Genomic DNA, 144,179 nt, shown 5'->3' with positions numbered 1-144,179 from the left:
AAATAACCCAATGTTTACAGTGAGACAGATACTTCACAAGAAGCTAGAGATGAGGGTTCAACTGGGCATTCCTAGACTTGTCAAAAGCATACAACAAGGTCCCATGAAAGCTGATTTAGGCAGTACTGCAGTGGTTTGAAGTCCCAGAAACACTGGTAGAATTACTGCAGGTTATGTACAAGGACCCAATGACTGAAGTATGAACAGTGCGTGGCCTCACAGAGGAGTTCCCAGTGGGAGTGGGTGTACACCAGGGTTCAGATCTGAGCTCACTGCTGTTCATACTGGTGATGAACTACATAAGCAAACAGGTCGGAGGGGACAGGTCAACAAAGTTGCAGTATGCAGACGATGTAGCAATACAGGCAGACTCTGAGCAAGAACTACAGCAAACAATAGGAGAATGGTATGCAAAATTTAAGGCACCTGGGATAAAACTAAGCACAGATAAGACAGAGGTAATGGCAGCAAATTGGGGAAATCAAAAGAAGCTGAGAACAGAGATAGAAGGGAAGATAGTGGAACAGGTAAACATCTTTAAGTATCTGGAAAGGGGTGGTTGAGGAAAAGGGAAGTCTGAATGAAGAGGTCAAAGTTAGAATAAGAGGGGCTACAACCAACTGGCATAGAATGTCAGGTGTAGTCTATGACAGAAGAATGCCAAAGAAGCTGAAAAGTAAGGCACACAAGACAATGGTGTGACCAGTACTACTGTATAGTACAGAAACCTGGGCAGTAAAGGCAGAACAGTTAAAGAATCTAGAGGTGATGGAAATGAAGTGCCTGAGAAGGGCGGTAGGATGCACACTGTGGAACAGAAAAAGAAATGAGGACATAAGTGCAGAAGCCAAAGTAGCTCCAATTGCAGAAAAGATACGGTGGTTTGGACACATGCAGAAAAGCAGAAGACAATCTGGTGAGGAAGATTTGGGACAGACAGGAAGAAGGTCAGAGGAAGCGAAGACATCCAGCAAAGAGGTGGATGGATTGTATGAAAGAAGATCTGTGACAGTCAGGCATGAATGTTGAAGAAAGCAGAAGTGTGGAACAGAATTGGGAGAGAGCTGGTGACAGTTAACACAATACCCCAAACCCATGTAGAAAAAATGGGAAAAAAGGGGGCTGATGATGATGATGCTGATGATGTACATCTCAACTCATTCACCACCACATGGACTTTAACAGTTCATACTGACACTTGTGGTTGAGTCACTTGAGTGCTTGAGGGGCTTGATGGAGCCTGGTACCTCACAGGTAACTAAATGTAACCAACTCCTTATCCATCTGGTGAGGGGAACATCCATGTATCTCACACTGGAGTCACCTATGACCAATACATTAGGTTTTGTGGTATTACACCTTTTTTGCTTATTTGTTGAGACAATGGTGTGTGTGTTATTATGTGTTGTGTGTGTTTTTTTTTTTTTTTTTTTTGGCATTGTAATGTGTGTAAGCGATTTCCATTTTGGAAGCCTCTTATCTTTTGATAAGTTACTATTGAGTACTTCCACATATGTGGGTTTATGTGTCATGTCCTTATTTTTTGCAGGAAGTGCATGTGTGCTGACAACTTGTTTGGCATTTGATTTGCCCTTATGTGAGAGTCTTGCCTCCAGTTTCATTGTGTAACCACACCCCTCACAAAAACTAATTGTCTGTTTCAAGAGTAAGTAGTTGTCAATATACATAAGACATTTGCTAAATTGCCTCAGGATGCCCATGTCTATCAGGCTGGCCAGACAGATGATGGGAAACTGCCCGTCCATGATAAATAAAATGATAGAAGTAGTATGTATTATATTAAAGGAAGAGGATGCCAAGAAATATTAATGACTGTTAGGTGAAGTAGTTGATGATATAAAAAAAGAAAGGAACGAAGAAAAAATAATAGGCAGTATAAGTAAAGCTTTTAATACAATAGACCATTATGTATTATAGAAGATTTTGGAAAGTTATAACCTAAGTAAACAATTACAGAAAGTAATTAAGTCAGTATATAAAAATAGTAAATTAAAAGTTTTGGTAAATGGTTGGTCAAATGAAGAAATAGAAATGACTAGAGGATTAAAACAAGGTTGGCAATTGAGTAGCATTTTATTTGTGATGGTTATGAATTCTATAGTAAAAAGAATAAATGAAGATATGAGGGTATTGTATATCCAGTTATTATTTCACATGCAGATGGTATGATGCTTGTAACTAAGAAAAGTAAAATGATGGAACAAATAATTATTAGGATGTGATTATTTGCAAAATATAGGAATGTCATTGAATAGTAGGAATAGTGGGAAATGCCACTGAATATAGAAAAGGTAAAGGATTTGATTTAACGGGAGTGATAAGGGAAATTAAATTTTGAACAGAAGAAATTTCTGTTTTGGGAATTACATTCTGTTCTATAAATGTAGTTAAGGAACAATGGCTTAAACCCTTATAGAAATTAAGAGAGTTGAGTATTATATGGAATAAATATAGACTATGCTGCAGAAAGAAAATAATTTTAATGAATTCTATATGGATGGGAAAAATAGCATACGTGTTGGGCTTATATATGATGCCAAAAGACACAGAAGAACAAGTTATTGGTTTAATATTTAGATTTAATTGGGATTTATTAACTCCAATAGTTTATGGTGCATCTTATATAGAGTGTTAAAATAGATAAATGGAAATGAAAGTGATTTTATAACAAAAACCACAAAATATAACAGAGAATGGAACTTAATAAAAATTGAATAAGAAAAGAAGAGAATGGAGAAATGAAGAAACACAAAATTATAAAGAAAAAAATAAAATTGTGGAAACTAAATATAGAAGATGTGGAAATTAATAGGAAATTATGGTATAAAATCTAGTGATAGTCAATTATCTTAATCCATGGAATCATTTGACAGAAAGAATTGAAGCTATAAAGCAAAGAAATGTTTGGTGCATGAAAAATGAGGAATGTCTGGATTTTTATGGAGATTACAAATTAATAGATTGCCAGTAAAAACAAATAAGCCTTATAAAAATAGATAAAAGGGTAGGCCTTTTCTGTAATGAATTAGAGACTACAGATCATGTTTTTGACATGTAAAAGTGTTCAAAAATGTGGGGAAAAGTTAATAAAAAAGACAATTTTTAATTAATTTCAAGAATGTAAATAAGTAAATATGAATATGTTTGAATATGGATTTTATGAAGGTTTAAATAAAGAATATGTTAAAAAATTAGATAAAAAAAGTCTTGTATTACTTGGGTTACTTGGAATGAAAGATTGAATTAGGTTATGTTTAATGGTAATCAGGTTATTCCAAATATATTAAGAAAAATTAAGTGGGGGTTATGGAAAAATGAATGGGGGTCAATAACCATATGATATGAGAACTATTGAAGAAATACATGTATAACTTTTCAGTATAATGTTTCTGCAAATATGTAAATATATTAATATGTTGTTTATATATATATATATATATATATATATATATATATATATATATATATATATATATATATATATATAACTATTTGTATATAATAAAGAACCCTACTCTTTTCAATTTTTTTATCCATTTGAGCTTAAGCTCACTTAGGGAGACAAGGTCCTACCTATATCAATGGGCCACTCAAGATGGTCAAATTTAAATATTTCATATTTTTATTTTAATTTAGTAGTCTCCTTACACTCTTTTTATATCCTTTAAGTAGCGCCCTCCAAGGAAATATACAACTGCTCTGTTTTTGGCCAGTCTCAAATGGATGTTTCCACCCCTTTTAACACAGAATCACTGATTACTAATACTTTAAATTCTCCCTCTTTGTTGTCAGCTATTGTGAGCATAACAGAGTGGAGACAAGGTCTCATATAAGTTTAGTAACCTCATACACAGTTTTGTTGCTTGAGTATTGCTCTTTTAGTTTGCATGCCTTGGTCTAATCTCACAAACACACACACACACACACACACACACACACACACACACACACACACATACACACACACACACACACACACACAATAAAACATAAGCATGTATGCCACAGCCATCTGCATTACTTTTTAGTTAGGCAGTTAACGCTCATGCATACTTAAGATCCTGTAATTTGAAATTTATCAAGACAAATATTAGCTTTACAGTTCTGTTTTGTCTAATTTCAGCAATTTGAATGTTAAATTGCACTTCACCAAAACTTGTTACTAAAATGTATTTACCTAGGGAACAGTCTGGGCTTTATCCTCTACTTATTTAACTCACTAACACCTATGTGGTGGGGAATGTCACACCTCTAGCAGCCTGCACACATACTGCATTCCAGAGCTTTTTCTGAAAAATCTGCTTAAAAAGCATTACAATCATAATAGTCAGAGACTTCATAGTTTTTTTTTTCTGTAAGTAATGTAATATAGTATAATGCACACAGACCCAACATTATATTGTATTGTTAAACTTTCTAAATAAATTGTCATATCTTGGAAACAGTGTGACCTAGACATACATTGTTAGAACATTTTTGTTAACCAGACATAACATTTTATATAACATAAGAAATTCCCCTGCAAGAATATGTTAACTGAGATATTTACAGAGATATAAAAACATATGCTTATTTTTATAATTAGCAATATAAATAATCTTGAACATCTTTCAAGATGTACAACTTAATTGCAAGTATCAAAGGCAGTTTTCTTCAACAACACTGAATATTCATTCAATAGTGTGTAAGTCAGTTTTTTAAGCATTTAGTACACCTTGACATATTTTTTATTTTAATAATTACTAACATGAGTATAGTGTGATGTAAATGGACAATGAAAATGTATTTTGCTCTCTCCCACCATGGCATTTCGCACCACACCACTCAATAGCATGCAGGTCTCCTCCTTATGGGTTTGGAGATGGTATAATGGTTAAGGTGTTAACCTCAAAAACACAAGGTTGAAAGTTTAATTCTCACCCTTGAAAGAGAAAGTGGATAAGCTTAGAATAGCCCACAAGACCAGCTAGTGTAGTACTTACCTATAAATACTAACATAAATATGAATAATAAGTGACAGACAGTGATTCATTTATGTAGTTCAGTATATCCCACATGAACAGTCTCAGTGTTGTCTTGGAATAACTCCATGTGCATTCTAATACTGCCTTTTGTTAACTGATAAGTCACTTCATTAAAGAAACCAGACTCAAAAAATGCCTGGATGTCATAAGGAGCTATGTGTGTTAACTGGAAGTATACAAAAAGTGTGCTGTATGCTTGAATGAATTAAGGCCCAGTCTGGGATTTATCCCTCAAGTTATTTGGGGCACAATCAGGGCTTTATTGCTCATTCTGTTCTTATGTGGACCAGGGCTTCATCTGCTTGAAACTAGCATTTACTAAATGTTCAATGTGTATTATTATCTTGGAGCTTTTCTCCCCAGGGCTCCACTAAAAATGGACATATATCAAGTCAGAGTATCCCGGTCAACAAATGCAAAATAAAAATAAAATAAATAAATAAATAAAATAAAATTATCCTTTGCTAAAGCACATTCAGGACTTTATTTGTGTACTTTTTTCTGGAGTGCAATAAAGCCTTTATGTCTGCACATATATTGAGCACATTCAGGGCTTCATCCCTAAACGTATCTGAGGAACAGTTTGGAATTTATCCCTGTACTTATCTAGAACACAATCTAGGCTTTAAGTTACTACTTTTGGGGGGAAAAGTCAGGGCTTTATCCCTCTACTTATCTCAGACACAGTCAGGGCTTTATTCCTCTACTTATTTGGAGCTCAGTCAGGGCTTTATCCCTCTACTTATCTCAAGCACAGTCAGGGCTTTATCCCTCTACTTATCTCAAGCACAGTCAGGGCTTTATCTCTCTACTTATCTCAAGCACAGTCAGGGCTTTATCCCTCTACATATCTCAAGCCCAGTCATGGCTTTATCCCTCTACTTATCTCAGACATAGGGTTTTATTCCTCTACTTATTTGGAGCTCATTCAGGGCTTTATCTCTCTACTTATCTCAAGCACAGTCAGGGCTTTATCCCTCTACTTACCTCAAGCACAGTCAGGGCTTTATCTCTCTACTTATCACAAGCACAGTCAGGGCTTTATCCCTCTGCTTATCTCAAGCACAGTCAGGGCTTTATCTCTCTACTTATCTCAAGCACAGTCAGGGCTTTATCCCTCTACTTATCTCAAGCACAGTCAGGGCTTTATCCCTCTACTTATCTCAAGCACAGTCAGGGCTTTATCCTTCTACTTATCTCAGACACAGTCAGGGCTTTATTCCTCTACTTATTTGTAGCTCAGTCAGGGCTTTATCTCTCTACTTATCTCAAGCACAGTCAGGGCTTTATCCCTCTACTTATATCAAGCAAAGTCAGGGCTTTATCCCTCTACTTATTTCAGACACAGTCAGGGCTTTATTCCTCTACTTATTTGGAGGTCAGTCAGGGCTTTATCTCTCTACTTATCTCAAGCACAGTTAGGGCTTTATCCCTCTACTTATCTCAAGCACAGTCAGGGCTTTATCTCTCTATTTATCTCAAGCACAGTCAGGGCTTTATCCCTCTACTTATCTCAAGCACAGACAGGGCTTTATTCCTCTACTTATTTGGAGCTCAGTCAGGGCTTTATCTCTCTACTTATCAGGAGCACAATCAGGGATTAATCTCTCCACCCTACAGAACCAGGCTGAGAACTGAATGTTTTGATGTTTCAGTACTGGTAAAGTGGCATGTTGTATGCATTTTAGTGTTTCACACCATACATAATGAATGAAATGGTTCATAATGAAAAGCAGCATGTATAGCATGCATGCCGTATGCAAGATTCAATAAAATAGGTATGCTGCAGGCATTACTGACACTTGATAGTAGTCAATACTGATGAATACAAATGCAATATACAAGAATATGTGACAGGTTCACTAAAGTCAACATTTTTAGAACTGAAACCACTTTTCTTTTTCTTTGCACTTTGGCTGGTTATAGACATCCCATCTCAGTATGTCTTCGCATATTATTCATGTTTGTATCAGCAGAAGAAAAGTTTAATGCATGCATTAGTTTGATGCCAACATTCGACAATTGACTAGAATTCTATAAAAAGGCTAAAAGCTTAATCAACCCCAAACTTTATTGCACACTGAGATTTATACCTTACCAAACTTATTACGTACTGTGAGTTAATTATTTACTTACCTGCTCACTTACCTAATTTATTTATTTATTTATTTATGCTGTTATTATTGTAGATACTGGGATTGATTACCAGCAGGCATGTGAAAACAATTACTCTCACACATGCGTGGTGATGGGTACTTGCTTGGAAGTTAATACTTATGGAGTTATGGCTTGACAAGTTATGCTTTGGCAGATCATTCTGCGACCTTTTATTTGTTCTTATAATGCTTATTTTGATGCTTAGAAGTGGGTGAATCAGGGGATATGAACATAATAAACTGCCTACTTTTCTAAGACTCAGCTGTTACCTCCACTTCAAACACTATTAACAGTGAAGCTCGGGAATGACTTTCCTGTAAGATTATTACAGCATTATGCTTTTATTCTTTTGGCCTTCTGTTCACTTCTTTCATCCTGTCTCACAATGTACTTCATGTATAATACTGTAAAATAATTGCCAGATCATTATCTTTGTAAATCACAGCTGTCACTGCCTTCTTTTCTTCCATTTTAATGATGAAGCAGTATTGTGACCAGTTTCTTCAACAGAGTTGGCCTTAGATTCAAACCTTTGTTTCTGCTTTTCCTTAATGTGGATATGTGCCACTTATCTCACCATGCTCTCATTTAGACACTTTTTATAAAACAGAGCAAACATCTAATAAATGAATAAATAAATCAAAGAACTTTTGAGTTTACTTATCTAGATGAGATGATAGTCAGATTTTTGCACATATTAACCACTGATGCTGTCATTCACACCCATTATGTGCTGTAAAGTTTTCTTAGGTTGCTGCTGACAGTTTTATAGAACCACCCCCCCATAAATGTTGGCTATTATTATTATTTGTGTCTTTCTCTCTCTCTCTCTCTATGTGTATATATATATATATATATATATATATATATATATATATATATATATATATATATATATATATATATATATATATATAGATATAGATATAGATATATAGGGGAGCACAATGTCTTGTCAACGAAGCTGGCAGATCTGATTGAAATGCACTGGGTTTTTCTCTACGACATGATGGCATATGGTAGGGATCAGGGAATATGTGTTTTCAAAGTTGTTATATAGAATTAGCAAGGGGATGTGGTGGGGTCAAATCACACCAAATGCAAAAAAAATGTCTTTGATATTATTTTATATTTTGAGGATCAAGGTTTCTTTTTGATCAAACATTAGGTGTCAGTCATTTCTGATTTGCTGTTATGAATTTTTGATAGAAGGTTAGGCTTCTCTCTATACATGCATGTATGTATGTACACACAGTAATGCACACAACACTCACATAACACACCCGTGTAGACACACACACACACACACACACACATTATATAAGCTAAGTGGTTAATTCTGCTACGTATTAGTTAATTAATAAATTTACTTATTTATGTTGTTGCTGTTATTATTATTATTATTATTATTATTATTATTATTATTATAGATATTAATGCCTTGGGGCTGCTTTATATGGTCATTACATGGTGACAACAGTTGACAATGTAGCCAGATGTCTGCATTTAGTTTTATCAGGAATTAGCAAATGATTATCACAATAGGTTATGCATGAAATTAATACAAAAACATTACCTGAACTGTGTGTCTTACTTGGCACAAGGACGGACATTAGTTTGTGACAGGGGTAATGTCAGTGCACTCATTTCAGTTCTACTCTGTGATTGTCGACTCATCTTGACACTTTCAAAACTCAAGATTAATTAGGCAGCAAGACAAACTAAGCTGCAGTATTCCTAGAAATTAAATGAGCTTCTATAGGCGAACCATTTTGTTTACATACTCCTTAATCAAAAAATGATGCAAGCAACTGCACCTCAAAGCACATAGAGCCCCAGATATGACAACCTGACTGCATAGTCACACCACTTGAGCAACTGACAAATCAAAATAAGATTTATTGACTCCCAGCTGTAAAAGAGAAACAGGAGAAGCTCTGTGTCTATATGTCCATACATAAGTCAGTGATATGATAATGTGTTAGTGTACATGTCCATGGAAGTCAGTAGTATGATAATGTGTTATTTTCTTTGATAAATCTGTCACAGTTTTTTTTTTTTTTTGCAGCTTACCAGAAGCTATAATTTCATGGTAGTACTAGTCACTGTGCAAATGTTGACTGCATTCCCACAAATCAGCAGTAAAGAATGATGAATAAATAGTTTCCTGATACTACAGCTAAATTCCAGTACAGGCTGTCAAGTTTCTGTAGACTAGATTTAAGAGTGTTTTCTCTGGGTGATTAAAGTATAAAGCAGGGGGTCTAGCTGCATTCTTAAGTGGATGAAGTCAGGGGCTGACTTATAATGATGCATTGTGGAAGCAAAATGATAAAAGTCACAACGCGTATATACTCATCTCCACACATTTTATTAGCAAAATGTTAATTGATAATCATGACAGTGTTATTAGCCTACTAAGTTGGCTGCAGTAAGGTTAGCTGTTTGGTTTACTGGAATGCCATTTACAGAATAATCATTCTGTACCCATGCCTGGTTATAGACTGACCATATGAAAACAAACAGTTAGTATAGTAATATCTTATTTTTATAGTGTTCATTGAAATAATATATTTACCTATATTTACCTAACTAGATATATGCACTATGTCTGCCTATATGTATCTATATCTATCTATCACTCTTTTACTAAGTGTATATATATATATATATATATATATATATATATATATATATATATATATATACACACACACACACATATGGGTCCACTTCTAAATCTTGAAAGCTCATAATCTCAAAATTCAAAATACTGAGTCCAAAATCTCTAAAGCTCAAAATACTGAAAACTCAAAATACTGAATTTCATCATATTGAAAAAAAAAACTACAGGATACCACCACTTACTATACTCCTTTAGAATTACACAGAGAAACAAATAAAAGACAAAGTATATTATTTACTCCAACTATTAGCGGGGGGGAGCCACCCTGGGTACCCCATGTGGAGGGTTGTGCCCCCTACACCCCTGCTACTTAAATATATCAACTCTGAGATTGCACTTAACTACACTAAAGATGAATTATGTTGTAGTATAGCAAATTAAAAGGGAATATGGCTAAGGTTACAACAAGCCATCATAAGGCACATAATGGTATCTTTCAAATAAACACCAAATGGAAGAAAAAAACCACGCTGAGATCCAAAATTGAGTATAAAAGTAAGCGCTTTCGTTTACTACATTAAGCAAACTTCATCAGACAAGATAAAACACAAGTACACTCGTATTTAAATGTAAAAAAATTAATTAATGTGACATCATTTCCTTCAAAACCAAACCTCCAATTTAAAGTACCAAACCACAAAAATAAAACTGTTCTGAAAATGTCCATGTAATACATACAATAAATAAAGAACAAAAAATTAATGTTCTAAGGATAAATAGATAAAGAGTTTTGACTTTTTTCATCTCAGTCTTTTGAAAGTCGGGTAAGTGAGCTTTCAGGTTTTAGAAGGGGACCCATATATATATATATATATATATATATATATATATATATATATATATATATATATATATATATATATATATATATATATATATATATATATAGTTGTAGAAGAAACTATCAAACGAGGTAAACAGCAACTGCATAAAACAATTAAAACCTCAAACAATAAAAACCTCAATTAGAAGAAATCAGACTGTAGACTAGAAATTAAGCGCTTTTGTTCATTTACTATTTTAGATCACGAACTTCATCAGAAAGCTCATTTAAATGTACACTGTAGACAGTGTAAACCTACAGTAACAGTTCTAAATTAAAAAAATATATAAATAGAACCCCAGTCACTAGGTGGGTGTCATCAATTATCTTAACCATCTTAATAAACATTTAATATTTAAAATTCCACTGAGCCCTAGGGGCATGTCAGCTTGAAGTCTCACCTGCCATTGTAATTCCCTGATCTCCAGGAGGGGGTTGACATCTTGACATTGCCACTTTGTTCAAAACTGCAAACTTAAAATTGGAAAAACGGGATCACACTAAACTAAGGGGAGAGTTTAATAACACCTACACTTTTTTTTCCTATGTAGGCATCGCACCACACTGCTTACATGGACACAAACAATTTGAGATTCAGTAAGTGCTGCTGAGGGGCGCTCACACATGTGCAAACATGGAAAATTCCATGGCATGCAAATGGCTTCATAAGCAGGTAAATCTCATGCAAATGAGGCAGGTAGAGTAATCCAACAAGCAGACAGACATCTGTTCAGGCCCCATGTTAGTGTTCATAGTGTAAGTGGAAAAATTCTGCATACAGGAGTGTAGACAGACAAAAGAGGGTGTAAACCTGTACATTTATGGAAAGTAATCCTCTGAAAATGTAATACCACATACACATATGTACGAAACTATTATCCTGTATGGTGGAAAATGAAAGGAAATAGATTAAATTGATTTTTTTTTTAATTATCTGGCCATGTTTGTGTGGTGTGCTGTAGTGTGCAAACAAGCTTTATAGAAAAAAAATGGAAAAAAATAAATAAATTAATATTATGTGACAGAAATGTATTACAGGAATTTCAGGAACTTGCATGGTGTCCCTAGAGTGGTGCATTGCTGCTGTTGTTAACATGGTAGGGCTATGAAGCATGTAGTTTCCAGGCTATAAGCAGGGATATGTATGCAAACTGGGTGGAGTTACTGAAAAGCAGAAAGGAGTAATCGTGTCCTTATATCCCCTTCTTGTAGGCTTAGATCTATGTTCACGTTTACATAAGATGTAGCTGATTTGGGGGGGTGTCCACTGACTTCTAAGCTCTTTAAGCTTCAACAAGCATGTTTGCCCAGCAAGGTACCTTGCTGACCACATCTGATAACCGGATATATGCAATTAGAGGTTTTGACTTCTTTAAATTATGCTGCATGCCACGGTACTATGAGCTGCATCATGCACTGAAATAGGGCCATTAAATGATGTTAATTATATTGTAGGCAGGTGGAATGCATTACAGTTAGTCAATCACACATTCTGCACCTTCATCAGAGCTGTATAAAGTATATCTACACCCTACATTATGATTTTTCCCAGATACTCTGGAGCACTGAAGTACACACTTGGGAATTTTAACTGACAGAATTCTAGGGGCTGTTGCTGCTCTGTTACATCTGTATGTAGTAGATGCTGAAGTCAGTACTGCTGCTGCTGTTGACAATAGGCCTAGACAGAGAAGGAGAAGAGTGTTCAGACTCAGAACAAGAACTCACTGAGCTCTGCTGCCCTGCTGCCCTCAACTCAGACCCAGAGCCAACAGAGGGAAACCCATCCCAGTAGAAACAAATGTTTGTGTAACCCTTATGGTACTAGCTACAGGTACTTTCCAAAGACCAACTAGGGAAATGATGGGGGTCTCACAAGCATCTGCATCCAGGCTACTCTACCAGTTCCTGAATGCCATGCTGCCACATGCCTGTGAGCACATTTCTTTACCCTTCAATGCTGAGGTGAGGGCCAGCAATATGCAACACTTCTACCATGTAGCACACTACCCTGAAGTACTGGGTGCAATAGACTGCACTCACTTACACATCAGGTCACCACTCAGTGAACAGGGTAGAATCTATGTCAACCAAAAGGGGTACCACTAGATCAACTGTCAGGTTGTATGCCATGCTCAGGGGATTATCATGAATGTGTGTGCTGTCAACCTTGACAGTTATCATGACTCTCATATCTAGTATGCATCACAACTGTACCAGATGTTTGCTAGGGGGGACATTCCTCATAGGCACTTACAGGGGGATGATGGCTATCCCCTAGAACTGTGAATGATAACACCCATCAGAAATGCGTGCACACACACACACACACACATACACAGAAGAATGCCATAATGAGACACACACACAAACTAGGAACATCATAGAGCATGTGTTTGGGCTTCTGAAGTCACAGTTTCAGTGCCTTGCTATATCTGGTGGAGTCCTGCAGTACTCTCCAGCCACATGTGCACATATGTTGACAGTATATGCTGTGCTACACAATATGATCCAGTGGATCATATTGTGTAGCACAGCATATACTGTGCTACACAATATGATCCAGTGGAAACAGCTGCAGCCGGATCAGCAAAGGGAAGGGATATACACAGCCCCCCACCAATGCCTATGTCAACACAGCCACAGTCACAGGAGGACAGGGAGGAAGAACTCCCTGCTGATGTCCCTGTAGGCAGAAGTAGGCATGCTCGGTATGCCCTAGCTTTGGCTAAGAGACAATGCATAGCACATTCACTGACAACCTAGGGACCTAGGGGCTGACACCCTACTCCTACCCAAATACCTATATTAAAATTGATGCCAGGTAACCCACACAACCTGTACCTATCCATGTATCATCTGTGTACTGCTTAAATCAGGCAGAGTCATCCCAGAAATACAGTTCTGTCAACTGCTGCATTTGCAAGGTAAGTCTCTAACCTACACAGTACTTGAAATGATTACTATGAAATTGTATTGTATGTATGGATTTGCTGCATTAATGCAAGTAGATGTAGTGGGCTATTTGGACAAAAGTAAGAACCACATGGGACTATAGATACCCAGTCCACTAGTATGCAATCCTTAATATTCACTAGGCCTCATGGTTGGAATATTCACTACATCAGTCAAGGGAGATGTTAAACAGTGGGGTGACATGATATGTGGACTTCTGTGTATCCCAGCAGAACATGTTGTGTTGTTCCCCCACCCCCAATACAGCAGTGCTCCCATATACCTGCTCATCAGTGGTATATCAGCAGACCAGGCAATCTCAGTGCAGTAACATAACAATTGATCACACATTTTTATGTCTCACTTAATGCAGGAATAAAATGTACATATGTATGCTGTTAACTGTGTCATGAATGAGTCCTCTCTATCTGGCAACTTGTTTCGCTCAGCGAACTAGGGTAATTAGCAGGGCGATGGTGTTGATGGTTCTAATCTGGAAGTATCCACATCTTTTGGATGCGAGGTATTATTATATGTTTGTTTGTTACAGACTGTCAGTCTGCGTGTGGAATAACATTATTGCCCTCTATCACATATTAATTACAGACAGCTGGAGAATGCCATGGACATTTGAGTGAAGTGCAGTACTGCTGAAATAAGGACAGATGTCATTGTCTGCAATACAAAAAATCAGGGACTGGAGTACAAGTAGGTGTGGGCTGGAGTCACTTTATTAGTACTGGCAATCGCAATTGGCATGCTCGTACACTTAGTTAAACTGAGTGCAATTCTGTTTCCCCTTGATCAAAATGACTTGTCATGTATATATATGTGTATACATACATACAAATATGTAGACATATCTGTCTGTCACTGTTTGTCTCTTACATAGATGGCATATCTACCTCTATGTATTTACAAATACATATATACCTATAAGTACAAAAAAAGCAAATAAGACCACTTCTAAAATAAAATAAAAAATGAACGGCAAACACGCCAGATGCAACTTTATTAGTTAAGCGCTTTTTCCAGTAGTACCATACTGACTTCATCAGAACAACAAAATACAAAAAGTTCACTCTTTAAATAACACGTGGTAGTCACATGGTAATTTCAATTAACTACCAATTAAATCTACAAAGCTAAAAATATCTGTAATAACAAATATAAGATTTAAATTTTGAAACACTATGCCCTACATAAATACTTTGGTTCATAGGTTCATAGGTTCATAGGTTGGTACTAGGCTATCAGCTCTAGGGCCTATACAAGCCTAGCCATAACAATTCCCTGGCTATTTCTTCCCACACTATTTACTTCCCTGGACCCCTGTCTAGCAGGATGACTGACTTGTTCCCTGGGGTGAATTTCCTTTCTGCCATCCAATCGTCAAGGTTTCTTTTGAAGAGGGCCAAAGAGGCACTCTGCTTGACATGTATGGGCAATCTATTCCCGAGTCTGGGGAGTCTCTGGGTCAGGAACCTATCCCTTCAGCATGTTTTGTTTATTGTGATGACAAGGTTTAGATCCCTGGAGCGTGTGGCTCTGAGGGATTGGGATTTCTTTAAGTGTAGCATGTCCAACAGCTCTGAGTTTGACATGGCCTTGTATGTTAAGCAGAGATTGCCTCTGAGTAGACAATATGCGACAGAGTATAGCTGGAGTTTTTTAAGGCGGTCAGCATAGGGCATCTGCTTTAGGCCTGTGATTCTTATAGTGAGGTATTTCTGCGTCCTTTCCAGTTGTTGCAGATGTCTTGAGAGGTACATACCAAACGGGGCGTTGTATTCTATAATAAGTCTAATGAGGGATGAGTACAGTGGGGCAATGACCTCCTTTTTTCTGGATGAAAAGCCCTTAGTGATGAGGTGTGCCACATAGAAGGATTTCATGACTGTTGTGGCAATGTGGTTATCAAAGGTGAGACCACTGTCCACCTGTGTCCCTAAGTCTCTTATCACACTTTCAGTGTTTAGTGTACTGCCACCTATTTGGTAATTCACGGGTACATGTTTTTTCCCAAAGGGGATAACTATGCCTTTCTTGGCATTGAGCTTGAGCCCATGGCTCTGGCACCAAGCATCTGTTTCTGTAAGGCCCTTTTGTAGAGTATCCACATCATTTGGGGATTCAATAATGGCTCCCAGTTTGCAGTCATCTGCATGCTTTGTTAGCCAGAGTCCCTTAGTGTTGGCCTGTACTTCAGAGAAGTAGATGCCAAACAAGAGAGGTCCCAGGACTGAATCCTGAGGTACTCCACTTGTCACTTGTCTGTAGCTGGATTTAGAGTCAGCTACTTTTACAGTGTGGGTTCTGTCAATAAGCCAGTTAGCAACCCATTGGGTGACATAGGGATTAATGCCCAGCTTAGTAAGTTTATCTTAGTAAGTTTATGTTTCATATATTACTTAAACTCCCTTTAAACAACCATAACAATGTTAAAACATAAATAATTACATATAAAAAAACCTGAAAAAATGTGAATAACCTTTTAAAACCATTTATAAGTCTAACTCAGCTTTTAATTTTAACACACAAACAACTAATAGACACAGTTTCATTCAGGCCTGGGGGGAAGTAGCATTACACATCAATTGCCATTTTAACTTCTTATATTCAAGCTATAGGTCCAATGGCTCACCCCTTTGTCCTAAATCTACCTTACCAGTACCTATATATTTAAAACTGTGTAGTAGATTCTTTTATGTGCTTTGCCAATGCATTCTTCTCTTCACCTTTTAAAATGTCATATTCGTGCTGATAAATTCTCTTCCTGAATTTTGTTTTTGTCTTGCCAATGTAGAACCCCTCACATTCCTGACACTTGGCAATTAAAGTTGTGCCTAAGAGCTATACTTTTTCCGTTGTGGGCTGTCACCTCAGGCCCCTCTAAAATGAACTTACATTGCCTACATTACCCACAATTTTTCATTCGTCCTCCCTGACTTGATCTAAATGGCCTTTCAATGATGTTTTTTAAACAACTGTCCTTCTTATATACAATAACAGTTTTTTTCCAACCTTTTTGAAACCATCATCCTCTAATTTTAAAGAGTGGACTTTTTGTATTTTCTTGTTCTGATGAAGTCAGTATGGTACTGACAAAAGAGCTTAACTAATAAAGTGGCTTCTGGTGTGTTTACCATTCATTTATTTTATTTTACATATATACCTATATATATATATATATATATATATATATATATATATATATATATATATACACATACACACACACCCACATATATATAAACATATATCTCAGTCTCTCCCTATATATCTACACAACACATATGCATATCATACATATACACAGCTACATTTATGTGTGTGGATATCTGTACTTTATTACATATACTAATAATGGTGGGTAAAGCTGCACTATCACACATCTATAATTTTGTTCAAAGGATTCAAAGTAAGGGCTCAACAGTACTTAATGCACTTAAATACAAACCCCTGTGCCTGCTGGATGTTGCCACACATACAGCAACAGGTGATCAGGTGGTATAATGTATAATGTTGTCTCCACATGCACGGACAGGGTACATTGTTCCTGCCCACAAGCTTGCCCATCCAAGTGCATACAACCACATATGACCATACTGGTAACTGCAGATGCATAGCTAGGATAAATAACCATTATCTGACTGCTAGGATACTAGATGCAGATAACAGTATGAAGTAAAATCACTCTGCAGGCCACAGATTCTGTTCAACACAAGCCTAGTTTGTGCAATCCACAAGTAGTTTGTTGGCAATCATATATATAAAACAGATGTCAGCTGTGACATGTGATAAGTATTGTGATCTATCGTGTGTAAGACTAGATAGGCAGGTGTTCTAATCTCACTCCAGGCCACTTGGTGTGTGTGTTTGTGTGTGTGCGTGTGTATCCACCTGCAAAACAACTGAGAATCCCTCATTGGCTATCAAACTGCAATGGTTATGCAGTTTTTGGCCCTGTAAATTGCTTCTGGCTTCTAAACTGCCCCCTTCTACAAGGCCTCATGATGTCATCTACCTTATGACTGCCAGCTGCCATTGTAATATCAGACTTAAGCTGTGGAATGTGTGATAAGTACTGTGATCTGTAGTATGTAACACTAGACAGGTACGGGTTCTAATCTCACTCCAGACCACTTTGTGTGTGTATGTCAATATGGTGTAAATGTGGTCACCTCAGTAACTTAGAAAGAAGTTGGGTTTTGCAGTATTTTATTTGTAGCAGGTGATGTGAGCCTCCAAATGCCTGACCACAACTAGGCCTGCTGATTTCATCAAGCATAATATGCCCTAAAGAGATAGTAATAGCAGACATGAGTTGTGTTGTGTGCATCAGGTGCTGTGATCTGTAGTGTGCAGCATTAGATAGGTAAGTGTTCTAATCTATATACAGCCAACTTGCACTATTTGTGTCCTGTAAGCAATAATTGAAAGTGGCGTTATCCTCAAAGTAGCCAGGTTTGTGTATGTGGCTGTTAGAGCATTTTACATCAACTTATGGAACCATAGGATGTTTGATCTTCCCTAGCATAATGGCCATACAGCCCTTACAATCCTAGACAACTTTTTACCTTTATTTACATGATCAGCACATATTGCCCCAGTCCAAGAGGAACTAGGCAAAAGCCCTGTGTTGAAATTATGGTCACCCAGCCAATCACACAAATAGCATGTGATGACATGCACTGAGGTGCTCTGTTTGTCATTAGGCAAGGTTCTGTTTCAAAGGTGTGTTAAAGTCTGATAGACAGATCTCTCCCACCAGCATGTATTACTTATGTCACATACTAGGTTAATGTCCTTAGTGTGATTAATCCATGCACCATGCCACCTACAGATATGCAGCATTTACAATCAAGCTGGGTCACACATTGTCCAGTATGCAAGAAAGAGATCACCTCTGAGTAGTCTATATGCTACAGGCTACAACAACACTGATTTCAGATTATCCCCATTGAACAGATACTGAAGACATGAAGTTCCCTTGTGAGGGACCATACTGCTGTGTGCAATTGCCAGTAGTGCTTGGAAAGATATATTACCAAATGGCCATTGCACTCAGATATAGCATGCTGAGGGAAGATTACATGGAGGTTATGAGTATGTCAATTAGGGGTGACTGTGCCCTCAGTTATAACATATAATTCCTGCCATTCCACTGGGGAGACACTGTGATTTCAGACATATTAGGTGTAAACATGTGTGGCAAGGCATGTGTGCCCAGTTGCATCACCCCAGAGTATGTACATCACATGTTGCGACTGATGTGCTCCTTGGTGTTAGTGGTGAAAATGATAATACATATATATTTGCATGAAGTTTATGGCCATTAGCATGTCAACAGGCATTTGTTCATCAATACAGTCTTGTAGGATATTGGCGTAACTCATAGACTCTATGAGTGCTCACAGTTTGCAGGCATCAGCCAATATTGTTAACCGCAGACATTCAGTATTCACTTGTATCGTAGTTAAATGAATTCCAAGCAGTAGATGACCCAGGACTGAGCCCTGTTGAACACTGCTGCTTACAGATCATCTGCTGGAGGTGGATATCCCTATGTTGGGTATATGTGCCATCAAAGGGCCACTTAATGACTCATACAAAGATATTACAGTGGATGTCTAATTAAGTGCTTTGGTAAATGATGCCTGAATGGGGAATATAGTCAGACAACTTGGCAAAGTCCAGGGAGTTGTATGCCCTGATGTCCCCTCACCCAGGTCCCTGGTGACTGCCTCAGACATGTCCACCACTTTTAACAGTTGTGATCTCCCTGTCAGACATCCAAACTGTGTACAGTCAGCTGTGTGTAGACCACATATATGTGTGCTGATCAGCTCTGTGATGATTTGCCTATGGGCATACAGATATGGATACTCAGGCAAAGAGGTCTATAGTTCTGGTGGTCAGTGGATGCACCACTTCTGTGCAAGGGTATAACAGTTGCCATTGTCCAGTCAGCTAGGGTACAGCCAGTGGTTTCAGTATGATTGCAAGGTGTTCCCAATGGTGTTAGTAATCCTTGTCAGATCCCATGTAGGATGCAGCCTGGGATGTTAGCATATCCAATAGCTGCTGTGTATCCCCATTGACAGGCCAGTTACAACCTGCTCTGTAGATATGGAACATATGAGACAGTTTGTAGGAATGTCATGTGGCACATGTGGTGGGGACAGGGGAGTGAAGTTGATGCTTGATGTTTTTTTTACTTGAAATACCTTCTCTAGCTTACCCTAAACAAGCTTAAACTGTTTTTTTAGCTGTTTGCTGCATTATTTAATATCTGCACTTAAAAGTTACATTTTAGTCAAATTTGATCGAAAGTTTGTTGTTTGTTTGTTTAATTTAACTGTTGAGGCTGCCCACTAAAGTGTGCTAGCCTGTGTAACTGATTTATTACTGTTTCTGCATTTTCTGTGTGTTTCTATCTAAAAACAAAAAAAAACAAAAAAATAATCCTTGTTTTCCCACCTCTCCCCGACTAGTTTAGACCAGTTTACAGGCTTTGCTGTATTCTGGGCTGTGGTGTAGTTCCTGTGTTGTCCATTACCTTACTTGGATAGAAGGAAGTTTCTTTGCTCACCAGTGGGAGTGGGGAGCCTTGAGCAGCCTACCTGTGTCTGTAGGAAGTGACCTCAGCACAAGAGCTGTAGTAATTGGTTGTTTTGGACCATTTCTAGCTCTTTTGAAGTTCCCTGTTTAAAATCCGCTTCTGGGCGTTTTTTTCTGGGTATACTACTCAGACAAGCTCCTCGTGGTCCTGCAGAGTGGTCCTAGCTACAGAGAACTCAGAAAAGCGACTACTTTCTGGATTTAGGTATCTTTGCTGTTTTTTTACTTGAAATACCTTCTCTAGCTTACCCTAAACAAGCTTAAACTGTTTTTTAGCTGTTTGCTGCATTATTTAATATCTGCACTTAAAAGTTACATTTTAGTCGAATTTGATCGAAAGTTTGTTGTTTGTTTGTTTAATTTAACTGTTGAGGCTGCCCACTAAAGTGTGCTAGCCTGTGTAACTGATTTATTACTGTTTCTGCATTTTCTGTGTGTTTCTATCTAAAAACAAAAAAAAAACAAAAAAAAATCCTTGTTTCCCGCCTCTCCTCGACTAGTTTAGACCAGTTTACAGGCTTTGCTGTATTCTGGGCTGTGGTGTAGTTCCTGTGTTATCCATTATCTTACTTGGATAGAAGGAAGTTTCTTTGCTCACCAGTGGGAGTGGGGAGCCTTGAGCAGCCTACCTGTCCCTGTAGGAAGTGACCTCAGCACAAGAGCTGTAGTAATTGGTTGTTTCTAGCTCTTTTGAAGTTCCCTGTTTAAAATCCGCCTATGGGCGTTTTTTTCTGGGTATACTACTCAGACAAGCTCCTCGTGGTCCTGCAGAGTGGTCCTAGCTACAGAGAACTCAGAAAAGCGACTACTTTCTGGATTTAAGTATCTTTGCTGTTTTTTTACTTGAAATACCTTCTCTAGCTTACCCTAAACAAGCTTAAACTGTTTTTTTAGCTGTTTGCTGCATTATTTAATATCTGCACTTAAAAGTTACATTTTAGTCGAATTTGATCGAAAGTTTGTTGTTTGTTTGTTTAATTTAACTGTTGAGGCTACCCACTAAAGTGTGCTAACCTGTGTAACTGATTTATTACTGTTTCTGCATTTTCTGTGTGTTTCTATCTAAAGACAAAAAAACAAAAAAAATCATCCTTGTTTTCCCGCCTCTCCTCGTCTAGTTTAGACCAGTTTACAGGCTTTGCTGTATTCTGGGCTGTGGTGTAGTTCCTGTGTTGTCCATTACCTTACTTGGATAGAAGGAAGTTTCTTTGCTCACCAGTGGGAGTGGGGAGCCTTGAGCAGCCTACCTGTCCCTGTAGGAAGTGACCTCAGCACAAGAGCTGTAGTAATTGGTTGTTTTGGACCATTTCTAGCTCTTTTGAAGTTCCCTGTTTAAAATCCGCATTTGCACGGCTTTGCGCGGTTGTGCGCATAGCTCAGCACTGGTTAAACAAGGTTAAACTTCTTCTGGCTTCGCCAAGTCTGCTCTTCAAATTTTCGTTTAAGGAAGCTCTACTCTTAGTATAATCAGACTACTCGCTATATTATAAGCCTAGCACTTGTTCTCAAAACTTCTCTACTAAGTAAGCACTCTCATACTAAGTAAGCACTACATCCACCTACCACCCCTGTGAATATCCACTTCCCTTAAAGGCACAGCACTCCTTTATACTGTTCTAGCATGTCGAGTGGTAGAGTACTGGCGTCCTCTCCAGTTCAGCTGGTTAATCTGGGTATCTTGAGACAATGCTACAATTGTCTCATGTACACAGACAACCCTCTCCTCCTCCCAACAAACACAAATACATGTGAGAGATGCAACTATATAGCCAAACTGGAGGCTGAACTCTCTCAACTCAGGGCTGGCCTGACCAGACAGGAGGAGATGGTAACCACACACACAGCAAACCCAGTCCCACATAGACCTACCACAACTGCAAACCAAACACATAAAAACACAAAGACATACTCAGAGGCTCTAATAAAAAACTTACCAAAACAACAGAGGCTCCCAAAGCAGACATCCAAAAATCCACCACCTCAAAACAAAACACATGCAACACATACTTCAATAAATCAGTGTGTCAATCAATCACAGCCCTTAAGGCCAAACACCATGCCTGATACACTAGTAATAGGTGACTCTATAGTCAGACACACTGAAGTCCCGCTTACCAGGCTGAACAAGGCGAGGGTGACTGTGAGCTGCCTATCGGGAGCTAGGATCCGCCACATAACACACGCACTCAGGTCACTCCAAAGCAAGTACAGATATGACTCTGTCATTGTCCATGCTGGCGTGAATGACCTGAGACGTACCTCCCTGGACTACATGAAAAGAGACATAGAGGAGCTCTCTGATTATGTAGCCCAGGCTGGTATGACCCTGACCCTGAGCAGCATCTTGCCCTCACCAAGAATGATGCCACAATACAAAGACAAGATGATCAGCTTTAATAATTGGCTCAAGTACTGGTGTCATTATAAGGGGATCCAATGTCTATCTGCCTGAGATGACATGTTGGACAAGCAACGCTGCTTCGCAAGGGACGGCTTGCACCTGTCACCACTGGGCTTCTGGATATTGGCTAAGGCTCTTGCCACCCCCATAGTGCCTTTTTTAGGCAAGGCTCAAAAGACAAACCCACCTCCTTAGATAACAAAAATGGAAAAAAACTAAGGGTAATGCTGCTCAACGCCAGAAGTCTAAATCTCAAGATGCAGGCACTCGATGCACTCCTCAGTATGGAGAACATCGACGTCTGTGCAGTAACTGAAACCTGGTTCAAGGTTCCTGAGAACACCCCAGCGCTACCAGGCTATACCTCGTATCATGCTTTTCGGCCCCAAAACCCAGGCCGAACCACAAAGGGAGGGGGAGTGACCATATTCATCAAGGACACCCACACCTTCAGGTTAGTAGCAACACATGAGGCAACGGAGACCATACAGGTGCAACTAACCATAGGCAAAACTGCTATACAACTGGTAGCATGTTACAGATCACCCTCCCAATCTCAGGAAACCCACTCAGCCTTCCTGAAGACATTGGAGGATATGAATGTATCACAAAATACCATCATACTGGGAGACTTCAACTACCCTAACATAGATTGGGTACATTATTCTAGCCCTAACACCCTAGCCCAAAGGTTCCTGGAATTCATAAATTCAAATGCACTGGAACAACTAGTCACCTCTCCCACTAGGGGAGATAATATACTAGACCTGATCATTACAAACATGGGGACAAAATGCTCCACATCGGAGGTATACCCATCACTAGTGAGATCTGACCACAAACTAATCACTCTGGATATACATATCCCACCTCCACCTCCAGCACAAAAGACCACAGTGAAAAACTTCTCAAAAGCAGACTTCACTCTTCTTAAGACTGAGATGGTATCCTTTAAGCCCACTGGGCCAGTGGATACCACAGCCCACAATGCTGAATCCTTCACAAATGCTTTCTATGGACATCTCCAAGAATGCATGGATCATGTAATCCCAAATAAATCCAAGTCCCTCTCCACCAAAGGCAAGCGTCCTGTCTGGTGGACCTCAGCCATTAACAAATTGTATAACAAAAGAAGGAAGCTACTGCACGACAGAGCAAAATCCCATAAAGGGAAGACATCTCTGATCAACACTAGCAGAAAACTACATTCTCTCATAAAAACATCCAAGGCCAACTTTGAGAGAAAAATCGCTAAGGATACTAAAGATAACCACAAAGCCTTCTTCAGCTATGTTAGAAACCTGGGCGGAAACCCTCAGATATGCTCAGAGTTAGTTCACAACAACAAAAAATACACTGAACCTACAGATATTGCCAACATTCTGGCTGACAGGTTCAGTGCAAATTTCTCCCTCCCTCACCCCCAAAGAAGAAATACTTATCCCAGCTGAATGTAATCTCCCTGTCATCTCAGATGTCCAGGTGAGAGCCCTCAGCAAAGCTAAAAACACAGCATCAATGGGACCTGACGGTATCCCGGGTTGCGTGCTACGTGAACTCCAAGAGGAGCTAAACCCGCACGTAAAAATGCTATTTAACCTTAGCCTTACTACAGGATATGTACCTGAACACTGGCGTACAGCAACAGTGGTCCCACTCCACAAAGGGGGTACCTCTACAGACCCTGGGAACTACTGCCCCATAAGCGTAACCAGCCTGGTCTGCAAAGCTATGGAAAGAATCATTATGGAACTCATAAACAGAGACATTGGGGACCTACAGACACTTGACCCCACCCAGTTCGGCTTTGTAAAGGGCAGATCCTGCCTTTTGAACCTGGTTGACTTTTTCAAAACAGTCACTAGAGCCATTGATGAGGGCAAAGCAGTACATACAGCCTACCTGGACTTGGCTAAGGCCTTCAACACAATACCCCACTCAGGCATCATAGATAAGCTCAACAGCTTAAATGTAAACCCTTATATCACTAGATGGGTTGCAAACTGGCTAAAGGACAGAACCCATAAAGTTAAAATGTCAGACTCAAAGCCAGTCACAAGTGGTGTAACACAGGGATCTGTCCTAGGACCCCTCTTGTTCGGCATTTATTTCTCAGATGTTAAAGAAAACATGGGAGGGTCGTGGCTGACAAAGTTCACAGATGACTGCAAACTAGGCGCCATAGTCGATACACCAGCGGACACATACATCCTACAAAAAGGCCTCACAGAAATGGACAACTGGTGCCGGAGTCATGGCCTTAAACTAAATGCCAAAAAATGTATAGTCATCCCCTTTGGGAAAAACAAAGTACCCACAAATTATCACATAGACAGCAACCCACTGAGTATGGAAAAAGTAATCAGAGACCTAGGAACCCAAGTCGACAGCGACCTCTCATTTGTCACCCACATTGCCAAAGTGGTTAGAAAAACATTCTACCTTGCACACCTTATCATGAAGGAATTCACATCCAGATCCAAGGATGTCATTGTACCCCTATACTCCTCCCTCATCAGACCCATGATTGAGTACAATGCCCCATTTGGTATGTACCTCACTCGGCATTTGCAACAGCTGGAGAGACCACAAAAGTACCTCACCAAGAGGATCAAGGGTCTCCAACATATGTCTTATTCTGCCAGACTAAAGAAACTCCAGCTCTATTCAGTAGCATACCGCCTGCTCAGAGGTGATCTCTGCCTGACGTACAAGGCCATGTCCAATCAGGAACTGATGGACATGCTCCACCTCAAAAAATCCAAATCCATCAGAACCACGAGAGCTAAAGACTTAAACCTCGGCACAAGTATGAATAGGACATGCTGGAGGGATAGATTCATAACCCAGAGTCTTCCCATGTTCTGGAACAAGATCCCAGTTCATGTAAGGCAGAGCCCCTCACTGACTCTCTTCAAGAGAAATCTTGATGAGTGGATGGGAGATCGTAAGTTTACCCCAGGGGTCACATCTGTGTCACTGCTAGACAGGGGCACAGTAAACTAATTCTATTATATAAGGGGACCTTCACTGTGTCACTACTAGACAGAGGCACAGTATTCTAAATCTATTCTGTGCATTTTGTACCATTTTATGGGGTGGCAAAAGCCACATCACTATGGCTAGGCTTACAAATGCCCCAGGGCAGATAGCCTAGTACTAAACTATGAAACTATGAAACTATGAACCATAAGAAATAAGCAGCTAACAGAGAAAGGAGAGCAAAGAAAATGCTCATGGGAGCATAGCCAAAGGAGAGTTATTGAGGTTATTGATAGCTATTGTTATTGTATTGATAGTTATCGATAGCTAATGGAGAAGGGAGAGCTTAGAAAATGCTTGTGGGAGCAGAAGGAGAGTTGTTGAGGGCTTTGGGACCAGAGTGGGAAAAACCCACAGGGGAATGGACTAAGGAAGATTAGGTTGGATGGTGGCAATTGCATTTCCATTTTTGTGGCCAGGTGTTTGGTAAGCTGAGTTTTGAAGTTTTCTAAGTTTGGGATGGTTCTTAGAGAGGGAGGAAGGGAATTCCATTTTTTGCCTAGAGAGACAGCGAGAAGTTGGCTTGCTGTACTTTTGGGTTTGGGGATAGCAATTAGGTTTTGATGCTCGGATCTGAGAGTTCTATTGGGGGTTTAATGAGGGAGGATATTAGTTAGCGCTGGACACTTAGTTTGGTGATATACAAGTCTGTGTGCAGTGGTGAGTTGGAGGAAGTCTAAGTAGTTTGAGAGTTCAAGACACTTTAGGGATCTTAGGGTAAGGCAGTGATGGGTAGAAGGTTTAGATTTGGTAGCAAATTTTGAGATTTTATTATAACAGTTTTCTAGTTTGGAGGAAATAGAGGAGGATAGGTTAGTTAGCAGGGGGCTCCATATAATAAGGAAGGCAGTAGATAAGTTGTGGCTAGAGTATTCCTAGTAGTATAAGAGAGAAAGTGATTGTTCCTATACAGCATACCTAGCTTTTGGTGGGTTTTCTTAATATTTTGTTGAATATGGATATCAAACTTGAGATGTTCGTCAATAGTAATACCAAGTAGTTTAGCGGAAGGAACCTCTTCTAAAGCTGAATTAGTTTGACTTAGCACTTTGAAGGCATTTTTGTTGTAGGAGAATGACTTTGTGGGAGGGAAAAGTAGAATTTTTGATTTGTTTGCATTGAGAGAGAGGTGGTTTTGGCACATCCAGTTTTCGGTGGTTGAGAAGGCAGTTTGTATTTTAGACAGCAATTCTGAGAGGTTAGAGGCAGAGTAGACTAAGGTAGAATCATCTGCATATTGAATAATTTTGGAATCAGTAATGGCAGCATGAAAGTTGTTTATGAAGATATTGAAAAGCATGGGCCCTAGGATAGATCCCTGTGGTACGCCATTTGGGGTAGGTAAGAAGGAAGAGGTAGCGTACTTCCATTTGACTGCCTGAGTTCTATCTGATAGATAACTGGAGAATCAGGATATAGTGTTTGGGGAGAGATGGAGCTTTGAAAGGTGATAAAGAAGGTGTTTGTGTGAAACAGTGTCGAATGCTTTGGACAGATCGAGCAGAACAGTAGAGACTAGATGTTCAGAGTCTCGGACTAGATTGACCGTTTCTAAGGAAGAGAGTAGAGCAGTTATAGTAATATGACCTGGGCGGAAACCATGTTGTGTAGGTGTAAGACGATTGTTTTGGGCCAAGTAAGGCATAAGTTAATGGTGAATGCACTTTTCAAGGATTTTAAAGATTGGAGAGAGCAGAGCGATAGGGCAGAAGTTAGAGATGCTGGTGTTTTTGCCTCCTTTATGAAGGGGAAGAATATAGGCTGAGCACCAGAGTTTGGGGACGTAAGATTCCTTAATAGAGCTGTTGATTATAATACTGATTGGGAGAGCTAAGGCATCAGCAGCACATTTTAGGAAGGCAGAGGGAATGTTGTCAGGAGCATTAGAGCATGGTTTAAGTTTGGATAGAAGTCTTTTTATGGAGTTAGTAAAGGCAGGTTTGAAGTTGAACAAGGGGGGAGAGTTATTAGTGGGGTTGGATGAGGAAGAGAGAGGGTCTGGAGGGTTAATGTTGGGGAAGGTCCTGGTCAGGTCAGAAATAGTTTCTAAGAAGAATGAGTTAAAATCAGAGGCTAGACCAAGATCCGATTTGCTTGGGTCAGGACAAGGATTATTTTTGGATCCTGGATTAAGCAGTGAGTTTATTGAGTTCCAGAACTGCTTGGGGTTTTTGTTGTTGTTGGACTGGAGTTTGATGTCGTAGGACTTTTTGTCCTTGGTTATTAGCTGTTTTGCTAGGTTACATTGCTGTTTGTATTGGAGCAGGGTATTGGGAAGTTTATCTTTTTGGTAGAGCTTCCAAAATGTGTCCCTTTGGTGCATAATTTTCTTAGTATCTTTGGATAGCCAAGGAGCTGTATTTGTTTTTACCCTACTGTGGCTAAGAGAGGCAAGGGAGTTTAGAGTGTCTAGGAAGACAGCGTTGAAGTGTTCTATAGCATTGTCAAGAGAAAGGGAGTTTAGTATTTGCCAGTTCATTTGTTTGAGAATGTTTGAGAATGATGTGGGGTTGAAATTACTGAGGTTATGGGTATAATTACACTGGTGCTGGTGAGGGAAAGAGGAAGTTGATCGATGAATGTAACCTGGGAAATAGTCGCTGATGGAATCAGGAGTTGTGCCAGAGTTAGTTATTTTATTAGGATCAGAGACTAAGATCCAGTCTAAAGTGGAACCAGGGGATTTACTTTGTTAGGGCGGGTGACTGAGTGAATTGTCTGAGAGAAGTTATAGAGGTTGATGGATAGGGAGGGAGAAGTGCTATTAATTTTGTTACAGTTAATATTTACATCTCCTAAAATATAAGTTTCATACTTAATTTCAGTAGAGGCCCATAGAAGAATATCCTCAAGGGTAGATATATTGTTACCAGGAGAGATATAAAGGGCTATTATGCAGATATTCTTGTGTTTATTCATTTTTAGTAGTCCAGCAGTAAATTCTGTGCTCTGGAAATGTGGCATTGGAGTTTGGAAGGGTATTAAGGTGAAGAGGTTGGAGTATACTAAGGCAGAGCCACCCCCTTTCTTATTTGGTCAGTCATTTCTGAGAATATTGAATCCTGGGGGTAGGATCTCAGCATTTGAGATATGGGGTTTGAACCAAGTTTCAGAGATTGCTAAGATGTCTGGTTGGTTGTGGCATAGCCAAGCTTGAAAGTGATGAGCTTTGTTGTTAAGACTCTGGACGTTCATGGTAAAGATATTTAGGGTGTTGTGGGGGGAGGAAGGAGGTAGGGGATAGGTGTTGCAAGTAGGGGGACAAGGACCAGGGTAGGGTTGGATATCTCCAGCAAGGGCTAGATTGTTGAAGGAGGTATCCTTTAGCCATTTGAGTTTAAATAATGTGAGTTTTGGAAAATCCAGGAGTAGTTTAGGAGACAGTATTTTAATTGTAGAGGAAAAGATTTTAAGGTGGAATAAGTGAAGTGGGTTGGGCTGTATAAGTAAGGAAGAAATTGAGTAGAAATGTGAGAAGGAGTGTAGGTGAAGGTGGGGTTGTGAGGAGGTTATTTTTGTAGGTAACATTACATAAGCAGCGAAGGAGAACGAGCTGGTGTAGTAGGGAGGAATTAGGAAGACAAGGAGAAAGCAAGGGATGTAGAGAGAGTGGTGACTTAAGAAATGCATATTGAAAAAAAGGAGAATGGTATAAGAGGATAAGGACAAAGGAGGATGTCTGTGAAGCAGTGAAGGTATAGGAGGAGAGAGAAGAGGGCTTTAATTGTTTATGGAGGGAGGAAGAAGTGAAGAGAGTTTAAGTGAGAAGGTAGTGATTGGGAGGAAAGGGCAGGGAAAATTCCTATGTTTGGTAGAGAGGAAGGGGGAAGAGGAAGGAGCTGCTATTGGGTAATTAGGTAGGAGGTAGGGGTATGTTATGAATAAAGGCACTACTTTACCTACAAATAGCTGTAGTTACTTGTACATAAAAGCTCTTTACACAGCAATTTCATTAGCAACAATGAGATACACTGCTGACATTTGTGAAGACTCTGCACAGTTTACATATATGACAATATGTAATGTCCTGACAATAATGTCACATCTATCAGTGTGATCACACCTACAATGCATAGGTATGACTGTACTGTGCGTACAGTCAGAAAATACCTGTGCAATTGGCAATCATGTTGACAGTACAGCAATCTAGGTAGTAGGCCTGAGATCACACTTTATGGAATACATTGCTGTACATCTACATATGTAACAAAACAGTGTCATGCTTACTAAGAGCAATACCATGGCCTTGTCCAATGCCTGATGGACCTGTGAAAAGTTGAGGGGAAGTAATGTAAGTACCACTCCATGTTGCACTATAGCAAGGTAATACATCCATATATCTCACGTTTACAGTAGCTACTGTGTTAATTGGTATTTTGATCAAAATCCGAGTGTGTGATTCAAACTGCAGTTAAACCTCTCCCCCCAAAGAACAAAGATCTGACACCCATGTAACAATATGTACACCCTGACACACTGAATGCTACTGTATTCCAAACCTTACCTGGATGCTCTTCTGCTGTAGTAACTGTGACACCCACATCCACAATGCACGGCGTGATGGATGCCTGTGAGTTGTCATGTGTTCCTAAGTTCACCAGGAATTCCTCAGTGGCTGAGAGAGGTTGTTCTGCTCCAGGCCCTCCACTGATGACACCATGATCCTTGGCTACATCTGCTGTTCTTCTGCATGCAACATTAATCATGTCTGTTGCACAGTGTCAAACCTGCTCATATGTCCTGCTCTGATGATCTATGGCACGTACAAAGTCAGCCCACAATGCTCTCTGCTGTCCCCTGTTTTGTCTCCTCTGAACACTAGGAGCTCATGGCATTGATGGTAGCCTTCCAGTATTATATCATTCTCAGCATCCGTGAAAGGTGCACAGCATCTGGGATACATGTTTTCTGAAAGACAGCAAAATGGGAACACGTCTGGATCACATACATGGAAGTACACAACGTACAGATACAACATGAACCTAATGGCTGGCAGTATCCAGTGCTTAATCACACATGTCATATTCCATAGTGTGCAAATATACTAAATGTGTGGATACAACTAAGATACTAACGATAGTCAGCTATTCTCATGTGTTCCATGACAGATACTGCTGTATGATCATACACCTAACACTGGGGTCCATTGTAGTGTGTCCCCTAGTGGCATCCCCTTGATAATATGTCAACACAACAGTGACAAATAAATTGCAGTGTGCTATTACAACCACTATAACGGGACAGTCCCATGAGACCAGTGTGCCACATTGGCAATAAACATTCCACCCTTGATGTATTGTGCATCCTCTGTAGGTGTAATAAATGTAGAGATAACTGCCATGTCATTATTACAGCTTTAAGAAAGGCTTAATGCTGTAATCCCCATTCCCCCTAAGTATATTCACACATATGCATCATGTTGTAAACAAAAAGGTTACATACCCGATGGAGTGAATAATCCTGTGTTGATATGTGTAGATATATAAAGTTTTTGGCACCACATTTACTGTGTGAAGAAAGTCTCATGCAGACTGGTTCCCCATAGAAAGCTGTTTGCCTTTTTAACATGCTGCTCATTACCAGGTGATTGTCTATTAACCAATCCGTGGTTCTGAAATGCTAATTGCAGCCAACACAGCCATTTGCAGTATCATCAGCCAATGACATGCAACCACTGAACAGGATATAAGGCCTTCATGTAGATTAGAAGCCCTTTCTGATATGTTATACTGGACATTACTGGGGTGAGGAGACTATGTCATCACAGAGGGTAAGTCTATAGCAGCTACTTTTACATGTAGATGTGTGTGCTACAGGCTGCAGCTGCTGTTGCAGGCAATAGGCATAGGCAAAGAGTGTGAAGACTTTGCAGGACAACAAGCTGTAGTAATAACTGTGGGAGCTCTGTCAGACTTGTTATAGAGGCAGAGCCAGAGTGAGAGTACCTCTTCAGCTCAAACTAAGGCATGTGTTTAAGGTAAGTATGTTAGGCAATAGTATAACTAGCAGAGTACTAGGTAACATGTTTATTGTGTCCTTGAGCAACATAAGGGTTAAATATAACATTGAGACAACCATTTGGGCAACTGTCAGGCCACATGTTACAGTCTGGTACTCATTTGTAATGTGTATGCTGGCAGTTTCTAGCAGGGGCTTTATATGTGTATGTCATATATGTAGCTGTGCTAATCTGTAATGGGATTATGAAAAGACTGTGTGCTGCACTCTGATATTAGTGGGCCTCATTTGCATTACCTGGGTTTAAATCCTCTGTAAATGCATATTAATGCATGACCTGACACTTTATACATTTATAGTGTTGCTATAGGGATATGCGAAGTGTGTTCCTATCTGCAGGCCTGTGAATTCCATCAGTGAAACACAGACAATTGATTTGGAATGCATTGTGTGGATAAAGAGTACATGACTCAGTCATTAATTGCTGGCTTCACAGTAATGTAATTTAAATGCTACACACCACCACTGGATTTTTACCGAGGACTGTGTATGGCAAAAGTTACCAATTGCACAGCATTTAACAGACTGAGCTACTGAGTTGCTGTTACAGTAGGTGTATTTGTCAAGATATAAGTCCACACATACAGCCTGTGACATACTTTTTTACATGCATAATTATGTGAATGGCTTTATATGGATGTTTCTGTCCACAAGAGTCCCAGCTAAACATGTATGTTGCCATTAATGTTTTAACAGGTGCATTTGTAAATGTTGTCGATAAACATGCACATTTACCTGCTATTAGAGACCTCACTTAAATCCACTATTCCTTGTCTGGCTTTCTACTGGTGTACTCTTGCACAAGACACCAAGTCACACTCACATTTTTTCCATTATTCTTTCAGCAAGTTTGCATGACTCGGCACCATGCACAGCTCTGCTGAAACTTGCTTAATGACTGTAACTTGCAGTTAGTATATTTTGCTTAAACCAACTGTTTTAATTAATAGTTGTGTGGTGTGGCACATTAATGCAGTGATCTGCAAGTGTGATGATTTTGGGTTTGACCTTGGGGACAGGTGTTTATTATTATTCAAAATACACATATCAATATAGCTCCATCTAGCTGAGCTTAGCAACGCTGCATGATGGAACGCATCACTCAGTGTTATGCAAAAAAATCTTTAAAGAAAAGAAAAAATGGGGAGATAGGAAAGTAGTGAAATGGAGTGCAAGCAGGGGGAAAATATAGTGAAAGGCAGGTATGTGCAGAAAGGGTGTACAACTGTGCACTTTGAAAGAATTTATAGATGAATTTGGACTCTCACCTCCAGAGAGAGGGGTGAGGACTACATAGCTGCATTGTCAAGCCAGTTGGACCAAATTAAATGTGTCCAGTGGACACGTGCAAAACGGAGAGCTATGTATGGTACAATATTTTGTTTGGGACAGGTGCCCATTTTTTTTTGTTTTTTTTGTTTGTTTTTTTTGAGGTGAGAGTAGAATGTTGGGGAAAGGACATAGGTACATCTGGGGGAGTTAAGTTGGGTAGGTGAGGAAGCTTTTGCAGACAGACAAGACAGCAGACGGGGTGGTGTGTGACACACAAGGGGGGTGAACAACTTGGATGGGGGGACATACCTCTCAGCCATACTGAATCTCTTGGTTTTTACCAATTTTGAGGTCCAAATAATAGGATGCCATGATTCCCAACTGGCACCCCTTAATTTCCGAATTTCTGAGCTTTTTTTTTTTTTATTTTTTATTTCTTTTTTTCGGACTGACATCATCGCCCAGAGGCATGCGTGTGACGTCAGCTTCATGAGCAGCCTGTCAGATTTCAGCTGAGGGCTGCTCTGGGCTGAGTCATGAGTTTGAGTTTGTTTATTTACATTTAGCAGTGCATGACACGTGCTGGAGTTGGAACTTAGAAGCCTGACTGAGTGAACAAGCAGATGATAGCACAACCAAGGGCAGACAGAAACAGTGTGCTTTTTTTAAAATTTAAAATAAGTGTTGCTGTTGTTCATTGCATTACTGTGCGTACTTGGTCTTGGTAAGGTTGGCACTTGCAAGTTGCATAAAATTTAGTTTAGAAGGCAGCAGGTGACAGGACTTATGACTTGGCAACCCCTGACCCCCGGCAGTAGAGCAGCAGAACAAGACAACTTAGACAACTAAGGCAAGTCTACTCTCTAGTCTAATGGACTCAGAGCTGTGCGGTGGTGAATCCCGGTCCAAAGGTCAGTCATCTTCATCATGAAAAAATGTATTCCTTCTGCTGCTGCTTCTTCCCCCTGCTCCTCCTGCACCACCAGCAGGTAAATAAAATAATGTATAAAGCTAAAAAACAAGAAAGAAAATGAAATGTTTATGTTTTGAGTCATAGTATATAGTAGACTCATAGTTGTATTATATAAAATTATCATTTTTCATTCTTGTTCTTTATTACATATCACAGTAGTTAGTATTGGTAATGATCGAGGACATGGTCATGCTGATCTGGGCATACTTAAGGACTGGGAGAGGTAGGTAACTGGCTATTATACTGCTGAAGGTAAGCTGATACGAGTAATTATACAAAGTGAGTAGGGAGGTGTATGTGGTTGTAGATGTTTACAAATATGTAACCTCTGGAAGTGGAGTTAATCATATGAAGCCTGCCTGCCTAAACAAAACAAGTCTCATATGATACTTAACCAGACAATGTGCTACAGCTTAGAAGCTGAACTAAAACAGTCAGGAGCATGGATTGGTTTTTGAATGCATTGTTGCAGGCTTTTCTTTGCTGAAAGCTGGATTATAAAATACTTATATTTGTTTATTTATTCATTTATTTGTGTATTTGTTTAGGTGTCTCAACCTGGTAGATGGACTGTCTGAGTATACTTTACAGCTACAATATAAGCCAATAAAACACAAATAACTTATATAAGGCAATATGTTACATATACAATTCAAGGTAATAGTAATATCAGGAAAAAACATTTCACCTAAAAAGGAGCAGATGAAAAAACAGAAGTGAATGCCTGTTGCAGTCTTTCACCTGTAAACCAAGTCAGCTATTCCACCTCATGAACCCATTTACTTTTACAGTCTTCCTCATTATGTTCTTGAAGTTTTTCTCTAAGTTATACATATATATTTTTTTCATTCTTAGTTTTTGTGGTAGGCTGATTGGGCAGTGCCATAAGTTATGAGACACATGTTATTGTGTTGTAGTCTGGTGAGGTTTACTTTATTATATAAGATTACTCAATTATTTATTTAACATTTTTAATTTTGTTTTTGACTTAACTTTAATGCCAGGTAGATAATTTTGTGATTTTTTTTTTACTTTGATTTTTGCGTTGCACTGCCAATATTTGTGTTACTTATTGCTAGCCAATTTGATTTCTGGTTTTGAAGTTTATATTCTCATTTGGTGTGAACTGCATTTACTCAGTCAGTGTCACAAACAATCCGCCAGATTCAAGAAATGAAAATGTCCATGCAGGAGCAATGTAGCCGCTCCTGCACTGAATATAGCTGCCGAGCAATCCATGCACAAGCGAGACAACACTGTTCTTGCATGGAAACCCATGCAAGATGCTAATTACCTCATTTGCTGGTGAAAGCAATGCAAATGAGGTAAAATAGTGATCCAGGAAGCAGGTAGGAAGCCGTGCAGGAGCAGTGTAAGCTGCAGAAATGTATTCGGCTACTAGCCGAATACATTTCTGCAAAATTTAAAACAAATACATGACAGCTCCAATAAAAGCATGGACCCTAAAATGTAGGCATGCCAATGGTCAAATATATGGCCATTGGCATGTTAAATTGATTAATTAAAAAAAAAAAGTGTATTATTCCTTAGCCGATCTCAGCTGTTTAAGCATAGGGAAGCGCCAGACAAATGGAATGGTGGGGAAAATAAAAAAAATTAATGAGAAAAGTCCATTTTAGGGAAAAGCTGCATTTTGCTATTATAGTCAATGGCAATCAGAGTCAAAACAATAGCAGGGAACACTGGTTGCTAAGGGGGAAGGCTCTTGTGTAGTGCAGTAACTATGGTAAGTAAGGTAGTGGGGTACTTTAATGAGGGGACTTATACTGAATCATAAAATTCTTCTAAGTGTCACACTGCACCTAACCATATAGGTGGTCTAACACCACCGAGTAGACAGGAGGAGCAACTAACATGAAAAGGGGGTGTGTCATGCTTGCTGTAAGCACATTGGAGCTCCGTTGGCTGGGTTCGTGCTTAGCTAAGCACAGCTAAACAAGGGGGTGTGTGTGAGGCTGTATACACTTATTCCATGAAATGAGGAGCATGTCCGTGGCCAGGGAAGGGCCATTTCTTTCTGTTTACACTAGCTAAATGGGTCTGGGCAGCACACCAGGGCTTAAACAGAAAGGATATAGGAAAAGAAAAAGGAAATAGCAGAACAAGGGAAATGCAGCACAGACAGCAATATGTGATACTGCAACACACATTGGGCCATTGAAAGCACTCAATAATACAGTTGGCAGGTGGCTGCATAGCTAAAAATGGGAGGAGTTGTAAAAAAAACGTAATAAAGGGCAACAGCACAATAAAGGATAAATGAAGAAGCAATCACTAATATGGGACTCTTGAAACTCATAATGGGCCACGCAAAGCACACAATAATACAGTTGGAAGGTGGCTTCATAGCTGAAAATTGGAGGAGATGTAAAAAACATTAAAGGGCAACAGCACAATAAAGGAGAAATGAAGTAGAAATCTCTAATATGGGACTCTTGCAACTCACAATGGGCCAGGCAAAGCACACAATAATACAGCTGGCAGGTAGCTGCATAGCTGAAATGGGAGGAGGTGTACAAAAAAGAAAGAAAGAACAACAGCACAATAAAGGAGAAATGAAGTAGAAATCACTAATATGGGACTCTTGCAACTCACAATGGGCCAGGCAAAGCACACAATAATACAGCTGGCAGGTAGCTGCATAGCTGAAATGGGAGGAGGTGTACAAAAAAGAAAGAAAGAACAACAGCACAATAAAGGAGAAATGAAGTAGAAATCACTAATATGTGACTCTTACAACTTACAATGGACCAGGCAAAGCACACAATAATACAGCTGGCAGGTGGCTGCATAGCTGAAAGTAGTAAAAAATAATTAAAAAAAGGGAAACAGCAAAATAAAGGCAATTATGCACAAATTACCAGTAATGCCTCTAACACTCACAGTGGCCAAATCAAAGCCATGAGTAATATAGGTGGCAGCTGGAATGTATCATAGTCAGCCAATCATACAGCAGCATCTGCAGCACAACAGTATCAAGTATGGAAACACCTTATAGTCTGTTTTTTCCCACAAAGTCTGCACCATTCGTGTGCACATGCAGGGGAATTTTAACTGGAAAAATGTTTGGAGTTGCCATTGCTTTGATCCATCAGTATGTGCTAGAGGTTGTGGGTGGAGAGGAGGATTAATGCTGACAACTGCCACAGACCAAGGAGGAGGAGAAGAGTGTTCAGACCCAGGGTAACCTTCCAGGGGCTACATGATCTGGATTTAGTAGAGCACTACATGGTGGACAGAGACATACTTCAGCAACTAACTGAGCAGTGCCGGCCTCAACTCAGAGCTAGAACCAACAGAGGGGAACCCATCCCAGTGGATACCAAGATATGTGTAGCCTTAAGTATTCTAGCTACAGGTATTTTCCAAAGACCTACTGGAGATATGATGGGGGCTCACAGGCATCTGCATCCAGGGTACTCCACCAGTTCCTGGATGCCATGCTACCACATGCTGGTGAGCACATTTACTTCCCCAACACCCTTGAGGAGAGGACCAGCAATATGTGCCTCTTCCACCATGTAGCAGAATACCCGAAGGTACTGGGTGCCATAGACTGCACGCACATCCACATCAAAGCACCACCTAGTGAACAGTGTAAGGTCTACATAAACTGGAAGGGCTTCCCCTCCAACTGCCAGGTGATGTGCAATGCCCAGGGCATTATCCTTAATGTGTGGGCTGGCATCCCTTGAAGATATCATGACTCCCACATCTGGAATTCGTCACAGCTGTACCAGGCATTTGCCAATGGGGGCATCCAATATGGCCATCTGGTGGGGGATGCTGGCTATGCACTGGAGCAATGGATGATGACACACATCAGAAATGCACACACACCCACACAAGAATGCCATAATGAGACAGATGCAAAAACCAGGATCGTTATAGAGCATGTGTTTGGGATGCTCAAGTCATGGTTCTGCTGCCTTGATGTACCTGGTGGAGCCTTGCAGTACTCTCCAGCCACATGTGCATGCATTTTCATAGTATGTGCCATGCTACACAATATGATCTTGTGGAAACAGCTGCAGCAGGAACAGCACGGGGAAGGGCCACACAGCCCACCACCATTGCCAAGGTCCCCACAGGCACAGAGGGACTTACAGGAGGAGGCCCCTTAGCCTGTTCCAATAGGCAGATGGAGGTATGCTCAGTATGCTCACGTCTTGGCAAAGATACAATGCATAGCACACACAATGACACTGTAGGGACCCCAGAGACTGACACCTCTCTCTCTGTCTTGCACGCACAGTAAAATGGATGACACACACATCACATTACCTGTAACTTACCATGTACAGGCAGTGTATTGTGTCCATCCAACATAGGCAGCCCTCAAGCACTGTCCTCATAATTTCTGCAAGCACAAGGTAAGTCAGCCTTCTTAACAATAAATTAATGGAATAGTATGTTCTGCTAGAATATCTATGGTAATGCTGCATGCATGCAATGGAATGGGGTGGCCTACTGGGATAGCAGCACACAAATGACAGCTATGTTGGCCACCAGGAAATGTCTGGCCAAAACTGGCCTCCACACACTATGCAGTGGTACCCAAGATGGAAAATTCCACTGCAGTATAAATGTGGGGACAACTAAGTGGGGGGTCATAGGCTACAGGCATGGATGTCAGGGTGGGGGGTCCCATAACCACCCCTCACACCCACACAGCAAGTCAGCTGTAGAAAACCACAGAGAAATGTCTTGTAAAGGCACACAAATGACGGCAATGTTGAATTAACCCCCTACTACACAGTGATAGCACAGCAAGACCCACAATTGCAGTAAGGCTATGAAGGCTAAGAAGTCTGAAATTCAATGTATGCCAGTACACTCTGACGGGGGCTCTTTTCTGATATGCCTCCAGTCTTCAAGACAGGGCACAGAAGTATGGTAAATGGAACCAAAATGTAAAGCAAATACCAGTACAGTCTGTGCAAATGTGTACAGTGGACAGGTGTGCTCCCCCCCCACATATACCCACACAAATGCAGTAACATATATGTTTGCATGGAAATAATAGCATAGCACAGATTGACAGGGCTGTACAAATACACATGAAAACATGTTGCCTGTCCACAATATGTTTTTTTTTTTAATTTTTTAATTTGCTTAATTTAAATGCCTAAAGCAACAATCATTGGTCAGTGGGTTATTCAAATCAGTATATATAGATTAATTCAAGGGTTGTTTAATGTCTGATGAAGTCCAATTGGTTTTGGACGAAAACGCTTTGTAACTGTGTTGTTAGAAGTGCGTTAATGTTAAAGTCTGTGGAGTTTGGAACATTCATTAAAACCTTTCGAAAAAGAATATACGGATTTTTCGGCATTCTTTGGCTTACTGCACTTCATTTTTTGGTTTTTGGTAACATTAGAGTGCATCCAGTGTTTTTTTGTTCACAATATGTAGGGGTCAATGAGCTATGTGTATGTGTGGGTAATGCTGTCTGGATCTGGCCAGCATGTTCTCCTGGCAGTCATCTTGTACTGCCCTAAATACAGTGCTGCCTTTGACAGGGTCATGTGCAGATAACTGCAGTGCCAACTGTTATGAAAGTCAGTGACACCCACTGTTCTGCCATTGACATACCTGGAAGACACAGTGCTTTGTGGAATATGCTACACATATTACTGACATCCTGAAGGATTTGTAGCAGAGGTGCCAAGGCTTTTGTGAATATAAGTGGTGTGTGATACCGTTGCCAGTGGTCATTCTCAATAATACTTTTTCTTATGTATGTTTTAACATATAATGGACATGCCTGCACAGCTGAATGCACTCTGTACCCACACCCATGACTCACTACCTCTGACAGCAAGATGTCTGGACAAGGGTGGAAAGAAAAGTGGAACAAAGGCACAATGATAGGCATGTGTTGTAAATATCACCCTTACATACTGACAAAGTTTTTAGGGTGAGGGGTTTGCAGTAGTGGGAATTGTCTGAAAGTTATTTATTCAGAAACAGACTTTATTATTTTGTAACATCACACTTCAATTATATGTAACTAACTTGCCATAAAAACACAGGTTTACATAGAAAGGAAGAAACCTCTACCCAAACACCTGGACAACCTGCCAAAAAATGTACAGGACGGAGGTATGCATACACAAGGATATGGCATCTCAGGTTAGAAGGATACCACACAAGCAGGAGATCCCCAGCCAGTATATCACCAGGATGCTGGACTGTTCACACAGGTGTGTGTCATTACTACACTGACTATAGCCGCACCTCACAAATGGCCTTTTTGGGAAAGAATTTACATAGCTGCCCTCATAATATTGGTCTATGCATCATACAACTACTATTCCTCTGGTAAATCACTGTGATGATCTGAGGATGTCTAGCACTAGGTAATGACACAATGCATTGCCATTTCAGACTACAGATATGTCAAAAAATGTCTGTAAACAAAACAAGTACCTCGAGGAAAGTTCTGTGTACACCTGAGAGGTATGGCTGTAGCACACAAAACCCTGGAATGGAGTACACCTATCTCTGGAATGGAGTCCCACCCTAACTATAGAAGGTCACACTGGGCATGCTCCTACATTTAGAGAATCACAAGACATGTTGGGACCCACATCGGAATATATGACTGCATTGTGTATATATGTCCATGCATGCAGACAGCTATGTACACCTCAACTGTTCCCACACACACACACACACACACACACACACACACACACACACACACACCAGACAGGATTACCCTCAGCTAGCTGTAGGTGGCCCATATGTAATATATCTGCATCTGTTGCATGATACACACACACACACACACACACACACACACACACACACACACACATATGGGCAACAGATAACATATGTCAACCATACACACACATAGATGTGGGAAACTGAGAGACAGACAGTGATACAGAGAGAGACACAGGGGGACACAAACAGAGTGAGTCACACACACAGATACCCTGAATGGCATACAGTGATGTCCTGCTGTGGGCAGTGGCATACCAGTTGTAAACAGTCGCATGTGCCAGAATAAAAGGTGAGCCCCATTGTGTAACATTACTGAGGGTGAGTTTATATCACATCACCTGCCTGTGTGTGTGTGTGTGTGTGTGTGTGTGTGTGTGTCTGTGTGTGTGTGTGTGTGTGTGTGTGTGTGTGTGTGTGTGTGTGTGTGTGTGTGTGTGTGTGTGTGTCTCCATAGGTCCAAGTATTAGGAGACTCTTCACACTCAGTACACTTCACATTGCCCTGCTTCACAAGATCTGCTGCTTTCATTCACCTTAGAAGTACCATTGGACACCTATCACCCCTATAAGCTTTGTAGAATGTGTGATAACTGCGTAACACTATAGTAGAAATAACTAGATAGGTAGAGGTTCTAATCTCAATGCTGGCATCTGTGTGTGTGACAGTTGTGTATTTGACAGTGAGGATGTGTGTTTGTTTGTAAGTGAAACAGTTTTAGGCCATTCACACCCACAATAATTCCTAGTGCCCCACTTTATCACTCTTGCTGATGTCATTCCCCTTATCAGCACTTTTGGCCAGCTATCAGCCCAGTAGGCTCTGTAGCATGTGTGATAACTGGGTAACACAATAGTATAAATCACTAGCTAGACAGAGGATCTAATCTCCAATCTGATAAATGAGTGTATGTGTGTGTGTGTGTGTGTGTGTGTGTGTGTGTGTGTGTGTGTGTGTGTGTGTGTGTGTGTGTGTGTGTGTGTGTGTGTGTGTGTGTGTGTGTGTGTGTGTGTACATGTGAGTGTGTGTGTTTGTAAGAAGAAGTACTTTGATAAGTCTCCCACCTACTGCCCTACTTTATCAGTCCTGCTGATGTCATTCCCCTAATCAGCACCTTTGGCCAGTTGTCAGCCCAGTAAGCTATGTAGTGTGTGTGTGTGACAACTGTGTCACACAATAATACAAATGACTAGTTAGACAGGGGTTCTAATCTCAGATCTGGCAAATGAGTTTGTGTGTATGTTTGTAAGAAGAAGTATGTTGATAAGTCTCCCAACCACTGCCCTACTTTAGCACTCCTGCTGATGTCATTCCCCTTATCAGCACCTTTGGCCACTTGTGAGCCCAGTAAGATCTGTAGCATGCTTGTTAACTGTGTAATACAATAATACAAATCACTAGTTAGACAGGGGTGCTAATCTCAGATATGGCAAATTAATGTGTATGTGTGTGTGTGTGTGTGTGTGTGTGTGTGTGTGTGTGTGTGTGTGTGTGTGTGTGTGTGTGTGTGTATGTTTGTCAGAAGAAGTATTTTGATAAGTGCCCCACCCACTTCCCTACTTTATCACTCTTGCTGATGTCATTCCCCTTATCAGCACCTTTGGCTAGTTGTCAGCCCAGTAAGCTCTGTAGCATGTGTGATAACTGCGTAACACTATAGTACAAATAACTAGATAGGCAGAGGTTCTACTTTCAGATCTACCAAATGTGTGTGTAGGTGTGAAAGTGTGCATGTTTGTAGGAAGAAGTATTTTGATACATTTCCCACCCACTGCCATACTTTATCAGTCTTACTGCTGTCATTCTCCTTATCAACACTTTTGGCTAGCTGTTATTCCACTAAGCTCTGTAGAGTGTGTGATAATTGTGTAACTATAGTACAAATAGCTAGATAGGTAGGGGTTCAACTTTCACATCTGGCAAATGTGTGTGTGGATGTATAAGTGTGTGTGTAATTGTGTATGTTTGTAAGAAGAAGTATTTTGATAAGTTACCCACCCACTGTTCTACTGTATCAGTCATGCCGATGTTGTTCCCCTTATAGGTCCATAGGTGCATACTAGGCTAATGGCCCTGGAGCCATTACAAGCCTAGCCCATAGAAGTGCCTTGCCATTGTGCCACCTGATGTTAGTTCCCAGTGATGCCATCAAGTAGAACCACTGGAGTGATACCTGGAGTTATTTTCTATTACCCATCCTGTCATCAAGATCTCTCTGGAACAGGGTCATCTAGGTGTTTTGCTTGGCATGTATGATAAGTCTATTGCAGGGCATGTGCAGTCTCTGGGTGAGGAACCTGTCCCTCCAGCATGCTGTGTTGATTGTGGTAATGAGGTTGAGGTCCCTGCAGTGTGTGGTGTAGAGAGATTGGGATGTCTTTAGATGTAGCATTTGTAAAAGAGCTGGGTCAGACATGGCTTTGCAAGTCAAGCCTTTAAGTAAGCGATATGAGACAGAGAAAAGCTGAAGTCTTTTGAGTTTGTCTGTGTAGGACATGTGTTAATGTCTAGGATCCTCATTGTGAGCTAGTTATGTGGCCTGTCCAGCTGTCGCAGGTGTCTAGTGAGGTACATGCCAAATGTGCCATTATACTTGATGATTGATCTAATGAGGGAAGAGTACACAGAGACAATGATCTCCTTCTTCCTGGATGCAAAACCCTTGGTAATGAGATGTGCCACATAGAAGGATTTCCTACTACAGTGGCAATGTGGTGGTTAAAGGACAGGTTGCTGTCAACCTGTGTCCCCAGATCGCTTATAATGCCTACAGTGTTCAGTGGGCTCCCATTGATGTGGTACTTAGTGGGAACTGAGATTTTATCAAAGGGGTTGATGATGCATTTTGTGGTGTTAAGCTTCAGGCCATGGTTTCCACACCTGTCAGTGGTCTCAATCAGGCCTTTCTGTAGGTTGTCTGCATCACTTGTGGCATTAATGATGGCTCTCAGCTTGCAGTTGTCTGTGAACTTGGTCAGCCAGAGTTCCTTTGTGTTGGCCTGGAATTCTGAGAAGTACATGCTGAACAGGAGACTACCCAGGAGTGATCCCTGTGGGACTCCACTCATGACTGGCTGGCAGTCTGACTTAGAGCTCGCTACTTTCACACTGTGTGTTCTATCTGTGAGCCAATTTGCAACCCTCCTAGTGATATAGAGGTTGATGCCTAGTTTGGTGGGTTCATCCATAATTCCTGACTGAGGAATGGTGTTAAGAGCCTTGGCCAGACTGATGTAGGCTGTATGCAGTGCCTTACTGTTATACACATCCCTGGTGACTGACTCAAAGACGTCAACCAGTTTGAGCAGGCATGATCTCCGTTTCACAAAGCCAAACTGTGTGGAGTCCAGAGTTAGAAGATTACCTATATGTTTGTCGATCAGGTCCCTGATGATGCTCTCCATAGCTGTACACATCAGACTCATCAGGCTACTAGACTGATAATTGCCAGGGTCTGTAGTTGCCACACCTTTATGGAGAGGGATGACTGTAGCAGTGCATCATTTGGGAGGGACAAAGCCTGGGGTGAGGCTGTGACTGAACAGGGCACACAAATGTGGTGCCAGATATCTTTGTAGTTCATGTAGAACACAGCCAGGGATAATGTGGGGTCCCATGAAAGCTGTATTCTTGCCCGTGGACAATGTAGGTGTAACCTGGGTAGCAGTAATCCCGGATGCCTGGCATTCTTCTTGCATTCTGATTGTTCCTCTAGGGGAGAGAGAGGGGTAAAGCTGGCACTGAATGTTTTGGTGAGAATGTTGGCAATATCAGTCGGTTCAGTATAAGAGGTAGCACTGTGCAGTAACTCAGAGCACTTCTGGGTATTGGCATGAAGATTCTTGATATCACTAACAAGGGATGTGCGATTGTTGTCAGTGTCTGCTAAAATTCTGCCATCATAGGCGGCTGTAGATAATTTCATGAGGGATCTCAAGTTGTTGTTGTTGAGGCTAATAAGGGAGTTTCCCCACTCTTGGGACTCCACCTTTTTCTGCAACAGTTTTTTCCTTCTATTGTACAGGTTATTAATGGCAGGGAACCACCAGATTGGCCTTCAGTGTTTGGAGGAGAGTGTCATGGTTCTGTTGGGGATGGCTACTTCCATGCATTGATCTACATGTTTGTAAAGTGGATAAGTGTATGATTTGGCAGTCATGCCAGTATTTTCCATTGGTATGGGTGCTGTGAAGTTAGCCACCTCTGTTCTTATGAGTACAAAGTCAGCTTTGGAGAAGTTTTTCAAGGTGGTTACCTTTGCGAGGGGTGTGGGTGAGATGTGGATTTCCATGGTGATTACTCTATGTTTGATCTGACTAGGTAGCGATTGACTACTGTTGTCAAGCAATGGTCCCATATGCTAGTAATCAACACAGGTCAAGGATGTTGTTTCCTCTACTGGGTGTCAGAATGAGCTGGTCCAGGGCATTGGAACTGATGAATTTCAGGAAGCGTTAGGCCAGTGTATTGGGGCTTGAGTATCTTACCCAGTTGATGGAGGGGTAGTTGAACTCTCCTAGTATGAGAGTGTTGGGTGAATCCTGATAGTTTCCAGGGTATTGGGAATGTGGATTGAGAGTCTAGGGATATGGATGTGGACCTATAGCAAGCTATGACCTGGATTGCACCATTACCCAATGTCACCTGTACCTGAAGTATTTCAGATGCCATATGCTGTGATACTACTCTGGATGTCTGCATATCCATTATTAATATGGAGACACCACCACCTTTGTAGCTGTGGTTCATGTTTTGGGGCTGATAAGTCTGGAATGAGTTATAGGCTGGTAGTGCAGGGGTGCTGTCTGTTGTTGTAAACCAGGTCTCCGTTACAGCACAAATGTCAGTATTCTCCATTTTGAGTAGTGCTTTGAGTGACTGCATCTCAAGATGTAAATGTCTAGTGTTGAGCAGCATGACCCTCTGATTACATATATGTATAGCTGTTACTGTGATAATTTGATTTGAAACACCACCTAAAAAGGCACTATAGGGGTGGCAAGACACCTAGCCAGTACCTGGACTGGAAACCCAGGGTTGACAGATGCAGGCCATCTCTGGCAAGCCATCACAGTCTGTCAATCATGTCATCCCAAGCAGACAGATAATGGATCCCATAAGAGTGACACCAGACACTTAAGCCAATTGTTGAAGTCAATCATTTGTTGTTTGTACTGCAGTATCATTTTGGGTGACAATAGTATACTGCTCAGGGCGACTGTCATACCTGCCTGGCCCACATAATCTGATACTTCCACCATGTCCCTTTTCATATAGTCCATGGAGGTGCATCTCAGGTCATTCACACACACATGGACAATGAAAGTGTGATACTTGTAGTTCTTGTGGAGTGACCTGACTGGGTGTGTTATGTGTTGGATTCTGGCACCTGATAGCTGACAGTTACCGCTTCCATGTTCAGCCTAGTGAGTGGGACATCTGTGTGCCTCACCATTTATTCACCTATGATTACTGTACCAGGCAAGGTGATTGTCCTTTGGGGCTTAGGTTTAGGGGCACATTGTGTAGGTGAGATATGTATCCTGTGGTTTGTGCTGCATTGTGATGGTTGAGTGGGTATCTGTCTTAGTGGTCTCCACTGTTTGGGTAAATGTCTATTGAGTGCCTCTGTGAAGGTGGGTGTGTGGTCATTGTTTGTAAGTCAGAGCTGTGATAGTGGGTGTTCTGGAGGGGTATGTGTTCCATGTGGTGTGTTGCAGGTGTTGACCATTGTCCTCTTGACCAGCTAGTCCAGTCTTCGCTGGAAAGTGCATATCTTCCAATTCAGTGATATAGGGTTATCTCTCACAAGTCTGAGTGTTGGGAGTTTAGAGTTAGTTAGTTGTCTGTGTACATGAGGCAGTTGCAACAGTACCTCAAAATGCCAAGTGCACCAGGTTAATAGGCAAAAGCACAGTCAACTGGACTTTAATCATGCCAGGAGGGGTGGTCATAACTACCACGTAATGGAGCTAATTCCATTAGGAATGTCTACTGCTGATCACTCTAGTATGCTCAAAGAATTGATAAAAACCTGTTGAAGTGCAAAGCTATTAGGCTATTTGAAGTGCAGGAGAGAAAGAGCTAGCAAGATCTAAGGGAAAACTGAAGACAGACTGTCTGGCACCTGTAACAGTTTACCTAGGCTGTGCAGGGTTATCAGCACTTTTGGCCAGTTGTTAGCCTAGTAAGCTCTGTAGTGCATGCGATAACTGCTTAACACTAAAGTAGAAATTACTAGATAGGTAGGGGTTCTAATCTCACTACTGGCAACTGTTTGTGTGTGTTTGTGTGAGAGTCAAATAGTGTGTGTGTTATACCATTTTGAGTTGTGTACCACCCTGTAAACTTCCTATCACCCTGCTTTACTAGGCCTGCTGATGTCATTCACCTTAGAAGTACCTTGGGACTAGTTGAAATTATGTAAGCTCAGTGGTGCATCTGATAACTGCATAACACTATGCTGATGTCATTCACCTTAGAAGTACCTTAGGACTAGGTGAAATTATGTATGCTCAGTGGTGTGTCTGATAACTGTGTTACTGTTTGTGTGTATGTGTGTTTGTGTGCGAGTCATATATTGTGTGTTATGCCATTTTGAGTTGTGTACCACCCTGTATGCTTCCCATCACCCTCCTTTACTAGGTCTGCTGATGTCATTCACTTTAGAAGTACATTGGGATTAGGTGAAATTATGTAAGCTCTGTGGTGCATCTGATAACTGCATAACACTATAGTAGAAATAACTAGATAGGTAAGGGTTCTAATCTCAATACTGGCAACTGTGTGTGTGTGTGTGTGTGTGTGTGTGTGTGTGTGTGTGTGTGTGTGTGTGTGTGTGTGTGTGTGTGTGTGTGTGTGTGTGTGTCTATGGGTGAAGATCATAACCTGCTTGGCTGATACCATTTTGACTTGTGTGCTATCCATGCCTGTTTACCACCTCCCGATGGCATTGTTTTATACAGCGTGGTAATGGCATCTGCCTCATATGCAGCATGTTAAACCATTGTGCACACCATACCAGTCTTCTGTACAGATGTCTAAGGAATATCCAGATGTTTGCAAACTATATGTGGTGTGTGTCTCTTACCAATGCCCATGTATGTAATATTGTTGCCAAATAGGCCACAGTGAGTGTAGCGACACACATTCCAGCATCAGGCGTCATACCTGACTGAAACATCATGCTGATATGATGTCTGCTGCACTATCACTTGTCTAGGCTTGTAGGAGCAATACATGAATCCACATCGTATTCTGGTAGTTTATCTCACCATCCATGAAGGCATTCAGAACATTACATGCTGTAAGAGGTGTTGTGTCATGTCCCATGCATATAATCTATGTGGGGCATGTCATGTGTATGCAGTAGTACTGTACATCAATGTGGAAATGTAGGTTTATTAATCTGTCTCTTGTCAACTGTGTTCACATTCCCTGTGTTAGTCCTCATTGTGTGTATGCAAAGGATATACCATTTTGTCTCCCTGTTCCACCCAGTGAACTCAAGAATGCATACCATAAACCTGTCATACATAGTACCATGTATACCGTCATCAACTGCATCAGGGTTGAGTGTATGGGAAAGAAATGGCAAGGCCAACAGGTACTGACAGATGCATTTGTTGCAGTTAATGTAATGGCTATGCTTGTGAGGAACCTGCTGATAGTACTGCAATAACCTGTTCTGTATGTATGAGCCTGTGGCACTCCACAATACTGAGCTGACATGTCTGAAAGCTACATGTCTTTGACAAGGGGTATGTATGGAAGATCACACTGTCTGACAACAGTGTCCCTCACACACTGTTGCATACATACACACCTGGTACATGTACATATAAAGCTGTACCTTACCTATGACACGGTCAGCGAATTCTCACTCTGCCATACTCCCTCTTCGGAATGTCTGCAGGGCCACAGCCTGATAACACACAGACACCTGGAACACAAACAGAATAGAGCATGTCAGACTGAATTCAGTCAGTGGTACTCACAGCAAAAATGCATCCTGGCTAATAAGGTACATACACCTATATGTGTACCCATAACAAGTGCAAGCAGACAGCACCGTACATAGTATTACATAGCTACACTGTACTATATTCACCCTGTGCATCAGACCCATATTAGCATGGCCCTGCATTGATAGTATGAATGACAGGGATGTGGCACAGGTATCATCATATGTACAGGGTATGGTGTGACTTTGCCAGAGGCCTAAACTGAGCCATATTGTTGGCATCATGTGTGTGTGTGTTTGTGGGGTGTTCATTATATGGGCTGGTGTGTGTGTGTGTGTGTGTGTGTGTGTGTGTGTGTGTGTGTGTGTGTGTGTGTGTGTGTGTTGAGGTGACATTTCCGATGGTGATGTGTGTGTGTTTGTATGCACACAGTCACGCCATGTAGTCGCCCTACACAGGGGTAGTTTGGACAGCCATGGGCTGTACATGGCAGGGTGTACAGTTCACCATCTCTGGCCACAGACATGGGAACTGGTCCTGCCAGGGGTCTCATCCACACAACCAGGGTCAAGTCCAGATGCAGTACTACTCCCTGATGGTGACTGCTGTCTGCTGGATCTGCATCCCTGTTGGGACCAGCAAGGACATTGTGCCCATGGCCTGCTGCATCGTGGCATGGACAGCACATCCCCTTCAGTAGTGCTGGTGGTACTGCCAGTAAAGGAACATGATGGTGCATGGCCATGTAGATCCTCAGCTGATTATAGTGCTGCCCTACATCCACGTGGCTGCTGGCCATCTCCCACCAAATGCTCAAGCACAGATATTCCGAGGTCAAGGAGTGCCAAGGCCTCCTCCCACTGTCTATCCATGATCTCAGTACGCTCACAGGTGTCTGCAGTGAATTCACGAATAGCACCACGGACACCAGGAATGTGCTCATCCATGACCCTGCATATATGTCTGGTGTTACATTTATTACATATCTGTGCCTCCATGATGGCCCAAAACATGCATCTAGTGACTGCTGCTGTGGCACTGGCAACAGGGGCATGACAGGCTGCAATCCTCCCCTGAGCACCCCTGACAATCTGTCTGTGTGGGAACTTGTCAGTACTCTGGATATGGCTAGTGCCTGCACCCTCACTTGCCATAGCACCACACTAGCCTGTTCCATGCCACCACCCGCCAACTGTCCATTATCTGTGGCCACTGGTGACGGGGTATGTATGGACATTGTGGCTGTGTGGTGGGATGGGGTTGACAACAGTGGGATGCCAACCGATAGCACAGATTCAGCCCCTGACAAACCCACCTGTGCCTCAATAGGAGCATCATCATGGTCAGAGTCTGCAGAGACACTGACATCAAGATCAGAGCAGACGGGACTGCGGCCACCATGTCCACCTGGGATGAAAAAACAACATATGTAAATTACTACCTGCACTATAATGTTTGCTGGTGCACACACACACACACACACACACACACACACACACACACACACACACACACACACACACACACACACACACATGTGTGGTGCTTCAAAGGCATTACACAGACCTCACATTAGCCAACTGGGGACATTCACAACACACAGTCAGACAATAACATACACATGCTGGACAGATGCTCAGCATCATGCAGTGCAGCCCTTTCCACTTACAGTTACTACTAATATACATCTCTGGGATACGTGAGTGGTGTTAACAGATGATGGTCCTTCACCTAGCACACACTGCACCCATGTAAATATTATGGCTGTTTACCTGTATAGCACTGTGGCAACCCCTACAGAACATACCTCCCAACTGAGTTTTGATGAATGTCTAGATGTCTGGCTCATATGCTTGGTCTATTCCCCATAAGTCCTGTGTTTGTCTGATACATTACTGGAATGACCTGGGGAATGGTGGCACTAATTAATGTCATAGTTTGAGGTGCAGACTGCATAACCTGCGATACATCTATGTTAAAACAAAGGTGGTTACTCAAACAACTTCCCAAGCTTACAGTGGATATAGTAAGTATACACACCCCTGTTAACATGCCAGGATTTTTTGATATATCACATGAGACCTCAGAAATCAGGTCATAACATTTCCCTCATTTCATATGACATACAACCTGTGCAATCCAACTGAAGAACATACACATCAGTCATGAGTAACATATGGTAAATGCAATAGATACAATAGGCTGGTTGCTGGAGTGTGCACACCCTTAAAGTAATACTCTGTTAAAGCACCTTTTGATTTAATCACAGCATTCAGTCCTCTTAGGAAGGTGTCTATAAGGCATGGCACATCTTGACTTGCCATTTTTTGTGCACTCTCACTAGCAAAACACCTCCAACTATGTCAGATTGCAAGGGCATCTCCTGTGCACTCCCCTCTTTAGGTCACCCTGCATATTTTCTATTGAATGTAGGTGGGGGCTCTGGCTGGGTTAGTGCAGAACATTGCATGTGTTCTGGTGAAGCCATACTTTTGTTGATTTTGATGTATGGTTTGTGCCAGTGTTGTGTGGAAAGGTGGAATCTCTCTCCATCCACAGCTATGTGGCAGACACCAGAAGGATTGGAGCCACACGGGACCAGTGTTTGGAACTGTTCATAATCCCCTCCGACTTACCTACAGCCCCAGTTCCAGCTTGTGAACAGCAACCACAAAGCAGGACTCTGCCATAACCATGCTTCACCATGGGATAGTGTTGTTGTTGTGATATGCAGTGGTGTTATTGTGCAATACAAACCTGTCAGAATTGTAGCCAAAGAGTTCAACCTTGGTCCCATATGACCATAACACATTTTCCCACTTGATTTTTGGAGATCTGATGCATTGCTTTCAGACTTTCTCCAGGTCTGGATATTGTTTGGTGTGAGGAACTGCTGCTATCTTCCAACCCTACCCTATAGGCGAGACATATGGAGACCACAGAAGATTGTACATACACATTACTTGCCAGAGATTCCTGCTACTCCTTCACTGTTGCTGTAGGGCTCCTGGCAGCCTCCCTGGCCAGTTTTGCTGTTGTATTCTCATAGAATTTGGAGGGATGTCCACACCTTCACAATGTAATTGTAGTCCCATATTTTCACCACTTTTTGATGACTGTCTGCACTGCATTCCATGGTATATATGCAATGCTGTGGAAATGTTTTGGTACCCTTCTCCAGGCTGATACATCTCAAAAATGGGGTCCCTTAGCAGCTTCATCAGCTCTATGCAGACCATGGCTGTTGCTGTAGCAGGTAACTGGGTATATGCTGGGATAATCCTGGTAGGACAGCTGACTGTTATTTGCTGTTAATCAAAGAGTCTCTGTAATTGATGAAAGGTATGTACCCAATAAGATGTAATGCTGTAGTTATATTGAAAGCTGCGTCAACACAGTATTGGCTTCAGCCTGTGCACACATATGCATCTTGGTTGTTGTATGATTGTTATGTGTCATAATTGTTCCCATAACATTTTTGTTTGCTTTATAATTAAATGGTACAGGTTATAGGTCACATGACAGTTTGGCAGGATTTTGAAATTGTCTATTGTGCTCTCATTTTTTGTATATCACAAATAGCTGGTATTTTAACATGCGTGTACACCATTTATATGCACTGTATAACACTAATTTATACAGCATGACCCCAGTTTTTGGCCTTTGTCCCCCAATTTCGTCAGTCTTTCTCCAGATGTTCTGCAATGACAGGTTGCGAGGTATGCTACAGATATGTGACATCTCCTGCAAATAGGCCCCTATGATGACCACCGTGATGCAATGCAGTAAACACCACCACAACTGAACATGCAGATATTGTCCAGTGGCGGACTGTAACAATTATGTGCATGGTCACATGCATGACCTTAACATGTCTGGGGTACTGGTGAGCCACAACAGAAAAATCCCATACTTACCAGCTTCAGACTGCTGTCCCATGTGCAGACCAGAGGGGCCTATGTAGTTGCAGGGTAGAGGCATTGTCAGTAGATTCACATATGGCATTGGTACAAGATGAATGCTATGTTTCTGCACAGGTACAATACACACTATGATATTACACAATTTGCTGTCCTTCACCATAAATGTTCACTTGTGTGCATTACTAAAGCCCACACACAAATCCATTTTCCACTGACATATGCATCTAGAGACTCTATAGAAGACAGTTTCACTGCTACCTCATTACATTGATGTGCACTTTGGCCTTACCTGCACTCTCCTCACCTGTTGCCTGGGTGCCACCCACCTCCACGACTGGTGTTTCATGTGTTTGATTTTATGTGGGGGCTACCCCAAGGTTGGCAAGGAGCTTCTTTGTTGGCGTAAGTTGGGCCTGTGTGGCTGGACCCCCACCAGTAGCTGTACGGTCCCTCACTACAGCAGCAGCCCTTTGCCGGGCATGAAGTATCAGGTCAGTTGCTCTATCCCTAACCTGATCATATGTTCATCCATGGTGGCACAAGATGTTCACTCTGTTAACAAGATCATCCCACAGGGCAGTCCGCTCCCACAGATTTTGCTGGCTATGGCCAAAAAGAACAGCATAGTGTGTTATCACAGCTTCCATGATGGCTGCTGTCTCCACAGCAGTGTATGCAGATTTCCTCTGCATGGCACCTGGAAGACATAAACAGGGAAACACATCACATGACTTCAGTCATTGCTCAGAGTTCTTTACAGAGCCAGCGCATAAATATTGCCTAGCATTAGCCACCACTTACAAACACATTATACCCCTGTACCTAGCAGCACTGTATGGACATGCATTGTACTCCTTGTCCTGATGTGTCATGTTCCCCCCAATGAGGGCCAGTACATTGCATAAACCACCATTCATCATTGAGGTTTGTTTTGAGGGATGACTGTGGCCGTGTTCCTTGCAGATGGGATGTCAATTGTTTGCATACAGTATGTAAGGGAGCTGGAAGCATGTCTATATTCATGTAGGATGCAGACAGGAATGTTATCAGGTCCCAAGGATACTTGCTTTTGTTAACTTTGATTAGGCAGTTTACACCTGATCCATGATGATGAGGGGAGGGGTGCATGTGCTGTGCATATCCACTTATTCTGATGGTGAGCCAGGGGATGATTTTTACCCTAAACCTGTCTGCAGCACATTGGCTGTAGCTATGATGTGTGTGTATGTGGTGTGATTGACCACCATTACAGGGTGGGTTGGGTTATTGCCTCTGAGATTGCAGACATATGTGAATATGGCCTTGTGATTGTCCTTAGTGGATGTGTCCAATTTGTACTCAAAATTAGCCTTTCAGTAATCCACCTGTGACCTAATATGCTCATTCAGACAAAGGTTGACATGCTGCCCAGTTAGTGCATGATCCTACTTGGCCCTGTACAGCCAATACAGCATCCCATTATGTGCTTTGTGCATCGCTGCGGTCCAACAAAGGGGATTACTCTACTTTGGTGAAGACAGGTTTTACAAGTAAGGTATTGCTGAGGCCAGGCAGCTATGTTGGTGGTCATATATCTGTTTGTGATAGGCATGGACACAAGGTCATAACACAGTTGGACAACTCTCCAATTTCAATGTGATACTCATGCTTCTTCTAGTACCCATGTCTGTGTCAGGGCAATGCAACAACCATTAGCTGTAGAAGTGTAACTCTGTTGGATGCACAGAAACTAAGATTACACACATGTACAACATGTACAGCTTATTTACCTGACATTTTGCATCCCATGTCAGTTGTTATAAGGCAGCCAGGTACACCTACCCATACATAGATATGCACAGGTAATATCTGCTATACATTTCTGTTCTATATCAGTATGGCACAGTGTAATTACACTCTTGCTGCTCAGTCATTCATGTCAACCTGTTAGGGCAGGACATCTGGAGGACACCGCACATACATGGTGGGCTATGGGCCAAAATTAGTGACACTTTCTTCATATTGCTGTAACACATGTATGTCATTTGATAGTACAGTAGCCTTTGCATTCACAGACATATTCTGGGGGATGTCCGATGCTCATATGGCAGGCAGAGAGGAGAAAGGCTAGGAGTGTGGTAGTAAGGGTAGGAACTGTTAATGTTGTGAGTATGACTGGTATGGTGCCAGAGCTAGCTGATATGATGGACAGAGGAAAGGTAGATATATTGTGTATGCCAGAGACCAGATGGAAGGAGTGTATGGCTGTGTCTATCAGAGTCAGGTACAAATAGTTCTATCATGGTGTGTATGGGAGGGGAACTGGTGTAGGGGTTAACCTGAAGGAACATTATGCAAAGAGTGTTTGTTGAGGTGATAAGAGTGTCGGGTAGAGTGATGGTTAGGAGGCTGGGAATTGATAGTGTAATGATGACAGTTGTTAGTGCATATGCTCTGCTAATTGCGTGTGTGATGGATGAGACAGACGTACTTTGGAGTGGCTGGATGAAGTGGTGATGAGTGTACCCAAGGGGGAGAGAGTAATGATTGGAGAAGATTTCAATGAGCATATTGGTGAAGGGGACAGAGAGAATGCAGAAGTGATGGGTAGTTATTGGGTTAAGCAAAGGAATGCAGAAGGTGGTGGAGTTTGCAAAAGAGGTTGGACATGGCTGTGGTGAATACATAGTTTTACATGACAGAGGGGCATGTGGTGACATACAGGAGTGGAGGAAGATGCACACAGGTAGACTATCTCCTATGCAGGTGGACCTGTTTGAAGGGGATTGGAAACTGTAAAATGGTGACAGGGGAAAGTGTAGTTAGGCAACATGGAATGTTGGTCTGTGGGATGACATCAGTGATCAAGAAGAGGGTGAAGAGTGTGAGGGCAGCACCATGGATCAAATTGTGGATACTGAAAAAGGGTGATTCTGAGGTTGAGTTCAAGGAGGAGTTAAGACAGGCAGTGGGTGGCAGTGAAGAGCTAAGAGCTATCAGGGTAACTATATCCGAGCAAATAAGGGAGATGAGTATAATGGGGCTTGGTGTGACATCTGCACAGAGGAAGGAGGATAAGAAGACCTGGTGGTGGAATGAGGAAGTACAGGGGAGTATACAGACAAAGAGGTTGGTGAAGGAGAAGTGGGATTGTCAGACTGATGAAGAAAGCAGACAGAAGTATAAGGAGATGGGGTACATGGCTAAGACAGTGGTATCAAAGGCTGAGGATGGGGCATCTGAAGGGTTGTATGTAAAGGTGGACACCAAGGATGGAGAATAAGACCTGTACCAATTGGCTAGACAGAGGCACATATCTAGGAAGGATGTGCAGTAAATAAGACTGATAAGGGATAATGGTGGAAATGTACTCACAAGTGAGGAGAGTGTGTAGAGCAGATGGAAACAGTACTTTGATGGGCTGTTGAATGAAGAGAATGAGACAGCGAGAGAGAGAGAGAAGTTTGAATGATGTGGATATGGTGAATCAGGAAGTGCAACAGATTGTCACAGAGGAAGTAAGACTAGCTATGAAGAGGTTTAAGAATAAAAAGGCTATTGGTCCAGATGACATACCTGTTGAAGCACTGAGGTGTTTAGGAGAAATGACAGTGGTCTTTTTAACCGGATTGTTTACTGTAATCTTGGAAAGTGAGTGGATGCATGAGGAGTGGATAAAATGTGTTTGGGTACTGATTATGAGAAAAAGGGTGGTGTGCAGAGCTGTAGTAACTACAGAGGGATAAGATTGATCAGTCACAGCATGAGGTAATGGTAAAGGGTGGTGGAAACTAGGTTAAGAAGGGAGGTGAGAATTACTGATCAGCAGTATTGTTCCATGCCAGGAAAGAGCAGTACAGGTGCGATGTTTGCTCTGAGAGTGTTGATGGAGATGTACAGAGAAGGTTGGAAGTAGCTGCGCTGTGTCTTTGTGGACTTAGAGACAGCATATGACAGGATGCCTAGATAGGAGTTGTGGTATTGTATGAGGAAGTCAGGAGTGGTGGAGGAATCTGATATGTATAAGGCTAGTGTGACAGAGGTGAGTTCTGAGTTGGGAGTGACTGGTGCCTTTAAGGTAGAGGTGGGAATACATCAGGGATCAGTTATGCGCCCTTTCTTATTTGCAGTGGTGATGGACCGGTTGACAGATATGATCAGACAGGACTCCCTGTAGACTGTGCTGTTTGCAGATGACATTGTGGTCTATAGTGAGAGTAGGGAACAGGTTGAAGAGACCCTGGAGATGTAAAAGCATGGTCTGGAGAGGGGAGGAATGATGGTCAGCAGGACTAAGAAAGACTATATGTTTGAATGGGAGGGAGGATAGAGGAATGGTGAGGATGCAGGCAGTACAGTTTTCAAAGATGGATAGGTGTAAATACTTGGGAACAACAGTTCAGAGTAATGGTGAGTGTGGGGGTGAGGTGGAGAAGAGAGTACAGGCAGGATGCTGGTGGTGGAGAAGAGTGTCAGGAATGATTTGTGACAGACGAGTACCATTAAGAGTGATAGGGAAGGTCTACAAGAGGGTAGTGAGACCAGCTATATTATATGGGTTGGAGACATTGGCATTGAAAAAAAGGCACGAGTCAGAGCTGGACATAGCAGAGTTAATGATGTTAAGATTTGCACTGGGTGTGACGAGGGTGGACAGGATTAGGAATATGTATGTTAAGGGGTCAGCCCAGGTTGACCAGCTTGGGGACAAAGCCATAGAGTGGCAGGATTGTGTTGGTTTTGACATTTGATGAGTAGGTATGCTGGGTATATTTGGGAAAGGATGAGGCTGCCAGGTAAGAGGAAAAGTGAAAGGCCTGAGATAACGTGTATGTATGCAGTGATAGGGACATGCAGGTGGTTGGTGTGACAGAGCAAGATACAGATAACCGGAAGACATGGAGCCAGATAATCTGCTGTGGTGACCCCTAATGGGAACAGCCAAAAGAAAGAGAAGGTGATACCATAATGTCAGTGTTCACATGTTTCCAATTATTTGTCAGACATAACACAACTCTTGATGGAATAGCTACAAATATGAGGCACACATATGATCAGTGTGCATAACACTGGACAGTTGAAAGGTATGAGCTCAGTATATCACATGCAGTTCAACACACACACAGCTGCAACAGTATTTCAGTATGCAAATACCCTGTAAAGGTCCATCACATTTCTGAGACAAACATGTATATCATATTTGTATTCACAATTAACATATGGATATCTGAAACATCCCAGTAGCTGGCCTAGCAGTGTCACAGTCAGTATTGTTCAACACACACTCCAGTGGTGGTCATATGTGAGCCATCTTTTCCTCGGATGACTCAGGGCCCTGAGCTGTGTTCTACGTCACTGCAGACAGACACAGATGATATGGCCATAGGTTATGATCAGCAATATATCAGTACAGCAAGTGTTGTTGAGACATAATATTTGTTGGACTTCTATTTTCCATGTTTACATACCCCCACGACATTCCATTACATGCTTAATTGTTTGACATACTTGTTTTTTTTTGTTTTTTTTTCATTTTCTGATATAATCCTTCACTTTCAGTGTGTGTGTCTGTCTGTCCATTTATTTTTCTCTCTCTCACTCACTCTCTCTCTCCCTCTGAGACAGATGTAGGATATACATCTGTTTTGCATAGGCAGCAGCTTGCCTTTTGTAGGTAATGCTCATGAGCGGCTGATGGCCTGTGCACCAATTGGAGTCCCCCACTTGCTATGTGCATGTAGAACAGCTGTGATATCATTCCTATACCCAATAGCATGTAAACACACTCTTGTAACTGAGTACTTCATGTGGGCATTGCCCCTTTTCCTTGCATGTGAGGAGGACTTCATGGAGGTGTGTGACAAACAGCATCACAGAGGGCAGTTGGAAATACCTCTTACAACAAACACTGTGGAGACAGCCCAACAAACTGGGGAAGAATGTTCCAGACATAGGGACAGAATGTAAATATTGCTGTTATACAGTTGAAGTAATGCTAGTCTGACAGGGGTTTGTGTGGATATAGCTGCTCTGCATGATTTTAAGTCTGACAGTGTTACGTGGTTGACATAACTCTCAACTGTAGGGCTATCCACAGACTGGCCAGAGTTTGGACTCTTATATTTGGGTGTTACTTACAACTTTTGTTCCCTTGGAAATTCAGTAGCCTACTCTGAGGATAGCAGTCAGTAAATGGTAACATCCATATGTGTTTCTGACTTCATATGCCTCAGAACAGATACATTACAACAAACCCTGTTACACCAGCAACTTTCTCAGTTTATAACAGCAATATGTCAATAATACCCCTGTGTTTGGGCCTCTGCCCCCCAAGTATGTCAGGCTTTGCCCAGATGTTATGCAGTAAGAGGTGGGTAGGTAAGGTATATCATTATATAGTGACTTCATTCCTGATATCATCCCAGTGATGTATCGGACTGCCAGACATGTTATGTGTAGGAGGCCTTATATATGAGGGGAAAGCCTGGACATTCTATGGGACTGTACAGTTGAGAGGTATGTGTATTTCTGGTGATTTTTGACAGACTGTCAGGATTGTGTAGCAGTGTATTGTGAATGTGTTGTTTGGCCTATGTAGGGATTGGGTAGATGTAAGTGTTATGGGTCCATTTCTATTTGAATTTGCACGCTGCTCTAATTTCTGGTGCTCTATCAGCTGTATATGTTTGTAGGGGCACACTGAGACATGCCCCATACCACAGTCAGGCATCAGACTACACTGTGAATTGGGCCAGTATATGTAGGGGTAGTGTGTGAGTGGCAAACATGTTGAGATGTTTTTGTTCACATAGTCCTTATACTGTACTATTCCTTTGGCTTACTGGTATGTAACTGTGACTGTGGTTGAATTGGTTGTAGGTATGCACTTTCATACTGGTGTCTGTTTTTCAGTGCTGTGACATCCCTGTAGTGCCCGATATATTTGCCAATACATGTGTAATTCCCCCTAGTAGATTTGTGTTAGTGTTGTGTCAATCTGACTGTAGTTTGGACAGTGCTTGGTGACATGCTTAGCAGCTGAATGTAGTTTCCCTAATGTGATCTTATGTCTAGATATTTGTATGATGAAGTGTTGCCTGGCCCCCATAAGTGTTGTGTATTTCTGACACATCAGTGGGCTGATGTGAGGATTTCGGTCACTAACTAGTGGGGAGTAATTTAGTGTTGGACTTGTGCTATTTCAGTCAATATATGTTAGAACAGACATGAGGGTGTTTCTGCAGCAACTGTGTTAGCTTATCTACTCCAGTATTTCAGATATGTCTCTATTTCCATGGCTTTCTCTCCCCACTTTGTCAGGCCTGGCCCAGGTTCATTGCACTAAGGGGTTCTGAGCCTACCTCTGGACTGTCTCGATTGTTGCAGTATGTACAGGTATACTGCTCATATTTCTGGTCAGTTCCACAGATGCATTATTTTCATAACCCTGGTAAATCACTGTGAGGCTCTGAGGATTTCTGACAGTAAATAATGACATACATTTCACTTTTAGAACTCACATCCTTCAGAACATGTATGCTGAAACAAACCCTGTCACTCTGGCAACATTCATTTATAAGAGCGATATTTGAAATATGTCCCTAATTTTGTCCAGTTGCCCCCCATTTGGACTGCCTTGGGCCAGATTTCTTGCAGTAAGGGGTTGGTAGGTATGCTTCTGAATTATGACTCCACTACATGTTCTGAGCATGTGTGTGTGTGTAAATATATATATATATGTGTGTGTGTGTGTGTGTGTGTGTGTGTGTGTGTGTGTGTGTGTGTGTGTGTGTGTGTGTTTTATATGTATATCACTATTTATATTATGTATATATTTGTCCATATATATATGCATCTCCATACATATATACATGTATATATGTATAAATATGAGGCCTGACTGATTGTATGAAATCTTTTCCCTATTCTTGAATGAGCATATGTTGAAAAAGCATCAACAATCTCTACAGCTCAAATGACGGAGTGATACATTGTTCTGACAATGGCGTATGGGGCCCTGGGTTCAAGACCTGGCAGTGCTGGCAGTTTTGTTGCTCTTACAACCATTTACTCATGCTTACCCCTGCATTAATATTTTAAAAGAAAAGAGAAAGGGATGATAGGAAAGTGGTGGAAAAGGGGCACACAAAGGGAAGAACAATATGGAAGATAGCTACTGATGTGAAGGACAGGTGTACAGAAGGTCCATAGATGTCCATTTCTTATACAGCAACAGCTGTACATTTTTACATACTTTGGAGGTGAATTTGGACGCTCAAACCCCAGAGAGAGAGAGGTGAGGACAACAGAAATGTTTTGTTAAACCTGCTAAGCATAGCTGAGCATTGTTAACCATTGGTCACAGTTCATTCTCATAATATACAACACTAATGACTTCATTTAGTAAGTGTATATGATTTCCCTTACATGACATGGCTGTATGTGCTTTCATTACAGTAGCAAGGGGTGTAACTATACTGTATGAGACACATGTATACATGGGTGTTTTCACATGTTATATGCACTCATACATCCATTTTACACCAGCTACACTACCCCGGGTGACAAAAATAACTTACCACATATTTTAATGTGAACATAGCACTTTTAACACTGCCTTCCCATGTAAATTTGGATTGCCTGTTGTATTACTCAATCCGTGTACACTTGTATGCAAGGTTGTAACTCAGACCACTACACTATCTTGGTTTGGGGATTTGAGCTGTATATTTTTATTTATCACCTAGTGGATATTAATATAATTTTACTATATTAAATGGAGAGTATTGCAGTTTTCAGCCATGTCATTGAGGACTGCTGTCATGACATTATGGCCTACATTTCAGTTTCAGACTTGTATCCTTTTGAACATTAATGCTAATGCATAACATGTTTTCTATCAACTGTCTGTCTGTCCTCTGTGCAGATGGGATGACACCGGTGTTCAGGCTGTGGTTGACTACACTGCAAAATGTGTCTGAGAGCCCATGCCTGTGTTCATGTTGGATGCAGCAAGGAATGGTATGAGGCCTATGGAGACCTCTATGTACTGCCTTTGAGAGGGCATTACAGACCTGCTTCCAGATCATGAGGTGAGGGGGGCAGGTGCTGTACATGCACATGTGTACTGATGGGGGGACAGGGGGTGATGTTTACAATTTACCTGTCTGCAGCTGGTTGCCTATATTCATGGCATATGTGTATGTGGTGTTATTGACCAACATTACAGAGCAGATATGTGTGTTGCCTCTGGAATTGCAGACACATGTCTGGAAGGCCTAGTGATTGGCCTTGGGGATGTTTCCAGTTTTCACTTAAAGACAGCCTTAGGGTACATCACCTGTGACCTTATTTGCTTGTGCAGAACAAGGTGACATGGCTTCCAATGAGGCAACTGTTCCTTCTTGGCCCATACAGTGATTATTTCCACCTATGATGGTAGTTGTGTATTGCTGCTGTTCACCACAGATGTTCAGCCTACCTTGAGGGGGTTGATGTCCTGCCGGGTATTGCTGAGGCCATAAAGCTATGTAGGTGCCCACATAGTATTGTGGTGTGGGCCTGGACACTGCTGCTGGTTCCAACATATGGGATGCCCTTCATGTGGGCCTTGCCCATTTTCCTTGCCTGTGCAGGGGACATCATGGAGGTGTGGGAGCTACAGCTTCACAGACAATTGGTGGAAATACCTTAAAGGACAGGACATGTGGAGACAGGCCAACAACATGGGGGACAAAGCTCCAGAATTGGGTACAGATTATATGTCATTATTGCTGTTATACACATGGAGGGTTGCTAGATTGGCAGGGTTAGTCTGGACATGCATTTACTGGGTGATGTGACATCTGACAGTGATATGCTTCTGACATACCTCTCAACTGGCATGTTGTCCACAGACTGAAAAGATGTCTGCCTGTTATGCTTGGTCTGTTCCTCAAACGTCTGTTTTTGTAGGTTTGGTAGGATAATGTGAGGATTGTAGTCAGTAACTGTTGACATCCATTGGTGTTCCAGACATCATATCCTTCAAGGATGCTATGCTACAACAACACATGTAACAACAGCTACTGTTTCAGTTTGTAACACCATTATGTGTGATATGTCCCTCTTTCTAGACCCCTGTCCCACAAGTACATCATGCATTGTCAAGATGTCCTGCATTACAAGGTGCTGAGGTATGGTATATCATTAATTACCAACTGCACTCCAGTTATCGTGCCAATGACCTGGCAGACTCCTGGCCATGGTATGCAGTGGTGGCCAGGATTATGGTTCCAAACCCTGGTAAATCTGTGGACATCTGTACATATGACAGTTATGTCTGTCTGGCCATTGTGAACAAACTGCCAAGATTGTGTAGCAGTGTTGTGTGTAATGTTTTTTGTACTGAGTAGGGAGAGTAGAAGATGTGACTGCCATACATCCTTTAACTATCTGACTTTGCATGCTGTTACAGCTGCTGGCAGTCTATCATGTCTGTATGCTTCTAGGGGCTGACTGTAAAATGTCCTGTAACACCTCAGGATTCCCAGTACACTGTGAATTGGGCCAGTATATGTTGGCATAGTATGTGACTGGTAATCAGGATATGTTTGTTCAGACAGTCTTTCTACTCTAGAGTTCATTTTGGGTACTGGTATGCTGCTGTGACTGTGTTGCAAATGTTTTTAGGTGGACATTTTTGTGCCACTCTCTTTTTTCACTACAGTTCCATCCCTGTAGTACACGCTTTATTTTAATATACATGGGTAATTTCCCAGAGGTGATGTGATGGAGTGTCATGTTGGTCTTATTGCACTTCATAAGGTGCTGGGTGACATGTTTTTCAGCTGTCAGGGGATTTTCATTCTTTTACATCACTGCTGTCATACCTCTACACTGTCCAGAGGCCTAGACCCTGTCCATATGTGTGTCTCATATGTTTGGTCTGTTCCCCAGAAAGTTGTTGTCCTTGGCTAATTGGTAGGGTACTCTGGGGAATACAGTCAGTAAATGTTAACATCCATTGGTGTTACTGATTTCATATCCTCAAAAATATATGTTACAACAAAGCCGGTAACACCAGCAACTGTCTAAATTTATCGCAGCAATATGTCCAATATACCCCTGTGTTTGGGCCTCTGTCCCCCAAATATGTCAGGCTTTGTCCAGATGTCATGCACTAACAGGATCAGAGGTATGCAGTATCATTATTTATTGCATTTATTCCTGCTACCATCCCAGTGATGTCATAGACTCCCAGGCATGTAACAAAGAAGCGGCCATAGATATGAGTCCTGTGCCTATACATTATTTGGAAAACTATACATTTGAGAGGTCTGTGTATGTCTGCCCATTGTTAAAAGATGGTCAAGATTGTGTAGCAGTGTAGTGTGTACATGTTATTTGGGCTGTGTAGGGAGTGGGTACATGTGAGTGCCATGAGCCCTTTCTATCTGACTGTGCATGCTGCTCCAGTTTCTGGTTCCCTATCGCCTGTATATGTTTGTACATGCAGACCGTGACATGTCCCATAACACCTCATGATTCCCACTACACTTTGACTTGGGGCAGTATATGTAGGGTTATTGTGTTAATGGCCAACAGGATTTTGTTGCTCACACAGTCATTATACTGTAGTGTTTCGTTTACTTACTGGTATGTCGCTGTGACTGTGGTGCAATTTTTGGGGGGTATGCACTTTCACACCAGTGTCTGTTTTCCAGTAGTGTTACATTCCAGTAGTGCCGGTTATATTTGCTAATGCATGTGTGCAGCCCCAGAGCTTGAATTGGGTAGTGTTATGTCAGTCTTATTGTAGTTTGGACATTGCTCAGTACCTCTGTATAGTTTATCTACTGTTGTGGCATGTCCACATATTTGTAGGATGTCCAGGTTTCTGACTGATATCTTTGGTCTGGTCCCCATAACTGTTCTGTATTCCTGACACATCAGTGGGATGATGTGGGGATTGAGGTCACTAGCTAAAGGGAAGCAATTGAGTTCTGGAATTGTGATATTTCATTCGATATATGTTAGGACATGCGGTGTTATTACATCAACTTTCTCAGCTTATCTTATTGACATATTTTGGATATGTCCCTATTTTCATGCCTTTGTCTCCCCACTTTGTCAGGCTTGGTCTAGATTCATTGCACTAAGGGGTGCTGAGCATATCTCTGCACTGCCAGGATTTTCACGACATGTCCTGATGTTTGGTCCATACATTTGTTTAGTTCCAAAATGTATTTGTATTTGTCTGGTAAATCATGGTGATGATCCAAGGATTTATGTCAGTAAATAATGACATAACATTTCAGTTTCCATCCTCATATCCTTCAGTAATTGTTTGCTGAAACGCACCCTCTTGCTGTAGCAAATGTCTTAATTTGTAACAGGGATATTTGAAATATGTCCCTATATGTGGCCCATCCCTTTCCCTTTACAGCCCTTGTAGAGGTTTCTTGCATTAACAGGTTGAGAAGGATTATTCTGAGGTATAACTGCACTGCATGTTATTTGCATACATGTGTGTGTGTGTGTGTGTGTGTGTGTGTGTGTGTGTGTGTGTGTGTGTGTGTGTGTGTTTATATACAACACATGACTGGTTCCACAAAGTTTTCTCCCTAATGTTGTTTGCCTCTGTTGCATGATATGTTTGAAAAAATAACATTACTGCCTATGGCTTAGATGGTGTAGTGGTATTTTCTTTTGATTATAGTGGTCAGGATTATGGGTTTTTGACACTTGGGGCTGTTATTTTTTTTTTTCATTAATGTCAAATGACTAGAATACATGATATGTTTGTTAAAGCATTGCAGTTTTTCACAGCTCAGATAGTGAAGTGTTATTTTGCTGTGACTGTAAAGGACAGCATCCCAGGTTCGAGACTTGGCAGCGCTGACTATTTTGTTGCTAGGCATAACAAGGTCTGATGGATACAAAGTGATGAAGGCACACTTAATCATATTATACTTATACATTTTATTATAAAATAATATTTATATACACATTATAATTTTACGTTTACCTTCCATGAATCCCCCTATGTGCTTTCATTAAATTATATTCTTGTGTGACAATACTGTATGTAGCACTTGTGTTTATATGGGGGTTTCACATCTTTTCTACACTGACATCTCACTTTTGGAACTGCTACACTACCTTGGTTGATAAAAAAGCTTGCTTCATAATTTGTTTACTAAAATAATTTTAACACTACTTTCAAATAGGAAAATAAATTGCCTAACTTGGGACTCGATCTGTGAATACTGGCATGCAAAGCTACGACTAACCATTACACTACCTCACATTGAAATTTCAACTGTCTATTTGCATTTAGCTCCTATGGGATGTTTAAGCTATGCTAAGTGGATGGCCATAATGTGCACGCCCACATAGCTACACTTAAACATTCCTTAGGCTACTGAAAAACGTTATATATTATTATGATATTATTATGTTATATGGGTGTGTATTTTGGTGTTCTGACAACTACTTTGGACTGCAATCATGAAATACTGGCATTGATTTGACTTCCAGGCTTCTCTCCTTCAGGGACTCCTGCTAATACATATCCTGTTATCAATCAACTTTCTAAGTGCATGAGGCAATTTTTCAGGTGTGTCCCTAATGCAGTTTTATTTCCCCCCATCATTTGTGCCTTTGTTAACATGAACTGCTGTGAGGGAATGTTGCCATACATTTGCTTTCAGACTTCTACCCTTACATGACTCATGCTGCTGCATGACTTGTTCTCTATCAACTTTCTATGTTTGTGGGGCTATGCTTGTGCTTTTTCACTTTGGGGGGATTTATCCCCCATTATGTGTGCATTTGCACACATTTCCTGCTTTAGCAGGTAGCAAAATTATTATATGTCACTTTAGCAATGAAGGGGGTGTGTCACAGAAACTATAACACACTTCCTCCATTGATTTCTTATTGCTGTTTTTATTTCAGTGCACACGGACACTGAAATAATCATTTTATCATTTATTGTCCACGGACACTCAAATACTGACATAATATTAGAGCAAAGCTCTAATATTATGCCAGTTCAGCTTAGAAAGTGCCATACTTCACTATCTGAGTGCAGAGGGCATGTTTAGTGTCCGTGCACTACTCGGACACACCGCCTGCAACTCGTTCATGGTTCATGTCCATTTAGATTAAACAGCAGCTCGCCTTCATGCATATGCAAGGTACGCTGGTGTTCTAAATGGACACAAACTGCTCCATGCAAAAATAGTCTTATTTCTGCATGGAGCTTTGTGAAAATATCTCACCATACTCTTCTTGTAGTAGGTTGTGTTTGCTACATCAGTTTGCTGAAGCCTGAGAATGGACATTACTCATTAATAGTGTACTGCCCTTTCATATATGTCCATGTCTGAATTAAAACATTCCTTGTTGACTGCAGTATCCTGTCGACATAAGGAAGCCTGTACTATGCCTTCTCTCTTAGGTTCATTACCGAATTGTCTGCTATTCCTTCTATTAGCTTATAGTGGTCAAAACCATTATATGCTGCTGCATTTCAAAAGCTTAACTAGCTATCATTAGACTGCAATTTAGCACAGTACAGCCAACAAATAAGCTCTATCCTATAGGCTACAATCTGATTCCCATCATCAATAGCTGCAAACTCTGTAATTCTAAGAAAAGCATTTAACCAGGAAATAATTCTAACTAATATCATTAGACAAGACAGACCACTTCGTAAAGGGGGTGGAACTGCCTTACTGTACAAGTCCAACTTAACTGTCCATCAATTACCAAACTCCTACCCCTCCCCCAATAATTGGGGCATACTTATTTCACAACTTCAGCTTCACCCTAAAAAGGTCATCGCCATAATTGTGATCTATATTCTACCTGGTAATACACCTGCTAGCCTTGAAGACTTCTTATCCTGGTGTTCTTCCAAATACTCACAAGAAACCCTTATTCTGGGGGACTTCAACCTAGATTGGTTTGCCTGTATATCAGAACCACAAAGTAATCTAATAAATCTCCATGGCTACCAGCAGCTAGTCCAAATTCCAACTAGATGTGATAAAAAATCTAAAAGGGAATCCATCCTTCACTGGGTCCTAACTAACAGCCTCACATTGTACCCTCACCCAGGCAGTCTCACAGACACCTTAAATGACCACAACATACTGTACTTTATATGTAGTAGAACAAACATATGCAAAACCACTAACTGTATATCCACTAGAAACACAAAATAATTCTCTTCTGTGGTCCTCAACACTTTACACTGTAACTGTGACTGGACCCCCCCTAAAAACCCTCCCATTTGAGCAGACTGTAGCATATTTCAACAAAACAACACCTAGACACTGTTACTCCATTGAGCAAAATCAAGGTTAGAACCTCTACAAACCCCTGGCTCAGTAAAGAAACCAAACAAATCCTCAAGTCCAGAGACACTGCCTGGTTTTACTATCAAAAAAACAAAGAAACACAAAGTCTAAGTACCAAGAACTGCGCAACCGTGCAAAAAATGCATTAGGCTGGACAAAAAATCCTACTACACAACATTACAAACTAAATACCAACACAACCCCCAACAATTTTGGAAAAATGTAAACCAGCTACTAAAATCCACCCAAAAGGCTACCCCCAAACCAACCACCCCTGATAATAAAGTTCCCATCGAAACACAATTCAACTCCCACTTTGTGAACTCAATTCTCTTCTTAGTATCACAGGACAGTTTCTTCCTCACTATCCCCCTCAACACAAATGACACTAATACAAGCTTTACCCTCAAAACAGTTTCCACCACTTCAATCAAAAGCATGCTATCCAAACTAAAAACCTCATCAACAGCAGCCCACCTACTCCCTAGCTATTTCTTCAAACTCACAGCAGAGGCTATTGCTATCCCAGTCTCCACTCCCATAAACAGATCAATTTTTGAAAACTATGTGTCCAAATTCTGGAAAATATCCTATGTTACACCCATACATAAAGGTGGGACCTCCACTGAACTTAATAACTACAGACCCATTGCTTTACTCTCCCCCCTGGCCAAAATCCTAGAAAAATGCAGCCATACCCAGATGCTAAACTATCTCCTAGACAGCAACATCCTGTCACCTACTCAGCATGGTTTCAGACCTGCCCATAGTACCACTACAGCCCTCCTCTGCTTCACAGACACAGTAAACCATCTCAAAAATGAAGGCCTATAGGTGTCAACTCTTTTTTTGGATATGTCCAAAGCATTTAACACAGTCTCACACCAAATCCTGCTAAACAAACTAAACCAGTATCACCTATCAAATTCCACTCTTACCTGGTTCCAAAGCTACTTAACTGACAGGTACCAAGCTGTGAAACGGGAACATTCTCTCTCTCCTTAGCTGCCCATAACTATAAGAGTCCCACAGGGTTCTATCTTAGGACCACTACTATTCACAGTCTTCACAAATGACCTCCATACATCCACACAGCATGCATCTATCACTCAGTATGCAGATGACACTACCTTAATCTGTGCTACACAAAACATTCCCACCCTCCTGCAAACAACTCCAATAGCATTGTCTGATGTTGAAAACTACCTTACCAAAGCCCAACTTATCCTTAATCCAAAAAAAACTCATCTTATGATTATAACCAGTTCTAACAAAAACACTGATAACAGTCAATTCACTATCTACTCCACAAATGCTACTCCAATCGCTCCAGTGGCACAGGCTAAGCTATTGGGAATAACCATAGACTCCCACCTAAAATTTGATAGTCATCTCAACTTAACTATTAAAAAAGTACATGCCAAACTGGGATCACTCTACCGTATCAAACCATTTCTTACCAACAACACAAGATCAGCCATTGCTCGCTCCCAACTTCTATCCACCCTACTCTATGCATCTCCCATTCTGACTAATCTCAACAAAACTGAACTAAGCAAAATGGAAGCCTGCTATAACAGAATTGCCCGCTTTGCTGCAAATTGCTCATATAGAACTCATCACTGTACTGCTTTGAAACAACTCCACTGGCTTGAACTGCCCAACCTCATAACCTACAATCAGCTCTGCCTCTGTCATTCTATTACCTCCCCAATAAGTGTCCTGCCCTCAAAAACCTAGCACAACATCACTCAGCCAAAAGGCCTCTTAGATCATCAAGCAAACTACTACTAGAAGTCACCAACAGCTACAATAACTTTGGAGATGCGCTATATAGTAGTTCAGTAGCTAAAAAATGGAACTCTGTCCCCACTAGCATTCAAAACACATCATCCAAAGCCTCCTTTAAAGACCTCATCAGGCAACATCTCAAGCAAAGCTGGCAGTGCCATGATTGCTCCCCAGGCTAGTGAAAGTGGATAAGGTATACATACTAAATCTAGAGTACTCGATAATAGTTTTCAATCTTACTCACAAACACTGGCTAATCTACAATGTATGCACTGTACCTGTGTACTATGTATGTATTCTACCTATGTTCCAAATTTCAGCTGTACACCACAAATCTATTAATTACCTTTATTTTTACATTTATATTTTTTGTTTGTTCTCTCCACTGTAACTGTTGATGTGTCGCATACCACTGTAAAAACATGTCTTTTGTAATTTGTGTGTATACTGATCATATCTTAATAACTAAATGTATCTGTAATTTTTCTTTGTGGAGCTTTTCTTCCCGGGCCTCTGCTGAAAAAGGGCCTTTTCGACTCAGTCAGACACCCCCGGTTAACAAATGTAAAATAAAAAAAAAATAATAGTGCTGTCTATTTATCAACTGAATAAGCTAAAACAAGTAGGTATTTTATTTTTTTTCAGAAGACCTGCTGTAATTCATGATAATATTGTGGTTGTCTGTTCTTCAGTTTGCATTTAAAAGTTGGTATCCCACAATTCCATTGGAGTGGATGGGGCAACATAATTATGTATGAACATTTTATGTTAATCAGCGTACAGATTTGTACCTATTTTTCATGGGCCTTTGTCCAGATTTTTGATGTTTCCAGGTTGAGAGATATAATTTGGGGTGTTGTGGAATCACAGTTACATGTGCCTCTACAGTGTATCAGCGTGACATATGTCCCCACCCATGGGACTGTTGGCACTACTCTGTCACTGCCTCAGGGGTGGCAATGGTGGAGGGGAGCTCTGGGGTGAGTCTGCCCCACCAGCATGCTCTCCAGCCAGTGCAGGTATTATCCAAACCCACGGTACATGATCCTCCACACCAAAACTGGCAGTTCATCCAGGGTGACAACTCCCCCTTCTCCACCGCTACCAGAGGGGGGTCTGTCCCCATCCCATAGGGCAGAACTACCCAATGCCACAGGTAGTGCAGGGGCAGCAGAGGGGGCACCATTGGTCTGGGTCCAAGATGCGCTGAGGCCCAATGCCATGGCCAGAGGAGGCAAGGTAGGCAAGGCAGATCACTGGGAACTGGCCTACCTTGATACCCTGTAGTAATTTAGTAATAACAATACGTTAAGGTTAGTGATAACCAAACCAATGTTAGCATTAACATAATGGAACATAATATTGATTAATCCAAATACGTATTAAGGCACATTACGTAGAACCCAACAATAAGTAACATAAAAGTAAGTGTGTTAACAGCAAGCCAGTATGAAATAACCCATAAGGCCAACAAAACGGTTAGTTTAACAACATGTATTAATATTAATTCATAATAATAAATAACAATAATAAATTATAGTTTAACAAAATATAGTTAGTTGAGCAAAATATATTAATGTTAAATCATAATAATAAATAACAATAATAAATTAAAGAAGATAAGGGATGGGATAGAGAGAAAAACATATCATTGGTGACATCGCAAATGATATCCCTAAAAGACCCCTAATACATAGTTCTACAGGTGTGCAGTGTCAGTTGTGAGTGCAGTAACTATAATTCCTCTATAGATGATGTAGCATGTACATAACTCTCAAGCTGTTTGCATGAGACAGTGTGGGCCAAGCACTAATAAATGCAGGTACACAACTACATAGAACTGTTTCACATAATGTGCACATACATAACTACCAAAAGTGTTCTGTAAATTGATTTGACAATACAGTGCATTCCAGGTAAACAATTATCTGCTAATCATGGACCAGACAGATTGGGAGGTTGTAATTACATTACAAAAAATCATGACAGTTGAGAGTTATGTTTGTGTACATTAAGTAGACTAGACAGCTATCATGTCTTAGTTGGCAGGAATATGAGTAGAAACTAAAAGCTGTGACTGCAGGGGACAACTGAAAATAATGTTACAATTGACTGCAGCAGCTTAGAACAGACATGCAATGAATATATCCATACTGCAGAAATTTAGACACACTTGTTATGGAACCTCAATCCTGCTTTACACTTTATTGGTATTGCTGCTAAATGTCTGTGGAATATACACATGATATATGCCCATAAAGTGGTCTACCTGAACCACATACTTTCTATCCTGGAGAGGGAGGAAAACAGAGCATTATGTGACTGAAAGTGGCCTGGAGACAGCCTTGAATCATACTGTGGTTGTGAAATACATTTCTAAAATGATTACTTTTGCATTCCACAGTTATTGCAGACAGTTGACTGCAGCAACATTACAATAGATATGCAATGCATACAGCTCTACTGAAATTATGTTATGATACCACAATCCCACTTTACACCTTATTGCTTACAGTTATTGGTATACAGATGTTATTGTTTATTGCACTACAGTTTGTATCATTTATTCTTTATTGCACTGCAGTTATAATATATCCATACTTACTACACTCACAGAGCATCCCAGCCAGGTGCCTGGTATGGGACTGCATGTTGTGAGCCCTCTCAGCTGCAGCTGTTAAAAGAGAAGCACATTATTATACATACCTGTCTTATACAGATTCAGCTTGTAGTTTAGTAAAGTATTGGCAGAGATACATACATATGTCTGGGGCACGCCAATCCCTGTCCTCTTGGACCCAGGTGTCCAATGTTCCCCTCTTTCTATGCTTCAGGTTGTCATAGTGGTAACAACACTGCTCACCAGGAAGGGGGATACCAATAGCATTGTTAAGATCCCTGGCCAATTGATCCCAGGCCTTAGCCCTACATACTGAGACCTGGTAACTGCCCTGCAACAGCCTAGGTTCATAATTGCATACCAGGACCCCAACAAAAATCCTGGACTACAGCACACCCCATCTGTGCACCCACAAACAATCACCGTCAACAACACCACCTGGCATACCAACAGTTAGAGTGACTCCAATACATGCTGCAGAATTCCCACCTATTTCCCTTAACATAGGATGCTTTCCTGCCCTCACATGTCATACTGCAACATTCAAAAAAACACTGGACTGCTTAGCATAGCACAAACTTGTTTAGCAGTGTGTAAACTCACACAAACATGTTTTAGTGAAGCTTAGCAGTGCACAAACAGAAATAGCTGTTGACCATGTTTAAGTAGTGCTTAGCACCATGCATCTCTTCCACATGTAATCATTTTGTTTTTAAAGTATACAAAAAATTAATTTAATTGAAAAAATGGTATGAGTGCTAGGGACTCGAACCCAAGATCTACTAAGCTTTAGGCTATAATGCTACCCATTTAGCTACCTGCAAAATATGCATACTAGTATATCTTCCCATATACTACTAAGGCAGCTGTTACTGTTACTAAACACTGCACCACACCGTGGAAATGGGATGTAACAAAACCAGACATGAATAATTAATTACATCCAATTTCTATTTTTAAGTGTCTGGCAGGTGGCAATAGTGTATCTGTAAGCACAGCTCAGATCTACATCCGGTTTCTATTTTTATATGTCTAGCAGGTGTCAGCTGTGTAAATATATATCTATATATATATATATTATATATATATATATATATATATTAGTGCAGCTTGGCACTATTGTGCTCTGCACTGCACCGCACAAATGGACATTAAAAAAAAAAATGTAAGAAAATTAAAACACAATATTTCAATGTACAGCACATTTCAACAATCGCAGGGTACATTACAGGGAGTCTAACCCAGTACATAACATCTGACCAGGAATTCCCTGGACAAGCCACAACCACGGGATAGTCTCTACACTTCTGCCTACAAGGATTCAATATCTCTATTACTATGGTCTCCCTTGGCAGCACACAATGATTAATATGCAAGGTGCACTGCAGAGGGGAACTGTGGTCCTGTACATGGGTACATTTAATTTAGGCTCTACACAGAGCCTACACAGATTTTATTGAATCCTGGAGTATGTTTAGCTAAAGCATTTTTACTATATATGAATCTAATTGCTCTGATATGCTCCTTTATTCTGTCACTTAATCTATGTATAGTTTTTCCAATATAGAAAAATCAACAATGGGAACAGATCATGATGTACACAGCATTCTTGGTGGTCCACTTAAATGAATCTTTGAAATGGAGTGAAAGGTTTTCTACTGTTAACTTGAGATTATCTCAGACCAGAATATGTTGACAGCAAATACAGTGACCACAACCTCATTCTTGTGGGATCAGAGAGTTTACTCTGATATTTATTTTCATTTTCCAGAACCAACTTCAAAGATGTAGTTTTTTATAGCAGAATGACAAGGCTGGTCCTAGAGCTTTCGCTAATTCTTGATTAACATTAATGATGCTCCAGTTCTTGGCAATACAGTGCCTGATGTTCTGCGAATCTAATGAGATAGGTAGCTGAAAACGTGAACAGTCATTATTAATGGGACTTGCTTTAGTAGTAAAACAATGTCTTAAAATCAGTTGGTGCCATGAATGTCTATTAGAATAAACATCATAAAAACAATAGTCAATGAGTTCAATTGGGTATTTTTTCTCTATAGACTTCTGAGAAAGCTGCATTCTTTAAAAAAAATCTTCTTAACTAACAAGTCTACTTATACATACAAATTGGCCCTTCACTATGTTTCTCTTCATAAACAGAGGGATGTTGACTGTTGTAGTCTAGATAATTATTTCTAAAGGTGTTTTTATGATAAGTCGTGGAGTTGAAAGTATTACGGACATTATCACATGAAAGGGTAATATCCAAGAAATGAACTATTTTACCTATACCTGAGATGGTAAAGTCAAGAAGCCATATGCTCTCTTTGATGTTTGAAATAAAATCATTTAATTCATTCTGAGTGCCCAGCCAGAGATAAAATATATCATCAATGAAATGTTTGTAGAGATGTATTTGGTTGAATTTTTTCAAATAAATAAGTGTGTCAACCTCCCAGGAACTAATCACTAGATTAGCATAAGCCGGTGCCATTTTAACTCTCTCTGTAATATACTCTCTGTAACAGTATTATTGCTGTGGTTCTTCCCTTCTTCCACATAGACTCATTTTACATTACTCTGACACCTCATATAATACTTATTAAGAGTGTCTTTTTTGATTGAGGTGGAGAAAAAGTGTGTCATGTTATTGTCTACAATTGCATCTCAAGAAGTAGCCAAATCTTCCACTTCTGGCTGTTCCCATTAGGGGTCACCACAGCAGATCATCATTCCACAGAGTAGAGTTTTACAGTGTTGAGTTGCCAGCCCAGTGACCAACCTTCCTCAAAAGGAACACACACACACACACACACACACACACACACACACACACACACACACACACACACCTAGGGCTAATTTAGAATGTCTAATCCACTTGCAGTATGTCTTGAAAATATGGGAGGAAATCAAAGCACCTGGAGGAAACCCATGTGACTGCAGGGAGGACTTGCAGATTGTGCACAGAAGACACCTAAGCCAAGACTCAAACCAGAGAACCTCTTGCTATAAGGCTGTGATGCTAACTACTGCACCACTGTGCCACACTCAAGAAATAGCTAAATATGGATAATTTTGGCAGTCTAATCACCTGCATGCCAAAAGAGTAAAAAAAATCCATATTGAGAATATTCCATACATATGTTATACAGTTTTAAGCATTTTGTCTTATGAACATATTAAAAATAACTACAGGTATTAAGAACTAAAAACAGAAACAAATTCCTCAGTAAGAAACAAAGCAGTACTTAATTTTTGTTTTCCTTCCCACAGCTAACCATCAGCTGGTACCAACTCCTCTCCTTGTTCACTGGGTCTACCAGATGCATCTTAGCTTCCACCAGACTCAACATAACATGTCCAAGGCCAACAAGGATATCAAGTATGTTGGTGATGCATCTTACTGCCATTGACAAGTGCTATCTAATTCTTGACAGCACCCAGCAACAGCCTTGATAGCTCCTTAGTTACTTGCTTTTGGGAGTTCCATGCACACTTCCACTCATAGGTGACCTGCTGACTAAGCAGCTCCTCACTTATACAGCTTGAAACATACAAGACTCTTAACACTGCTTAGTACAGTGACCCTATGTAGGCTCTATCCCCCAGGATGGGTGAGCTGATGTTGGCTGCTCACTGCCATCCTCCACCTGCATCCCCTCAATCATCCTCCACTTGCATCCTCTCCAACATCCATACCACTGATAAAACATAGGTCATCTATGGTACAGTAAGGACAGCAGAACTGAGTGACTACATGCAATTTAGTTTGCAAGGAGCATCAGTTCTGTTGCACAGACATGAAAAGCCCTAACTTTGAAAAAGATGACCCAGAATCGGCTAATGACCTTGGTATTGGAGGAGCCAGCAGATAAGATTACCAGTGAGTGCAGACACTGGCTTAACCACCCTTGCATAGGGGGGTTGACCAGTCTTCGGCAGTACTGCCACCTATCAAAATTTGGTTGTCTCTGCAAGACAGAGGAAAGACCTAGATGTGTGCTAGCACCAAACAACTCAGTCATGCTCTGTAGCCAGGATTAAGCACATCACGGAAGCTTGCATGCATTGGTCTACCAGCATTATGGGAACATGTGTTAGGCTGCTGTACATGGCTATGGATTTAGGACAGAGCAGCAAGATTCTCAAGTTTTTGCCTGGGTGATGCCCTCCTTATGTTGTGTCAATAGACAAAGTGGAAGCCAATGATTACCATAAATACAAAAATAAATAAATCTCTGTGGTATTTCATAGACCTTCTTCCACCTATTCTTAAGATCTGATAAAAGTGATGTCCATTTCAGTCATTTTTTGCTTTCTGTATGCTTCACCTCATTTTAAATGAAGCCAAGCAAAGAAAACCTATTTTACTAAATCACCTCTGTACTTGCTACCAGCAACAAGTAAGATATTAGCATGAAAAGCTACAAGATTTAAGCATGGAAATAGCCTCACATAGACATAACAAGTCTGACCACATGATGCAAGATAAATAGGTCATAATTTTTAGATAAAACAAAGACTCATCTTGCACATTGTGTGCTGATTCAAGTTTGAACTTCATCATTGGTGCCATCATGTTGGAGGACAAAAAACATGGTTATGACATAAGAGAGTACAATATTAAATCTGATGTCATGATTTTTATACTGTGAGTTCAAGCAGGACCTGAATAAATGGGAAACAAGTTATCAGGTTACTGTTGACGGGAGGTGGGGACATAAATCCTAGGGATTGACATTAATCTTTATTTAAACATTTGTATTAAACATAACATTTTTAAAAGTGGCTTAGTTACATATATAATAACAGAAAAGTGTGTAATAATGTTTACTTTGTTATTTTCATACAGTATACATATATGTCACATTGATCTTAATCAGAAGAGCCTAAGACTATTTCACATCATCTGTCCTCAAGAGGAAGCTTTGTCAGTCTTCAACTTTTAATCCTGAATTTCACCTCCTGGAATTCCTAATAGGGTTAGAGAATTTTATAAACAGCTTACTTTTGAATTATGTACAGGTGGGTAGTTTTTTATGATGATTTGACAGCCATTTTCAAACAACATTGTAGCTAGCAATGCAATGTTAGGTGGTATTACATCTGGTGTCAGTTAAGGTAGTACAAAATATTAGAGATAAACATGATGAGATCACCCAGGAATAAATTGTTAGGAAATGTAATGTTTTTCTGTTTTACATTTCCCTTTTTGCAAATTTTGATTGTTGGCAACTTTTAAACTTTTTGTATATTGTTTGTAAAGCCTTTTAAAGAAAATGTAATTTTTTTTTACTTTTGTTATGGAGCTTTTCATCCAGGGTCTCCACTGAAAACAGGCTACTTGCCCACTCAGACTCTACCCAGTTTAGAAATGTAAAATAAAAAAAAATAAATAAATAATGCACATGTAGACAGACAGAAAACTGTCATGCAAATATGACATTGAGTTTTGAAGACTATTTCTGGAATATTGAGACAAAGTACCTAAATAATCATTATAAGAAACTTAGTCAATGTTTTCTTCAGGGACCAAAGCCTTCTGAACCCTCAAGTAGAAAGTTTGGGACTAGCACCCCCTATGTTTTATGTTGTAACTATATTAAGGCTCACCATACTACTAGGAAAAAACAAATCACTTTTTGCTTTTGCACACTTAGCGCTAACACCAGTTTTTATAGAAACTGTTTTTGGTAAAGTACACAATCCTGTTTACAGTACAGTGAGAAATAACTAGTCTGTGTCATGTAATGTAGCTGGATTAAGACTTCTCAGCATGTCTAGAATCAGGTGCAGTACACTCCAGTCATAGGCCATTATCTAAGCTAGCATTAAAGTGTATAGGTCCATAGGTTCTTACTAGGCCTTTGGCCAAGGAGGCCATTGAGAAGCTCAGCCACATCACCCAGTACTTGTGGGATACTGACAATGCTTTCCCACCATTAAGTAGCCTTTCTCTACATAAACCAAGTGAAACTTTGTAATCACCCATGCAGTCATCAGGATTTCCTGAACCTTAATAATAGCTTTCAAATGGAGCACAGTCTATTATTGTTGACTGCAGATTATCTAGTGTTGTATCTGTTCTAATGAAATACTTTTATTAGTATGACAGCCAACCAAAATAATTTTACTTAACCAGCATTTCTTAATTTGGAGGCACTGCTCACTAAACACATGTATTTTCTGAATGTATAACAAAATGTACTTGTTAAAATGCATTATAGGTTCATAGGTAGGTACTAGGTTATCGGCCCAAGGGCCTACGTAAGCCTAGCCAACAAGGTATACTTTTTTTTTAAATCTTTGATACCTCTTACGTTTTGTAAGAAAACTAGAAAGATACTCAGAATATAAAGATTGTTGCTGTTTCTTAGAAGAAACCCGTGACCTAAATTCAAACTAACTTCGTAACTTAAAACCATGAAAAGATCACTTCAGAAATGTAAAGGAAAAAGTAAATATTAGAAGTATGCACTACACCAGCAGAATAAGGTAATGCATATTTCAATGCAAATAAAAAATAATTAAATATATATACGTCATCAGAAAAAAATGCTTTCAGCAAATTTCTCAAGACCTAATCACTTTATTCAAGCCACTTCAAAACATTTAGCAACTTACAGCACATTTATAAGCCTAACAGATATTAAAGGTATTTATAGAATTAAGCACTAAGTATGTTAAAATACATGTTTTAAAGAGATAATTTTGCCATTTGACACAACTGGGATACCTGGATACCAGTACTTCAGACAGGCTTATTGTTTCATAGACTGAAATACCAAACTTGTACAAAGAACCAATTAATAAAAGTGTAATCTTCTTTACTCAAGTATTGACTGCACATTTCAGAACTGAAAAAAAATCTCTATAACTCTACCCTCTAGATACAATTTTTAATTGGCATTATCCCATTGGCACTAACCATGCTCATCTAAGCACAATGAATTAATGATATGAGCTGTAAATGACCTTCATCCTGTAATCCTAGGTTAATACTCTCAGTTACCATTTGCCTGTTGTATGAGTCTGAGCAAGTTATTTAAAATGACAATGCTTCTGGGTCACCCCAGCAAAGAAACCCTTGTGCATTTGTGCATAGTGGGTTTATACAGTTGACAAATGAATAAAATAAATCAGAAAATCTATTATTGTTTAAAAATGGTTGACACATGCTGCCTAACAGACAAACTGTACTGTTTGGTAGATAAGGAGGAACTTAAAAACTATCATGTAGAAACTAATAAGTGTGAGTACTCTCCATAGCACAATTCATTTTTTTATCAGATTTATGGGTAGCATGGGACAATCCTTTGTGACAACACATTGCTTCAATTACAACTCCTCAAATGGGGGATAATTAGTTTCCATTCATTTAACTTTTGTCAGAAAAAGCAAAGGCATTCAAAACAGGAAGACTTCTCAAGTAATATCTATGTATACAGTCACATGTGGTAGGTGTAAGGTGCTTGTTTTCATTAAAGTCAGGCCATGCGTTTCATGTCGGCATCTGATAATCTGAAGTTGTAGCCAAGGAGAGCATCGTTGTGGTTTATTTTTATTTATTGATTGATTTATTTTTTTTTTTTTATCCATGGATCACAACATGCCAGCTGTATTTGCTTATTTTATGCATATGCTACCAACTCAGCAACTAGTATGCTGGAAAAGTTGAATTTTAAGCAAAGTATCCAGGAAATGCAGGTCAACTGCTGAGATATAACATTAATGTATTGAAGTGTGAAATGTATCCAAGCTGGGTTGAAGGTGTATTCAGCTATAAATAATTTTAATATGATTCATTCTACAAGGAAGGTGTGGCTTTTTTCATTAACTAATGCTGTCAATAGTGTATCTTTATGAAAACGAGACTTTGTCATCATGTGCAGTAATGAATTGTTCAGTCCTTGCATTATAACCTAAAAAATTGCTTGCATGTGGTGAACTATCTAGGTTGTGTCAATGTTATGTTCAAAAGTTAATGCTTAGAACAACATGTTTTTATGAAGTATGCGTTACTTTACTCAGTGATAATGGAGACCAGTGGACTGTGCGTGCAAATCCAAAATACCGAGTGACATGGTTAGGTAAAGTCCAGTTTTCTCTGTTACCACCTGAATTGTGTTTCCACTAAATATGATGAAAATAAAAAGCTTTTCATTATGGCTGAGCATATTGTTTAGTTGTCCATGACATTAATTAGAAAAATATTTAATAAAGAATGTGTATCATGCCCTTCAAATGTTGTATCAGTGAGGAACATGGACTTTTTAACACTGAAAATGAGGAACATTCCTCATAATGAGGTCACTTGAGAGGCATGAGTAACAATAATGGGTTTTCAGCTCATTATTTCTAGCTCTTCCCATTTATTGAGCAAAGAAATTGAGAGCTGTGGCTGAGGTGATATGCATCAGATCCAAAATGTTATGCTGCAATGTTCTGAGAGCTACGTAAAAACACTGCTGCAGTCCAGTGTTCTTCATTATAGGTTCATATAAATATAAAGATGTTACTAGGCTATTAACCCAAGGGTCTTTACAAGCCTAGTCATTAAATCCCAATATAATACTAGATGAAAGATATATTCTGTGCCCAAGATTCTTCTATCAAGGGCTACCCATTTCCAGGAGAGAAGCAGGGGTAATCCCTGGTAGAAATTTATGGTTTTCCATCCAGTAATCCAGGTTGTGTGTAAACATGGTCGCAGCGGTCGTCTGCTTGATGTGGATCAGGAGCCTATTAAAGAGGAGTGGCAACCTCTGTTAGATGTATCTGTCTCTCCAGCAGATCCTATTTATTCTGCAAGCAAGACTGAGGTGCCTGGAATGGGTGACTCTAGTCCTATTTGACTTATGGATGTGTAGCATTTCCATTAGATTTGGGTCAGAGATAGCCCTGTAAGCCAGACATAAGTCACTTCTGAGTAGTATATATTCTGCTGAGTACAGTGACAGTGACTTCAATCTGTCCATATAAGACATGTGCTAGAGACCATGAATTTTCTTAGTTGGAAATCTCTGAGGTCTCTCAAGTTGCAGCAGGTGTCTGGTATGGTACATACTAAAGGAGTTTTATATTCAATAATAGGACTGATGAGGGATGAGTACAGGGGAGTTATAACGTCTTTTGCTCTTGACGCTATGTCTTTGCTAATCAGGTGAGCAATGTAGAATACTTTCCCTACCACAGTAGACACATGGTGGTCAAAGCTGAGGTCACAGTTAACTTGTGTTCCCAGGTCTTTCACTACTGAAATAGCACTTAGGGTATTATTTTATTATTTTATAATTAGCAGGGACATTGCTTTTGACAAAGGGAATGATGATGCATTTTTAGTATTTAGTTTATGACAATGGCTTCAGCAGCAGTCACTGGTTTGTGTAAGCCCTTTTTTGGAGTATTCTGACATCACTAGGGAATTCCGTAATAACACCTAATTTGCAGTTATCTGCACACTTGGTTAGCCACAGCCCCTCTGTTTGACCTGGACTTCTGAGAAGTATATGCCAAACAAGAGGGAGCCTTGCACTGACCCTCGTGGGACACCAGTAGTGAAAGGTCTGCTGGTAGAGGTGAAGTTTCCGGGTCTATATCAGTTCATCAAAACATCTGAAGTTCGAACACCATATGTTCGAACTTAAAACCACGAACTGAAAAACATCAAAGTCTTAAAACAGTGATTTTTTTTTCCCAGGGAAAAAAAATTGCTGTTCCAAGAAACACACATGCAAGACAAACACACCAAAACAACATCAATCCACAAACACATACACTCAAAATCCTACATCTAACCCTACACTAAACTGTATATACATTACTACTTACCCACTTACCTTAACCCAAACCCTAACCCTAAGGTCCATCACTATCGCACACTCACCTGACCCATACCCTAACCTTAACTCACCTATCTCGCCCCAACCTTAAAGTCTTTCACTATCGCACACCCACCTCACCTGCTCCCTAACTCACCTAACCCACGCCCTAACCCTAACATCTACACAATTGCACACTTACATGAACCCAACCTGTAACTTCCCACCACAGTCCTGATACTCGCAAAGTCACAGAAATGGCCCATTGAATTCTTTCCCTGGGAAATAATTCAGTGGGTCATGGCTTTGCGATTACCACTGTTCGAACTTTACAGTTCAAACATCTGGTATTAAATATTCAGCTGTTTTGACGGACTGATATAAACCCAAAATTTCCCACTTTAACTGCATGTTGTTGATCCTTGAGCTAGTTTGCAACCTACCTGACAACATGGGGGTTGATATTCAACTGGGTTAGTTTATCAATGATGCCTGAATGTGGGATGTTGTCAAAGACCTAGGCCAAGTCCAAATAGGCTATGTGAATGGCTTTGACCTTGTCTATGACTTCGGTTGTGTTTTCAAAGAAGTCCACCAGGTTTAGCAGGCATGACCTGCCCTTGACAACATCAAACTGGGATGGATCCAGCCAGGGTTTGGAGGTCACCTATATCCTTATTTAAGAAGTCCATGATGATTTGTCCCATTGCCTTACAGATAACTCTGGTTAAACTTATGGGTCTATGGTTACCTGGATCTGTTGCTGAGCCACCCTTGTGGAGAGGGATAACAGTCGCTGTTTTCCATTCAGTGGTGACAAAGCCAGTGCTCAGGCTGTGGTTGAATAGAATGCCTAATGAAGTAGGTAGCTCTTGTGTTAGAACATTTAGAATGCAGCCCAGAATGCCATCTGGTCCCATGGAGGCTATGTTTTTAGCAGTGGAGAGATCATTGATGACTTGCTCTTTGGAGATGCAGGGAGGAGGAAGTGAGGATGACATGGTTTGTGGTATGCATGGGGGATCAAGGGGTAAAATTTTCACCAAACCCATCTGCTAGCAGGTTTGCAATTTCCACAGGGTCAGTGTATGTGATACCATCCACAATTAGCACACATCTGAGTCCTACCTTTCAGATTTCGGACATAGCTGAAGAAAGCCTTATGGTTATCCTTGGTTATGGTTGAAACGTTTTTCTCATAGTTGCTCTTTGAGGATTTTATGAGTTGTCTTATTTGCTTGTATAGGCCTATGAGTGTGCTCTCCTAATTCTGGGATCTCGCTTTCATATTTTAAGACAGCAGCTTCTTTCATTAATTGTATAATTTATTAATGCTGGGCATCCACCAATGTGGTTTGTTTTTTTCTTGATGATCTTGCTTTAATCCTATCAGGTACAGCTGTGTCTATACATTTATGTATATGTTTATACAGGGCATCAGTGTATACCTTAGTATAGCTGTCAATGCTATCGGTAGAAACTGGAGCTTGGAAGTTGATTATACCTTTCCTCAGGAAGGTATAGTTAGCTTTGATGAAGTTTATTAGCCTGACTTCTCCCTTGGGGAGTTCTGGTGCTATTGCTACTTGCAAAGTGACTGATTTATGGTCAGATTTAACCAGCGTGGACCCTATACTTGAGAGGATGCATCTGTCACTCATATTAGTGAGGACCAGGTCAAAATATTGGACCCCCTTGTGGGGTGGTGCACTATTTTTTCCAGGGCATTTGAATTAACAAAGTCCAGGAATGTTTGTGCAGATGAGTTTGGGCCATATAAGTTTCCCAGTTAATGGAGGGATAGTTGAAATCACCCATGACTAGGGTGTTAGGTTGTACTTTGATTGTCTCAAGTAGTTCTATGTAAGCTGTATGGCATTATGCTTCATGGAATGGGACCTGTAACTGACGATGACATGAAGGTGGGTCTTACCAATGCTAAGTTGGACTTGGAGTAACTCCACAGAGTTATCTTGTCTAACCAGTCAACAGGTGTTATTATCTTTAATGAAAATAGATATTCCACCGCCTTTGGTTTTCACATCTTCAATTTTTGGATTGAAAGTGTGGAAGCCATTATAGTCGTGCATGGCCGGGGTACTTTCTGCAGCCTTAAACTAGGTTTCTTTGACTATACAGATGTCAACATCTTCCAGGGAGAAGTATGCATCCAGAGAGTGCAGTTCCTGATTTAAACTCTTAGCATTTAGCAACATGACCCTTAGTTTCTTTGTGTTTGATATTTTCATGTCAGAAATGTTGTTGTTGTGACCTTGCCTAAAAAAAGGCTTTATGGAAGAGGCAAGTGCCTTAGCCAGCAACCAAAAGCCTAAAGGTGCCAGATGAAGACTATCTCTGGCAAAGCAACATAGTCTATCAACCATGTCATCCCAGGTGGACAGGAACTGGATTCCCTTAGAATGACACCAGAAAGTAAGCCAATTATTGAAGTCAAACATTTTGTTTTGATATAGAGGTGCCATCCTAGTTGAGGGTAAAATGCTGCTCAAAGCTAGGGACATACCATCCTGGGGCACATATTCAGGGAGCTCAATCATGTCTTTCTTCATATAGTCCAGGGAGGCATGTCTCAAGGCATTCACACCAACATGAACTATGACAGAGTCATAATGGTACTTGTTGAGAGACTTGAGTGCATGTGTGATTTGATGAATCCTTGCACCAGACAGACAGCTGACCATAACTCCTTGTTTAACCTGGTGAGTGGGGCGCTGTCTAGCTCACTATAGAGTCACCTATAACTAAATCATTTGGGAAAGATGCGTATTGCCTTAAGGTTTTTTTTCGTGAGACACTGGTGCTAGTATTTATATGTATATTGGGTGCATTATCACCTTGACTGTGACTTTGAGTCACTAGTAAGTTGTACTTTTTGGTATAGATTCTATTTTCACTGCAACTTTCCAGCTGAACATGAGCATCAAGATGCAGATGCCAGAAAACCAAATGTAGGGAAACTTTCAGCTGACAAAGAATGGTGATAATGAAGTACACTGGACCTCAAGTAAGTGCAAAACCAGAATACTGAGGGAAGCCGTTAGGCAAAGAACATTGTGCTCTGTTCTCACCTGAAATTGTTACTGCCACTAAATACGATAAAAGTAAAAATACTTTTCTTTATGGTTAAGCATATCTTTTGCTGTCCATGACATTAATTAGAAAAATTCTTAAAATAGAATGTGTAACATGCCCTTCAAATATGGAACAGTAAGGAACATGGACTTTTAATACTCATAATGAGGTCACTTGAGAGGTATGAGTAACAATAATGGTTTTCTACACATTACTTTTAGCTTTGCCCCTGTTTATTGAAGAAAGAAATTGAGACCTGCGGCTCAGATGATAGGCAGCAGTTCCTAAATGTTACATATATTTATCAAAATAGCATTGTTTTTGTCTCCCCTTCTATATGACTGGGATATCTGATCCTAATGTAGTGTAGTATTTCACAATGAGACATTATTTTATATGACTATGCTCAGGCCTGAGATGCTCAATTAAACAAGCGTGTGTCATGGATTTCATTATGGTGATAATGTGAAGACATATGGCTATAGAGCTGATGTCACATGTTTATGGGATTGGAAGGGTGGCCTAATGGTGAAGGTGTTTGCCTTACAAACACAAGGTGCAAGGGTTGAGTCTCACAAGGGATAATTGGCTAGGCTTAAAACGGCTCGCAAGAGCAGTTAGCTTAGTACTAACCTATGAAGTTATGGTGGCTTTAATTCAGACTATAAAAATATGCAAAGAGAAATATTGTTTCCATAATGAGACACTATTTTGGGGTCAGTATAAATACCTGGAGTCATTTAGAGCTTATCTGTAACAATCCTGTGTTGGTTTGTAACTATAGATCTTTACTGTTAAAAAGCGGGGTGACTGAGAATGATAATAAGGAAATGCTACCTTGTGCATTTGCATATGATGTAAAGGAATTCCAGCTGTTGTACAACTTTCACAATTGGTGGGATCAGAGCAATGATTTTATTCTGCTTAATTTTAATATTTAGATGTATATTGTTTGCATGATTTTTCTCATAGAAGTTGATTTAAAATCTCTTTGAATTCTGTGGTTATTGATTTTGATTGTCCTTTTTTTAGAATTCTTCATTCATTTGCAGCTGAAACTAGATTCCTTAAATGACTATGCCATTAAGAATTTGCTAAAGCACAAATATCTTGTACAGTGTAATAAAGGTATATTTAAAGGTAGCACCTGGTAACACTGGTAATACGTGTTCCTCATGTCAAACAATGGATGATTTGCTTACCATTATTAGTAGTAAATCTAGACTTACTGATGAGAATAGCACTTGCACAATTGGTACACCTTGGAGAACTGTTGTTACATATATTAATGATGGGACGGGTGAGATAAATAATGTAATAAAAGAGCAAATAGAACACATTTAGGAAAGCGGTGTCTATTGTCTGTAATGATCACTCAACCACTGTTGAACAAAATGATACCACTGACAACTTTAGAATTCCGAATGCAAGTATTCAGCAGTCTGAAGATTCAGAGTATACAGAAAAAATAAAAAGAAAGAGACGATGAGGTTCACAACAAATAACAAGGAAGAAAACTGATTGATGTCTATAAAGGAAAGAGAATACATACTAAAAAGGATACTGTTTTGTTATGTAATAAATAGATTATAGTGAATGATAACATTTTTTTACCAGAAAACTTTCTGTCAACTGAAAAAAAGGCATAATTTTTCTAAAACGTGAATGAATAAACACATGGCAAAGGGGCATGTAAAAAGGAAGAAATCAAAACTGAATGTGGAAGGACTGAAGAACATTATTGTAAGAAAAAAAGAGAAGAAAGACAGAAGTTGACAACATGGTTCAAGCTGTGGATGTACAAAATCAGTTGAATGAGAATCGCATGCTTTCAAATGTGTGGCGTAATGAAAACAGTAGGATTAATAAGACTAATAGTGATGAAGATCACTTATTTGTAACAATTGATAGAGCAGATATTATTGAATTAGAAATGGAAGATTCTTCAGATCTGGTCAGAAAAGATATTCTTCTAATTGGAGATTAAATTATTTGAGGAACTGATACATTGCAGAGAAGATAATGAACATTGACTATTGTTATGTTTATCAAGGACAAAAACAGAGGATGTGACAAAAGCCTTAAAATGCCTCAATGTTAGGAAGTATGGATCTATTTTTATTCATGTTGGTACAAATGATCTCATCCATAAGGACTAGCTGCCTGTTAGTAGGGAATTACAACCCTCTTAGAGAGCATTGCTTGTACAGGTGTTAGGATGTATTGTTCACAGATCACATACAGAAATGGCAGCCATGTTAATGTGAATGAAAAGATTTTTTGCATAAATATCTACATGAAAAATGTCCTGTTTTAAAAAACTAAAATGTGTGCAGCATTTGTGCCTAATTTTGGGCACATGAGTTTAGACAGGATGGCATGCACTTGTAATTTTTGCATCAGATATTTTGTAATATTTGACAGACACAATGTGAGGCTACCAGCACAACTAGCTGGAATTTTTTAAATAATTCTATGTCATTTGTGAATATTAATATGATTCATATGATTGTCTTACAAATGTAAGAGAATTATATGTTAAGTGGATATTAAACTACTGGTGCAGAAGTATGTGTTGAACTGTATGTTATGTACTGAGCTTCAAGAATGTAACCACAGTGTACCCTACTGGAAAAGAACAAAAATGTATATAAACTATAGTTGGAACATAAAGAGTTAACTTGCAAACCCTCAAGAAAATAAGTTGAAAAGTAACATGTTTTATGATTGTGTTTCAGTGCAGCAAGCAGACACAATGTCTAGAGCTAGAGGTTTTCCTATTGTCCTGAAACAGAAATAATTACTAGGTTTAAAATGTAAAGTATTTTATTGATCTGTGACTTCCTATCAGCTGCACATCTGAGAGATAAATATTTTTGACACAGAGGTGCTAAATTCTAAGCATCTGTTTAGCCTGTGAACTGGAAGCAGGTGACAAAGAGTGATGTCATCCAAAGCTGACCCAGTAGTAATGTTTTGGTATTAATTTGGGAACTTTCTCAGAGACTGTGCATTTTGTTTCTTGTCTTGGGTCTGAAAACATCCATTCACCACTTCTCATTTGCATCTGCCTTGCTCTGTAAGTAAGATTTATGTATAGTATTTCTTTTAGAGATAGTTTAGAATATAGTAAAGATTAGTTTAGATGTTTTATGTATTTATTTAAGACTGTCCTGCAATGTTGTTTTAAAATATTTTCTGTGATTCTGAACTATGTAATCACTGTGTTGAGTTATTTAATATTATCTTGTTCTATTATTATTTATTGTTAAATATATTTAAACCTTTTAATTGTGGTTGGTTTGTTTAGAGATATTTAAGATCTTAGAGTACTTGCATATGTATTTGGTAACACTGCATAAGCCACTCTAATAGCTTTAAAGTCTTGGTCACCCTTACCATTTGGATAATAGTAACATCACACAGTAGGCTTGGTCACCCTTTTGGAAGGGCCTTATAGTAGCTGATAAATAGCTGGTTGGTGGCAGTGATAACTACGTTTTAGACTGGGCAGAAGGGGGTATAGTTAGTAAACCTGTGCCAGCCTTTCCCAGGAGTGTGTTTGTATTTGTATATAAATCAAATTTTAAAGTGTGTGTGTTAGCTACTTGGGCAGGCACATGAATCACTGGTTGGACAGAGAGGGTGCTGGAGGTTTTGGTTTGACTGCTCGACTGAGATTTTAACCCTATAGCTGTGCCAGTGGGGAGTATTATTGGGGATCTGGAGAAAGAGGGAGAAACCAGACCCAGACTGACCCATGATCTCTGTGTGCTCTTAAGGGAAATTGTACTTTACTGTGGGTGTGTACTTGTCATCCTCCCAATGTGCACATCCCTCACTGGTGCTAGCGGTGAAGATTGAGGGTCCTTGATTACTGGGTCAGTGCAGGGGTGTTGCATATTAATTGTTTGGCAGTGGTTGGATAACCGCATCATATAGTAATTGGTTGATAGTGGTGACTTAGCCATATCACATATTAATTGGCTTGTAGTGGTGTAGCCATTGAATTCCTGTAGCCTGTGTACAGTGGTTACTGAAGGTGTTTGTACTCTTAATCAGCCACACAGTGAACATTCAGAGTTCAATTCACAATTGTTTTATTTATTTTTTTTGTTAGATTTGTTAGTCAGGGAGAACAGGCAAGGATATCAGTAGAGGAGTATGGCAAGCTGACAAGGAGCTAGTTGGCTGCAATGTGCCAGGCTAAAGGAATGGTGCATGTCAACCTGACTAAAGCAGACATGATTTCAGTTTTAGTCACCGCTGCATCACAAAATAGCAACCAGGAGGACAATCAGACTGGCCTTGGACATGTACACCTCTTAAAGAATGGACAGCTCAACCTTTCCACAGACTACTTAAAAATCCATCTGGAGTTAAAAAGACTTGCGCTAGTGGCCAATCATTTGGAAATAAAACATCAGAGAGACTGAGATGTCTGAAGATGGAGGAAAATGAGAAACAGCAATGCCTGGAAGCTGAGGAGAAGGAGAGGCAGAGGCAACATGAAAAGGAGAAGCTGACTCTTCGCCAGAGTCAATTTACAGAGGGGATCATTTTGGTAGTGTCATTCATATGTTTAAGAGGGTATGTAAACAGTATAATGTTGACCAAGTGCTCTGGGTAACATTCCTAATCCCCTTTCTCCATGGTAAAGCTGTAACTGTTTTTTTCCAAATTATCTGATGCTGATTGTTTAAATTATATTGTTGTAAAGAACTGTTAGCTAGAATTTTTTAAGTTTAAACCTGAAGCTTATAGAAAAACTTTCATGAGCATAGACACAAGGCAGATGAAAGTGTGTGTGAATATATTGCTGAAGTAAGAACTTATTTTCATAGGTGGGTGAGTGGAGGTCAGGTCACCACTTTTTGAAGGGCTGGCAGACCTTTTGGTGAGGGATCAAGCCCTTAGCACTTTGTCTGAGGACATGAGAATCTGGTTAGCTGATAGACAATGCACTACTGCAGATGAGTTGGGGAAGGGAGACATACCTAGCAAGCAGGGAATCACTGCACAGGAAAAAGACACCCACTGCTGCTCATGAGACTAAGCAACCCGTGAAGGGCAGCCCAGACTGTCCTGACAGAGTCTGCCTGTAGTAGGGGAAGCCACCAGTCCAGGTACATGTCCAGGACCAAGGGTTAAAGGTACATATCCAGGACCAATGGTTAAATGTCTTAAATGCAACCAGTGGGGCCATGTAGCATATAAATGTCCATGGAGGCAAGGTGGAGAACAAAATGTGGGAGACCCAGTAAGCGGGAATGACAAAATGCCAAAAGTAGGTTGTCTCAGGACAATAAGGGTACCAAACTACCACCCTGCAGATGTCCTGATAGGGAATGATTTTGATAATGCAGTACCACATGTTCATGCAGTTACATGCAGTCAGGCTTGGAGACAAGCATGTAGGTCTGGTAGCCTGGGGGAGACCCAGACAGACCACACACTTGCAGCCAGGACTGGTGAGGTGGTTACTTCAGGGAGAAACTAACTCTGTAGCAGTGAGACTGAAGGTGAGCCACAGCTGCTTGTGAGTACTGATGTTCCCTTGGACAGAGTGACTGCAAAGGCAGAGGTGAGTAGTAGTACACAGGCTGACAGTGAGGCACCTCTGTCAGAGGATACCAGACTTCCTGTGGAAGGGGAGCTAGAAAGGCTTACAAAGCGAGAGTTGAGATAGGCTCATCTCTCAGACCCTACATTACAAGGCCTGAGAGAGGTAGCTAGTGAGGCACCTGATTATCAAGGGAAAGAGGAATCTGTATACTGGGACATAGGGTTACTGTATAAAGAGTGGAACCCTGAGAGAGGGCTAGAGGGTGAGAGTATACAGCAATTGTTAGTTCCTGGAGCCTACCATCTGGCACTTCTAGCCATAGGCAATGAGATTCCCTTTGCAGGTCATATGGGCATAAATGTATGAAGAGATGTATTATGCAGAACTTTTATTGGCCTGGAATTTCCAGAGATGTAACAGTGTACTGCAGAACCTGTGAGCAGTGCCAAAAGGTAGGCAAGGCAGGAGACAAGGTGAAAGCTCCTTTGATGCTTTTGTCTGTGATTGAGAAGCCATTTCAGAGGGTAGCTATAGGTATTGAGTGCTCTGAGTACCTCAAGTTCCACAGGGAAAAAGTATATCCTAGTGGTAGTAGATTATGCTACCAGATACCCTGAGGAAGTTGCTCTGTCCTTCATTAAGGCAGAAAAGGTGGCAAATGCTGTGTTATAAATTTTCAGCAGGGTAGGTTTTCCAAAAGAAAGACTGACAGACAGAGATGCCAATTTCATGTCAGACTTGTTGGCTTGTCTGTGCAAGTACGGTGGGGTGAAGCACCTAAAGACCACCCCTTACCATCACCAGACTAATGGTCTTGTTGAGAGATTAAACTCTACACTCAATACGATGCTATGGGCATTTGCTGACTAGTTTAAGAGGAAGTGGGACAAAGATTTGCTCCATCTGTTGTTTGCTTACAGAGAGGTGCCCCAGGAATCTACATTTTTTCACCCTTTGACTTGTTGTATGGGCATAGGGTGAGGGGGACCTCTAGATTTGTTTTGAAAATGGTGGGAGGGTAAGTGTGAATCCCACAAGGAGTCTGTTGTAGCATACATCCTAAACCTCAGGACAAGGCTCAGGGAGCTCATGGACTTGGCCCAGGAGAACCTGGCAGAAGCCCAACAGCTGAAAAAGGTCTGGTATGACAAATAGTCGAGCTAGAGGATATGCTGTAGGGCAGCAGGTAATGGTTCTCATTTCTGTCAGACACAGCAAGCTGCAGGCAGCCAGGGAGGGACCCTACAAGGTGGTAAGGAAGGTCAGTGATGTTAACTACATGGTAGAACTGCTAAACAGGAGGCAGGGGCACAAATTGTACCATATTAACATGATGAAACCTTACCATGATAGGGAGCCCTAGTGCTGAGTATTTGCAGTGAATTGCAGGAGAAGTCTGAGGGGGATCTGGTGACTGATCTCCTCAGTGACGCTCAGACTGTCACCTCAGTGGAAGGGGTAGCAATATCCCAGCAGCTATCCCCTACCCAGGTATGAGAAATCTGAGCAGTGTTACAGGATTTTGGGGACATGTTCACTGGGAAACCAGAGTGCACCCATCTGGTGCAGCACCATGTGGATACAGGACCCCAAAAGGCCTATTAAGCAGGCTCCTTATAGGGTGCCTGAGAGAGTCAAGCAGACTATGAGGGAGCAGATACAGGAAATGTTGGAACTAGGGGTAATTCCGGAGTCCAGCAGTCCCTGGGTCTCCCCAGTGGTGATGGTACCAAAGAAGGATGGCAGCACCAGGTTCTGTGTGGACTACAGGACATTAAATAGTCACAGAGGGTCAGATGCTTACCCCATGCATAGGACAGATGAATCCCTAGAGCAGCAATATCTTACCACTATTGATCTTACCAAGGGCTACTGGCAAGTGCCCTTGACTCCCAGTGCTAGAGAAAGGTCAGCCTTTGTGACTCCTTTTGGCTTGTATGAGTTCATAAAGATGCCCTTTTGGATGAAAAATGTCCCAGTGACTTTCCAGAGGCTGGTAGATCATATCCTAGCAAGAGCAGGAGATTTTGCCCTTGCTTACCTAGATGATATTGCCATCTACAACCATTCCTGGCAAGAGGACCTACAGCATGTCAGGGAGCTGCTGGGCAGACTACAGAGGTCAGGATTGACATTAAGCCCAGAAAATGTCAGGTGGGTATGGTAGAGGTCTTCTACCTGGGGCATAGAGTGGGGAGTGGTAAGATCAGGCCAAAACCTGCCAAAGTTGAAGCCATTTGGGCATGGCCTGCACCTGTTACCAAATATCAGGTGAGGGCATTCTTAGGTACAGCAGGGTACTACAAAATGTTTGTCCCCAGTTATAGTACCATAGCTGCTCCCCTCAAATACCTGATAAGGAAAACAGTGCAGATAAGTTAAGTGTAGACCCCAGCATGTGAGGAGGCATTCCAGAAGATTAAAGGAGCTTTGGGAAGACCCCCTGTGTTAGCCAGTCCAGATTACAGCAAATAATTTGTTGTGCCGATGGATGCTTCAAACCATGGGATGGGAGATGTACTTAGCCAGATTTCCTCAGAGGGAGAAGAACACCCATTGGTTTATCTCAGTCATAGGCTCCAATCCAGGGAGGAATACTATGCAGCTGTAGAAAAGGAATGCCTAGCCATAGTGTGGGCACTGCAGAAACGTTAGCCTTATCTGTATGGAAGGAAATTCACTGTAGTTACAGACCACAATCCATTAACATGGCTACATAGAACCAGCCAGCAAAATGTCAAGTTACTAAGGTGGAGCCTAGGGTTGCAAGAATATCATATGACAATGCAGCACCATAGTGGGTTTAGCAATGCCAACGCAGATGGGCTCTCAAGACAGGGAATGGGGGTAAGGTATTCCCAGATAGGGACAACCCTCTCAAGCAATGTTTCTCAAGGGTAACTTGAAAAACTATCTTGAGTTTTCGGGGGGAAGAACTGTGAGGCTGCCAGCCCAGTTAGCTGGAATTTTGTAAATAATTCTATGTAATTTGTGAATATTAATATGATTCATATCATTGTCTTACAAATACAAGAGAGCTATATATTATCTGGATATTAAACTACTGGTGCAGAAGTGTGTGTTGAACTGTATGTTATGTACTGAGCTTCAAGATTGTAACCACAGTGTACCCTTTGTGAAAAGAACAGAAATGTATATAAACTATAGTTGGAGCATACAGAGTTAACTTGAAGCCCCCCACCCAAGACAATAAGTTGAAAAGTAAAGAGTTTTATGACTGTGTTTCAGTGCAGCAAGCAGACACACAATGTCTAAAGCTAGAAGTTTTCTTATTGTCTTGAAACAGAAATAATTACTAGGTTTAAAATGTAAAGTATTTTTATTGCTCTGTGACTTCCAGCTGCACATCTGAGAGATAAGTATTTTTGACACAGAAGTGCTAAATTCTAAGTATCTGTTTCATCTGGGAACTGGAGGCAGGAGGCAAAGAGTGATGTCATCCAAAGCTGACCCAGCAGTAATGTTTTGATATTAATTTGGGAATTCTCTCAGAGATTGTGCATTTTGTATCTTGTCTTGGATCTGAAAACATCCATTCAGCACTTCTCATCTGCATTCACCTTGCTCTGTAAGTAAGATTTAGGTATAGTATTTATTTTAGAGATAGGAATATAATAAAGATTAGTTTAGATGTTTTCTGTATTTATTTGAGACTGTCCTGCAATGCTGTTTTAAAATATTTCCTGTGATTCTGAACTCTGTAATAAATGTGTTGAGTTATCTATTGCCTTGTTCTTTTATTATTTATTATTGACTATATTTAAACCTTTCAATTGTGGCTGGTTTGTTTATACATATTTAAGGTCTTAGCGTACTTGCATATGTATTTGATGACACTGTATAGGCCACTCTAATAGCCTTGAAAGTCTTGGTCACACTTATCATTTGGATAATAGTAACATCACACAGTAGGATTGGTGACCCTTTGGGAAGGGCCTTATAGTAGCTGATAAAGACCTAGATGGTGGCAGTGATAACTACTTTTTAGTCTAGGCAGAAGGGGGCATAGCTAGTAAACCTGTGCCAGCCTTTCCCAGGAGTGCGTGTGTGCTTGCATATAAATCAAATTTCAAAGCCTGTATGTCAGCTACTTGGGCAGGTACATGAAGGACTGGTTGGACAGAGACAGTGCTGGAGGTTTTGGCTTGACTGCTCAGCTGAGATATTAACCCTATAGCTTTGCCAGTGGGGAGTTTTTTGGGAGGATCTGGAGAAAGAGGGAGAAACCAGCCCCAGACTGACTGTGATCTCTGTGTGCTCTTAAGGGAAACTGTACTTTACTGTGTGTGTACTTGTCATCCTCCCAATGTATACGTCCCTCACTGGTGTTAGTGGTGAGGATTGAGGCTCCTTGATTACTGGGCCAGTGCAAGGGTGTCACACAAAAGTCCGGACTTTTTTCTGGTCTAAAATTTAACAGTTCACAGATAACATTTGATGCATCTCTGATGGTCTTTAATGCTAGGAGCATTAATAATAAACATTTTTATTGGACAAATTTGCTACTTTCCCACAAGACTGATGTTACTACTGTTTGTGAAACATGGTTAAAGAATGTTGACTGGAAATAAATTTTGTCAGGATAAAATTTTTTTTTAATGCAATAGATATTCTAACAGAAAATCAGGTGGAGGTGTTATGATAGGGATTAAAGATTGTTATGTGACGTGATTATTGCATATTCAGTGATAACTGTATATTGTGTAACTATGACAACAAAGACAATCCTGGAACATATTACAATTGTTGGAGTGTATTGACCACTGAAGTCAAGTGCTGATGACCAAGAGGAATTCATACATTTCTTCCATAAAATGCAAGAAAGAAGAATAATAGGGGATGGGGACTTAAATTTACTAGAAACAGACTGGAATAGTATATTAATTCAACAACATTAGTAAGGACATTATTTATAATGTATATTCAGGAACAACAACAGATTCAGATTGTAAAAAAAGCCTGTCAGGGAATGCAACATACTAGACATTGTGTTCCTAAGCAAACTAATACTTCAGATCATGTTTTGCCACTGTTAATGTGAAGTGATCATGAGATTAGAAAGGTTAATTTGTTGCCTGATAATTCTTCCAAACTGAAATCTAAACCAGTTCACAGAAGATTAATAACAGATTATTTGGAAGCAAAACAGTCACTATGAAAAACTAACTGGAGTGATACATTCAGAAGAAAAACTGCAGAAGGAATGTGGAAAGTTTTGAAAGATAAGTTGTTTGAATGCAGAAAGCCCAAAAAATGTTTGTCATCAGTATTTAGGCACACAGCTTCAGTAGGATGTATTTCCATAAGAACAAGATACTTGACTAAGGTAAAAGACAAAAAAATATAAGAAATTGAGAACAGGTTGAACTACTACTTTGAAAACTGAAATTAACAAGCTAGACAGGCAAATTAAACATAGTGTGAGACAAGAATAACAATAAATTTGAAGACAATTTATATAGATGCATTGAGTATACAAGGGAAATATGTTATAGACCCAAAAGATGTGGTAGGAGTAAAAACATAAAAACTGATAAACTGTGTGTAGATTCCAAAATGTATTCTCAGACATAACAGATTATAGATATATTTACAAAATCTTATGCAAAGCAGCTTGGCTACACAAAGGGGATGACAAATTGTCCTAGTGACATCCATGTAACCTCAAATGCTGAAATCAAATTAGATTATACTGAAAAAGAACTAAGCAAACTGGAACCAAACAAAGCATAGGGATGAGATGGAATTAGTAATAATGACCAGAGAACACTTCAGCATCAACTTATAGTACCATTATATCTGTTATTTACTAGGTCATATAAATACGGGGAGATTCCTCAAGATTGGAGACATGCAGTTGTTAAACCTGTCTTTAAGAGAAAGGGCAGTAGGACAAAGTCAGAGTCATATAGATCCAAAAATGTACTTTCATGTTATAGAGAAATAGTGGAGATGAAGAAAACAATAAAGTGAATCCAACAAAACACAGTACTCGATGTAAAATCCAAAATCTTTTACTTGCTAGCGCTTTCGTGTAACGAATTACATACACTTCTTCAGACAAGTTCTTATGAAACTTACTGTGAGTATAAATACACTCACACAGATCTGTGTGAGTGTATTTATACTCACAGTAAGTTTCATAAGAACTTGTCTGAAGAAGTGTATGTAATTGCTAAAGCTAGCAAGTAAAAGATTTTGGATTTTACATCGAGTACTGTGCTTTGTTGGATTCACTTTATTGTTTTCTTGGTTTGTGCAACTTTTCGAAGTTTCTTGTTTGAAATAGTGGAGATGGTTATATTAGATAAATTATTGTCAGAACTGGAAAGGCTGGTACTCAAAGCCATATACCAGAATGCATATGTTGAAAATAGATCTATTTCCATCAGTAACATGATGTTCTATAACAATATAACAACAGCTATGGATGAAACATTATGTTGTGATGTAATTTATATAAAGTTAAGTATAGCATTTGATAGGGTAATGCACAAAATACTGATCAATAAATTAGTACAACTTGATATTGATGTACTCTTGATAAAATTGATAGCTTCATTGCTTACAAATAAGACATAACAAGTATCATAGGGCAATTGCACAGGTGAAATTTGAGGTTACAGTCAGGATGTCCCACAGGGCTATATCCTAGATGTATACTTATTCAGACTATATCTTTCAGATCTTTCTTTTTTATCTGAGGTGTTCTATAGTCTGTATGGAGATGACTTGAAAATGGGTAAACTGATTACATGTGTCACAGATATGGCATGCCTGCAAAGGAACCTGGCTAACTTGACCATTTGGGAACAGAAGAATAATATGCTACTGAATACAACAAAAACTAAGCATATGAGATTTGGGAGACATCAATCGAAAGGTGAATATTTAATACAGCACACAGCCATTGAAACTATAGATTCATTTAAGGACATGAGTACATGTGTAGATCCAGCTTTGAGTTTTTATAATCATATCAACTAATTAGTTAATGACAGTTACAAAGCATAGGTTGTATAAAAAGATTTATAAAGTCTAGTAAATCAGAAATTATGAAGTCATTGTGTGTTAGTTACATTAGGCCCAAACTTGAGTATGGAATAACAATATGGAAACCTTGTAAGAAAGCAACCACAAGTAAACTGGAAAGAGTACAGGAGAAACATACGAAGGGCATATGTGGATGTGAAAAGTTAAGTTATTATGAAAGACTAAAATACCTGATCTTATACAGTGTCTCATATAGATATTTAAGAGGAGGCCTTATTCAGGTATATAGGGCATTTAGAAACAACTACCTCTGGGAATGTTTGAGGTTATCAAAAAGTAGTAGAGAATCATCAGACTACTTATGTAGAAGATTTGTTAGGAATGAGAAGTGTGCTTAACTGGTTCTCTGAGAGAGTAGTTGATGCATATAATAGGCAAGCAATAGTTTAGATATTTTAAGAAAACCTTGGACTGTTATTAGGGGAACAACTGCTTAGGTATATTGGTGAGCTACAAGGGTATTACTGCCCATGCCTGAAATATTTGAATGCATGTTATATTTATGTACACATGTATCTATGATTGTATAGTTGACATATTTTGTACATTGCCCTGCTGAGGTTGAGCTCTAGTGTTTCTCCATGAGGTTGTTGTTTACACACATCTCCATATCATACGTAGAAGGAAAAAAAACATGGAGTGGTTAATGACCCAGGACTTAGGGCATTTCTAAAGGAACTGGAGTTTGCTGAAAAGTTACAACAAGTGAGATTAATTAAAGGGCTTGCAGTAGTAACAAATAATGAGATAGAAAAGTGATTTACTTTGGTTAAGGTGTCAGTTATGTGTATGTAATGGCATGGCAAGATGTTACTTGAGACATATGAAAGGGAAAGCATATGAAGAGGCAATATCAACATATCGGCACTGGGATGTGTGATAATATGGAGGCAATATGCCACCACTACAAAAAGATTCAATTACTGTGTACACTGGGACCATTTAAAGAGATGTGTTCCATATCAAAAGTGGTGTCATTCATTTAAGTAAGTCAATTTCTGTCAAATTTCAGTTTTTCAACATTGTGTTGCATTTCTTAGATTGTAGTAACTGTCTCACTGAAGTTTAGCAGTTTACCTAAATGGGCATGTTGAATTTTCTTACACATCTAATTTCCAGGACTTTGCATGTTTGGAAAGATCAACAAATAATGGGAAAAGGGAATTTGTCTTTTTCTCAAATTATGCTGCATATTTAAAGTAGTGGAGTGGGATGAAGGGATACATTGTGTCTTACCCACCACCTCACAAAACTTTTTTTAGTTATTTTCATAGGTTCATAGGTGTGTACTAGGCTAATGGCCCTGGAGCCTTTACAAGCCTAGCCCATAGGATTTCCCTGCCATTGTGCCACCTGACCTTAGTGTCCAGTGCCTCAGTTGAGTAGAGCCACTGGAGTGATCCCCTGGGTAAATTTTCTATTTCCCATCCACTCATCAAAATTTCTCTTGAAGAGGGACAGTGAGGTGCTCTGTTTGACATGTATGGGAAGTCTCTTCCATAGCATGGGCAGTCTCTGGGTTATGAATCTGTCCCTCCAGCATGTTCTGTTGATTGTGGTAATGAGGTTGAGGTCTCTGGAGCGTGTGGTGTGGAGGGATTGGGATTTCCTTAGATGTAGCATTTCTAGCAGAGCTGGGTCAGACATGGTTTTATACGTCAAGCAGAGATCACCTCTAAGTAGATGATATGAGACAGAGGAACAGTTGGGTTTTTTTTGAGTCTGTCCATATAGGGCAAGTGTTTAAGGCCTAGGATCCTCTTTGTGAGGTACTTTTGCAGCCTCTCCAGTTGTTGCAGGTACCTAGTGAGGTACATGCCAAATGGGGCATTGTGCTCGATGATTGGCCTGTGAAGGCTGCCAGCCTAGCTAGATAGAATTTTATAGATAATTCTGTCATCTGTAAATATTAATGTAAACCACAGGCTTGTGTCTTAAATGGTAAAAATAGTGTTACATGTGGAACTATAAAAATGTAACAACAATGCACTCTGCTGTAAGGAAGCTAAGCCAAACATTTTATGACTGCCTTTGATCGTTAAAGTTGGCTCTGGCCTGCCTAGGTGAAGGAATTCTTGCTATTGTTTTAAGGCCTGAGTTAATGGCCAGAATTTGCATGCATAAATGTCCTTTATGGCTTTGCTTCTTGACCTGGTGTGAGCTTGCTAAAGAATGTAAATGTAGTTTCTGTTATCCTGGGAACCCAGGGAAGTGTGAAGAATGATGTAATGTGAACCAGGAATGTGATTTTAAAAACAGAGAGAATCAAAGAGCATTAAGCATTTTTGTCTTGACCATCCAACTTATCAGCACTCTGCCTGTGTTCTATAAGTAAGTTATTTTAGAAGTGTATTTTCTCTTTTCCTTAGGTTTTAGGATATTTAGTGGGTTTAATGGAATAGTTTGGTTTTGAGTTATTGATAGTCAATGTACTTTGATGTCAGTGAATCAGAGTGAGTCCTATAGCACATGTAACTCAAATATTGTCCATATTGTCTCCTGTTTTTTGATATTTACTTTAACAAAATAGTACACAGCAAGGATAGAAAAAAATGACATTATTATGTCTATGAAGAGCTGTACATATCACCTCCACTAGCTGTTTACAGTATGTGCTATGGCTAGCAGACAAGAGAGCAACATAACACTGAAGTAAGTACATTTGTACTAAGTACTTAATCTAGTTACTGTATAGTATTAAGGTTTCTTTTGGCTTGCTGGCATGTGGCAGTTGCAGTGGCAATATTTCTTCAGGTGCTGTCTAAGGTTGTTTTGAATATCAAGAGGATCTATGTCTTACACCTCCAGAATCCAGGTTTGAAGCTTGACATCCAGTCATTGTATGATGTTTGTGTGTTATCCTCATATCTGTGTGGGTTTTCTTTGGGTACTTTGGTTTCCTTCCATCTCAAGAAATTAGGAAGGTTGATTGGCTATTGTAAACTGCCCATATACAGTATTGCTCTCGTAGCCAAATCTGTGGCAGTAAAGGGCCTAACCAGTTAAAGAATGAATACATTAAATAAAAAAAATCAATAAGTACTAGTAACATCATGTCTTGGAACAAGTTATGCACAAAATATAGTATGTCTGAAGAATGAGGAAGCAATACAGTGCAGTGATCAACAAGTGATAAATAAGATTATGACTGACTACTATGATCACCTCTCATTATTATATACCAAGCTATCCCCTACACCTAATCGTTCAGATCTGGAATCCATAATTCTACTGCTCTGGTACTTGTGGCAGGAGAGGAATTTGAACCTTTAAGTATTTACTAGCTGAGAAAAATAAGTTAAAGAAACTTTGATTGTTCTATCATCTCTTATCTCTTTTATCTCATTTCATACACTGCTTTTTAATAGGTCCATTATACATTATTGGGACTGCTGCATGACTTGTAATTGTCAGAATCAGTTAAAAGTTTCTAAGGTTATAGAACAGCAAAAAACATATGAAGGTTCCTTGATGGAAATATAAAGGCCACAATTGCAAGTTCTGCCACCATGAAAAGTAAGGTGTGATTTCCGAAACCGGTATGTTTTTTAGTTCATCCTTTGGGTGTTTGAAATGTATGTTTTTTTATTTAACCCTTGTTAAATTAAATCTGCTTTGCTTGAGAACTGTCTTTGAGTGCTGGCCTGTTCGAATTTCTTAAAGAAGAGATATAGCCACAGAACTTACCGCACATGAGAAAGTCATATTCCACACTTGGGATGTTGGTAGAAAAAAAAGAACCATGTAGTGGGATACAGTGTTGCTTAAATGGTCTGCCAAGGAGACCTGCACATTTGAGGTTAGAGCATATGACAAGACAAACCAGTGAGAATAAGGGGGTACACCAATCAGATTAACTGAAAATGATGCACCAGTCATTCTGTACCTGTGGTGAGGCACACTGCAGAAAACAATGTGCCATGTACACCAATTGATATGGCCTGGAGGGTTACAGTCACTAATGCAAGTATTGGCTTTTACTTCTCAAATGGGGGAGGGGTCACCCATCAAATACTCAGACAAACTGAACAGTCCTAACCCTAGTGTGACCAGTTCTTTCTAGTGGAATCTGTAGGGTAGGCTGCAGGAAAGGTATCAGTATCTAATGGGAACCTTTGTTTATTGTGTCAAATGCTTCAAAGAACAATAGAAAACTAAACAGAAAGCATCTCCATGCCCTAATATAGGGTAGTTTTCTACTATCTGATAGTTATATTTCCATTCCTCTGTCTAGTGATTGCTGAGTTTTTTGCATCCTGTGACTTGTATACCCTGCTCTATCCAATGGTTGGGGCACCCCAATGTGGCACATCTGACTCACATACACTTCCATTTTACCTGTATACTTTTTTGTCATTAAAAAAATAATAAACAAAGGTTTTCATTGAACATAGATACCACACTATGGACACTCACTGGGATGCCAACTTCATGGACTCCATTCTTGAAGACCAGTCAGACGTCTGTTACAGTCAGTTCATCATTCAATGCTAATTGATAGTACCATTATATAAGGATGACATGAGGGCTTTCCCTCATGCAGGGAATTAAAACTAGTACTCATATGGGTGAGTGTGACCCTCATCAACTCGTGTGCATGGCATGCAAACCCCATTGGTGCACTCCACTACAGACAATGAAATGAATGAAGCATTCTTTTGGTTTACCTGATTGATGCATCATTCCCTTTATTCTCACTGGTTCAGCCTGTTAAGAATTCTGTCACCATAAGTGCATGTATCCTCACTAGCCCATTTGAGCAGTACTAGGGGAACTTTGTTATTTGCAAATGTCCCCAGAAGTCAAAACAGTAGTGACTCCAAATTTATTTGGATGATATACAGAAACAAAGTAGTTGAGGTAGAACCCTGCTAGAAATGCAGGCAGTGTTCAGTTGAGTTCCTTTTGAAGCTTAATAATGTAGTATAATCTGGAATCTCTTTGGTGATGCATTGTAAAGTATAAATACACCACCAGCCTTTTCAATTGAAAGTATGAAAGCATTAACATTACTGTACAGCATTTAGATATCCAAGCATTTAAGGGTAGATTAGTAACAATGTTCTGTGAAGATGGCAACTAATTATTCTTTATCGTTATATATTATTCATCTTCTTTATCAAAACAAACTGTCCAGATTTTTCAAGGACCTTTTATTTATCACAGTCCACTCAGTTTTTATTGCCCAGTTTCTCCAAGGACCTTTTATTCATCAGAGTCCATTGATTGTTTATCTCTCCAAAGGGCATACTGTATAACAGTGTGTCAGACACAGTACTATGTGTGTTTCTTAAATCTTCCCTCTTGCATTCCATGCCATGAGGACCATATAACACTGACTATATTATGCTTCTCTCTAGTGACACTTCATTAGCCCCATTTAGTTTTTTCTCACTTGACCCAGAATATACATTCACTTCACATAAAATTGGTGAAATGCAGAGAACCAATAGTGCAACTCAGCTCTTCAGAGTTTTATGTTAGCAATGATCTGACTGACAGGGCTTCATGGGTAAAACAACAATCTACAAGCAGGCTATATTCTGTTAAGCTTAGTGTGCTTTTTATAGCCTTGGTATGCATTGTTTGTGATGCTCAGCATGTTGCTAGAGCAAACCAGTCCTTGCAAGTTACTCTGGAAAGGTTCTGCTTGTGACAGCTCTGGCTTCTAAATTTGTTTAAAGGAATAATGTTTTATGATGTCATGAAAACTGATTGAAGTCAAACTAAGCCATACTGTGCTAAGAAGACAGAATAAATAAATAAATCAACGATGAAAAGTGTCTTAAGTGATGAATTGTGTTTACCTCTATGGGCAGGCTACTGGGTTTACTATTAACCTATTGCCAGATCATGACAGCAGTTTGTGAGTAAGAGCTAAAAGTGAATCTTGCATTTTTTGGCCAATAACAAAGGTTGTGCTTTCAGCAACTGAGTAGAATACACTGTGATCATATGTAGTGTTGCGACTGGTGACATGAGAATGCAAACATGCTGTCTTCTAGAAAGAGCAGCTAAAATTCTACATTGTGTCTAAGATTCTGTTTTGCCTGTGCAAAATGCTCAGGCAACAGAAATAATTTCTGCCTAATCAGCTAAGAAAGGAGAAAATAATTTAATGCAGTTTCAGGACAGAAAGGATGCATGGCATAAGTGTATCTCATTTAAAATACAGATTGTGAATTCATAACTCTCCTAGATTTAGTGTTGCAATAGCACAACTAGAATTAGGCTTTCCTGACTGCCTGCTTTTTGCTGGTGTGTTACTGGTAGATTCCTTGTATCTAGTTCACATTGTCTAGTGGGGAAGACTAGTCTGTCTCCTCTGTCAGTCTTTGTCTTCTCTACATGTTTGCACAATACCCATAACAGCACTCTAGGCCAGAGATGGTGTCTCCCTTTAATTTGTCAAAGTAGTGTCTCCCTTTAATTTGTCAAAGTATTTTGGGTTTCTAATACTATGACGATGATTCATCCCTTATCACCATTGCCCACAGTATACCAGAACTCCTTGCACATAGAAAAGACACCTTCACCTCCATTGAAACCTGGCTCACTGATAATAAATTAATATTAACCCCCCAAAAAACAAAGCTTCTACTTTTCCTTCCAAACAAAATGATTCATCTTAAATCCTCCTTCTCTATTACTTCACTTAACAATACTACCATCACACCCGAACCCTATACTAAATTACTTGGTGTAACTATCGATGATGAACTAATGTTCGACATGCATATCAATCAGTGTATAAAGCAAACCAAACAAAAACTTGGACATCTGTACCGTAATCATAAGCTACTCTCACCCCTACCAAACCCTCCCTTGCTATAGCTCTCCTCTTACCCTGTCTTCTGTATGCAGCTCCAGTACTCACTAACCTTCAGTCATCTCTCCTCTCCAAATTAGAACAAACTTACCACATGATAGCTAGTTTTGCCTCCAATCAACCAGATAAATCACACCACTGCCATGCTCTGAAGTCTTTACTCTGGCCTGAATTCCAAAAACAACTTCTTCTTCCACAGTTACACATTGCACACTCTATACTCTACCACCTTATATCCTGTCCCTCCATCTCAAACCTAGTATAACTCCCATCGCCAGCTTCACACATCTGACAAAAATCTTCTCAACATCTACAAACCCAATAAAAATATTGGTAAATCCCTTTATAAATTCTCTGTTGCCCATACCTGGAATACCCCTATAGTATAAGGATTATCCCACATAAAGCCCATTTCAAACTCGAACTTAAAAAATACCTACTAAAGACTCGGTCCTGTCCTTGTCAAACTCCTACCTGACATCTTACTGCTGTCCTGTTCATTCTATCTCCTGACTCTCTGCATACATTATATTTTTTTTATTTGTCTCTGTAATACATCTATTACTGTAGACCTATAACCTTGTTCTTGTAAATACTGCTGTACTTAGTCTTATTGCTGAAACCTGTATATATTTCTACATGTGAACTTTTTATTCCTGTTCTATAGTAACACTATGCAACTTGTACATAATTCTGTAAAATTGTGATTCTTATTTTCTATGTATAACAACTTTATATTTTACCTTTGTAAATATATCTCTGTTTTTATATTGTGAAATGTATCTGGAGCTTTTCTCCTTGGGTCTCCACTGAAAAAGGGCCTCTGGCTCAAATGGACCAACCTGGCTAACAAATGACAATAAATAAATAAAATAAATAAAATGACGGGAAGAGACCCCATTCCTAAGTCAAAGTATAATTAAAGTTCAGAAAATTAGTATTATTTCAGTCTCTGATGTCAGCCAGAAGTACCCATTGCAGCACCCTCAAGGTGCCCAGTAATAACTCCTTTTTCAGTTCATATGGATTTACATGTAATGGTAACATACAAGTTAAATGGGAACATATATGTAATATGGTGTCCTATGTACCATATCTTATTACAGTGAGACCTAAACTAATCTTCAAGCATCAGTAATATGACACTAAAACTTGATACCAGGCTGCATCTGCATTGTTCCTTTTACTGTGACTCCCCACAACACAGACAGAATGATTGCAGCCTTTATCACCATAAGTGTGTGTGTGTGTGTGTGTGTGTGTGTGTGTGTGTGTGTGTGTGTGTGTGTGTGTGTGTGTGTGTGTGTGTGTGTGTGTGTGTGTGTGTGTGTGTGTGTGTGTGTGTGTGTGTGTTCAGACAGTGTCTTTGCACTGGACATTTCACTTATTTCATGTGTGATAGGTGATCCAGAGATGACTGACACATCTCAATGCACCTGCATGATGAACCACAGTCACGCCTGCTGATTCAGTACAGCTGAAGCTTATTTCCCAACATACATACCAACACATCATGATGGGCTCCCATAACCCAATACATTTCTCTAAATCACATGAATTTGAATCTCTGAAACATCTCTAGTCTACAAATCAAGTTTAGTTGCTTTAACAAATTAATTTGCAAAATACAGCACAGTCTCATCAGAGAAAGACCATTTCCCCATAAGCAAATTTGCATTGGAATAAGTTGGGGGCAAATTCCAAGCTTATTTTATTTTATTTAGTTTTTATTTATTTTATTTTACATTTGTTGACCGGGATAGTCCGATTGGATGTATGTCCATTTTCAGTGGAGGCCTGGGGAGAAAAGCTCCACATTAAGACAATTTACAAGACTGAAATCATGACCATATACTATACAGATAATGTCAGACAGGTAAAACATTTCAAATACAGGAACATTTATATAGTACTGTTACAGTAACATACCAACATACCTGACTAAATAAGTTAAGATTTTGAGTAAAAGGATTAATAAAACTTTTTTTTTGGGGGGGGGTAGCATTGTTTATAAAGTTTACCAAACCTTAGGAGGTGAGCTACTACAGTAGGAATTAAGATAAAAAATCATCATTATATGTACCCATCCATCACACAGTGGTGAGGATAGAAGAAGCTCCCCGCTGAAACACACTGTAGTCTTATGCAAATTTGAAAGACATCTTAACAAGCATTTTTGTAGGTGTGAAGTCCCCCCCTGCACCCTATGTGGGTGGCAAGCCACAACCTTCATACATAACTATTCTGCTGCCTAAATTACACCATGGTGGAAAAAGGACAGCCTCCCCACAGAAATACACAGCAAACTTTCATAAACAGTACTCTTACGCAGGTTAAGTATTTAACCTTCAATCTCAGTCAGTCCTACTTGGGTAGATACAACCTGCCAAGTAGTCCTTAATTACCTGTAGATAAATCTAAGCTAATAACATACTGTTGGTAACTTGAACTGCAGTTACATGGATAGTTTCATCTGTCTGAAATAAAACACAAAGTCTGCAAAAATCGCCATTAACAGTAGATAGAAGAAATAAAATATACTTATAAGCCACATCATTGCTGTTTTTAACTCTTTTTTTTCTATATGTATATATTCTGAGATAAGTAAAGTATCCAAAATAACATTAAAGTATACATTTTAAATAGTGGTGGTGGGTAAATACTGCATTATTCATAGGTATAGGCACTGAAATTTGTTGTGCAAGAGAGGTCAGAATATAATTTTGTTATTTTATGAATGGTTTCTTTTCTTTCCTCTTTCCTTGTTTTTCTTTATTTCTAGCATTTGTTGTTATTCATTCCTTCACTAACACCCTTCTCTCATCAATGCAACTTACTTTGAAGCACTCAGGCAGAAACTTGGCTTGCAACAAGAAACAACCATTTAATGCTTAGTGTGCCTATTTCAGGTCAACTTCAACACTCAATGTGCGACAAAAACATTTATATGTTGTACTGTTTAAACTATAGTAATTATAAAAACTAATGAAGATGTGGGAGTTCCTTTTGTCCATTGGAGTATAGAATGAGTCCATAGTAAGAGTCTGGTGCACATGAAATGACAGCCAATGAAAAACACAAAGTATTTGTACATAAATGCACCTTTACAGTAACAAAAGGTAATATTTTGAAATTAGCCAAGTAAAAAGGCTCTGGAATAATCACACATCAGATGTTACTTAAGACAACTTGTGATTTGACCGACAAAACAAAACTAGTTTCACTTATTCTTTACTATTAAGTCAACTATAACATTTATAATTTTGTGCTAGAATTTGGATTTAATTAAGGAAATATGGACCCTTGCAGATTTATAACTAGCTAAATTGAATTAACTAACACAAGAGTATACTATGTGTTTTTCCTTTCATGTAGGACTAAACATAACCTAGTCCCTGAACTGAGGAAATGTTTTTAGTATATCAACTGGTCAAATTATAGAGGTATGAGAAGGGAAGGCCATACAGGTACCAACTTCTAGGAATGCCAAGCAGACCAATTATCTGTGTGCATTCAAAAAGAAAAAAAATGTTTATTTAATTTTCTTTTCTTTTGTTTTGACTTTGCCTTCCACTTTCTTTCTGTCCCCTGTACTTCAATATTTAAAGCATATGCACTGTGTGTGTCCCTAGGCTTTACATATTATACATGCATCTCTAAATTAGCTGTCTGAATTCTGACTAGGGCAGCCAGGCATCTTCTAAGCTAACCGAACCTAAGGCATCCTCTTCTATCTCATGAGGTTTATTGGTTTTTGGAGTTCTGACACTGATGTGAGAGGGCAGGGGTAATTAAAAACATGGTGGTTATTGTAAGTAACTATTTCTCTTCTCTATAGCTGGAGGAATAGACAGATGTGATATTTTTTTACTTGTATGATTATATTCAGTATGTATTGGAATTTTGAAATTGAAAAAAAATAGCAGCTTAAAAAGTTGATTCAGCTTGGCTAGGCTTAAAAAGGCCTTTGTGGTCATTATCCTAGTAAACACTTATGAACGTATGAACTCCTAAACAGCTGACTCACTGAAATACCAATGCTTGAAACTGCACATGCACTGTTAGTAAACTTGAAAAATCAAAACCCAAAGGAACAGAGAGCAAATCCAATAGTCCAACAGCAACAAAACCCTATGGCAGAAGACAACAGCAGTAATCCAAACAGCTTCAGACAACAGCAGTAATACAAACAGCTGCAGTAAAATCCAGACAGCTTCAGTAAAATCCAAAATTGTTTATTGTGTAAGCGCTTTCGTAATGTTACACATTACTTCATCAGACAAACATAACATTGCCAACTTCAGTTTAAATACTAAATATTCAATGCAATTTACCGATCCCAACTCAGTAAATTCCCTCCAAAACTTCCAATTAGTCACAGACCAATTGAAAACTAATACTTATTATAACACTCCCCCACTTTTTCATCTGATATTTCTGTAGCACCCACATACAATAAATAGCAGATACATTAATTAAAAAATATACATAAAAGCATACCAAATTAATTAATATTATTTTCTTAATTTTCTTGCTTTTAAAACAGGTTTTAAAGGGGCACAATCGTTCAAACCAGAACCCCGATGTGACCCTAATCTCAGGATCCAATGACCCTCAACATTTTCAGTGTCATTTACTATATCACCCATTCTCTTACTCTCCGACTGTACATGCAACACCTGAAATAAAAAAGTATATGACCCCCACCTCTGTTAGTGTCTGCTTTGCAATTGCACTGTAATCCTGCCCCTTCTTTTAACAATATATGTGGGCCCTGATCCTTTCCTAAGATGTCTTTTGGTTTTACTTGCATAAAACTTAAAACAGCAGACACAATGTGCAACATGCACAATATTCTGTGTATTACAATTAGCTCCCACCTTCAAGTGCCATAAATGCCCACTATCTGGGTGCCTAAAGAATCTGGACTCATCAACACGTGTGCAATATAAACATGCTCCATATTTTCTGGTCCCAGCTTCTAATGGACCTATACTATCACAAGATCCAGGGTAGCAGCATTGCTCTTTAAGATTCTTTCTATTCTTGAAACTATACCTGAGTTTATTGCCCACTAACACACCCGTCCTCTCATCCACAGTTAAGATGTGCCAGTTCCTACTTATTATTTTCTTAATTTCATCTACCCCCTTGGTAAAAGTTAATACCACAGGAACTGTTTCTTCATTAAAATGAACCCCTCTTCTGACTCTATTAAAGTCTAAAAATAGGGGGTACCATGACCCCTCCTTTCATTCATTACTTTCCCATGCATTTTTCCTATATCTTATTGCTTACATCCCTGTTCAACACAAGCTTCCTCCAAAAAATTCATTTCTTTCATAAAGTCAGTATTTTCACAAGACAACCTAGATGCTCTCAATGCTTGACCTTCCACTATATGATTAAATATGTGTGGGGGTGCATACTTGTTCTAAACAAGAAGGATGAGCAATAACACTCTTTTCTAAGTAATTTTGTAGAAATACCTCCTTCAACCCTTATAACTGTCACATCAAAAAAAAAAATCAATGGATTGTAATGACTTGTTCAACGTGAACTTTAAAAAATGGTTACTGGTGTTCAAAGCATCAACAAATTCCATTAACTCAACTTCACTCCCTCTCCAGTCAGTAAAAACATCATCAACAAAACGCTAGTAAAACCGAACTGGAGAATTACCCACTTCCTGTATCCGTTGTTGTTCCCATTGCATCATCACTAAATTTGTGTAGGAATTGGCACAGCTCGTACCCATTGCTACACCCGCTGTTTGCCAATAACACACTCCATTAAACAAGAAAACATTATGTTCAAGCACTGTTTCTAAGAGCATATAAATAAAATCTATTTCCTGTATCCTGTGCTTACCCTCTCTCACTAAACAGGCTTTAGTCATAGCAATTCCCTCCTAATTCGGAATGCATGTGAGCAATGAAGTCACATCCAAAGTGACTAAAACATCAAACACCTCCCCCTGTGGACCCATAGTAGCTTTATATAAGTATTTCAAAAAATGTTCTGTATCTTTCAATACTATGGGGTTGCTATCCAAAATCTTTCTTAGTTATTTTTCTAAATATATGGAGATGGCCTCAGTGAGCCATCCAGCCCCTGCTACAATAGGTTTAAATTTAGGCTTGGTTGAGTGTTTATGTATCTTGGGAAGCCCGTGCATCTGGGGAACAAGAGGTTTGTCCACTTTAAAGTACTGTGGCAAATCATGACTCAAAACGCCTAAACAATGACTCTCATACAAAGTATTATTAATACGTTGCTGCATGGTTTACACAACATTCAAAGATACAACTTCATAAACATTCCTGTCAGATAACATTTTCTCCATTTCACTCCAGTAGTACTCTACATCCATAATTACCACTGGTCCGCCCTTGTCAGCAGGGTGATTTACTATATTCTTATTCCGATAACTAGGATGTAGCCAGGATGAAACCAATAAGTGCACCACTTCCTCGATAATAAATGTTTTATTGCAGACACAAATAGAACTAAAAAGTGTATACAAACTTAGAAAAGTTAAGCGCTTTCACTCATTATGTGAGCTTCATCAGAACACTATCATCTGCAGTAAATACAATTAAATACTCAAAACTGGCACCAAAAAATCAGCTGTTACATCTTACTTAAAGGAACAATCCCAATCAAATAACATTTCATGTTATAGTTCCATTTAGATCAATGAAACAAAAATTTCCTTAAAAACATATGTTACTATGAAAGTCTCCTTTTGAGAAACATTTTTGTTATAATAAAAATACACTTAAAAAAATGCTATACAAAGCTATTTCTGTATATAACGCTGACACTGGTCTACTACACATAACTAAGCTAAATATGAAACATTTAAAAATATTTAAAAATATTTAAAAATATGTAAGAGATGAATATTATTAAAAATAAAACATGAAATATGAAATATGATATGAAAGATAAAATATTAAATGTAAGATATAAAATATAAAATATTTCTTGAAATGTTTCTTAACATACAGAGTATTTTATTCCTATCCTTCAAGGAATTTTGTAAAAATAAAGTATGTGAAATGCAGTACTTGCCTTAAAATTCATTGTGAAATAGATTAATTGATTACATATACTACTTTTATCTTTTTGTATCTTTTTTTATCTATCTAATGTCCATCTCCAGGATTGGTTTACAAGAAATGAAGTCGTTCAAACCCGGTGGGTTTGTTGCATCCAGATATAGTTGCCACCATATTTCCTTAAAATTTAATAATTTCTTAGAATCACCTCCTTTCGGATTACTGTATATAATATCTAGTATGGCAAATTTAAATTCATGATTAGCCCCCATTTTTTCTACATGTCTGGAAAGTGCATTAGTAGAGTCTTTTATGGATATACAATAAATGTGGTCATATATACGCCTTCTAAAATTTCTCTCAGTTTTGCCAGTGTACTAACTAGTGCATGCCCCACACTTTGCAATATATATTACCATCTTGGTATTACAATTCCCCTTTTTTAGTTTAATGACCTGTTTGTAATCATTGTAAATATGTATTTTGTTCACCTCTAGAATGTATTTACATTGATTACATGCTCCACATTTCCTAGTACCTTCCACATTGACCTTCCTGTCTTCATTATTCATATTTTTCATGCCATCTCTGGGATTTTGTTGTAAAATTTTCTTAATATTATCTCCCATTTTGTACACTATTCCAGGTCTGCTACCTACAACATCTTTTAAATTAACATTGGAATGTAACAGGTACCAAAATTTATTCACGACTTCTATTATTTTGTCAGAAATGGGACTGTAACTTAAAATTAATGCCCTCTGATACCTCATTGACTCTTTTAAGTTATGAAAATTAAAACTTGTATTATTGTTAAGAACTCCTGAACCAAATAAAGGTTTATATTTCTTACCCCACTCTTTAATCACATATTCTCCTACATCGTTCAAATTTTAATTGGGTAACCTCTATCCTTAAATAGCCTTGTGATATAGTCTATTTCATCCTTCATTGTCCAATAGTCAGATGTCATCCATGTAGCATGAATGCATTGACCCTTGAATATGCTCTGTTTTAACCTAATAGGATGACAACTGTCATAGGCCAAATAATCGTTGGAAAATGTTTTTTTTCCTGTAAATTTTAGATTTTAGTTCACCATTGTCTTTGTATATGTAGGTGTCAAGATATGCTATACCTTCAAAGCTCTTAGAGTATGTAAACTTTAAATAGTCACTACTACAATTCAAAAAAACAATGAATTTATCCAATTCTTCCTGTGTACTACCCCATATTAAATGTATGTCATCCAAAAATCTAGAATAGTGAAGGATACTTTTAAAGAAAATACTGGGAAATAGGATAGTTTCTTCCCAGTCCAGCATTACCATGTTGGCAAAAATGGGGGCACATGCTGCCCCCATTGCTATACCATTGGTCTGCTTAAAATGTTCTCCCTCAAAATAAATGAAATTATTATCCAAGACCATTGACATACATTCTGTAATGAGGCAGATCTCATCCCATTCCAACTCAGAATGTTTAAAAATACTATTAGAAAAAGCCTCCAGTTCTGCTTGTTTAGGGATGCATGAGAACAAATCAATTATGTGACAAAACAATATTCTTCCCTCCAAAAATTTATGGGGTACATGCTCAAAAATTCCCATGAATCTTTGACCATATGTGAGATTTTCTTATAAATATGTTTCAACATGATGTCAATATATTTGCCGATATTGTAAGTTTTGGATCGATTCCCTGACACTATCGGTCTGAATGGGGGGGTTCATAGTATCTTTGTGTATCTTTGGTATTCCTATCAGGGTAGCCACATAGGATGTTTCACTCTTAAATAATTATATGTCTCTCCAGATATCCTTTCATCCATTAAGAATTCTTCGAGATATGAATCAATCCTCTGATATGCAATATTCACTTTGTTGATAGAGATTGTTTCATAATTGTCTGATATATGAAGTGTATCATACATTTTCATGATATATTGTATCTTGTCATATATGACTACCCCTCCCCCCTTGTCAGGTTTCATAACTCTGATTTGAGTATTTGTCCTTAATGCATCTAATGTTTCCTTCTCTTCTTTGGTTAAATTATTGGGTAAAATTGTTTTTTTATGTTCGTTATACATATTGTAAATTTCCTTAGTTACCACTTTCTCAAATGTTTCAACTTTGGGATAATATGGTGGAATATATGTACTTTTAGTTTTTAAACTCAGATTCTTATTCTCATTTACACTCTCCTCTTTACTCCCTCATTTAATTGTACTAGGCTTATTATTGAAAAATATAGCTAAATTGATTTTCCTTACATACTTTTTTATCTTGCATAGACAGTCAACTAAATTAAAATGAGGGGTGGGGATATATTTCATGCCCTTGGCTAGTAAATCAAAATGACTCCTGTTTATATCTGTAGTAGAAAAATTGAAAATTGAAAAAATTAATATTATTAAAAATAAAATATGAAATATTGCCATACTAGATATTATATACAGTAATCCGAAAGGAGGTGATTCTAAGAAATTATTAAATTTTAAGGAAATATCGTGGCAACTATATCTGGATGCAACAAACCCACCAGGTTTGAACGACTTCATTTCTTGTAAACCAATCCTGGAGATGGACATTAGATAGATAAAAAAAGATAAAAATAGTATATGTAATCAATTAATATATTTCACAATGAATTTTAAGGCAAATACTGCATTTCACATACTTTATTTTTACAAAATTCCTTGAAGGATAGGAATAAAATACTCTGTATGTTAAGAAACATTTCAAGAAATATTTTATATTTTATATCTTACATTTAATATTTTATCTTTCATATCATATTTCATATTTCATATTTTATTTTTAATAATATTCATCTCTTACATATTTTTAAATATTTTTAAATATTTTTTAAATGTTTCATATTTAGCTTAGTAATAAGTGTAGTAGACCAGTGTCAGCGTTATATACAGTAATATCTTTGTACAGCATTTTTTTAAGTGTATTTTTATTATAACAAAATGTTTCTCAAAAGGAGACTTTCATAGTAACATATGTTTTTTAAGGAAATGTTTGTTTCATTGATCTAAATGGAACTATAACATGGAATGTTACTTGATTGGGATTGTTCCTTTAAGTAAGATGTAACAGCTGATTTTTTGGCACCAGTTTTGAGTATTTAATTGTATTTACTGCAGATGATAGTGTTCAGATGAAGCTCACATAGTGAGTGAAAGCGCTTAACTTTTCTAAGCTTGTATACGCTTTTTAGTTCTATTTGTGTCTGCAATAAAACATTTATTATCGAAGACGTTGTGCACTTATTGGTTTCATCCTGGCTACATCCTAGTTATCGGTTGGAGTTTTCTGCCTTAGATTCAGTTGTTATATTATTATTCCCTCGTAAACTTTCAAAAGCTGCCTATTCATCAGCAGTTAAATTATTACATTTTGTACTCTAACTGCGATCAAAGTTATCATAAATTTCCTTCTCACAAGCTTGGATAAAAATATCTATGTTAGGTGGAAAAATAGGTACAAAACAACTAGGTTTTCTACAAACATTATTATGTACAAAGCTGTTGATAAACATTCGCTTCAATGTGACATTCCTTGCAAACAAATGTAACTCTGTTAGCAGTTCACCAACATCAACCTTCCCAGAAGATATAAAAGTCAGACCTTTTAAGACTAAGGATGTTTCTGCATCCGTAAGACAGTACCTGGAAATATTCTAAATTAGTCCTGACCTTTGGTACCCCACATTTTCTTGAGAGTCCTAATTTGGAATGAAGTCACCGTTTTCTTTCTCTTCTGACCACCCTGTTGCATTCCTAGGTCAAAGAAATTCTTCGTGTGGTTCCAAAATGGTAGGGGAAAAGTTAAAAAGATATGCTGTTTCGTTGCGGGTATAATTTTTGATCTCACCACCTTTGTGTTCTGCAAAGCATGAGAGGCGGTCCCTGCTTCAACTGCAGGAGGTAGCTCCACCAATGGAGTGGAGTATACTGATTGCTATTAATTAATTTGATATGTTTTTATGTATATTTTTTAATTTATGTATCTGCTATTTATTGTATGAAGTTGCTTGTTACGGGAATGGCAGATGAAAAAGTGTGGGGGGGGTTATAATAAGTATTAGTTTCCAATTGGTCAGTGACTAATTGAAAGTTTTGGAGGGAATTTACATAGTTGGGATTGGTAAATTGCATTGAATATTTCATATTTAAACTGAAGTTGGGAATGTTATGTTTGTCTGATGAAGTAATTTGTAACATTACGAAAGCGCTTACACAGTAAACAATTTTGGATTTTACTGAAGCTGTCTGGATTTTACTGAAGCTGTTTGGATTACTGCTGTTATCTTCTGCCACATGATTTTGTTGCTGTTGGACTATTGGATTTGCTCTCTGTTCCTTTGGGTTTTCATTTTTCAAGTTTATTGGAACTGTGAGTATGGCGGAAGGCACCAATGTAGTTTTGGATGTAGAAAAGAATTTATCTATGGGTATGTCCTCTTGTACGAGGTTAAATGACTTTATGGCAGTACAGCAAAATCTGCTGCTAGAAAGTGACTTGCTTGTTGAGTATAATGGTGGCCAAATGTGCAATGAAAGTATAAACATTAGAAGCCGTGAACTGAAAAGGAACCTGGAAAATGACATCTTCAGATTCAAAAGGCTTCAATGCCAGAGATTTCACTTGGAAGCATGTCTTAATAAAACAGTGATACCACAAGGGCTGAAGGTCTTAAACATGCCAACATATGGGAATACATATGTCTCTCTGCTAGCAGAATGGCAGAAGATTAATATAGAGACCAGTAATGCCTATTTGAGACTGCTTATTAACTTTTTTACTCCCATAGAAAAAGAGTTGTGTGATAGGGTTGCTGAACAGTAAAATGAATATGCGGATATTGTAGGAGACGAGTGAGCAGATGTCTATTTTAATGACCTTATAAAGTGTCATGCTATGAAAAAAGGCTTCTGCAACAAAAAAGAAGGAAATTGGCCAGAGACTTGCACGATTTTTCAAATCAGCATGTCTTTACATTGCCAAAAAGCCGTATGGTTTCTAATGAAGTAAAAACCAATCAACGCCCAATTGTGAGCGAGTGCACTGATACACAAGAAGGTATGATTGAGATGACAAATGGCATAAAAGGGGAGCTTTTTAGTAGAGAAACTCTACAAACTCAGCACGTTACATCACCAGGGCATCCTCCATCAGTATACTCCACTCCATGGTGGAGCTGCCTCCTGCAGTTGAAGCAGGGACCGCCTCCCAAGCTTTGGAGAACACGACTGTGGTGAGACAAAAAATTATACCCGCAATGAAAGAGCAGATCTTTTTAACTTTTCCCCTACCATTTCGGAACCACAAGAAGAAGTCCTTTGACCGAGGAATGCAACAGGGTGGTCAGAAGAGAAAGGAACCAGCGACTTCATTCCAAGTGAGGCCACTCAAGAAAATGTGGGGTACCGAAAGGCAGGACTAGTTTGGAATATTTCCAGGTACTGTCTTACGGATGCAGAACCATCCTTAGTCTTACAAGGTCTGACTTTTATACCTTCAGGTGAGGTTGATGTTGGTGAACTGCTAACAGAGTTATGTTTGTTTGCAAGGAATGTCACATTGAAGTGAATGTTTGACAACAGCATTGTACAAAATAATGTTTGTAGAATTGTAGAAAATCTAGTTGTTTTGTACCCATTTCTCCACCTAGCATAGATATTTTTATCCAAGCTTGTGAGAAGGAAATTTATGATAACTTTGATCGCAGTAAGAGTACAAAATGTAATAATTTAACTGCTGATGAATGGGCAGCTCTTAAAAGTTTACCAGGGAAAAAGAATATAGTAATTCGCCCTGCTGACAAAGGTGGACCAGTGGTAATTATGGATGCAGAGTACTACTGGAGTGAAATGGAGAAAATGTTATCTAACAGGAATGTTTATGAAGTTGTATCTTTGAATGTTGTGTATACCATGCAGCAATGTATTAATAATACTTTGTATGTGAGTTATTGTTTAGGCATTCTGAGTCATGATTTGTCAGAGTACTTTAAAGTGGACAAACCTCATGTTTCCCAGATGCACAGGCTTCCCAACATACACAAACACCCAACCAAGCCAAAATTTAGACCTATTGTAGCAGGGGCTGGATGGCTCACTGAGCCCATCTCCATATATTTAGAAAAACAACTAAGAAAGATTTTGGATAGCAACTCCATAGTACTGAAAGATACAGAACATTTTTTGAAAGACCTATATAAAGCTACTATGGGTCCACAGGGGGAGGTGGTTGATGTTTTAGTCACTTTGGATGTGACTTTATTGTTCACATGCATTCCGAATCAGGAGGGAATTGCTATGACTAAAGCCTGTCTAGTGAGAGAGGGTAAGCACAGGATACAGGAAATAGATTTTATTTATATGCTCTTAGAAATAGTGCTTGAGCATAATGTGTTCTTGTTTAATGAAGTGTGTTATTGGCAAACAGCAGGTGTAGCAATGGGTACAAGCTGTGCCAATTCCTAGGCAAATTTAGTGATGATGCAATGGGAACAGCAATGGATACAGGAAGGGGGTAATTCTCCATTTCGGTTTTACCAGCATTTTGTTGATGATGTTTTTACTGACTGGAGAGGGAGTGAAGTTGAGTTAATGGAATTTGTGGATGCTTTGAACACCAGTAACCATTTTTTAAAGTTCATGTTGAACAAGTCATTACAATTCATTGATTATTTGGATGTGACAAAGACTGAAGGAGGTATTTCTATGAAACTAAATAGGAAAGAGTGTTATTGCCCATCCTTCTTGTTTAGAACAAGTATGCACCCCCACACACACATATTTAATCACATAGTGGAAGGTCAAGCCCTGAGAGCCTCTAGGTTGTCTTGTGAAAATACTGACTTTATGAAAGAACTGAATTTTTTGGAGGAAGCTTTTTTTGAACAGGGATACAAGCAACAAGATATAGGAAAAATACATGGGAAAGTAATGAATGAAAGGAGGGGTCATGGTACCCCCTATTTTTAGACCTTAATAGAGTCAGAAGAGGGGTTCATTTTAATGAGGAAACAGTTCCTGTGGTATTAACTTTTACCAAGGGAGTAGATGAAATTAAGAAAATAATAAGTAGGAAATGGCACATCTTAACTATGGATGAGAGGATGGGTGAGTTAGTGGGCAATAAAAAAAGTATAGTTTCAAGAATAGAAAGAATCTTAAACAGCAACACTGCTACCCTAGATCTTGTGATAGTATAGGTCCATTAGAAGCTGGGACCAGAAAATGTGGAGCATGTTTATATTGCACACATGTTGATGAGTCCAGATTCTTTAGGCACCCAGATTTATTTATTTTACATTTGTTGACCGGGCTAGTCTAGCTGGACATGTATCCGTTTTCAGTAGAGGCCCGGGGAGAAAAGCTCCAACACAAGAAGTAAAAAAATACTTTAACCACAAAAAAACAAAGATATGCATAAATAAGTACAAGAGTAGACTATGTAAGAATGTAAAAAAAATAAACTAGCAGAAAAAAAACTAATTTACAAAAAACAACCAATTAAAATAAAAATTAGCAGGGGTGTACATACTAAAAATTAGATTAATAAAAACAGATAATCAAAACACTAGATTGGATAGCATGAAGGGGAGGAAAAAAAAATTTCTGGTAAAGTCAGTATCTAAGAAATAACTATAAAGAATTTAATATGTTGTTTAGAAGCTCAGTCAGAGGAGGGGGGGTGGGGAGTAGGGATTTCAGTCGGTGTTCGCACAAGGACATAGCCACTGAGTATTAAGATGTTCTTTGATATGTTTTTTGAAAAGAGACGTAGAGTCAAGGTTAGTTATTTCAGGGGGGAGTTGATTCCAGATTTTTCCGACAGTATTTGAGAATAAGGAGTCCCCAGCTTTATTGTAAGATTTAGTCAAGGCTACTAGGAGTTTTTTAGCAGAGCGTAGTGTGGCTAGGTTTTTATAAGATGAAATCAGTTTAGTAAGGCTAGGGGTTTCATCAGGATAATAAAGGGTCTTATGAATGATGAGTAATTGTTGATAGAGTAAGTGGTTATTAAGCTCTAACCAATTTAGTTGCTTAAGGTTGAGACAGTGGTGCGTTCTGAAGGGAGTAGCAGTAATGAATCTAGTTATACTATTGTAACAGGTTGAGAGTTTGGTAAGGTTGGTTTTAGATAAGTTAGTATATATAGCAGAGGAATAGAAAAGGGTGGAGATCAAGTGGGTCTGGGCAATGGTTTTTCTAGCTGCTGGGGTAAGGAAGGGTTTAATTCTGTAGAGGGTACCAATTTTTTTGTTAACTGATTTAATGGTGGCGTTAATATGGTCATCAAAATTAAGACGGTTATCAATAGTTACACCTAGTAGATGAGTGGTTATATCTGGGTTAATACAGGTAGCATTATTAGAGGAGATAGTGAAGAAAGGTGTAGGAGATTTAGGAGTAGGAGTAAAGAGAAGAAGTTTTGTTTTTTTGGGGTTGAGAAGGAGAGAGTGTTCCATAAACCATTTTCTACATTTTGGAAGACTGTTTGGGTGAGGGACTGGAGGGAGGAAACATTCTTAGCAGCACAGATTAAAGTCGAATCATCAGCATATTGAATGCAGCTGGCTTGAGGTATATTCAAGTGAAGGTCATTGATAAATAATGAAAAGAGAAGGGGGCCTAAGACGTAGCCTTGTGGAACCCCAGTGTTTACTGGTAGTAAGGATAATAGGTTATTGTCCCAAAGCACTGCTTGTTGCCTGTTTTGGAGATAACTCTTGAACCATTGATGTACTTGTGTGCTAAGAGAATAGACATTTAGTTTGTCAAGAAGGTTATTATGGTTAACCATGTCAAAAGCTTTTGACAGGTCTAGGAATAGTGCTGAGGAGAAAAGATTATTGTTCCTATTATTATTTATGGAGTCAAAGAAGGAAAGAAGGGCAGTTGTAGTGCTGTGGGAAGGTCTGAAACCATGTTGACAGTTGGCTAGAAGTTTGTTTTGTAGAAGGTAGTTAAGAATTTGTTTGTGTATGCATCTTTCCATTATTTTAGCTAATGGGGAGAGTAAGGCAATAGGGCGAAAGTTAGAGAACTCAGTAGAGGAGCCCCCTTTATGTAGAGGAATAATATGAGATATTTTCCATAAGGTGGGGATTTTCCTTCAGAGATAGTCCTGTTAATAAGTATGGATATGGGGTAGTCTATTCTGACGGGAGTTGGTCAGCGGATGGGGTGCAAGGTTTAAGTTTCTTGAGAAGCTTATAAATAAGAGATGTAGCAACAGGTTGAATATGAAAGGAATTAGGTAAGGTTTTAGAGGTATTTGGTAAGGTAGCATTAGAAGTTGGTAATGAATTAGCTAGGGTTTGAATGGCTTCTGTAAAATACTTGTTGAAGGCTTCTGGGATCTGGGTGGAATTGTTGTTGTTAAAGCCTGAAGGGGTAGGAGTAGTTGAATGTCCTGGTTTCAGAAGTTTATTAATACCTGCCCAGAATTTTTGGGGGGTTTGTTGACTGTGTTGTTGAAGGTGAAGATAGTATTCCTTTTTGTCTGTAAGAGTATCTTTCTTAGTGGCATTTCTTAATTGTTTAAAGAGTAGGTGATCAGATGTACATTTGGTAGCTCTCCATTTAGCCCATATTTTATTCCTAAGGATCATTTTTGGGCATTTATGGCACTTGAGGGTGGGAGCTAATTGTAATACACAGAATACTGTGTATGTTGCACATTGTGTCTGCTGTTTTAAGTTTTACGTAGGTAAAACTAACAGACGTATTAGGGAAAGGATCAGGGACCACATATATTGTTATAAGAGGGGGCAGGATTACAGTGCAGTAGCGAAGCACACACTAACAGAGAGGGAGTCACATACTTTTTTATTTCAGCTGTTGCATGTACAGTCAGAGAGTTAGAGATTGGGAGATATAGTAAATGACACTGAAAATATTGAACTTCAGTGGATCCTGAGATCAGGGGCACATTGGGGGTCTCATTTGAATGATTGTGTCCCTTTAAAGCCTGTTTTAAAAGCTAGGAAATTAAGAAAATAATATTAATTAATTTGATATGTTTTTTTATGTATTTTTTTTAATTTATGTATCTGCTATTTGTTGTATGAAGTTGCTTGTTACAGGAATGTCAGATGAAAATGTAGGGGAGGTTATAATAAGTATTAGTTTCCAATTGGTCTGTGACTAATTGGACGTTTTGGAGGGAATTTACTGAGTTGGGTTTGGTAAATTGCATTGAATATTTAGTATTTAAACTGAAGTTGGGGATGTTATGTTTGTCTGATGAAGTAATGTGTAACATTATAAAAGCGCTTACACAATAAACAATTTTGGATTTTACTGAAGCTGTCTGGAGTTTACTGAAGCTGTTTGGATTACTGCTGTTGTCTTCTGCCACAGGGTTTTGTTACTGTAAGTAAACTGTTTAAATTCTACTGTGTTTTTAAGTTATTTAGTTATTGAATAAAATTTCCATCTCTCAGTAGGAGTGTTTTTTGTTTTCTTATTATAATCTAATAGTGATACTTCTGTTCTTAGTTTATTGGTTTTCAGGAAGGCATCCTGCAGCTGATCTGAATGTTAGCTTGTTACCTGTCACACTGCGGCTTTTGATTATTGTATTTTGCAGTTTCTTTCCCTGTGTTCGAGATATCCTCCACAGCAAACAATAAATAAAATGTATATACATACATACAGCACTATTAAAATTAGAAAATATGTCTTTATGTAAATTATATTACAACTAAAATGATAATTGAACTCTAAGTAGATGTCAAGAAGATGGAAGATGAAGAACTCCTGACCCTTCATTACTTAATGCCATACAACCCAATATTAGAAACACACACAGAATAAGCAATATAGCCTGACTAATAAATCAAATCTTTTTTCTGTGAGGCTGATAAACCTTGGGGTAGGTGAATTGAATCTGCAGAGATCTGTGCAATTGTTTTACTGTGACTGTACAAAATGTCTTAGATCTAAAACAACTTTTAATATAATCTGCATAGCTAAGGCTACTGCAGCAGTGAGAAATATGATAAACGTATTATTATTTATTAATCTGACAAAATAGTTCTCATTCGCATGGTTATTGTATGATCTATCTTGGTCATATGAATGGTCTGTCCACTAATATTTAAGGACTGCATGTTCACCAAACAAAACGAAAAACTGCCAAGGCTAGGCGAGTAACACAATGAGCGATGTCAAAGTAACAAAAGAAATAAAAACATTCAAGTTTTATTAGCACTTTCGGTGAGGTCAGTGCCTCACCTTCTTCAGACAAAAAATAAACCAATTAAAACTATTTTATACTCTATGAAGAACAATTATCCAATTGTTTATACAAAGTATCTCATAAACTTGTATTTAAAGAGACATATGTAATAGACCAGTTCGTACCCCTTAAAGCAATGTAAAAACAAAACAATTCTGTACATAAGTTAATAAATGATCCTATGAAATATAAAACTCCGATCTTACTAGTTGCATATTATAACATAAAAAATATATATGTAAATTAAAAAATGTATACGGCTAACTATATAAAACATGTAAACATCCTATATATAAAGTTACTATGATACTTTAAAATCAAATATTCGTTGTTTGAAAACTGATAAACTCTCATATCAACTATAAGTAAACAATAATGTAACATGTGCATATAATAGCCTATCCTGTAATTAATAATTTTTAAATCATACAAATTTATTATTTTTAATTATTTGTAATAGAAACTTGTTTTATCTTAAATTTAATGTCGTAAATACTTCCATTATTCTAGAGCTAAAATCCGTATTCTGTTGATAACATAATATTAGTAACACACACTTCTATAAATAGGACTGCATATTCTCCACTGCATAGACTGTTTATTTGTTTGTGTATTTATTTATTTATTTATTCATTCATTTATTCATTCGTTTATTGATTTATTCATTTATTTATTTATTGTTCACATTGCAATAAGGCTCATTTAGAATAACTGCTTGTTTTTAGAGATGCTCAGTATTTTTTCTCTACTCGATGAGTTACATTTGTATAAATGGAGTCTATGTGAAGCAGTCCCGGAAATAAATGCTTATAGTCAATTTGTAAATTCCCCATAACTTATTACCACCTATAAATAGACAGACATTCTTATTACAGGTACAACATAATAATGTTGCAATAGAATTTAAAATATTTACTATGCTGTTTATCAGACTAGCTATAATAGGATAGCCTACACAGATAGATAGACTATACTTCAGTCAAAAATTACAACTCATTGTTTTTCATTTACTCCAAAGACGTTCTGGAAGTTAGACTCAAACTTCTAATTGTTGTATCATGAGCTTTTTGACAAAGTCAAGGTATATCTTCACAGTTCAAATGTTCATATCTCTGGAACTATAAGAACAACTAAAGAAATTTCAACTGCAAGATGTTCACACAAACTAACACACACATAAATCTTTACAGCAGTAGTATTTATTATTCATACCATCGACTTTAAGTCATAACAAACACAGCAAAGATTAATTTTCAGTGTTTTGTAAACAACTTACAATATCTCAGCAACCATTAAAGCTGCACTCATATTGGCAACAGTAGTTTGGTCATCCAGATGTGAACTTTCATACAAGGCTATTGCTTGGTGTTAGAAAAATGTGTATTTGAATACATGAGAAATGCTAGTTTAAAAAGCAAAGTAGTATATAATGCATTTTATTATATTAATCATATAGTAGAGTGGATTAATTCATGTTTAAATGTGAAGTAGTTTTGAAACTGCAGTGTGGCTTGAAGCAAAGCTGACCTTCGACCCTGGCAGAATGCTAGTTTAGCAAGTTTTAATGTTTATGCTTTTCACAAGTGATTATCTGCTGGGTCAGGAAATTAAATGTGTGAAATAATGAAATCTTCTGCTCTTTCCTGTTGGAATGATTTGGCCTTGTATATATGTTATTGAGATAAGCACGCAGCTGGTAGGAAAGTGTAACAGAGAACAAAGAAGATTATTAAAAGACTGAATCTGCTATTGTATTTGAACTGATATGAAACCTTGAAGAAGTAACTTTACAGAAAGATATTATGTCTGACCAGCTGGATAGCAAGGCCGTATTGTATCTAGAGGAAAAGTTTTTTTTTAAATATATAGCATCAACAGTTTTATGAATAGAAGACTGTAAGCTAAAGTGATGTAGATGCCCTGTGACATATCACGTCAGTAAGGTGGGCATAGCTTAAATGTTAAACCTATATAAAATTGTGTGCTTCCTGTTTCATGTCAGACGAAATTCTGTACTTGTACGTTTTTTGCCTCCTGGTGTACACTAGTAAACTTTTGAATCTGAACCTCCTGTGTATTGAATTCTTAATTTTATTTAACAGTTTGGTCCTTTGCAGATGGAATTCCCTTGGTAAGCCGCAGATCAGAGCGTATCGGTGGTCAAATACTGCGCAGGAGAAGTTACCGAAATGGTTCTTCTTGAGTGAAAAGACCTCCGACTGAATTGTCGTGTAAAAAGAGGCTGGCCACTTTCTGATCTGTCGCCGAAAAGCGGAACTTGGACAGTTCAATACCGGAGGCTCAGGTAGGAAGAATTTGCCTTTTTTCTGTTTTAGATCAGGGACTAGGTTACAGTATATTGTTGTCAAGATTTGTTTTGCAGATCAGGGACAAAAGGAAGTACTGTATATTTGGTCATAGATCAGGGTAACAGAATAAGCTAGGCAGTTATTCTAGATAAACTGTGAACAGGAACTAAGAACTTGATATCACGTGATAAAAAAGGGTTACGTAACATTTTCTTTGACATGGGTAATCAGTGCACTAAAACATCACGAGATCCACCCCTAACCGAAGACGCAAAATACATGCAATTACAACGTTCTGATAACGTTAGGTATTATACGAAATGGGTTAGTAAATATGAATTTGATGGTAAACTAGATAAAACTTCACTAGTTAAACTCCTTAAACAGCTTAAATCTGATGCGGGAGGTCAGGCAAAAAAGCAACACCAACTAGGCATTCCTCAAGCACACGGGTGGATTGAGGAAGCAAATCGTAGAGAACAGAAGCTTAAAAATTCAAAAACATTATTTTTAGACAAAGAGGATAATAACTTGGTAATAGCAACAGCTCCTCCTCCTCCTCCCTTGCCCCCTCCCTTACCCTTTTCAGGACATGAAGCGAGTGGACAGGCTGGTCTGCCTCCGCATTATCCTTAAGTTTTAGCAAAACCACAACCATTTGTTAGAGATCCTATTGAGACTAGGTCCTGAACACGTAAAACACATAGGGACACAGAATCATACCAAATAGAGAAATATCTACAGGATGAGAGTGAGGAAGAAATATGCCCACTTATAGAAGTTCCAAATCCTCAGGCAGGACAGGAAGGGCAGGACCCAACACTCTTAGTATATAGACCATGGACACCGGAGGATATCCGGAAGGCTACTGAGGGAATCTCCCATCCGAAAGTTAATTTTACGAAATTTTTAGAAGATTTACAAGGCATGAGGTTGAGTTACCACTTGAATGGGGAAGAAGTAGAAAAAGTAGTAAGACAAATTATAGGTCCAGATTGGCACATGATTTGTGGCACCTGGAATCCTCATAATGCAGAGCTTAGACCACTCCCACATAGTGACGCAGAGTTAGACAACAGTGTGAAAGGTCTGACAGACCAAATCTCTGAGAAATGGAAACACAGAGCAGACTGGACTTGCATTAATCAATGCATACAACAGGAAAATGAGACAATAGATGGATATTATGCTAGATTATTAAAATGTTTTAATAATCATAGCGGTATGTCTGTTCCCGAGAACCAAACAAATGATTCCCCGTATGAACAACAATTAAAAAATGCATTTTTGAAAGGTTGCATTGCACCTATTAGTAGCTTCATTATGAAGCATATGATAGACCATCGAACAGGGAGGCTACAAGCCTTACTCGAATACGCTAGACATGCTGAAAGACATTTTAATAGTAAAAAGAAAAAGAAGGCGCAAGTCTTCACTGCTGAAGATGGAGCTGAAGTATTTGTATTACAGTCAGGTAAAAAGGGCAAGAAAAATACCCAGGGAAACAAACAGTCTGATAAATGATCAGAAGATTTTGAAGAGAGGAAAAAGAGAGGTGAGTGCTTCAAGTGCAGGAAAAAGGGACATCTAGCAAGGGATTGTAAGCAAAACAAAAAGGTAATTACAGAAGATAAGGGAGATGAGGACTGACTATATGATAGTGAGGATACATCATGTGAAAGTCAGAAATCATCAAGAAAAGTTAATAAACAGAAAACAGACGTAAATGTAACAGAAGGAGTTGAGGAAGTGCAAGTAGATATGGAGGATGAAGAAAGTGAAATTTTGGACTTAGCATTATTGAGCTTAGAGCTTTACTTAGCAGATACGAAACCAGAAGTTACACTTCTGGTGGAGGGAAGGGAAGTCAAATTCCTGTGTGACTCAGGAGCGTCACGGACTTTGATACACCCCTCCAGGTTACCAGAACATTCTGAATCACCTGATTATATACTAGTAAAAGCCGCAAATGGACAGCTATACAGGGAGCCACTTTCCCATGATATAGCAATAACTGACCCTGTTTCAGGTATGACCCAGAGAAGTAAAATTGTTGTTTCTGCAAAGTGTCCAGTAAACCTATTGGGCAGGGACCTTATGCAGATATTTGGCATAGCAGTAGTTCCAACTGTACAAGGTATGGAGGCACAGAGACAAATGGATACCTTTGTAGTGCAATCGGAGGGTGAAACTTTTTACTGGTACAGCCAGGACCTAGTCACAACTGATCCAGGGGCAGTAACCGAGGAACTGATGAACGTAGCCATCAGTAAAGCCCCCTCCCTTGACACTGATCGCCAGCACTTGTTACACTGTACTCTATACTACTGTACTACACCAGGACCTGACAGAGAATATGAGCAAGAATTGTTTAGAAATCGTGCAACTAGATTTGTTTTGCGTACTTTGTACTGGGATACTGAGGGGAACAGTGTAGTTAGCTGTTCGTTACCTCAAGAATTCCTTGCATTGTATAGATCAAATTGGTTACCACATGTCAGCTTGACAAAGAACAAAAGTGTCAAACGGGCAGACTTAGGAGAAAAAGTAACAAGATGGGAGAAACAGACTGATTTAGAACTGTCAGAACAAGGGATACAGAAACAGAAACTGAATTGGTTGACACAGACACATCCAGCTGTACACTTGCAATCTAGCGAGGACAGCTGATTAGCGTTCTTATTAGAAGAAGAAGAAAAGGCCTTATGTGAAATTTCAACAACTCTTTGGTCAACAGGCAAGTCATGTAGGACTTATCCGAACAGCAGGACCAGTTACAATTACCCCAAAGTCAGCTTTTAGACCACAGAAAAGACAATACCCTTTGAGAAAGGATGCAGAAATAGGAATTAAGCCTATAATAGCAGCATTACTCAAAGAAGGAGTACTTGTAGAATCTCCTGATTCACCATGTAATACACCCTTATTCCCTGTTAAAAAAGCAAACGGAGAATGGCAGATGGTACAAGATTTACAAGCTGTAAATAATGCAGTAATACCTAGAGCACCTATCGTGCCAGACCCACATACTTTGTTAAACGATTTAGAACCGCAACAGAAGTATTTCTCTGTGGTAGATATTAGCAATGCTTTATTTTCAATACCTATACATCCTGATAGTCAATATTGGTTTGCATTTACATTTCAGGGTAAAAGGTATACGTATACTCGACTACCACAGGGATATTGTGAGAGCCCAACAATATTTGCACAAGAAATGGCTAGCAACCTGGCAGGGTTTACCCCACCAGGAGGTAGTCAAATTCTACTTTACGTAGATGACATCTTGCTAGCAGCCCCCACCCAGCAACAGTGCAGGGAGGATACTGTAGCATTATTGAAGTTTTTAGCAACACGAGGACACAAAGTAAACAAAAGTAAGTTACAGCGTTGGAGAAAACAAGTTAGATACCTAGGATATGTAATATCCAATGAAGGTAGAATACTAGATGAGGAAAGAAAAACAGCAATCTTGCAAGCACCCAAACCAACAACCAAGAAAGAAATTATGTCTTTCTTAGGTACAACTAATTTTTGTCGGAGCTGGATACCAAATTATGCTTTGGAATCTGCTCCACTGACTGACTTGATATATAAGACACCAATGGCAGCACACGATATTTTACAATGGACAACCGAAGCAGAAACGGCTTTCTGCAGATTGAAGCAGTTGATAGCTTCTTCATTAGTTTTAGGACTTCCAAATTATCATAAACGATTCTTTCAGACCGTAGATTGTAAGCAAGGATATATGATGTCAGTATTGACGCAACAACATGGGGACAAGCAACGCCCCATAGCCTACTATTCATCACAGTTAGACCCAGTGGCGCGATCTTTGCCTCACTGTGTACAAGCAGTAGTTGCAGCCGCAATGGCAGTACAGGCTTCAGCCTCAGTGGTGTTATTCCACCCTCTCACATTGAGAGTGCCTCATGCAGTTGCAATAATTTTACTTCAAGAAAGAGTGGCATACCTTTCTCCTGCTAGACATCTTTCGTGTATGACTACACTGCTGAGCCAACCTCATATGACAATTGAACGATGTACGACATTAAATCCATCAACATTACTCCCAACTCCTGCGGATGGCACACCACACAGCTGCCTGCAGGAAATTGAACAGTTAGCTTTACCTAGACAAGATCTCACAGATATGCCCTTGGATAATGCCGAGGTGACATATTACATGGACGGCTCATGCAGAAGGAGTCCTATAGGGAAGAATCTGGTGGGGTATGCAGTAGTTACAGACACTGAAATTCTAGAAGCCCAATCCTTACCACATAACTTATCTGCACAAGCAGCAGAATTGATAGCTTTGATGAGGGCATGTACTTTAGCAAAAAACAAGTGTGTGAACATATATACTGATAGTCAGTATGCATTTTCTACAGTACATGTATTTGCGCAACAATGGAAAAATAGAAGAATGATAACATCTAGTGGAAAACCTATTAATCATGCGCAATTTATTTTGGAGTTATTAGAATCTATTCAGTTACCTACCAAAGTAGCTATTTGTAAATGTGTAGCTCATACAAAACAACAGGATAAGATTTTGAAAGGCAATGCATGAGCTGATGCAGCTGCAAAGCAAGCAGCCTCAGACTCAGAAACTTTACTTTTAAATGAGGAATTACAACCCTCTGAGATTTTAGATTTAGACATGTTAAAAACAATGCAGATGCTTACTACAAAAGCAGAAAAACAAAAATGGGTAAAACGAGGTGCAATTCTTGAGAATGGACTGTATATTTCCAAAGGAAGAAAACCGATATTGCCGTCTAATTTATTTAGATATGCAGCTTTGTTGAGCCATGGGCAGTGCCATGTCTCAACAGTGGGGATGATACAGTTAGTAAATCGAATATTCCAAACATATGGATACACAAACTGCACAAAAAAGTTTTGTGCAGCTTGTCATACTTGTAACAAGCATCATGCACAAGGGGCATTTAAAACCAAGCAAGGAAGTTTTCCTATACCACCGTATCCATTCCATACTATTTGTATGGATTTCATAGAATTGAATAAGTGTGAAGGGAAAAAGTTTTGTTTAGTTATTGTAGACATGTTTTCCAAATGGGTAGAAGCTTTTCCAACCAAAAACCTGGATGCAGCAAGAGTGTCGAAAGCCCTGATAAAAAAAGTAATCCCTAGATTTGGCATTCCGGAAAGGATTTATAGTGACAACGGCACACATTTCAAAAACCAGACAATCCACCAACTTGGGAGATTTTTTGGTATCTCCTTAAAGAACCATTGTGCCCACCACCCACAGTCATGCAGGACTGATGGAAAGGTACAATGGTACCCTTAAGAATAAACTAAGGAAGTTAGTTGAGGAGATCCAAAAGAATTGGATACACTGTCTGCCTTTGGCACTGCTGAGTATGAGAACGATTCCAAATGTGAAGGGTTTGACTCCCTTTGAAATGATTTTTGGGAGAGCATATTATGTGCCTCAGTGGAAAGCTCTCATGCCTGCAGAGCAAGAGGCTGACAGTTCATTAGCTAGTTATATGAGGAAACTGTTAACAAATAAATCTGTTTTGCAGTTTAACTCTTTTTCAGATAAGGACCAGACCAGACCAGTGGAAGCAGTCTTGGCTCCTGGGACAGACGTTTGGCTGAAAGTAACGAAAAGGAAGAACTGGGTAAGTCCAAAGTGGGAGGGACCATACCAGGTTCTGTTGGCAACGCCTACTGCAGTCAGAGTGGCCAAGAGGACGTCTTGGGTTCATTTGACACATTGTAAACCGGTAAAGAACTTTCAACTTGATAAAAACTTTGTGACTGATACACAACCAGACTGAGATGGCCAAAAACAAAGTGAATAGAAATTTAGATCAACCCCAGAGATGTTGCATAATCATTTTGTTGAGTGTACATTTATTGACTGTAATTGTGACAAATTTCCTCTTGTTGTGGTTTATCCTACACACAACCACACAAGTGAAAGTGGGAAGGCGTGATGAAACGTCTATAGACTGGCATCCAAATTTTAACACATACCTAGCCATGAAACGTGTATATGCAGAGACTATGAACATTTCAAATTGCTGGGTTTGTACAGCTATACCAACAGCATATGGAGGACTGATAATGTCCGCTGTCCCTTTGGGGATAAATGAGACTTGGGAGAATTTACTTTTCGATACAGGAACTGTGAGATCACAGGACAAAATAGCTTTATTTTTACCTGTCACACAAAAAGGAATTGTATGTTTTTATAAAAATGATACCCTCCAGGTGGGCTGGAGCAATTGTAATATAACCATATCTTACCGATGTTACATTAAGAATGGTAATGGCAATACTTTTTGCAATACTAATTATGACTCGTATTTGAACTAATTGAAAACAACTATGAATGACATTCGCAAAAATCCAGTTTTGTTTAAACAATTGTCAGTTATAGATCAGAAAATGTTTCATGCAGGGCTGATGCGTATTAGTACTAAAGTAGAAAACTGTTATTTTATTTGTGGGAAAAAGGCATATAAATGGTTACCTGAGTATTGGTCCGGCAGTTGTTTTTTGGGTTACTTGGTTCCGGCAATAAGACATACTGCAGAATTACCTTTGGGTAAGATACGAAACGTGAGAGAAGCAGCCCGAAAACCTGAAGCTCCATTTGAAAAACCTGTGAATCCAGTTGAAAAGATCGAAGCTGGCTGGAAAGACCACAATTCAGTAAAAGACAAAAGCAAATTGACTCATATGGACTTGAGTGACAGTGTTATATCCTGGGCAGGAATATTCCCAGCCTATGGAGCAATCAAATCGATCTGGGAGCTGAGGAAGTTGTCGAAACTTCTCGAAGTAATGAGTAATGCAACTTTTTCTGCCCTAGAACTGGTGACCGATGAACTGAATGCAATAAGAACTGTTGTGCTACAAAATCAGATGGCTCTTGACTTCACACTAGCAGCGAGAGGTGGTACGCGCGTGCTTATCAAAGAAGAATGCTGTGCTTATATTCCTGACAATTATCATGAGATCAATAACCACCTAGAGGTAATTCAGCAAGTATCAGCCATGACTGAACCAGGCCTAAACCCACGGACGGACTTTTTTCCAGAATCTATTTGGGGGGTGGGGTTCCATCCTAATGAATATTCTGATTGCCATTTGTATGGGTATACTCCTAATAGGAGCATGTGCTTGCTGTGGAATTCCCTGCATGAAAAGATTAATCAAAGATTTTATTGATATATCTGTTACTGAAACTTTGTACCAAGATATTGAGATTGAAAGATTGATCTCAGGTGACATTTTTTCTGAAGTATAGATTGAACGACTCACCTAGCTGAAAATCGTAAGTGGAAGAAGTTGGGAGATGAAATGACACTATGCATACTTCAAAATAGAATAAAAAGTATTAATAGGGGGGAAATGTTAGAAAAATGTGTATTTGAATACATGAGAAATGCTAGTTTAAAAAGCAACGTAGTATATAATGCATTTTATTCTATTAATCATATAGTAGAGAGGATTAATTCATGTTTAAATGTGAAGTAGTTTTGAAACTGCAGTGTGGCTTGAAGCAAAGCTGACCTTCGACCCTGGCAGAATGCTAGTTTAGCAAGTTTTAATGTTTATGCTTTTCACAAGTGATTATCTGCTGGGTCAGGAAATTAAATGTGTGAAATAATGAAATCTTCTGCTCTTTCCTGTTGGAATGATTTGGCCTTGTATATGTGTTATTGAGATAAGCACGCAGCTGGTAGGAAAGTGTAACATTGAACAAAGAAGATTATTAAAAGACTGAATCTGCTATTGTATTCAAACTGATATGAAACCTTAAAGAAGTACCTTTACAGAAAGACATTATTTCTGACCAGCTGGATAGCAAGGCCGTATTGTATCTAGAGGAACATTTTTTTTAAATATACAGCATCAACAGTTTTATGAATAGAAGACTGTAAGCTAAAGTGATGTAGATGCCCTGTAACATATCACGTCAGTAAGGTGGGCATAGCTTAAATGTTAAACCTATATAAAATTGTGTGCTTCCTGTTTCATGTCAGACAAAATTCTATACTTGTACATTTTTTGCCTCCTGGTGTACAGTAGTAAACTTTTGAATCTGAACCTCCTGTGTATTGAATTCTTAATTTTATTTAACACTTGGTTATTAAAATATTTAGATAAATATAAAAGCTACAGTAGAAATCAATAGGATATGAACAATGTTTGATGTAGTTTTAGTTACACTAGACAGACACTAGGTATCACTGCTGTTTTGCCCATTATGTAAGCTTTAAAATGAAATCTTTCAATAGCTTGGGTGAATTTGGAACTGTTACAGTAAATATTAACAGACGGTGCAGTAGGGCAGGCGGTGCAATGGTGCAGTGGCTAACGTTGTCACCTTACAGCATGAGGTTCTTTGGTTTAATTATTCACTGGGGTGTCTTCTGTGTGGAGTCTGCACATCCTCCTTGCATTTGCATGAGTTTCCTCTGGGTACTCCAGTTTTCTTCCCACGTTCCAAAGACATGCATCTGAAGTGTTTCTCCTTGGGCTTCTGCTGAAACTAGGCTCTCTTAGCTTTCCTGGTCAACAAATGTTAAATAAATGACTATTGGCATCAATAACCCAGCCACTGGTGATGCACAAGCCAGTGCATTTCTTTGTGGCAGTCCCAAGCCTAGATAAATGGGGAGGGTTGCGTCAGGAAGGACATCCAGCGTAAAAAGTCTGCCACATCACGTATGGTGCAAAAATTTCATATTTCCATACCGGATCGGTCGAGGCCCGGGTTAACAATGACCGCCACCAGTACTGTTAGCCAACAGGGTGCTGGCGGAAATTGGGCTACTGTTGGCCGAAGGAGAAGAGGAGGGTGAAGGCATGCCTGAAGGCAGGAAGAGAGGAGGAAGGTTAGGAGTATAGCAGTGAAGATAGGAACTTTGAATGTTGGCAGTATGACTGGTATAGTAAGAGAGCTAGCTGATATGATGGAGAGAAGGAAGGTTGATATATTGTGCATGCAAGAGACCAGATGGAAGGGAAGTAAGGCCAGGTGTTTAGGAAACAATTTCAAATTGTTCTATCATGGTGTGGATGGCAGGAGAAATGGGGTAGGGGTTATACCAAAGGAACAATATGCCAAGAGTGTTTTAGATGTGAAGAGAGTGTCTGACAGAGTGATGTTTATGAAGTTCAAAATTGATGGTGTAATGATGAATGTTGTTAGTGCATATGCTCCACAAGTTGGGTGTGCGATGGATGAGAAAGAGAAATTTTGGAGTGATTTGGATGAAGTTGTGGTGAGTGTACCCAAGGGTGAGAGACTAGTGATTGGAGCGGACTTTAATGGGCATGTTGGTGAAGTGAACAGAGGGGATGAGGAAGTGATGGGTAGGTATGGTGTTAAGGAGAGGAATGCAGAAGGTCAGATGATTGTGGATTTTGCAAAAAGGATGGGCATGGCTGTGGTGAATACGTATTTTAAGAAGAGGGAGGAGCATAGGGTGATGTACAAGAGTGGAGGAAGATGCACACAGGTGGATTATATCCTATGTAGGAGGGCCAGTCTGAAGGAGATTGGAGACTGTAAAGTTGTGGCAGGGGAAACTGTAGTTAAGCAGCATAGAATAGTGGTCTGTAGGATGACGTTGGTGATCAAGAAGAGGAGGAGGAGTGTGAAAGCAGTGCCAAGGATTAAATGGTGGAAGTTAAAAAAGGGTGATGGTGAAGTGGAGTTTAGGGAAGAGTTAAGCCAGGCACTGGGAGGCAGTGGAGAGTTACCAAATAGCTGGGTAACTACAGCAGAACTAGTAAGGGAGACTGCTAGAAAGGTGCTTGGTGTGACATCTCAACAGAGGAAGGAGGACAAGGAGACCTGGTGGTGGAATGAGGAAGTATAGGAGAGTATATAGAGGAAGAGGCTGGTGAAGAAGAAGTGGGATTGTCAAAGAGATGAAGAAAGTAGACATGAGTATAAGGAGATGAGGTGCATGGCAAAGAGAGAGGTGGCGAAAGCTAAGGATAAGGCATATGGAGAGTTGTATGAGAGATTGGATACTAAAGAGGGAGAAAAGGACCTGTACTGATTGGCTAGACAAAGGGACAGAGCTGGGAAAGATGTGCAGCAAGTAAGGGTGATAAAGGATAGTGAGGGAAAGGTACTCACAAGATAGGAGAGTGTGTTGAGTAGATGGAAAGAGCATTTTGAGAGGCTGATGAATGAAGAGAATGAGAGAGAGAGAAGGTTGGATGATGTGGGGATAGTGAATCAGGAAGTGGAACAGATTAGCAAGGGGGAAGTAAGGACAGCTATGAGGAGGATGAAGAATGGAAAGGCTGTTGGCCCAGATGACATCCCAATGGAAGCATGGAGGTGCTTAGGAGAAATGGCAGTGCAATTTTTAACTAGATTGTTTAATGAAATTTTGGAAAGTCAGAGGATGCCTGAGGAGTGGAAAAAAGTGTTTTGGTACCTATCTTTAAGAATAAGGGTGATGTGCAGAGCTGCAGTAACTACAGAGGGATAAAACTGATCAGTCACAGCTTGAAGTTATGGGAAAGAGTAGTAGAAGATAGGTTAAGAAGGGAGGTGATGATTAGTGATCAGCAGTATGGTTTCATGCCAGGAAAGAGCACTACAGATGCAATGTTTGCTCTGAGAGTGTTATTGGAGAAATACAGAGAAGGTTAATAGGAGTTGCATTGTGTCTTTGTAGACTTGGAGAAAGCATATGACAGGGTGCCTAGAGAAGAGTTGTGGTATTGTATGAGGACGTCAGGAGTGGAAGAGAAGTATGTAAGAGTGCTACAGGATATGTACGAGCGTAGTGTGACAGTGGTGAGGACTGCAGTGGGAGTGACAGATCCGTTTAAGGTGGAGGTGGGATTACATCAAGGATCAGCTCTGAGTCCCTTCTTATTTGCAGTGGTGATGGATAGGTTGACAGATGAGATCAGACAGGAGGCCCCGTGGACTATGATGTTTGCAGATGACATTGTGATCTGTAGTGAGAGTAGGAATCAGGTTGAGGAGACTCTGGAGAGGTGGAGATATGCTCTAGAGAGCAGAGGAATGAAGGTCAGCGGAGCTAAGACAGAATATATGTGTGTAAAAGAGAGGGAGGGTAGAGGAATGGTAAGGATGCAGGGAATAGAGTTGGTAAAGGTGGACGTGTTTAAGCACTTGGGATCAACAGTTCAGAGTAATGGTGATTGTGGAAGAGAGGTGAAGAAGAGAGTACAGGCAGGGTGGAATGGGTGGAGAAGAGTGTCAGGAGTGATTTGTGACAGACGGGTACCAGTAAGAGTGAAAGGGAAGGTCTACAAGATGGTAGTGAGACCAGCTATGTTATATGCGTGGGAGACAGTGGCATTGACAAAAAGGCAGGAGTCAGAGCTGGATGTGGCAGAGTTAAAGATGTTAAGATTTGCACTCGGTGTGACTAGGATGGATAGGATTAGGAATCAGTATATTAGAGGGTCAGCTCATGTTGGATAGTTTGGAGACAAAGCAAGAGAGACGAGATTGCGTTGGTTTGGACATGTGCTGACGAGGGATGATGGGTATGTTGGGAAAAAGATTTTAAGGATGGAGCTGCCAGGTAAGAGGAAAAGAGGAAAGCCTAATATAAGGTTTATGGATGTGGTTAGAGAGGACATGCAGATAGTTGGTGTGACAGAACAAGATACAGAGGATAGGAAGAAATGGAAAGAGATGATCCGCTATTGCGACCCCTAACGGGAAAAGCCGAAAGATGATGATGATGGCATCAATAGACTAAAACTAGAGAAACACCTAGAAGTGTTATTAGGGTTAAATGAGCAAAAATCCCATAATTCTATTTGTCTTTAGTGTTATCTGAGTTAGTTAACTAACACAGTAACTCACCCTTTAATTTACAGAGTTATTAAAGCTGAAGTAAAAACTACTAATGTAGGAGTAAAAGCATGCAGTATGATCAACCTGCACACATGTATCAACTATATAAAAGAATACATGTAAGTTATAAGGGTGTAATTGCTGATTCACAACATCAGAGCTCACACAGGAAATAAAGGACATTTCCACATTGCTTCACATAACAGGCACTATAAAATAAGAGCACTAAAACATAAAAGTAAACTAGAAAAATTATAGGGAAGTGCAGAGGAAGATGAGTGAAAAACTGAGGCAAAAATCAGATGTGTAAGAAATAAATTGACACTAGCATCAACAAAGAAAGAGGCTAGCAGGGGAAATGTTTACATAATAGGAATTCTGGATGCTTTAGGGTGTAATTTTATACAGCAAAGTAGTGTGTACTACATTATAAAATTATGACAGTTAAACAAACCAAAGTTTGAGCTTGGAAGAAGAATATTCAGTTCAGCTGACACATGTTCGTGTCACTTTTGAACATGTCTGAGACAAAGACATCAGACGGAATCAGCTAAGTAAGCATTATAGAGCCATTTAACTTATTAGCAACTAGACCAACCGAGCAGTCACTCAGCTCATGAGATGAATTTAAATCTACAGTGCTATCAATGCTTAGGGAGCTCCTTATTCCAGTAATGAATCCAGTTCGAGACTCAGGTGTTTCACATTCTACTCAGCATTTTTCCCTTAGAATATACTGGAAGTTGTTTTTTCTCATTTACAAAGTGCCCATTATGGACCCTTTCCAGTCACAATCCAGGCAAAAGGGCAACATAATACATATAAGCACTTTAGACCAGCATGTTTTTGGAAATGGGGATGAGCTAGAATTCCAAGCAAAATTCCATACAGACACACGGAGAGTACATAAATTCCACATAGACAGTGACCAGAAATCAAGTTAAGGCAACACCCTGAAAGCGTGAGGCAGACATCTCAAGTAATAAACTACTTGCAGGCCATTTGTCAGCACGTCTATTTATTTATTTATATATTTGTTTACAAGTTTATTTGCTCTTTGTTAACAGGGTGAGTGAAATAGATACAAGGACTGTCTCAGACATAATCTGAGCCACAGAACAAGTTTACAAGATGAATGCATGAATTAAATGGAGTAGATAGTACAATTTATTGAAGCTGAAAATACATGAACTTGGTTGTGCAGATTGATGGCATAAAACATAATACCGTCAGGCTGGAACTGAATGTTTGTGACATACAGTGCAAAATGGGTAAAATGTATGCAGTATACATTGTTTCGAAAATGTCTCACTAGAATAACACAGATTTATAAGTTTAATTTGTAGTTTAGATTATTTGGCATATCACAGTTATATGTTTGACTTAGAAACTTAAGCTTTATATGTGAATGTAATTTGAACTTTGCTCAAGATTTAACTGTGAATGTTATGTTTAAGTCTAATGATGAAGATACTGCTGAAACTATTTACCCTATGTTCATTAAGAGAAGAGATTAATCACCATTTTAGTGGTGCCACTTTTAGGTGATCAGTAAAGGTTGCGTGAGTTTCCACGAGGAACTAGAAATTCAGCCAATTCTATCATAGCAGTAATACTTGTATTTCTCTGCTAAATGTATTTTAGTAGATTGCGAAAGGATTTTAGATTATCTATAATCTGTATATTTGTATGGACAGCATTGCAGGATGTGGGAGCTGTTTTGTATGAGGCTTTTTTTTTTAACTGTGGCTAGGGAGTAGAGAGGTCTTTGTAATTAAATACCTTCTTGACATTGGAGTTTGTGTGTGGTACATCTTGGATGCTTTTTTTAAGTGGGTGGCATTAGTTTTCATTCAAAAGTTTAAATGTTAGAAAATCTAGTTGGAACACTTCTCTGGCTTCATTGCCAGCAAGTTAACACTTTGAAATGTTTTACAGTGAGGTTCTTTGTTATGGGTTAAATGGAAAAAATACAGTATTTTATGTTCAGCAGTCTGTAAAGATGTTATGTTCTGTCAGGAGTTCAGAGCAACAACAGGAATTGCACATTTATACAGATGATGCATTCTGTGTGAAGTTCAGAATTATTACAAGAAAAAACATACCCCAGGATTCAAGAAGCTCAGTGCAAGTACGGTTTTAGCCTTGCGCCGAGCGTCCTCAATACAGATGGTGCAGCAGCGCCATATGAATATGTATGAGGGAGCACCGTCGCACCCTCGACATGCACAGGAAATGTGTGCGAGTACAGGGGGCATGTACAAGTGCTCTATGGAGGAGTAAACATGCCCCAACAGTTGCAAAACCTACTATGCCTACTAGTAGAGCCTGCCTCTAATAGTAAGTCAGTAATTCAGTGTCCGTGGATACCGAAATACATGCTAAGCATACAAGAGTGTCCACGAACATCAAATAAAATCAAAGTAGTAAACACACAACTATGTAGTGGAATGTTGAGCCCTGACCCTAGAACTTTCACAATTAGATTCCCCGTGTCCCTATTATACATTTGAATTGCTGCAATATCGAAGGTGTAAGGAAAGCGCAGTGTGTTTGCGCGTCGCTGCCTCCGCTGAGCGTAGCTTACAAATCAAATTCATTCAAATTGAGAAAAACATGCGGAATCAACATAAATGTCAATAGTGTAGTGTTTAGAGCATCCGCCTAATGAACAGGCATTCTTGGTTCAAGCCCAACAATAGCACATATCATTTTCCATGTGGAATGAATGTCGATTTGCTGTAAAACTGACATAAGAGTATCGCATGAGATATTTAATTTAAATCTCATTCAAAGTGGCACTGTCATAATGTATAAGGCACTAGTAAGCAGGTGTAAGCAGAAATAAGCAGCATTAAACATATATAAGTACCAGTAAGCAAGGGTGCCCGCAGGCAGGTGCAAGGGGGTGCACTTGCACCCCCCTGGAACCAGCTGATCAAGAGATTCATTTTCTCTTAATTAAAAAAAAAAAAATAATAATTTTTTTTTGGGGCGTTAAGAATGCCCTTTGCATCCAGTTTATATCTTCATCTTCTGCTAGCATGGGGAATTTGAATTCAGGAAGACGTTTGGACTGCAGACAAAGAAGGTACAAATAACAGGTAAGCAAGGGTGCTGGAACCACTGAGCGAGGGGGAGGGAGCACTTTTTGTCTTGTCTAGTCTAGTCCTGAGGGCAGCAGAAATACAAAAACTCATCGTCTAGGAGGACAGGAAGCCTTGCGTGCATCTGCATCATGTATTTATGCCAAACACAAGTTAGGCGCAAATTTCCGTAACAGGTATATTATATTGGCCATAAAGATCGTTTCCTCTCTCACACTCTATGAAAAAGATAATGCCACCCAGCCTGAGTGATTTTCTAGCAGCTGTCTTCTTTTCACAGGTCGACAGGTAGAGAATATGCTTTGAAAATTATCAATAAAAGCAAATGCAGAGGAAAAGTAAGTTAATATTCCTATTGCAGTCACACAAATGAGTCATTTTTACATTTATTAGTAAGCTGCTCCTTAGTAAAGACTTAAAAGTCAATATAAGTGATTTACTTCTCTGTAATGCATATTGAAACAATTGTATTACCCATGGAATAACGGATTTACATTGGGAATACGTCTGAATTTGTACCCAATTTTTTTCCAACAAAGAGTGCTAGAAAAAAGATGTGTCAGCGTTCTTTGTCAGATACACAGATGGATAATGTCTTCTTTTGTTGGTTAAAACTTATTTTAAAACCTCTGGAACAAGAGTTTATTTTTTGTGCATTGAACAGACAGCAGGCCTTGTATTTTGATAACCATAGCACTTTATACTAATCTCAGAAGTGAAAACATTTTTTATGCAGCAACATCTCACCAATTACCAAGCATCTGCTGAATATATTTAGACTGTGTGGCTTGCATATGAATGTTGTTGACAGCACCTTTTTGTATAAAATATTATGTATTTACAAATGCAGTCACTGGAAGGTACAAGAGGGGCTGAAAGAAGTTCATTCTTTTGTTCCCAGGGCAGTTGACTGTCATCTGAATATCTGAAGAATTTTTAGACACAGATTCCCCTTAGTGTTGTTCTATTGTCTGACAGCAGAAATTATACAATTCTTCTCAGCTATTACAGTCCAAACAGACAAAGAGTGATGTTACGAAATTCACGCCAGAAATTAGTTTAGATATAAATTTACTTACTATCTGAAAGTTAAGCAAGACTTCTTAAGTGAAATATCTCAGTTTACCTGTAGAATTTACATTACATTTTAATAATACTGAGGTGTTGATTAGCCAGTTTATGCATTTTATAGATTAGAGATACATTACGTCAATAACAGGAGTATATTAATTCTGGTGATCTTCATATTTTTTCATAGAAGAGATGTCATTTCTGAATAGTTAATGTGTATCACATTCAGGCCAAAATCTTCAAGCTGGGAGTACGATTGATGCATAGAGTGAGTCAGCCTGATGATGAATTGACATGCTGCTTATGTGCTTTGTTGAAACACAGATTTACGGACAGATGGGGGCTGTTGGAAAGGGTGGTCACGGGATGAGATAATACAGAGTGATGTACTCCTTTTCTGCCCAAGGAGGTAGGTTTGCAACCATATGTGACTGAGCCCTGGTAGATTTCAAAGATGAAGCTGGCTTGTCTGTGAATAAAGGATCAGAGGTGAAGGGACTTCAAGGTGATGTAGTCTTGTTGTTGTTTGTCTTTTCAGCTTTTCCTGGTTAGGGGTCGCCACAGCGGAACTCCGGTCTGCTAATGATTGGCAATTGATTTTTATGGTGCCGAGTTGCCAGCCCGATGCCCAACCTTCAGCGAAGGCACGCCCATTCACACATGTCTTTCGAAGGCCACTCGACCACAGGGAGAACATGCAGACTCCACACAGAAGGCACTCTAGCCGTGAATCGAACAGGGGAACCTCTTGCTGTGAGGTAACAATGCTACCGCTGTACCACCGTGGCTAAAAGACTTCAAGGTGATGTAGTCTCAAGGTGATGTAGTCTCAAGTTAATGTAGTCTCAAGGTGAGGTAGTCTCAAGGTGATGTAGTCTCAAGGTGAGGTAGTCTCAAGGTGATGTAGTCTCAAGGTGATGTAGTCTCAAGGTGAGGTAGTCTCAAGGTGATGTAGCCTCAAGGTGAGGTAGTCTCAAGGTGATGTAATCTCAAGGTGATGTAGTCTCAAGGTGAGGTAGTCTCAAGGTGATGTAGTCTCAAGGTGAGGTAGTCTCAAGGTGATGTAGTCTCAAGGTGAGGTAGTCTCAAGGTGATATAGTCTCAAGGTGAGGTAGTCTCAAGGTGAGGTAGTCTCAAGGTGATGTAGTCTCAAGGTGAGGTAGTCTCAAGGTGATGTAGTCTCAAGGTGATGTAGTCTCAAGGTGAGATAGTCTCAAGGTGATGTAGTCTCAAGGTGAGGTAGTCTCAAGGTGAGGTAGTCTCAAGGTGATGTAGTCTAATGTCTTAAAATGAAGGTCGTTACTGATGTATTGATGCTTCGTTTTTTTTAACATGGATAAAGTAGCGGCTGCCTGTTGAAGAAAGGGCTGCAAATTTACTCATTAATCCGTAAGAACCCAGTCTGAGCTCTGGCAAGCACAGTTATTTAAATGTCATGAGAACGGCTGTTTTGCTGGAAACAGCAGTTTCAGTCTGAGTTCACCAGAAGAAGCCCTAGGTTTATCTTGTTCCCCGAATATAGGATTTTGGAATTGGTTACAAATGTCAGAAAAATATACATGTGCTGTACTGCGGCTTCTCAAATGAAAGAGTTGGAGGTTCATCCCTAGAAGAAGCAATGTTTTCCACAGCTGCAAATTCCAAGGCCTTTTTTCATTTCAGTACCAACACTTTTAGGGATTTTCTTTTGGGTAGAAGTGCTTTCAGTGAAATATGTCTGTGACAAAAGAAGTGATGTATGTTTTTTAACTTGAAGTTGTATACATCTACTTGGGGGCATCCGCTGTAGCGCACATAAACATTCCTAAGCACAGCATGCAGTTTTCCTTTGAATCACGTGACGTGTCTGATTTTTATGTTTTGTTGACAAAACTAAAACCCAGGATTACTGTCTAGCTGAATGACTTATTCAGAGTCACAAAAGAGGCAAATGGAGGCTGCAGGAATCAAACCTTGGACTATATGCTGCAGGCTGCCTGCTGCCTACTTACCTGAAGTAGAGTGTATGTCAGGCAAGCTGTTTTGGACAGATAATGCTGCTGCTTCAGGGATCATATTTCTGGTCAGGCACAGCTTTCGGGTAAGGAGATGTTGGAATTGAGAAATGTGTTCGGATATATGCTGCTTGCGGGGATTGTGTTATCTGTTGCTGCTGGGGGATTGTGTTATAAGCTGCCAGCATTATTTATTGAGTATAATTTACCATTGCCTTGCTAAGACACTTAACTTGGGTTTGATTCCCTCTGTCTCTGCTTAACATATGGTTGAACAAGTCAGTTTGTCAGACATTGCTCTGAGGTAACCTTTTAAAAGAAACATTTGTGCCTGAAGAAACATCCTATTAGCAAATAATAATAGTGTACATGTGAGGTTGAACTAATGCGAAGAATTTTAGTTGCTGTTGAAAATATATATTGTGATTCAGCTGAAGTAAGCCCCCATTCCCAGACACATATATGGCATTTTGCATTGCTTAGAATTAGTGAGTCTTACCCGCAGAGAACTGTGACCCACCAATAACGGGGAACTGAACTTTTGCCAGCCAGAGATTTATTTATAAACTAGTTGGTCAGCAGCTTGGCCTCTCTCTTTGCATGTGTGGGTGGAAGTAGTTAAAGAACTGGAAGACGCACTCACCTCTTGCAGCGAACGATCAAGCTTATTCTGTAGGAAAAGAGGCATGGTGCCATCCTCACTCAGAAAAGTTGCAGCAGACGCAGGCATGTTAAATCT

This window comes from Protopterus annectens, chromosome 7.part0 (assembly GCF_019279795.1).
Source record: "Protopterus annectens isolate FY-2018-M chromosome 7.part0, PAN1.0, whole genome shotgun sequence".
NCBI lineage: Eukaryota > Metazoa > Chordata > Ceratodontiformes > Protopteridae > Protopterus > Protopterus annectens.
Note: the sequence above shows the minus strand (reverse complement) of the source record.